Below are 103,719 nucleotides of genomic sequence, written 5' to 3'. Positions count from 1 at the left end.
ACATTAAATAAATAAAAATTACTAGCTTGTACAACAGTGTAGCGCGCTGTGGCATGACAGCACAATACAGAACACAATACAAGCACGTCCCCTTCCCAAGCTACTTCAGAGAAGCATTACTACAGTGTCTGGAAACAACAGAACAACACGGTTGCAGCCTGTGATGGTGTAAAGAGCTCAGAAGATCCAAATTACTATTTTCAATGGGCCGTTCCTAGATTTTCTGTTTTGGCAGCTATGTTTAGAGCCAGTTGGTACCAGTTTACATGGAATTTATAATTAACTATTTACAAAATCTAAAAAAGGCTTACTAGTCTGGTATAGCTTTGGTGAAACATTTCCGGACAAGAATATTCTTTGGGCCTGTGGAGTTGGAAAAAAGTCTGTTCCGTACTGTTCCAATAAATGTGTAAAGGTGGGGTTTGATCTAAGGATTATGTTGATTTTAACAGCATAAAAAAACATCTGTTGTACACATGTGGGAGGAATGACCATTGCAGAGCAGTTTGAGACTTTCCAGGTTTTACTGAGTCTAATTAGTGCCTCTTGAGATTAATTAGACAAGAGGAAAGGTATGTTTAATTAGGCCTGACTATAAAGAAAGAACTGGAACTGCTATGCAATTGTAGTCGTTGATTATATCCGTGCCCTGTTTTCTTATTGCCAGGGAACAAGCAAATGTTGTCATGGCAATCTGTGTTTTGATGATATCACTATGGGCAGACATTTTTACACTTTTTATTTGAACTGTACAGTTATGGTACCCATTTGCATTACAGTTAACCTCTTGTCCTGTTGAATCTTATCATGAAAAAATGTTTCATTAAGACTACATCTCAGACTTTAAAATCTTGTCAAGTCTAATGAATTTGGCTGTAAAATATATATAATTTCTTAAAAACAAAAATTACAAGGCCCAAAACTAACATGTATATCATTTGAAAGAAGACACGGTTTGTTTTCAGCCACTGCTTAGAAAACCTCTACTTTATTTAAAAGGAAGTTACTTTACATTCATTGCAAGATGTTTTAAACAGCCATCTGCTTTGTTTTTTTTTTGTTTGTTTTGTTTTTAAAACTAAGACAAACTGCATGCTCACGTATATATAAGTATGTTTACAAAAAAAAAAAAAAAAATCTATTTTTGAGTTTTTAAAGCAGTTGAGGTTGTAAAACTGTGTGTCGACCCTCTTTTCAAACGATAAACATTACCGATGGGTTGCATAAGGGTTAAAATAGTACTCCAGATGAGAGTTTCCCTTTCTGATTTACAAATACAGGGGAGATGCAGCTTTATCACAGTGAGGGTATGTGTGTGCTTGTCAGTCAAGTTACCAATCAGAAAGGGATCAGTGACTCAACAACAAGGGTGCCACCACATTAAAAAAAATGTGTTTTAAAATACTATAGCCCGTTTCTCATACTGATCTGTCTTTCTATCTGTCTATCAAACTGTCTTATCTACCTTCCTACATACAAAGGCTGGACAAAAATACAGGAACACCTGTGTACCGTTTCACATTTTTGGGTAAATTTGATTTATTTGTCAAATTGCACCCCAAGTCTATTCTGTAATGTATAAAAGCTGCATCTCTCTGGTGAAATCTGTTTCAAGATCTTTGATAGGGTGCTAATAATAGATGCTTGGTTAGCAGATGCTTTCGTATCCCTAATTATTATTATTATTATTATTACAAAGATACTCAAAAGGAATAACAATTGAGGAATAGTCACACATCCCCTAAGAATTAAGTTAAACATCTTATAATCGCCAGTCGAATTAGTGCTGCCCTGGTTGCCCATCATATTGACAATGTTATGGCGGGTGTTTCCAATTTTTCATCCAGCTCCTGGATCTCACTGTCTGGTATAGTTTTATACCATCTCCCCTCAGTTACTCATCATCTTGCTTTATATAACAGCATGCCAACGCATGCATTTGTTTTGCCAATCAAATCTGATTTCTGTGAAAGAAAAAAAGAAAACAAAAATTATACCACTGAGTATAATCTTTATGTTATGTGCTCATTCCAAACATGCCTTTTATCAACAGAGGAGACCTGGTGTATAAAGGGCCTGAAAGGTGTGGTGTTTTCTAGTGTGATTTTTGTTGTTATACCTGTTCAGTTTGTTTATGAAATGTTGGAAAGCTTTTTTTTCTTCTTTTTTTAAACATAAAAATCAATAAATGGGAGAACCATTTTAATTCCATTTTTATGTTCTTCTAAATCCTTGTGGCCTCATGTAGGCTGTAAATAGAATACCACGAGTTAAACAGTACCAAGTCGATTCCTCAGCCAATGAATGATGTCTTCAAAATGTAGGGAATAGACATTGTGTTTGTAAAAAAAAAATACACAGTGAGAAGACCAAAATGAAACACTATTATATAATTCAGGAGTGTCACAGTATGGCAGGGTTTGCAATCTCAAGTGTAGGTGCTGGTTTATAAAAGCATCTGTATGCAAGAGGATCTTAACAGGGCCTGTCTGGGTGTGTCACCATGGCAACATCGAATTCAAGATTCTGAACTGGCACTGCTGCTCGCAGGGGGAGGGGCCTGAGCGGTGTGACTGCCCCTCGGGCAGATGTGCTATTAAATGAGTGCGCCAGGCTCTGCACTGAGAAAGGGAATAGGGGGTCTGTTCAAGCACATGGCCACTGCCTGACACACTGTCTCTGAGGAGGAGAAGCAAGGGAGTTGAGGAGTGTCTAGGAGTCTTTCAGAACAGTCAAAACAGCATATGTACAGTATATAATCGCTGCCCCCTGCATATATATATATATATATATATATCATATATATCTATATATATTATATATATATATATTATTTAGTATATATATATATTGACCTCCGCCTTGCCTCTATATTAAAATATCTACCAAATTTTGGGTTGGGCCACCGTTTGCCCTGTTTAAAGCCTTGACATGACATGGCATAGACCGCAGTGTGCTGGAAGTGGTCTTGAGGGTCTTTAATCAAGGACCCATGCATTACCAGGAGAACATGACCCCCACCAGGGTGATGCCAAGTCCAATCAGGTGTCCTAATAAAGTGGCCAGACAGCGTATATATAAATAAATCAATATGCAGCATTTCTAGCCTGTTATTTCTCCCCAGCATGCTTATTTTGTATCTTAGACTACTTCTCACTACAGGGATGGAAAGAAAACCCCATTGTATAGCAGTTTGATCCATTCCTTGTTTTACTATGAGTTTAATACGGCACTCCCAAGCTTGTTACAAGCTCGTAGTGAAACCTGGAATGGGTGACAGTGCTATACAACTGGAGTCTTATTTTTATCCCTGCACTTGGTATGTCTGAGTAAATAGATAATCTGGGAGAAACAACAGCTCTTCTTTTCACCTAAGGCTGTAGAAGTGTATTTTAAGCGGCATAGTACTTATCTAAACGTTTAACCAAAATGCGCGCTGTTTTACCTTTGGTTTTTCCAAAATGTTTCAGCATTTATAATACCGGTATTTGTAAACCACTGTAATATTGTTTGAAACATTTGAACTATACAATATACAAAAGTAAAATATTGACTATCAATACTAAATCAAGTCTACTTTTACACTGAAAATGTCTGTGAAGGTTTGAACAGTTAACAGCCGTTTAACAAAAGGTTTAAAATTCCTAATCTATTAAACGTTTACAGCCTTCATTTCACCTTGTGCAAAAAGGCCTCTGCACACTAAACACCAGAGACAGCCAACTACTTCTAACACCCTCAATAACTAATAGCTGTCCCTGGGGTAACCCTTTGTAACTGCAATTAGACTTGTGTCTTTAAATGAGCAGTACAGCCAAGCCCTGTGCTATTATAAATCAAGTCATGCCTTTCCCTTACAGGGGGCCCTTTCAGTATCTAGTTTGCATATACACAAGCCCTGCTATTCCCTGCAGTGTGAGTGCCCTGCCATTGCTGTTCTAATCAATTCATATCTTGCACAGAACAAAAGAGGTCTAAATCTATTCCTTTTTTAAAACCAATTAGTCATTTGCTCACAAAGCAAGCAGAAGACAGTATTTAAAGAGTACTGCAAATGTGATTTATATTTCCACCTTGCTCTTGTTTTTACATGATGTTTTCAATCATTGAAGCATGGTTCTTGGTTCTGGCTGCTCCAGTATTGCGTTATTGTTGCTTTGGGCTTGTCCAAAGAATTCTAACTTGCAGCATTACATTGATTTCCTCATTCCATTCTATCCATGTGACAACCTAACCTTTCAACTCTACCCCAAACTACTGTGTACATAGAGTGGTTGAGTAGGTGGGGCCAGTCAAGATGAAAGGCTATTTTGTGTACGAGTGCATTCCTGTCTTGAAAGCAGGCATCCATATTAGGATACAAGTGCGTTATCGTTGGGTGGACTTGGTCCACAACAACTAAATATTTTGTCTTGATCGTAGCAGTAAGTCTGTTCGGTCCTTGCCAGACCAAATTTTCCAGTCAGATAAAGAGAGATTTAGAGACAAATAACAACAACTCAATATTCTAACTCAGAACCACATCATTTTCAAGCATCAAAAAACAAGGGAAAGGTCAGCAAATAAATAAAATGACGTTTGAAGCTGCACGATCTTTCAGGAACCAAGCAACCCTTGGATGTGTGTTTATCGCATTAATACAAAAACATCTAAAAACACGACAGGCGACAGACAATCCTGTCTTTCAAGTGCACATCTTGGTGTTCTACAGCAAATACAGCTTACAGATTTTATAAGCCTCTAACCAGCATGGGGAAAATTGAGATGAGCCGGGTGCCAGAACTGAGAGTAGAGCTATGTTATTATCCTCACAGTGAGCTGTTTTGATGGGTCTATATGTACACAGGAGCGCTCTCTTTTATATATCTAACTTACACGTCAAAAAAAGTGAATCATTGAAGGGCCCTTATAACATAAAATGTAGTGCAATTTACTGTCAACCTGGCCAAATTGTGAGTTAACTGAATTAGTGAATTATTAAATCATGAAATGTTTTGAACTGTTAATCCAATTGTGATGAAAATTGGTTACATATTATTGAGAATATCAAAACCTAGGGATATTGTGACGATTCTGCCCATACATATGTACATATGTCACTAATAAATTATAGGTTTCCAAATACATTTTCTTCCATCTTATTAGCACTAGCAATTTTGTTCTAGTCGCTATTTCTTCCTGATGTATTTCTTACATCCTCTAGGATGTAAGAAATACATCAGTGTTGCAGGGGGACAGGTTAATGGTTACACACTGGTGTACCAGCTGTAGTTAGAGAGAAGACATGTTTGATGGCTCTATTGAGGCCGCAGGGATGCTTTAAAATTGTTTTTAAAAAGTTACCGGGATTTTATGACTGGGGTTTGACATTTCATACCCATATGAGCGCAAGTGGGGACACCTGCAGGGCTGACCTTTGTTAGGCAAATAAAACAAATAAATAAAACATGAAAAAATTAAAACAGACCCTGGCATTTTGCATAATTTTACAGAGAGAAATACTCCAAATACACTCAAACATTTAGATGCTTGATTTTCTCAACCTTTGTACACCCATTTTAATTCTGGGCTGCCTCTGCATCACCTGCATGGTCCTCTTTTTCATCTAGGCACAGTGGAAAACTTCTCAAGATGGATTTTCTGTTCTTTTATCAATTCAAATTGTTTTTCTCCGACAGGGAACTATGTGGTTTAAGTTAATATTGAATGTCTCTGTTGGTTTATATTCATGCTCTTCATTTTAAATGGACAGCCTAAATAAACGCACAGAAAGGGGGGAATTTATGTGTACGCTGTAATGGCAAATCAATCTGGGCTCTAGCGAGAGGTTGTGGAGATTGGTATTATATAATTCTGTGTGCAAACCTATGTTTATTAAAATAAATAAATAAATTAATAAATTGTAAAACTGCATGGCACAGAGTAACATACAAAGGCTGGTTACATACTTGCAGTACATGCGAAATATACTTAACCAATATTCAAATATCTTGAAAAATATCACTCAAACAGCACAGAAATGCATATCAGCTGAATAAAAGTGGTTTCATGTCTAGCTGTTCAGGGGCACATTAGTCTTGTCATTATGAATCTCTGATAATTCAAATGGAAACACGATAAGAAGGCTAGCTTTTGCAATCAGACCCACAATTTCAACTGCCGTTATACTAAGGATCTCTTTCACGTAGTGATCAGACAATACAAAATGTCAATAAAATGAAACTTAACTATTTCTACAATTTTCCCCTGCTTTTCAAGGAGGTGTTTCTGGTATCATTGATAAACCGTTCAAGTCTCACTCTTGTGGTTTCTTATGGCATCAGCAGCCCTCAATGAAGTACGGCAGTATGTATACAGAAACCAATCCTTCGATGTTAACTTCCTTGTAAAAATGAGAACCTATCTATAATGTTAGTATTGTAAAATGCATTGAAAATAGCTTCCCTCACCCACATTTAAAAAATGATTCACAGTAATTTTTGTAGACATGCATCAAAGTGGATACAGTATATACTCGGACAGCAGTGATTTATGACGAGATTATGAGGTGAATCTTTCCAGGACAGTAACATACTTTGAGCCACTCCTGAGGTGAAATGACCTGGGAAGTGAAGCAGTAACAGATTTCCAGAAAGTCAGCCATGCAAACCGAGAACTTGCTTTAACCTAGCGTAGTAGAAGATATGTTTTAAAATTAAAATCTTTAGAAATATTTAGTTAGCTTCAACAAGGTCCTATTGTCACATGATTTGAATGGAAGGAGGAAGGCTGCTCAGGGCCAGCACTTAGGGTTCAACAGAAAGCTCAAGGCTAGTTGAAAGCCAGCTAAAGGCCCCTTTGGAGAAAATGTTACCAGGACCCAGAACCACTCAAAGTGATTACAAACTGTATAAAATAGTAATTGAAATGGAAACAAATAACTCAAATGACATTTTAAGCTATTAACTCTTGAAGAGATCTTATAGGAGGGTAATAAATAGTTTCCAGTACAACTAGTATGTATAAGGACACAGCTGATCCCAAACAAAGGAAACACCACATCAATTTGGACAGACAAACAAACCCCTTATTTCTAATTGGATGAAAGAAGGAGCTCTTAGAATTCCACGGCCTCCGAATAAGCCTCATTTTGTCAAGAGGAAAGATCCAGAGTACATAATGCTACCCACAGCTAGTCCTGAAACCATGGAAACCAACATTGTTGCCTTTTGTGAAACCTGGCGCTTAACGTTTATGAATATGTACAGTCTATTCCAGCACTCATTTCTCAGTTTTTTTAATTTTTTAATTTTTTTTTTGCATGAGGACAGAAATGTGGACTCTGATATTCTGTAACTATCTTGTGCTTTAAAAAAAAGGAATGTTGATGTTTGAATTTGATTGTTTTTTTTTTTTTTTAAACGCTAAAATGTTACCTCAGCTTTGATGATTTTTTTTTCATTTTGATTATGATTATGAGACGACTGGTCTGAAAAAGTTTGTATAAAATATTTGTTGAATTTCAATTTATGCATTTCTCAAGTTTTTCGTTAAAGACAGTCATGAATTTGTTAGGGAAACAGTAAAAGAAAACATTAATCACATATGAGTCAACCAATCAAAGAACATCAAAGATGGTGCAAAGTCTTGGAAAATGGATGCAAAGTCAGAAAAGCTACCTTAAAATGAACAAAATTGTGCCTCTTCTTACAAGCCCTCAGATAAGTGATGTTGTTTCAGTAATTACACCCAAAATGTGATCTTTTTTAATGAGCTTTATCACCAGAGATATACTCAAAGCAAGTTCCACAGCTTTTAAAAAAAAAAAAATACCCAGAGCGCACACATGTAAAAATCTGTTGACTGCAGGATTAAAATGCCAGGTCTATACATATGCAATTTGGAAGCACTACTTTAAAGCAACCAACAGAGCAGAGTTCAGCTTGGATCATATGAAGCAGCTTATTTGTGCCTGGTTCCCGAGTGGCTGTTTACAGGTTGTTACTACCCACCAGTTTGAGATTTTGCATTATACGGGTGGGTGTGTGTGTGGGTGTGTGTGTGTGTGTGTGTGTGTGTGCACATAAGAAAAGGTTTTTAAAAAATGTACACAAAAGGTTTAAAAGGTTAAAAAATATTTTATTTTCAGGACGTTTCGGGCAAAAGCCCTTCTTCAGCTGTTTAAAAAGAAATGTAAACACAGTGCAGTAAACTTTTTTTTGTTCAAGAATTGTAATTATACAAAAATTCTGTGGATGATGTCATGATTATTAGAATATGATGTTCATTCCCGGAGGTTCCAAAGTTCCCAGTTTGAAGATAAACTCTCATTCCTTTTGTTTCTGAGCATTTGTTCCATAGCACTGATTGATCACACATACTGTGATGTCTTCAGCAGTGTGATCAGCACTGTTGAAGTGATGGACTACTGGAAATGCAGTGGTGTTAATGCAAATACTTCTTAAGTGTTCTACAAACCGGTCTGCTAAACGCTTAAACCACATATTCTCTTATATTCTTGTCTCTTCTATATGACATCAAGGGGGAAGTCTTGTAAATAGGCGCTGTAGATGGATCTTGTTGAATGTGTGGTACACAGTGCTATTCGTCCTGGGGAACCTTTGAAAAGCACAAATCAATGTAATAAACCATGATGTAACACCTGTAAATACATTCATTCTGAAACAGAGATTAGAAGCATTAAATCTTCATCAGTGATGATCACACTGACGAAGACATCACAGTCGTGATCAGTCAGTGCTATGGAACAAATGTTGCTCGGAAAGAAAATGAACGAGAGTTTATCTTTAAACTGGGAGATTTGGAACCTCTGGAAATGAATATTCTATTCTAATAATCATGACACCATCCACAGAATATTTTGAATAATTACAATTCTTGAACAACAAGTTTACTGTACTGTGTTTACTTTTCTTTTTAAACAGCTGAAGAAGGGCTTTTGCCGAAAGGTCCTGAAAATAAAAGATTTTTTTAACCTTTTAAACACCCTCCCTCAAGATCAGCCAGTCAAACTGCCAACCCTGTTTCAGTTCTTTCCGCACCAGCCAACCCACTGCCTGCATCGATGAGCTCTATCGCTGAAAGAGAGAGAGGGGATTGTTGGTGTCTTTAAATTGTAGCTTTTTTATGATGTTTCCAATCATTCTCAGTGGTTTTCATTGTACGTATCATAAGAAGCGTAAGCCACTGTAGCAACTGTTTAGGAAATAATAGTATTCATAAAAAATAGACTTTGAAATAAAACTCTATTGAGCCCATCTATATTCCTTGCTTTTTTCAGCCACTTGTTAATGCAGTAATCAAACCATACTGTCAAATTAAATTCCTCCAGCAATCCAGCAAGTTGAAGTACACAAAACTAAAGGTTACAGAGGTACTGCCTAGAAAAAAAATAGATGTGTAGGTATCCCCAAATAATCCTGTAATAAACTGGTCACTAATCCTATTGCAACTGTCTGCAAAAAAGCCTGCAGCATTTAGTGTAATGTTTTGTTGTGTGGGTCCCGCAAGACTGCTCTTGTGTAATATGGGATTCTAAACCAAATCTTAACCGCACTAGAGGATTACTATTATACAATTACAATATAGTGCACTTTACAACTATTAGAGTCATAATCCATGCAATGCAAGCAGAAGCTCAGCCCAGAGGTTAAATATTGTGCTGTGCTACATGTTGTAAAAAAGATAATGTGTTAATTTGCTTAGGCACTGCCATTTCTGTGGATTGATATGTAAAATCACCTTGGACCTCAAAGGAGTGCCAGCTAATGTTAGCAATCTTTTATTTTTAGTCACTGTTTTTAGCACCAGCAATCTGATCCATGGTCCCTCTTTTTATCTGTTGAAGATGATCTGGTTCTTTGCTTGTAATTTATACTTAAGCATGCAGATATGTCAAAAGGCAACACTATTGTTGAAACGTTGCTGCTGCTACTTCCTGGTGCCTCCTCACTCATCATATGTTGTAGTTGAAAGTCACTCCAAGAGTTGCAAAATGACAATGTGACCTGCAGAAAAGGTACCAGGATGCAGCAGTATACCTATGCCGTTGTATTTAAAATATTTGCAATTGCATCAAAAACAAATTAAAGTGAAGTCGGGAGAAGAACCGAAAGATTCTAAGCACAATATATGGGCCAATAATAATGTTAATAAAGCAAATTAATAAGATGAAAGAAAACAGATTTTAAAACACCAGCTCTCTAATAAGTTTAAACAGGTTCTCAACACGGCATCTTAATAAGCAGACTCATGGCCTTCTAACTATCATTTATCTGTCCATTCCAAAGATTAGTTTATTTCTGTCATGCTACAATAAAACAGTCACTGCTACAGTGTAACTACATTTAAGTGAGTTCAGACACTGCTCTTCAGTTCTAGCTGCCTATTATACTGTAGCTATGTGTAGCACAGGATAAATCAGCCAAAGAGTCTAAATATTGTAGAATAGGGCTGTCCAACCATGGTCCTGGAGGGCCATTCCACTCCAGGTTTAACAGGTAAAATGAAGTAATTAACTACTTTGTGGTCTGGATGTAGGTTTAATTTAGAACAGTGTTAGGACAAAGGTCTGGAGTCAAAGGGCCAACGTCAACCACCTCATCTAGTGATCTGCCCCTTTGGGTCAAGTTTCCTTTCTTTTCGCTGGGCAATACACTGCAGAGATTGAAATGCATTTGATGCATTCCTGATTTTGCTATGAGTTTAATAAGACACACCTGAGCTAGTTACCTGTACACTGTGGCTAATCAAGCCTGTATTAAAACCTGGAATGGGTGAAATTGCTCTGCAATATAAATCTGTTCTATTGGATCCTTAACACTTATGAAAAGTATTATTATTATTATATTTCAGAAACACTTGATGACTGCAAACATCATAAAAAGGTAAGGGGACAGTAATTACATAAATAAAAAAAGTTCTCACATTTCCATGAAGTTTTTCTATAGGTGGAATTCACCTGCAGCACACTGCCATGCCGTCTGCGATTGTTTTCAATGGAACGGATACAGTAATTCAGCTTCTGAGTTTGTGAAAGCTGCCAACATGCAAAATTACTGAAACACTTTGGGGATGGTATTATGTAAGGAAAGAAGGTCCCTGAACACTGCGGATGCTTTAAATTTATCACCAGTAAATAAAACTCACCATTTGGGTTGGGAAAACTGCATTGCTGTTATTGCAAGAAGGTCTCCTATGTTTTGCACAAGCAGATGCTTTTCAAGCAATTCAAATTTAGAAGAAGCATGCATATAAGTTTGTTGTAATGGTATCCATTCTACCCATCATTTTCACCCTACTCAAATACTTCTTTCATGCACTCTACTGTGAAGAATGCATATATTTAGTTCTCATATTTTTATTACAAAAGAAGAAATAAACCGTGCAGGCATTTTCTGCCAGTACACTTTTCAATTCACAAACCCGAAACAGAACACACTGGGGTCTGGTCTCTTGATCTAAATACTGTCGCTGTTAAAATTATGATGTAATTTCCCTTGCTTTAATAAATCTAAAGAAACTCACAAACACTGTTTGAGATGTTGGTTTGCTCAACATCTCCTTCTTGTAATGATTTTAACAAGAACGTTAATAAGATCTGCCACCACTTACTGTAGATCAAGACCTAATTCTCTTTACTGTGAAAAAAAAAAAAAATCTACCAAACTTCACAAACCTTGAGTTGGGTTACAAAATAAATTAGCCCCAAATCCAAGGCCAGCACTGGTAAGTCGTCAGCCCCCGTCTTAAAATATAAAATAACTAGTAACTAAACACATAACACAGAATTAGGCACTTTAAGTAGGCATTGCTAAAAATAAGATGTTTTCCTGATGTTTTTATTTTTGTTCTACATCAAAAGATATTGGCATTGTACCCATACAAAAGTACTCTTTAGTTATCAATAAATTATGTCCTTTAAATAAAACTTTTAAAAATGAGAAGAAGTAGTGCAGAAATAATAGGATCTCTGCAGCATTAGAGTACAGGTTAGCATGTATTATTCATATTTTTATTAGCTATGCAAAATTTTGCAGATGGAAAAGTAGGTCAATCTGGGACTTTTATTTGAAAACACGATGGGTTAGCCTTTACCCTGGTATAGACTTTGTACCAGTTTTGAAATAATATTGACAGTATTGTTTGTGATGTGTTTTTTTAACCATGTATGAAATAGAATAGAAAAGGGGCAGCACTGTGCTTTTAAAAGCTAAATCCCCAATATGCAACTAATATGTAAACTACACAAAATGTATTCATTTATATTATTAGAGCACACTTTTGATTTGACGTGGCCACCACATTGTCATCTAAATGCCAAGAGTGATGCACAGATTGGTACTTTCCGCTCTGCCCCTTTTGAAATCATTGCGAGATTCCCTTACAGAAAGGGGAGTTCCTGAGATGTTACTGCCAAAGGTTTATACAAAGGAATGATTTAGAACAGGAAGACTGCCCAGCTTGTAAACGTCTAGACTGTTTCTAATAGCAACACCTGCAAAGAGGGGTGTGGTGGGACTACAGTAACTGGAATGACCCGGAGACTGGGTAGACCAGAGCCCTCTACTGGTCTAGCACACATTAGACAGCTCCCTCAGACTAAAGCTTGGTCCCCATTTTTAACACAAGCTTGTACTGTACTTTCAATGGTAGCCTATTATATTTAAATCATGTTTTGTATTGGGCAGATTCTTTTTTGTGACTAGCACCTCCTCTTACAAAGACCCCCTTCATGCTGCCTGCTTTTGTACATTTGAAATTATTTGGTCAGATTTAAAAGTTTCCAAAATATTAAAGGACCTCAAAAAAGCTTTACAACACTAAAATCAAAACTGTCTGGTTGAGTGAACTTTGTGAACACAAAGCTTAAGAGAATGTACTTTGAATTCCTAGTTCAACCCATTTCCATCTTTATTGACAAAGAAAAAAAGAGAATGTGGTGTGCAATTCAAAACTTCTGAGAGTGTTAATGAGCATAAACACTGAACTCAACTGTAAACCTCAAGTATCTGAATTTTATATATTATACTATTATATTATGATTTGACCCCAGAAAGTCTTAAAACTTTGGGAGACTAGGGCTGTTATATTAGAAACTGAATGGGAGTTCATCTACTGGCTGCACCATTAGAAAAGGCTTCAGAACGATTTGCCTACTTTGAAGGGTTCAGCACATCAGTGGATTAAAGCTTTAGTGTTAAAACTAAGTGAATCAATTTACTGACTTTTGCTGAAAATAAGCAACTTTGAAATTGCTTGCATTACAATCCAGGGAAAGAAAGGCAGAGAAATACAGAAAGACAAATGACATTGAGTAGTCATGAATCTCAGCAATGCTCCACATACAGGGCATGATTCACTAAGAATTGGCCCTAAGTATAGACTTTTTTTTTTTTAATGTTACAAAGTTTCAAAACAAGATCAATAATTTTTTTCATGGTAATTCTGTAACATTAATCTTGAAATAAACAGTAGGAGGACATAACTGATCCTGGTTGAATATCAAGCTCCTATCAGGTTACCACAGTGAGCAAGCAACCCTTTCACCTTGACATTAAGATGCTCACAAACTACTGAAAGCATTATTCCATTATTTTCTTAATTCCAATTTTTATTGAAACGATATTTAGGAGCTGAATTAAAACAATGGGGATCAAATTTAAAAGAGGTGTGCAAATTACACTGTGTAACACAAATTTTGTTCGTACAGTAAATACAGTATAATCGTAAATCTCGAAAAACTACTCACTTCTAAATCTTTTTTCTAAATTTAGTATAAATACATGTTAATTTGGATTCACATGTTGTTTTTTTCTGACTTTATGTGAACGAAAAGACACACATTTGCCCGTTTTCCCATTGGAAATAGTGATATTTTGAAATATCACTGTCCTGGTCACAAAAGCAAAGTTTGTGGGGAATAATAGCCATTTTCTATACTTTTGAGGCATAAGCAATTAGGAAATAACACTTACTACCCAGGAACAAAAAAAAAAAAAAAAAAATTGTTACACGGTGTTATTAAAACTGACAGTTTCAAAGTTAAAGGTACACAGCATTTGCCACCCATTCTTCAACAAAGACTCTAATTTCAAGACGGTATTTCTCTAGGAAGAGATTGCTTTTTGGTTGACTGAAATACCAAACTGACATTTAACAAAACTAAAATTCCACCAGCCAAACAAAGACGGACGGTTTTTATTTTTACTGGATGGACATGAAAACTGTTGTATTGCACAAAAAACTGCCTTGTGGGAAAAACCCTCCAAGGGTATTCCTGGAAAAATTTCCCAATAACACATTGTACAAAACATGGTTCCCAAACTGTGCCTTCAACACACACCGCTTATGTATTATAAATTTATTTTATAATTTTGAAAAAAAAATGTAATTGACTTTTAAATTGCATTCCCTGCCTCAAGATGGCTTCCCATGTACATGCATGGACCTCTCAGAACTACATTTCCTATCATGCTCACTGGAAAATCCATCTCAGTTATATATGTGAGCAGGAGGATGATGGGAAATGTAGTAGTGCAGGTACATGGGAAGCCATCTTGAGGCAGGGAATGCAATTTAAAAGTTTAAAAAGTGGTCAAAATGTAAAACAATTTTAAACAATACACACAATCTGTAAACCTAATTTAAAGGATGTTTGTATTTATATGTACTTTAAATAAACAAACATAAACACTTGCTAATTAAGGATCAAGTATCAAATTAATATTTGTTATACTTTTTTTCTTTATTATATGACATGTGGAAGCTCTCTGCTATTCCCTTTAATTGGGAGTCCTGTAATGGACTGGGAATCACCACATAACTGACTTTAAAACATTTTTTTTTTTTTTTTTTTAATTAAAATCCAGGATAAAAGGAATGACCATCACAAGCTATGACATGACACCAGCACTCATGCTATATAGTAGCTTTAATAACTTATTATATTAAGTCCTATGGGAGAACAAAGAAAAAACATGTTCAGTCAAAAAGACGTAAATCCTTGATGTGTCAACACACTCAGTAAACACAAGTGTGTTTTCTTGCAACTCTCATGAATATACACCTGGAAAGAGAGGTTGAGACTCTTATAGTGATAGGCCTTTCTTTCTTTGACTGCCTTTTTAAAATTAACAGTATCTGTTACAGAGACAGAATGATTCTTGGTAAATAAACCTGTGAGAACACTGTGTAAAAGGAACAGAGTGCCCTGGACTGGAAGGCCAGACAATTCATTCCCAGGGTTAGACGGAAACTAGCCATCTGAAAAGAGGGTGGAGCTACGCTACACTAAATCCTTGACCCAGAAGGGAATCGATGTGGCAGGTACGGACTATAGGAGCGGTTGCACTCGTTAACCAAAGGGTCATGATTGACGGTACAGAAGGGGATGTAGTGAAGTGATCTGTTCCTCTGTATAGTTAAAGCTGAACCAGAAGGACTGTAATCATGACTGTTTGTTTGTTTTGTCATCTCTAAGGAACCACTTTGTTTGTTGTTATTAGACGGCTGAACATGATCCAGAGCAGTCGCTAAAGGCCAGCACTTACCTGGACATCACTGCTCCAATTGTTCACAAATAAACTGTATTTGCATCACAAGTGCTATATCACTCAATGTGGACTTGTGTTTGTGATTTGTGTTAGGTGCGAGTGGAAAGATCGGGACTATTACTATTTCAGGACCAACCCGTGGATTAAAACACAGCAATACACGCTGCTGTATTGCCTGTTCTCATTGTTATTATTTATTATTTACTTTGTGTCATCAGACAAACTGAAATACAAATAAACTATCACTGCACCTGGGTTACCGTTGTCTGCCTGTTTGTTGATCACTGCTGCACTCCTGCACCAGCACAATGTTAAACAAATTGTCACAGTATCATAGTAATGAAAACTAACAAACGGATAAGCCCTCTGATTACAATCATAAATGATGTTACAAAAACCTTGATGCAAAACATAACCTTGTTAATTCACTGTGGCACATCTATTATATATTCCAAAAAAACACTTTGGAATAAATATGTTATCAAAAAACAGTAGCACCCATATTTAATAATGACAGAGTCTGCAATACAGAAAATATACAGAAAATCCTAAACAATAAAATAACCAAATAATACAAGCATAACTGGACCAAGTTATACACACACACATTACAATTATAGCAAACCGTGCCTCCTCATCCTGTCGAGATATTAGAGGATTTTCAAATTAACTAGAATGAATGTTGAATTTTAGGAGCATGCAAGTTCTTGAAATAACAGGTAAATTCTGTACATTGAATAAAAAGAACGTTAACTGTGTAGTCATTAAAAAAAGCAAGGCAGTTGTAGAAGAATATTCCAATGCACAAAAATGGTGTTGACAAAATCTCTGAAAGAAATAGTCATTTTTAAACATTAAAAAGATGAACCTTTGAAACTGATTTCCTGTGTGTTTTATACGTTTTAATTCCATGCAAGAAGGACTTGCTTTAGTCAATGTCTGTCGTTCATGTAAGCTGGTATAAGGTCAAACCAGGCCGTCATACAAAACCTTTGCCATGGCACGAGCTACTTTCACAACTTTCTTTTCCTTGGCTTCTGGGCCCATATTCGCCCGGGACACTTTCACCCAGTACTCTTCAGTCCTGCTCAGGTAGTCTCCATACTCCTCTCCAGGCTTAACAGGAGGGTGATCATTCTCTAGAAAATAAAAAAAGGAAAATTCTGTAACTGATACAGTCCATGGAAGATAGTAGGAATATTTATTCTGTTTTTGGCACACATGCAAAAAAAAAAAAAAAAAAAAAACAGTGCAAGCTTAAGCTATGACATATTCCATTTGATGATTGTTTTCGGTCTGCATGTTTACCATTAAGTTCCATCTGTCACTATGGCATTTCTTTTTTTTAGGTAGGCGTTTTAAGAAAATTTGCCATCTTTGCAGTGGTCACTTTCTTAAAGCAAACTGCATTTAAGAAATAAATCTACATTTCTATTTGTTTGCCACTAGCAATCAACACAACAAAAACACCATTGGGAAACGAAAATGTAAAAACAGTGCCCTTAGGTGAAGATCACAGTTATTTAACAATAAGCAACTCATTCTTTCAGCATTTTCTAAATCACTGATGTTACCCGTGATCTTTTCTGTGTCAGTACTAAAATTCAGCATGTGTCGATATACCCCAATTCCCTTTACGCCACCCCTGTAGTTAAGTGGAAAGCTGAACGTAACTGTAAGGAGAAGTGAAAAGTTGTGGTCATGCTTGTTACCTTCCCCTTCCTTGCTTTCTTCCTCCGAGTCATCTGAATCGTCCTCTTCATCATCCCCCCCTGTCGCTCCTTCATCAGACTCGTCCGACGATCCCTCAGAGTCAGACTCCTCCAGCCACTCCTGCGTTTCTGTAACAACAACAAACTTTCAGCCCCGGAGTGCTGGCAACCTGCTGGATTACCAAGCAAACAGTGGCACATCTTAACACAGCCGCTCTGAAATTAAGAAACCTGTGGCCAGTTGCATTAAATATCATATATTACCCCCTAAGTATAACACTTCAGGGTATAGTTTCCCTTATCCAAGCAACACCCATTAAAGCAAACAAGAGTCAAGAAATAAGGGAAAATCTTTTATGCAACTAATCTTTTTCTGTAAAGTTCATACATTTAAAAAAAAAAAAAAACAGCAAAAGGTTTAATATAGTTAGACTGCATTTTTTTTCTTTTTTTAAGATTTGCTGTTTAGTGTCTTATAACTGACTCAATGCGTGCTTATAAAGAAAATCTGCATAGGCTGTAAAACTAAACTGCCTGAATGTACCAATTCTTCTGCATTCACCCACACCTGTTTTACAATGGGTGCATTCCTCATTTCTATTGGTACTAATAGAGCACCAGGTTAGCGGAATAGCATGTGCCTGAATTACATGTATGCTGGCAGACCTTTTTTTTTTTGTATTTTATTTGGGAGGCGAGCCAGAAGGCTGCTGCAGTAATCTAACTTTCAGGTGCTAAATGTACCTGCAGTGGAAAGGGTTAAATATGGAAAGCAGGCAGGATATATGCATTGGTTGAAAACTGTTTGAAGCTCAGAGAACATTTTAAACTTTTAAATGATACACAAATAAAAATCCTAAAATACACAGTATTTTACCAAACATTTTACTGAAAATGTACCATTTTAGGAGGATCTTGCATTGATTTTGGTCTTTCATATTCTCTAGATGCATTGTAAACCACTGTAATTGAATGCACTGTAACTGAATACTCTGCTGAGTGAATAATTGTTTTGAAACGGCTCTCATTTTGGAATCTATCTTGCATTCATTCAAATCTAACAGAATGGTGAATTGTACTGTTCCAAATGATGCTGGATTGCTAAGCAGACCTCTTCAATGGAGGCTTAAAACATACTTTCTTTTCCACACATTTTATGTTCATAGAGTGCTGCAGTTATTTCCCTCATGAGGACAACTGATAACAACCCGTTCTGGGGCTAGTGGGTTACTGGGCTCCCTCATTTGTGGAATAACTACAGTACTGTGTACACCCCAGTACACATGATCTGGATACTCACTGGGATCCATCTCCACAAGAACCTTCCACTCGTCCATCTTGTGCAGGTCGACACTGTAAAAGTCATTGAGGGTGAACAGCCTGTCTCCCACCTCGAACATGCCCCCGTAGACATAGAGGACCCCATGCTTTACAGTGGTCATGGCATTGGAGCGAGGACAAGGCTCCACCGTGGCAGCTTCGGCTCCACCCGCCTCGCTCCCCTCCTCCTCCTCCTCGCTCTCTGAGTCCGATGCGCCCCCCTGGGCACTGGGTGGCGAGATGACCTGCTTGATGGTCATTACGGTCCCGTCCTCTCCCACAATCTCCTTCACAATCTCCACCGGCTCCTGGGGTGCCACCCTCTCCACCCCCGCCTCTCCCCCAGCACCCTCCTCCTCTGCCTTCTTGTCTCTCCGACGCTTTTTCTTCTCCGTCTTGGGACCCTTTAAGAACAGATGTAGAGTGTCTGTTAGTCTGAAGACCTGCCTGCCCATGTAGGCGTATAAGCCAACCACTGCTCATTACATCACATTATTCTGAGGCAAGATTGGTTTTCTTACCAAAACAAGTTCTGAGAGCTTGAATTTACGTAGTAGAGGATTCAAATTAGTGCTGGACGAAAATAGGTTTTTAAACTCAAAATTCAAAATGAATATTAAAATTATTTCTCTCAAGGGAGTATGTGTTTGAATCAAAACACTGGAGGTGTTTTTGACAGCATGACAACTACTTGTTATTGTTTATAATTTATTCTTACATGATGTAATGGTGTTCTATATATTGTGACATCATTTTTACTTCTATCTTTAAATCTGTATTAACTATAATTAACATTATTTTATATAAACTTATATTTACATCATCATGCAAGGCTGGCTCTGAGGATAAGCCTTGATTTGGCCTCCCCAGCGCATCAGAATCACATCTTTTGAATTAATTTTGTTCATTTATTTATTTAAATGTTATAGATTTGTTGGAGTTAATTAATTAATTCTTTTCTGTTGAGTCCCGCTGGGATAATCGTGTTCAGTCTATTTATCCATTTACTTTCTTTTATTCTTCTATATGTCGCATTGTCCAATTTTAGCTGTTCTAATACTACAAACCACATAATTTATGTCATGTCCTTGACTGGTGAAGTGCTGTAACTATTGGTTCTTTTTTTTTTTTTCATTTCTAATTAATGAAAGGTGGTTCTGAATTATTTCATATAAAGATGTTCCTGCCTCTCCAACATATTTTATTTCATCATATTTCACAGGCTGTTCCATAAACAACATTGCTATTTTTACAGTAGGTATACTTTTGTCCATGTATTTATACACTTTACATTTACTAATGCAAGTATTTGTAGAACCTATTCTGCAAATTATTCTTTTATGTTTACTGTGAACTAAAATATCACCTAAATTAGCTTCTCTTTTGAATGCTACAACTGGGGCCTTAAGAAATACTTTTTTCAATTTTTATGAATTATGTAGAATCCGCAAGTGTTTCCAAACTATCTTAGAAATATAATATAGTAATTACTAATGAAACTCTTTTGACCTTTTTATCTCAATTTTATAATCTAGATCATCTCTTTTTAGTTTATCCACTTTTCTTTTAAGATTTGTTTTTAATACATTTCTTTGTTTTATATTAGTCACTTTCTTTTGAGCATATTCTTCGTATTCTTATTCCTAGACCCTTTGGGATTGCCCTTTTAGTGTGTATTGGATGTGCAGAGGACATGTGTAAATACTGGTGCATATCAGTAGATTTACAGAACAGGTCAGTCTCAATTGAACCTTGAGTGTTACTATGGTATCTAAAAATGATATTTCTTTTCTTGTCCATCGAAGGACTACCTTAATATTACTGTGTACTTTATTTGCCAATTTATGAAACTGTAAAAGACATTCTTCTCCATGTGTCCAAACCCCAAAAATATAATCTACAAACAGAATGTATTCTAAAGGTTCTCTCTCTGATTTAGTGATTCAAGTCTTTAAAAAAATTGTGTTGTATCCTTAACATAGCTTGTTGTTGAGTTATTTCAGAATATATTTGTCCCAGCACTAATTCAAATGATATATATATAACTTAAGCTGATGAAAGCCAACCATAGGTTTCATCACAATTGAACGAGCAGTTCTCAAGACACTTACACAAATGTGTCACATTCACATCTCCATAGTGTTACCATGTTCGTTGAATAACAAATATGGTAGTATGTAATATTTTTGTTTCCCCATCCAGCCAGACAAGCACATACTGTTGTAATAACCCTGGTGAGAAACTGAGGGATACCTTGAGCTGGCCTGTGAACCAGCGGTTCTTGACCATGTCGTAGAAGTACATGTCATTGTAGAAGTCTCCCTCCAGCGACTCATCATCCTCCTCATCATACACCCCTCCGAAGAGCACCGTGCGGTTGTTGGGGCCGACGGCGAGGGAGAACCCTGAGCGGGGCGTGGGCCTCACCCCTGCAGAGTTAATTCGGCTCCATGCCCACTTATCTGAGAGAAGTGAACACAGTGACAATCCAACCCCTTCTGCATACCAACAACTCGCTGTTCATTACTCTTCTGCAAAGCTGGCATTGAAAATGGGCCAAGTACAGTGTACTATATTACATTATATAATTAGGCGATATCAGGGCATGTCACGAGTACAAGATACGTCTTCGAAGTGGAGACCATTGTCTCCAAGAACACTATACGTACCTTGCTTCTATAGTCAATGCAGTTTCTGTCTTTGTTTTATTATTGCCGTGTATTTTAATACAAGAAACCCCCCAAAAAAATGGCAGTTATATGCTGTGCTTCCTCTCCAAGTTTGAGTCGGTTGCTGTCAATAAAGACCCTGACTCAAACTGTGCCGTGCCATGTTATTACAGGGGAACAGGTTTTGGAATCACACCATGTCAAATAATGAAAGATAAAGGGGTTGTATTGTAATTTTTTGGTAGTTTCCTGATTGGGAAGTTTATATTTTATTGTTATACATAAAGTGCATCACGTATTTTATTGCATATGAACAAATCCTGCCTCTAATTTTGTAAACATCAATTTGAAACTCAGCATGAACCAGTATCGAAGAGGAAATAACACAAAATAAAACTTGAAACATACCATCACTTTTGGCATTACATGACAATAATGTAATATAGTCTAACATGAAACTCTTTCTAATTCGTTTTTTATGAGATTTCTTTTTAAACAGGTCACTGCTACACAAAAAAAGCCTTTTTGAGTTATCAAGGTGACTTAAAATATAGTCAGGTATGAATAAAACATGCATTATATTGTGCCTAACACTTGAAGGAAGTGGGTCCAGTTAAGGTTTAGGGTCTGCGAGTAAATTACTCTCTAATTTTAACACAGAATAAAACGTATTTTCGGATGGTAAAATGCAACATTACTCTGAAGTCATGAGTAATCTCGATAAATACTGTACAGTCTTTAATGGGAAGAACATTAAAAAAGAGCCTTCCATTTTAACTGCAATGTTAGTTTGAACTATCTGTACAAAAACTTGGTATTCAAATAAAATCTGAGACAACAGCTATTCTTTTTCACTTTATTGACCACAGCCAATACAACTGAAGGTAAGCATAGAAACAGAACTTATATTTTAACATTAAATTCTTAAAATTGTTGAACATGTTAGAACTTCAATATTAAGCCATACAGATAAACAAAATAAGGAAATGCACTAATAAGTGATAAAACAGTTAGTTTAATATTATAGGCACCTTTTTTTTTGGCGGTTGCCTGATGACGCTTCCAGTTGGATTTGTAGCTGGACTGGGGTGTTAAATCACAGAAACACCCGAAGGGCTTTCTTTTAATTAATTTTTTTCACGACAGACCCAAACCATCATTAAAGCAGCGAAGCGGTTATTCATTTGCCTGGAAGGCTGTCACAGTAACCCGATTACGAAGAGACAGTTTTATTGAATCCAACACAATGAAATCAATTAAAACATCTTGGTGTTTGTGCATTTAGTGCTCATGAAAAGTGAGAGACAATGGCACTAGATACAGTCAGGCACTGTGTTGACAGATGCCCTGCACATGAGCTTTCCTTTCCAGCTCTGCAAGGCCCTTCGCCTGCCTTGCAGTCCAGAGGCTCTGATTGCAATTCAATTCTAACCCATACTGTTTTGAACCTAGGACTGAATAGCTAAGGAATAGTGTAGTCGACTGTGACTCAGGAATCATATTTTAGTATAAAACTGAACATACTGCAGCTTTAACATGTCACATTGTGCCGCAAGCAAGCTTGTTTGTGCTTAAGTCTGGCATTTGCAAAATACAACGCCTTCATTAAAATATTACATTGCTGTCTGGGGAATGGAGAAGTTTATGTTCAAATGTCAAAAAACTATAGCAATTAGCTGCTTAGCTCTGGATTTAGTAAGATAATTTTATTCATGCATTTGTGTAGCTATAAAATTCAAGATAAGGTTTTATTTTTGTTATTTTTTTAAACAAATGGATATTTTGGAATTCTGCAACTGTTATACATTGTAAATCTATCAGCCATATTCAGAGGCGTTTGAATGTTAGTTCTCATTTAAGTTTGCTTTCTCAATATCAGCAACCATTAACTTGGCATACTTAATGTGCTGATTCATATTACGGACACAAGCGTATTTAAGTTAATAACATGAATGATGCAGAAATGGAAACAAAAAATTGCACACACCAATATGCCTGTACAGTAATCACAGTGGTGGGACAGAACATTTGAAATATGACCAAAAGGGACTGTGGTGTTGACATTGCTCTGGAGAGATACGTTTGTCAATGATTGCTGTCTCTTATTTCTCCAGGCACCTTGGGGGTGGAAATCTGCTGTCAAGTCTGTTCTCCGGAGTGAGTCAGAAAATGTACCCTGTGAAACATCAGCAATTTGTGCAGTCATGAATATGAACAGAAGCGGAAACTATCAGCAGTCAACCGTCAATCAAAGTCTGCCACATCTACAGTGAGGTGTTTCCAGGGTCGCACAATAAAGAAATGTTCAATACAGTAAATAAATCAAGACCCAAGAAAATGACAGATAATACTGCAATAATAGGTTATAGTTCCAACCCAAGGTTCACATTTAAAGATAATACAGAATGTATCGAAAGAGGATCCATTTGCATAACAAATTAAAAACCGGTCCTGTGAAGGACAGCCCTTTTACACTGAACAGTGTGCTACATGTGGCAGCAGCTGTGTTATCAGCAGTCCTTGCAAGCTGGGGTAGACTACAACAGTTGTCATAACAATGTAAAAGGTATGGTAGCTTTCTTAAACTCTGCTCACAGAATAATTCTACACTGTACTTAAAAAAAAAAAAAAAAAAAAAGTCCCGTTTATAAAATCCTACTTTGACACAAGACTTCTAAAGACCAGATCCAGAAACGATGTAATAATTGCAACTGTGACTTTGCAAGTCCATTCCCCTCTATGCTCCTCCACATTCAGGGAATAAGTGGTTTTTCATAACAGTAATGCTGTGTTTCACTCAATTGAAGTATACTTGATCATTATCATCGCTTTACAACAGCAATCCAGTTTTGCTTGGAGGAGCTCTACTCTGATAAATGGTACTGTATCTCAAGTATAGGTATTCCACGAATAAGACGGAGATTACCTGTAATATGGTTTCTTCGTACAACGACGAACTCCACACACAGAGTGAACTCCCAGTCTCCATGTTGCTTGGGTCAGGAGAAAAGTCCTTCTCTTTCCCAGAAATCCTTTATATAATCCTTTTTTTTGGCACCAAGTAATGCCCCTCCTCTATAAAGCCTCCCCTTCCTGGAGTATATATGTCCAAATTTGCAAACAACTACCCAAAATGAAACCAAAAAAAAGGGGGAGGGTGGGATATAGGTGTGTGGAGTTCATCATTCTACGAAGACACCATATTACAGGTAATGTTCGTCTTCTTACCTTGTATGATGAACTCTACAACACAGCCCTACCATTGGAAGTAGATAAAGGGTGGTAGGTTAGATAGTAGTGCCCAAAGCCACAGATAATACAGAGTGAGCAAAAGTTGGCTGAGAAGAAGACACATTTAAGTTGCAGTGTTTTGTAAACGTCTTACAGGCCCACGTGGCTGCATTTCAAATGTCTTGAAATGGGACAGATTTTAAATGTGCCCATGTAGTAGCTACCCCTCTCACTGAGTGTGCTTTTACTGGTCCTGGAACCGGTTTCTTGTCCAGGTTATAACAAAACTCGATGCAAGATGTAATCCACCTGTTGATTGTCTGTTTAGAGACAGGTTTACTTTGATTTTGTTAATTGAAAGCTACAAAGAGCTGACCTGATGATCTTGTGTTGATGGATCTATGAATGTAGAAAGTGCTTTTCTGACATCAATTAAGTGGGAAAAAATCTGGAAGAGTTATGATCTGATCTAGATGGAACTGTGTCACCACTTTTGGCAGAAATTGAGAATTAGGTAAGCAGACAATCCTGTCCCTGAAGATCTGGAAATAGGATGCATCAATGACCAGTGCCTGTATTTCACTTACCCTTCTTGCTGATTTTACTGCTACCAAGAATGTAGTTTTCCATGTGAGGAATTTTTGGTAGCCTGTTGTCATCGGTTCAAACGGTGGCCCCGTGAGTTTATTCAATACTAGACTGAGGTTCCATTGTGGAAGGATATGTTTCCTTGGGGGCCTTAGGTGGTTAATCCCCCTGAGGAATTTCGACGCCACAGGGTGATCCTCCCAGTCAATATTGCATCGATGTGCACTTTGATGGAGGAGAGCGCAAGACCTTTATGGAATAGGTGGCACAAGTAGGATAAAAAATGTTGTTAGTTTGTGGTGTGCAAAGATTGAGTTGCACCAATGGATGAATTCCTTCCATTTACCTGTATAGGCTTGAAAAGTCAATGTTTTTTTTTTAAGCCAGTAGATGTTGGTTACTTGTTCAGATAGCCCTTGATCTAATATTTGCCGCCGTTCAATTTCCAAGCAGCTAGTTGTAACAATGCTGGGCTGTTGTGCAGCAGCCTCCCTCTGTTCCGAGATAGCAGATCACATGTCACTGGTATGTGTATTGGCCCGGCTTCTGCTAGCTCTAGTATTTCCAAGAACCAGAATCTCTTCGCCCAGAATGGAGCTACTAAGATGAGACTGGCCCGGTCTCTTTTCACCTTTCTGAGTACAGCTGGAACTAATGGCAGGGGAGGAAATGCGTACGTTAAACCGGTTCACCATTGGATGGACAGACCGTCTACTGCCGTGGCTGCTGCTTGTCGGAACCTGGAGCAGAGCAGTGGCAGTTCGGTATTTTCTACTGTGGCGAATAGGTCTACCTGTGGTTGATCCAGTCTGTGGGAAATCCATTGTAAAACCTGTGGCTGGATTTGCTATTCGTGAGGCAACCTCTCTCTGCTCAGATGGTCGGCCAGGCTGATGTCGAGTTCAGGAAGGTAAGCCGCCTGTATGTGGATGTCCTGTACCAATTCCAGATGCTTAAGACCAGGAGGCACAGTTCCCTTTGTGCCTCCCTGGTGATTTATGTATTTTATTGACGTGGTGTTGTCGGTAAGAACTAGCACCTTTTCTTGTTTTAAAACTGGTGCAAAGTGTTTCAGTGCCATGAAGATTGCTAAAAGCTCTAAATGGTTTATGTGGAGGTTTCTTTGTCTCAGTGAGTAGGTTCACTGTAATTGTGCTTCCTTTAGGTGTGCTCTACTTTGTAGCCGTGTTGTATGAGCCCCAGAACCCAGGGGTTTGATGTTATTTTCTGCCAGTTTTTAAAAATATATGAAATTCTTCCCCCTACTGGCAGAAGCGAGGGGTGGACTGACACCAGTTGCTGACCAGGAAAATGTCTGAAGGACGTAGACGGTCTGTCTTTACCTCTGGCAAAGCCATAGAAGGATCTGTACGGCCTGGAGCCTTGTCCCCTTTGGAACCTGCTCTGTCTGCCAAAGGTGTGTTGGCTGATGCCTGAAAAACCTTTGCCTATTAAAATACCCCTTATTAGGGGTATGCCTTTGCCTGTTGTTGAACAGGATTTAATGGCTTGCCTTGCCTCCTTCATCACTGTTAGGTAATCCTTGAGGTCAGTGCCAAATAGTAAGTCTCCTTGAAATGGTAACTCCATTATCTTGGATTGTGTGTCAGGAGTTAAGGAGAATGTCTTAATCTGAAGAACTCGTCTTGTAGAGACAACACTAGCACTGTTGTTGATGTTATCACATGCCGCCTGCAGCTGGATTTTTGCAGTATTTTTTCCCTCTTCTGCAAGCTGCCTGGTGAGTTTGATGTTCTCTGAAGTAGGGGTCTGTAATGTAGCAGGCTGCATAATTTGTGTTGATATTTGGCTGCATGGATTTGATAATTGTTGTTGCGCACATTGCAAGTAGAGGAAGCGGAGTCCTTCTTCAAGAAGATACTGATTTTCCTGTCTGCACCCCTAGGTGTAGAGGATTTGGAAGATGCACTGGTGGTTGGTGAAGACTGGGAGTTAACTCTTTGTGTGGAGTTCATCATACCAGGTAAAAAAATATAACATTACAAGGTCACGCGATGCTGCAGTGTTGAACGGAAGCGTTTGTAAGGAGCTCTCTAATACCATCCCGGCTTTTTACCTACTTTTTGTGTTCAGCATCAAACTATAAACAAATATAGTACAGATAACTGTTGCTTGATGCTTGAAGCATGTCAGGGAAAAACAGAAATAATAAAAACTACTCTTCTGATACTTCCAGCACTCCAGAAAACAAGATCGCTGAGCAGCTGAAAGAAGAGAGCTTATCGCATATTCTAAAAAAAATCTAGGAAGGCAATAAATATCTTGCAGAGAAATTAAACTCGAACACAACACAACTGCACTCGGCTACAGAGGGCTTAAAACTTTAATAACTTTGGATGAAGCCTAACAGAGGCCGAGAGTCATATCAGTACAACTGAGGACAGTTGGAAAAAAACACACACTTTAATCAAAGAAAACGAAATGCTGAGAAATAAAACAGACAACTTGGAAAATGGAAGCAGATGCTGTAATATTCATATTGTGGGCTTGCCAGAAGGATCCGAGGGCAAAGACCCGATCACTTTCTTCACTGAAATGATACCGGCAGTACGGAGAAGTGAACATTCCAGGGAGCCACTGATAATTGACCGTGCTCATCGTGCCCTGATACCTAAACCAGCTCCAGATCAAAACCCCAGGATTGTCATCATGAAACTCCTGAAATATCAGGACAGGGAAAAGATCCTACCCTTAGCAAGACAGAAGGGGAAAGTGCTATATAAAAACAAGGCTGTGATGTTTTTTCCTGACATGAGTGCTGACTTGGCGAGAAGTCGGAAGGAGTTTGATGAGGTGAAAAAAACTATTTGGAACACCACAGGCAGTTTTGAGCTTTCAACGATCTGCCCCCTGCTTAGTCGGGGAACAGAGCTCCTCATTAATCAGTGGCTTAAATGGATTGCAACAGCTACAGCACTCTGTTAAACTTTCTTTTAACTTTTGAGCTGCTGTGACACCCTGAGGATGGGGTTTGCTACGTTATTTGAAACTACACATTTCCAGCCAGTGGCGGATGCAGCAGACCAATGTTATCACAGACACTGTTTTACCTACAGCAGGCAAGCAACTGCACTGGCCTACAACGTGCCAAAATACACTCAGTATGTATATGATTTTGTTTGTTTCCTTCAAGTTGATACATTTATTTTACTCGAATTCTTGCCTCGTATGATGCAGGCTATGCGGGGCATACTTATTTGCTGCAATATGTTTTTTCAATAAATTGTGTTGAGACCCAAGTCCTATTTTGTTTTTTCTCAAACTGTAAGGTGTTGGATGCTAACTAAGATTATTTTATTATGTTTGATTCATACACTCTATTTACATGATTATTTGAGGCATAGATATGCTCAGTTAAGGAATATAGATGTTATAGTTAAAACAATAGGAACATGATTATTGTACCTACCTATGCCGACTAAAGTAAGTCTGCTATGTTATCTTACAATATATACCAACGTATGTCTGTGTGTATATGGAGATAATATGGGGGTGGGGGGGCTGTGTCTGCTGTATATTGGTATTTGTGTGTGCGTTTGTAGGTGCATGTATGTATGTATGTAAGAATGAATGAAATATATATATATATATATATATATATATATATATATATATATATATATATATATATATATATATATATATACACACACACACACACACACACACACTGCCTTGCAAAAGTATTCAGACCCAAGAATGGATGGAGCAAAATACAGGAAAATACTGCAAGAGAATCTGCTTCAGTCCGCTAAAAAACTGAAGCTTGGGAGGAAATTCACCTTTCAGCAGGACAATGATCCCAAACACAAGGCCAAAGCAACATTGGAGTGGCTCAAGAACAAAAAAGTGATTGTCCTACAGTGGCCCAGTCAAAGTCCTGGTCTCAATCCCACTGAGAATATGTGGCACTATTTGAAAATTGCGGTCCACAACCTGAACAACCTGGAGCAAATCTGCCAAGAATGAGCCAAAATCACTCCGACACTGTGTGCAAAGCTGGTACGTACTTACCCCAGAAGACTTAAAGCTGTTATTGCAGAGAAAGGTGGCTCTACCAAATATTAATGTGTGGGGGTTGAATACTTATGCAAGTAAGATATTTCAGTTTTTTCTTTTTCTTAAAAATATTTCCCAACATAAAACCAATGTCATCTTACAATAATTGATTTTGAGTTTAAGTGTTTTAAAAAAAAAATCAAACAGAATGAAATTTCAATGTACCAATTGTAATTCGGTAATATGAGAGAATTGGTCAGGGGTCTGAATACTTTTGCAAGGCACTGTATATATACACACACACACATATATACATATGACCAGACAGAGGTATTATGAATTAGGAGAGAAAGCACACAAAGTTTTCTCATGGCAACTTAAAGCAGACGTACAATTAATGCTATAAAAAACCTAGATAAAAAGACAACGTACAACCCTAAAGAAATAAATGACAGGTTTCAAAACTATTATACCGAACTATACACATCTGGTTTTCATGATGATTATACAAAGATGGATTCTTTTTTTCCTCCATAAAAATGCCCAAACTATCTCGGGCTGATAAAGATGCATTGGAAACACAATTTACAGAAGCAGAAATTACTACAGCCATTAACTCTTTGCAGTCCAATAAATCTCCAGGAGAGGACGGCTTCCCTCCTGAATTTTATAAGCAAGTCAAATCTTTATCACTGCCTCTGTTGGTGGAGGTCCTTAATCTAGCAACCCAAACTAGAAGTTTACCCGATTAATTTTCTATGGCTTTAATCACACTACCCCTTTAAAAAAATGCAGTTCTTATAGACCAATATCCTTTCTTAACACAGACTACAAAACTGTTGCAAAATTACTTGCCGGTAGATTAGGACATCTCCCTCAATTAGTAAACCAAGACCAGGCTGGCTTTATACCTAAACGGTCCTCTGTAAATAACCTCAGAAGGCTGTTTAATAAAGTGCACCTTGCTAGCTCATGAAAACAACCCAGTATTTCTGACTCCCTGGATGCCGAAAAGGCATTTGACATGGTTGAATGGCAATATTTATTTAAGGTACTTAAACAATTTAACTTCGGCCCTACTTTTTTTAACTGGATTCATTCTTTACACAGACATCCGCAAGCCAAACTCTGCACTAATGGCATGACTTCTGCCCCTTTCCCCCTATATAGAAAAACTAGACAGGGTTGCCCTCTTTTTCTTTCTTTTTACTTTTTGCCTTAGTAATAGAACCACTAGTAGAAGCTATTAGACTTTTAACACATCCCAAAGAATCACACTCAAACCTGCTAAAACTGCTTGATTCCTACAGTACATTTTTTGGATACAAAGTTAATTATGATAAAAGTGAAATTCTCTCTACAGTTTGATTACAATGACTGTAAAAGGAATAATCCTTTTGTCTGGTCCCCAATGGGATTTAAGTATCTAGGAATACATGTACACAGCAATTTGAAGGATTTAAATAAACTAAATTATACTTACTCGATGCAAAAGGTGGATGAAGACCTGAGTAGATGGATGGACTTACCCCTTACATTGTTGGGTCGAATTAATGGCATAAAAATGAATGTGCTGCCTTGATTCCTACACCTGTTCTGGTCATTACTTGTTTCGCTCTCCCTTAACTTTTTTACAATACTTAATAAATCAATAAGGCAATTTATCTGACACCGTAAATCTCCTAGAGTGAGTTTGGACAAGTTAACCCTAGCATACGGTTTTGGCAGCTTACGCCTTCCCAACTTTAAAATGTATTATTGGGCAGCTCAAAACAGATTTATATCATTGCTGTTCCAGAATGATTCATTACCTTCTTGGCTTCAGATTGAGAAATTTGAGCTAAACGAGGATGTAGGGGCTGATAAAACATATAAATGGGACCCAAAAACTATTACAAAAAAAACAAATAACCCATTAACTCAATACCGCACTGGGACAATTACGCAAGTTTTTTTTTTTTTTTTTTTTTTTTTTTTTTTTTTTAAATATAGAAGGGTTTTTGGCCCCTATATGGAATAACAAATTGCCAGCAATTTTAAAAAAAAATTAAATCTTGGCATGAGAAAGGGATTATCTGCTTAGAACAGTGCTATCAGAATCTCTTTTTCATCAGGATCGATCAAATTGTAAATTTATATCCAGAGTCTATTTATACACTCATGCAAGAGCTTCCAAAACCAAACCATTCCTCACAGATTAGGTGGGAGACAGATCTGGGGGTCTATTGACGAGGAGATGTGGTCGGAGCTGTTTGAGGAAGCAGTAACTTCCACGCTGAATTCTAGATACAGACTAATTCAATACAACTTCCTGCACCAACTTTATCTAACCCCTTTAAAGTTACATAAATTTAACTCCGATATATCGTCAGTGTGTTTTACATGTGGGGGAGAGGGTGGTATATGCCACTTGGTAATGCTCTAATCTTCAGTTGTTCTGGCAGGAGGTCTGTGACACTTTGTCGCTGATTCTTGATATCCCTTTCCCAGTAGACCCTTAGATCCGTCTGCTAGGGAACTTCTCTGGAGTTCAGCTCACAAATAAACATGCAATAAAATGTACTGACCTGGCACTGGCTATAGCTAAAAACAACTCTGAAGTGGAAGCTAGACTCCCTTCTTCCGGTTTCACTGTGGTTTTCTGAAATTAATGGCTGTCTACCTTTGGAAAAAATTACTTATGCAATAAGAAACAAAACAAAGTACAGATTACATGGAGGGACTTCCTTTGAGGCATGTTGACCCTAACATATTATAAGGATATTGTAGAGGATACAGCCACTTATATATTATAATAGGACATTTAAGGTGAACTCTAAGTTCTACTCAGTATCTCAATTTTTACATTTACAGTATGTACAACATATATATATATATATATATATATATATATATATATATATATATATATATATATATATATATATATATATATACACACACACACACACACACACACACACACACACACACACACACACACACACAATAAATTCACCTTTATTTTTGTTGTTTATTTAATACTTAAGGTGCTATGTACTGGATATATGCCAACTAACAACTGTTTTTTTGTTTCTTTCCTGTGTTTATAGTTTCTCTTTGTATCTTTCTGTCGTTATGTTCTGTAAAATGGAAAATAAAAATTATATATATTGTAAGATAGCAGGGAGGGGGTTAAAATCCTTCCCTGCTAAAAAAATGTGAGAATGCACATTTGAGTGTTATTGGGCTAATTGTTTAATTGTTTTATTGTTTAGTAATCCCCTGCACCTGGTGGTAATTGTAAATTAGAGCCAGGTGCAGGGTATTTAAGAGAGACAGTCAGTTTGTTCGGGGCTGCTGAGAGGAAGGAACAGAAAGTGTGCTCTGGTTCCGAGCAGCCAGAGCAAGGTACCGTGTTCAACTGTGTGGTTATTGTCTTTCAGATACCAGTAAACAGCTTAGCTGTCCGGGGTATTAGTTAGGGGAATCCTGACTGTATAGTTAGTGCTCCAAAAAGGAGCTAGGTGTTTGTTTGTTTTGTTTAATTTTGATTGGTGTGTTTATTAAAAAGTGCGTGTCAGCGCTAACAAAAATTCAATTTCTGTGTCCTGGGACTACTTTGAAGGGAAAAGAACCCATGCGAGCCTGTGTGGTGAGAAGCAAGAAGCAAGCTTCAGGTGCTGTCAAAATACTGACATAAAACAACCTTATTTGCTGGAAACTGACAGAGAATTCACAAATGGCTTCACACAGTAGAGAAATGAATGCTGTAAAGCCACAGAAATGCACCAAACATCAACCCAAAAAACACATATCAATCAAAATATTCAGCAAGTAGACAAGTAGGTCTGCTCAAAATAAAGGAGTGCTAACCAAAGGTTTGAAAATCTGCAATAATGCTAGGTAATTAAATGGATTGGTGTTCATTTATGTTAAAATGCTATTGAAAAAGTGACCACTCTCAGTATCAGGATTTTTCAGGTTAAGTGGACAAGTATCACTTCTACTAAGTTGTTAAGAGAGAACAGCATGTATTTTTTCAGTATTGATCTCAATAAGTGTATACAGAACTGAACTGTACCTTGTCCCTCTTTGCCTTCATTTTTCAGCAGGAACATGTCTGTGTGGTGAGAACCTTTGTCCACATCCTTTTTCACTTTCTAGACAAAACAAAAAAAATGAAGGTAAAATTATTGTGTGCATGGAAATTTGTGATGCCGGGTTCATATGTGTTTTAAGCTGGATCTATGTACCGATTCTTCTTATCTAGAACATAGGACTTGATGTTCTACCACAGTGTTAACCATCCTAAGACGACCGCTGAGGCTTCATCATGAATACACAGACGTGGCTATGGTGACACAAAGTGAAGTCTATTTTTTTTATCCAATTTATTTTTTGTAATCGGAAAAAATATTTGGTTACTGTAACTTGACTATATTCTGGCCCCCCCCCCCCCCCCCCCCCCCCCCCCCCCCCCCCCCCCCCCCCCCCCCCCCCCCCCCCCCCCAACCGAATGAATAAGGATTCCTTTTTATGAAAACGCTAAAACAATTTTTTTTTTTTAAAAGATTCATCATTTACAGTTCCTTTCAAATACTGTATCTGAAAAATATATGTGCAATTTGTAAAATTTTACATCACAAAAAATACAGAACTTAACTATAAAGAAAACCACATATACTAAACCAAGTCTACTTATCTTATTTTTTAATGAAGAACGTTAAAACGTTAGATTTACAGCCTAATTCAGGAGCAGCAGAAACAGCACAATGTTATGTACCTCACAAATGAGATAACACCAGATGCTCCAGTGTAAGACGTGACTGTGATGAATTTTAAAGTGACATGCTCCGAGATGCATGGTACCTCATTCCAGAAAGAAAAGCCCTGCAAGGAAGCTTTGCATTTTACATACTCATCAGGCAACCGTGACAGCGCAGCAGAATTGACCTTTACCGATCACCTTAGAACTAAAAATGCTAAATGCCAATCAGACCAGTGTGTTGTTCTAAGCTGCGTTCTGCTGTGGCAAAACAGACAGACCCATGAATTACACATGTGTGCGCTCGAGTGGACATAAACATATTTGTAATTATTCCCCGGGCAAGACTGAAGCAAGGAAATTAAGCTAATTTAGCACAAAAAAAAACCTAAACATCATGTTTGAGTAACTTGTATAAAACAGAATCATTCTAAATTCTCTTTTTTTGGAACAAAGTTGTAAAACACTGATTTTCAGTAAACCAAATCCACTACTGACTCCTAATCCTTGTGCCCACAAGGACTCCATTCAGGTTATTACTTCAGCCTGTTACTCATTCAAAGTAGTCTGATGATGCATACAGAACAAAGAAGGCAACATCATCTAAAATCTCCAGCGCTGGGTGTGTGTTGTTTAATACCCAAGACTGAATTGCTCCTAAGAGTTGGACCTCTGCAAAAAGACAGGGAAACAAAGACAGATAGTGAATGCTCTACTGCAAAGGGATCAGCTTCCATTTCACACACACACTAGATATTTAAGCCGTCATTACAGACAGGTAGCTCACAATTTCTATTATTATCTTGCCCTTTATTTGCAATAATGCTCTTGTTTTTCATATCTGCGCTGATAACTGGCTGGCACATGATCAGCTGATCAATGAAACAAAAATGTCTAGACGCCAAAAACTGTTCAGGCTGATGCCAAGTCTTATACATGCTAATAGAATGTAGAATTGCTGGCAATCACTCAAATTAGATTTTGAAAAAGGCTGTTTTTTTTCCCCGCAGTATAGTACATTGATTTTGCCTGCCTCTCTTACTGCTCAGGTATATAAATAATTCACCTGCCGTCTCGCCGGCAGACATGGGCCTAGGCTGCCGCCACTACTGCCCTCCCAATCACCCTCCATCAGTCACTCTGCAATCATCCGCCTAAGCCTCCAGTTGCCAAGCAACAGCAGTCTCCTTGCGGGCTGGGTCGTCATGGCTGCAGCCCCGACAGGGCACAAGGTAACTTCGTTTACTGGTAAATGACAGCACCTGGTTCCAAAAGTATCAAAAATCATGCTGCTCATAGCCTTTCAACCAAGATATCAAATATAAATTACATATGAATTGCTGACCTGCACGTCAGCAGCATTTATACTGATCACACACAATTACCGTACGCAGGATGAGCAGATGTACAGCAAAGAGTCAATTGATTTAATTAAAAAAAAAAAAGTTATCAATCTGGTAGGAAATAATTTGGATGAAGGGCTCTTGATGCGAGAGCAAAGCAGCTGCTCTTCTGTTCAGTGGATGCAGGGTGCACAGTCCTGAGACAAACTATGCAAATTAAAATATTACGTTCTTAAATCCGCTCTAACATGGACTTCCTCACTCTGTTTTCTTTACTGCATCCATTGATGTTAAAAAGTAGATCAATAAATCATTCTAAGGGGCAACACGTGCAAGATGTAGAGTGGGACGGTATATAGAGTCACTGTTAAGATCAGTAGGACCGGGAGCAAACGGTACAGCAACATCAATGCAATAGGACCACACACAACCATAAATAGAATAGCAAAGGTTAATTTTCATTCAATAGCAAAGTCTAATTTTCTTGTAACATCAGACCTTCACAGGTTCATGCTGTCTAGTTCGATACCTGTTGCTAATCGGATTTGATTAAATTATATTTTTGCCTAATCATTTAATTTATACAAGTGTTGACAGTTCCAGCATTGAATTCAAGAGTTATTATTATTATTATTATTTTAAACAGATATAATTTTAGAATCTACTGTAAATTGCACCATTTAAATCCAATGAATGGGCTGGCTGCATGGTTACAAATTACACTGCGTTGCTAGAAATTATCTGTTTAATTTCGGTTTAAACATACTTTTCTTTCCCACATGTTTTAAATGTAAACGGAATACTGCATGAACATTCATGGAGTTCTGTGTCCACTTCACTTACGAATTGTAAGAAAATTGTGAGAATTGTGCAAAACAGGTTTCTGCCATCCTCATCCTCGCGGAATAACAAAAGTACTCCGTAACATTCATGGACTATCCTCTATGCTTTCTCTATGAACAACCTTCATTAATGTTCAAAACAGTGAATGACAGATCATAAAACTTTGAAACCGAGCAATGAAGATTCCTGGCAGGAAATGGAAATGGAAAAAAAAAAAAAAAAAAAAAAATCTATTTATATAACATTGCTGCAGTTATAGTTGTTTTTTTAATGCTTTGATTTATTAATGCCGTCTCTGCACTATATGTAACTATGACTGCCAAATTAATCTCTTGAGGAAAAAAAACATGAACAGTGGTGTTAGCTATAGCATGTGCTGAGTAAATAACCCCAGTGAGATGTCTAGGCTAAAGCAGCAGCAGTTGCCAGTTCACCTACAGCCTTCTGCCTGCCAGTCGTGCTTTACCTGCTGCATAGCGTTAGACATCACTGCAGCTTTCTTTGACCACATGTTTTACCAACAGGCTGAACAGCTGATAACTAGATGGACTGCATCTGACTGTTAAGGTTCTTTAGAAAGAACTAACTGGGGGAATTCACATGTTGTAATCATGTTCACATTTCGGGGAAACATATAATAGCTCTTGGACACAATTACCTTGTATGCCGTCACACCAAACTGACTTCAGCAGCAGAAAAAGGCTGAATCAGGGAATATAGCAGTAATGCTTAGGAACATGCAGCAGTGACACTTCACAGGAAGCAGAATTTCCTATTGGTGTGGTTATTAAAGGTAAAACGGGTCAGGAAACAGGCTTCTAGAATGGAGGAACATTTTCATTTTCCCATTTCTTTCCCACTCCTGGGATCTGCTTTTAAATGATGTCACCAAGCTCCTAAACTTCACAGTTCTTCTACAATGCAATTTATCAAACTGTGCAGCAGCACTTGCCTAATCATTAAGGTTACACAAAGCTTCTGAAAAGTTAGTCAGCAAATAAGATGATTTCGGTAACATCCCATCTGTCACTACTGTACACAGACGTTTAGTTTGACTGTACTGTACAGTAGTATGTGTTTTACAGACCAGGGAGGTCAAACAAATAAATGTCCCCTCATTCTGCAAGATGATCAAATCCAGTTATTCCAAAAATCGGTTAATGTACAGTTAACAGTAAATTATCTTTATTATTACCGTGCAAAAAATATGTAAAACAACAAACATTTCTAATACAAAACAGCATCTCTGACAGCTGGAGATTTTTACCAAAACACTCCTGAAAAAATACACATCTGAAACTTACTAGAGCCAGACACAAAAACATGTCAACAAAGATGAATGGGCCATCACGGCACTGCTCCCAAACAACAAGTCTGCAAAATGTTTTAGGAGACATACGTGACCATTGCTCAATGACTACCACTATAAATAAAAGTTTCACTTGATTATGGGTAAAACCAGTTCAACATGACCAGTATCTGGTGTTCAGAAGAAATATTAGATTCACTCAGTGGACTGTATAACTGATGCCCTATATTTTCTAAAAGGCTGCATGGTTTTCAATGATGAAGGACGAAACAAACTGCTAAACCTTTCCTGTATACTTTATGCAAAATAACGGTCATGTTTTCCTGTAGATCAGGGATGCCTATTCAGCCTGCCTGGTGGTGGTGGAAGATTCTAGGGGTTTAGGAGATATCACTTCATTGCTGATCTTCCCGGCTGTTTATTGACACAGAGATAATGGTAATCCAGCATTACGTATTAGTGTGAGAGGCAAGGCAATCCTGGCGTGCAAACAATCTGATCTTAGAGGCAGCGAGTATTTTTTTTTAAACTTCAAATTGGCAAACATGCGCAGTATAAAAACATTTAAATTCATATTTAAAAGTGGTATTAGTGTGCCCGTTGCTGTTGGGAGTTCTGCATTCCAATAAGCAGTTATTGTTACATCACTGCTACATGCTGGGTTTGTAATGACTTATAATACTGTAATGATACATGCTATACAGAAATATATTCTATTATATATATATCTGATATAGTAATATATATATATATATTTATTATTTAATACTTCACTTTGTGAAAACTGTATTAGTGATTATTAGTGAAAACTGTAATTGAAGGTTTTACCACTTTTGAGTATCCCCCGTAGATGATGATGGCCCCTTCTGGTGTGGTGGTCATTTGACAGCCAGAGCGAGGGGAGGGGGCGGTTCCAGAGGGGGCGATTCTGGCCCATGTGAAGGTGTCCAGATTAAAGGTGTAAACATCGTTGTAATAAACATAATCCCTAGACACATTAAAAAAAATAAATAAGAAAAAAAAAGTTACACAAGACAGATGACAAAGTCTTTGAATAACTTTCATTAAAGCAATCTTATTTCACAGGTGACCCATGTGGAAACTTCAACTCTTCAGTGCATCTGTCCATTCTTTAGGAACAATGTTCTACTCAATATGAGGATACAAACCTGTGAGGCACTGATTATAGCAAGCCCCTTTGGAGGAGTCATTGGGTTCTCAATGTATGCATTCATTTTAAATATCTTTCAGAGGAACATAAATGAACAGATTCTTACCTTGTGCTTTCATGGAAACCTCCAAAGATGACCAGCTGTCTCTTACAGGCCACCATCCGATGCCCACTTCTCCCTGAAGGCCCGCCAGTGGCTCTGTAAAACATGAGCTTTTATTAGTACAGGCATCACTGCGACTGTGTTCCCGTCCTGGGAGTGTGGAAAGTTGGTTGCACCATGGATTTTGACAAAGTGAAATCTTGTCGGTATGAACAGCCAAAAAAGCGTGAGCCAAATTCAGTAAAACCCATTGGGTAGGCAATTCAACGACTGGAGCCTTACCATCATATTCAGAAACAACCCTTGAGTGTACAGCAAGTGCTCTCTTCAGCATGCCAAGTTCATGGTACAACTGAGTACAGGCTGCGTATCTATGATATAGTAACGTATCACATGGAGCAATTGCCAAAGGCAGTGGGAGACCAGTGCAATTATCACTAGCATAAATTGAGGTCCGTATGCGTGAATTAACACCACAAGGTTTAGGTTATCTGTTATTTATTTTAACCAAGAGTCATTTTTTCTTATGGACTGCCAATGTTTTTGAATTAACAAAGGGTTGACCTGGGAAGTCTCATGAGAAGTAAGACTTACACAAAAAGGATTTAAGAATATTAAGATTTCCCTGGCAAAACTGTATTTCTGTATTATTTGATACAAAACACATGCACACAAAATAAATCGTAACAACTTGCTCTCTGTAACTACAGGGCCACAAAATGTGAAATACAGTGTGAGTTACCAAGACACCACCACAGGCATTTCCCAGAGATTATTTTAATTCTCGCTGTGCCCTTTGAAGCAGAAGCCCACTCTACGGGAATGTAAGCCGTCTAAAAAAATATTTTAAAACATGCCAGCCAAACGTCATGCACTTGATCCTTCATGATCCCACAATCATCTGAAATGTCTTGGCTCACCATGTCGAATTCTGATGCCAGAGAAAAAAATTTAATCCAATTTAAAAAGGGATAATAGCGAGCGCCTAAACCAGAGACATTTGAAAAAAGCTTAATAATGAGAATGGAGGTCGACCTCAAACCGGGCATTTAAAATTGGGTAGAAATATATCAGTACAAATCTTGACTTAAAAAGAAATCCCAGTCTCCAAAAAAGTTGAGGTGTGTAACGACTACTGTGCTGTATAGATCTAGCACATTGAGCTCATCGAGATTTGAGAAAAGAAACCTGGTGTGTCTGTGAAATTTAATGAATTTTAAATACAAATCTTGTTAAAATGTTAATAAATTAATTAATTAGTCATTAATATCTGACATAGTCTATAGATATAGATGTCTTAAAGTCTTAAAGTAATGACTGCTTTAGGTACTGGATGGCTTTAGGCTTTTTGTTGATGAGTTTCAAGAGCTTTAGAAGGCATCTGCCAATGGATGAGGACTGCTCAAATCAGATCCATGAGGTTTGTAATATATTCACTGATTTCCAGCATTCATTTTTGACCCAGCATCGTGTACAGTAATTGTAATGCTTTTATCCCCCACAATAAGGATATTTGGTTTTACAAGACTGAAAAGGTTATATTCTTACAGGTACCGCTCAGAAAAAATATCTCAGTTCTGTCTCATCTAGATAAAGTAATTTCATCAGCTGATTCTGTAAAGCGACGAGTGCAACTGCCAACCTAGATGGGATCAAATAGAATATAGCTTTTTTCTCCTTCCAGATAAATAAGATTTTCCAAGTTTAAAGACATGCTCTCTGTGGGTGGCCTGGGATCTTCAATAAAGCTAGAAAAAAAAAAAAACCTCCTACTTACATTAATTAGAAAAACATCTTCATTATAAAGCTAGCAAGCACTGTAAATGAAATGAAGGAGTAAAGTGTTGATTTTTTTTTTCCAGCACAGTATTGTAGGCAGCCATCTGTCTGTAACAATGTCATCAGAGCTACACTGTTAGAATACTGGTACCCAGAACACCTCTCATCAGCTGAGCTCTCATTGGGCAGCCAGTGGGCTCTTTCACAGTAAGCCACCTGGCAGAGGCCAGACAGACACCCACACACATTCTGGAGACCTGATCCTTTCACCATCAATTAAGATCTACTGTCAAACCAGTTAAAGGAGAGCAGTTAAGACCAAATAAGAGCATTCCTTAAAGAATCTGGCATATAAACCAATGCCACCGACCTTGCACTGGATGAGGGGAGAGAATGGGCAAAGCCCCCTACTATTGAGGAATGGTTGACGAAAAGGTTTTGTGATTATTATGCAGGGCGTACCAAATTTATTGTTTGGAAAATGAGTGCTAAGGAAAATGTACTATCATACAATAAAGGAGCAACACTTATTTAGACTGAATTAGTAAGTTACTGATGGTGGCTTAATCAAGTCATTTGGTGGCACACATATTTTAATATAATGTTATTTTACAATGATATGTTTTTTCTAGGTAATCTCTTGGAAGATATTTTGAAGGCACTTGTGTTCTAATAATAAACCTTTTATTTTTTTTTATTTTTATTTTTTTTTACTCACCCCTTATTTTAAGCAGTGTTTTTAGCAAGCTGAATTATTTGAATGTACACTTCGACCTGAAATAATATCGATTAGCGCTCATTGTAAATGGCAGGGGTGAAACATCTCTGCTATCCATGGGGTTAATGGGGATACCAAATCCTGCTATAAAACAATGCAGTACAGTTTGGATAAACAAATGTCCTATCATGTCCCACCGCAGACATAAACAAAACATCATCAATATTCTCAGGAGGCAACATTGCAAACACATCTGATCAGGTTTGAAATTATCAAGTTTCTTTAAAAAACAACAAAAGCACACACATACACACACTGAGGGCCCTCAATAATCTACAGTACACTTTCTATTTCAATATCATGCATTTTGGAGAACAGGTTGCAATTACTTATTTTTTTAACTGTATAACAAAACCCTTTAAGTGTTATCCATACCCTTGTTACCTCTTAACAAGTGCGTAAACACTAATCAGTTTCTAGACCCCAGCTACGACATGCAATAAAGTTGTTTTGCACAAGCAAATGTCATGAAGAATCCACTGACACCATAGCAACAGCAAACTGTCACCGAGCCAAATTACTGATTTGGTTTGATTCAGAGTAAAATCAGCACTTGAAATACTATTTATTATAACCAGAGGACTCATCAAGTTCCCTCGTCTCAGAATTTCTGTGACAAGTGGAATATTTCTGCCATTCCTTTCATTGGGATTCTAAGCCCATGACAACATAACAGGTTACAGTTTGGCTAAACATACATTACAAAGGGTCCATAGCAACAGCAGGCTGTCGCCAAGGTGACTGTAACCTCCTCCTATTCACCTGATGCGTCCTGTAGTTTATGCTTATATGGCAGGTTGCAAAAGTCAACTTATCAAATCTAATTTAATTATATAAAAATGTTGTCTTTTTTATATTCAGCTTACTCGTCATTCAAACTTTGGCTCAAAATTTGCCACTGGAACCCAGGCAGCAAATGAAACCTCTATGAAAGGTAATGACCTTAAAAATCAAGCTTACAGTTGCTAGGCAACCTTATCCACTCTCCACAGAAACCATCTTTAAGTGCATGTTTTTTTTTTGTTGTTTATTGAGATGGGAGTCTAAATAATCAGTTGTTTAAGTAATTATCTAAGGCATATTTTGTCCAATATTTCAGCAGGACATTTTAGGGCGAGGCGTGGTTATGTTTTTGTTTTTTTAAATGTTACTGTCTCTAGGTTTCTATCTAACTTTAAGCATCTTTATCCAGATCTTTTTAAATGTGTCTTTTAGATAATTTAGACTGACCTGAAGAAAAAACAATGCTGGTTTCTGAAGTTAAAGATTTAAATTCTCTTTTCTGAGCTTATCTTGGTGCATGAGGAGATACACTAAAATCTCTCATTTCAAAGATACACTAAACTAACAGAAAGGTAGGGGTCGGAATATTTGGGGGGTCAGCCGGATGTAGATTTAGGGGCTACTGCACATATTAGAGGATTATTGCGATTAAGGAGCTTCTTGTTTGGCACGATATGGGAATTATCCTTGCAGTAATAGATATTCATAGGTAGTATAAGAGAATATTAAACAGCATATAGAGGATACTCCATGGACATTCATGCGAGTACTGTATTCCACGAATGAAGAAGATAAAATAAATGATAAGCCCCTGAAGGCACACGGGGCCCCACAATTTCTTGGCCAGGGTACACTTTCTCTTTAAATTTGAAGGGTTATCTATCAACCTGGGTGCTGTTGGATAACCCACCATGTTTCAGTTTAAAATGTAACCAGAAAACTGGAGAATGGATGGGTCATATTAAATAATCAGAAATCGACTTCTTTACAGTTCTAAAGAAATACATCAATGTGAAAAGTGAGATAACCTGCTGTGGGCGAGTAAATAAAGAAGCTAATTAGTCTTGAGTTTGGTTCTAGTACACACTTTGCCTGGCTCTCAATTTAGATTAGTGTGTTGGTTTGTTTTTCTCCTGAAATACAAACCGTCTTGGGCTGCCTTCTATGCACTGGAAGAATAATACAAAAACAGGTAGTATTGCATGATAGAAATACACTGTATATGCATCTTTTATTAGTTCAGTGTGGGGAGCAGGTGGGCTGCTGGCATCAATCAGGTTTCTTACTTGATCTGTTCCCAGGTCTTGGTGGCCAGATGAAGCACCCACAGGTCTTTGTAGTGGTAAAACTGTTCACCATCTGGAGACGCAAACTCCCCTCCGAAAACCCAGAGCTGGCCGCCAGCCTGCGACACCACGACGGCCTGCCAGAGGAAGGAGAGGGCAACACTGTTACAACACTTCAAACTGTTGGCACCTCGTCATTTCAAAGGCACAAACCATGACTGTGTGCAGAACAAGTGCACCTTACTGATGGCTTGAAATGTGCCAGAAATAGGAATCACAATAAATATATATACTGTAATGCTATTCCCCAACTGCAATCTGACAAGCCAGAGAAGTAAGAGTACTGCCATCTGCTGGACAACAGTGCATGTGTTTTTAACTTTCTTGTCCATTCCAGACAAAACAAAAGAAACTTAACAAATAAGGACACTTAAGGATTTGTTTCTTACAGTAATCAGGACAGAGTAGTGCTGGGATAAGTATTCGAAGAAAAACAAATAGTGAAAATTATTTGTAGGCAAAAAATAGACCAGTCGTACATAAACAAATGCCTAAATCCACCTCTGTAAAAGCAATGCTATAATGCTGTAGTGAAACTATATGTATGGAAACTATATGGCAACACTAGCTCTCTCATCTTGTTGTATAATTACAGATTATCAAAAGCTCCGAGGTGGTAACATTACCTGGTGCGCACAGCGGCGAGGTGGAGGGTTTGGAACGTCAGCTTTTGTCCAAGAGTTCTTCTTAATGTTGTAAAAGAACAGATCGCTGTACAGAAAGGTCTGTGGAAGAAAGAAATAAAGCAAAGCCGTGAACTACTTATCAGGTTTGGCCCAATTCTTAAAATTACCATGCAGAGGCGTGCACACACAAAGCAGTTCACCTGACTAGCATACGACCGTGGGCTTGTGTGCATGGTACATGTTTTAAGCAAAACTCTCAATTTACAGCTCTTGTTTCTTACGTTTGTGGCCCTTCTGCAAACTTTTTGATTCCCATGTTGATGCAGTGGGCATCAATATGCACTCACTTCCAGAGGTGGGCGTGTACAAGATAACAAATCTTGAAACCTCCTTTGAATGTTCCTATTTTTCAGCATGAATCAAAGCACAGAGATACAATAGTGTGGGCTGTAACTGATGGCTACTGCTTACGGGAGATGAAAAGAAGTAATGAGAAAACCTAGACAGGGCATATTACCTACACATTTTTTTTCAATCACTTAGCAATTAATACATGCAGGTTTAACGTATGGGGCTGTTACGAGACACGACTTTAATTGCACGATTGAAGGACGACCCAATAACTCATTGGTGGAGAAGCTATCACTAGTCAATGAATTAAATATGTAGGTCATTCCTCAGGAGTGCAATTAGTGTCTTGTCTGATAACAGCCAATACTGTAACCATTTCTAATACAACATGCTACACAGGGTGGTTATAAAGGCAGTATTCCACTCTGCTATGGAGCTAACCGCAGAGCAATGAAACTTGCCAGGTGGATTTTAGGAAAACTACCACAGGGCGCTGTTGTCTCCAAATATACTTGATGAGTCCTCTAGTTTGGTCTTTCCCTTTTTAAAGGTGTGTGACATGTTTCAATTGTTATGGTCTCAATAACATGTGTTTATCTATCTAAAATTAATTCCAATGAAAGTGACTGTTAGAGAGATTCCAATTGTCATACAATTTAATCAAAATCAATGTAATTTTGCGACACCATTATTCAGCGACACCTGCATTAGCAACCACAAAGCCCACTGTCTGTAGCAACCACACTGATTAATCCCTTTAGGATAATTACAAAGCATATAAGCAACTTTAGCTTCGCCCCCCCCAACTAGGGTAATGATAGACAGCATAGTACGTACCATGTCCTTAATTATACAGATGACCCTATCAAACCTCTGACCAGGTCTTAATCCTGGAGTAGAATGGCCCAGGACCACAGTTGTCCACTCCTGTAGTAGGGCTGCACATTGTTCAATTGCACATTATGACTACCAACAGATGGGTTTACATCTCCTTTTATACCATTCTGTCCATATGAGGTGCTGGTAGCAATCCCACTTGTACCACCTGAGTTTCCATTATTACTATAAACAGGCATTCTAATCTATGTGCCAGGGAAGAAAAACCAAAGCCATACTTACTTTTTGCCCATTGAAATATTCACCACCAAATAGGATTAGCTCATCTTTCTCAGGATGGACAGAGAGGGAGGCGTTTAACCTGTGGGCGAAATCAAAAGAAATAGAGGATACTCCATGAATGTTCATTCTGCATTAAAAAAAGATTAAGGGATCTCAATCTCCTGAAGAACACTGTAAAGTTGTAAACTACAAGGCTGTTTTAGTAATTTATGAAACAAGCAGATTGCACAGAAAAATAGTCCTAAACTAGCTAGAAGAGGAGGCCAGCATTGCCCAGACTCAGACATAGAACTGAATTTCACTAACAGCAACATAAAATCTAGTGCTATAAACCATCCTGTATCAGCAGCAGGCTGGAAGCAAGCTGCAATAAATCCACTTTTAGAAAGGGTAGTTATACAGTACTGTATGTCCTGCAAAATCATAAAATATGGTAGAATCTACACACATAGCATTCCAGGGTTTCTGGTGAGGCTCAACTGCAAGTGGCTATACAGTACAAACAACCTATGGTTTGCAATATGATTACACTAAAATCTCTGTGTCCCCACTCACTTTCCAGCAAGGTCGTGGCCTCTGTGCTGCATTTGAAAAAGTGATTAGGATTAAAACTGTGATGATGCATTTTTTGAATTTTAAAACTCTTAGAAGGAGTTTCTGTAACACTGCAAATAAGGAGTCTGTGTCTCAACGGTTTTCGAGATGTGAGCTGTTGAAACAGCAGAGATGGGTTGACTTCCATACTATGGAGGAGCTGCTGGATCACCTGCCTTACCGAGGTGAAGGGGGGGGGCAGGCTGTTTCAACAACTTGCGTCTTCTTAGAATCAAGTGCCTGGAACTCAGCGATCAGAGCTTCAAGATCCTCCTGGGGATGAAAGGAGATACAGGATGATGAGGAGAATAATAATGTTTGCAGTACCAGATACACTCTTGTCAAAGCCCTCCATTAATGTAATTTCAGCCATACAGATATTTATTACTACCAAGTCCCATTCCCACAGTGTATACCGACTCAAATGCATCAATGTGGGTGTTGACAAGAATGGCTGAACTGTGTGTGTTCGCATGCACAATTCCCCAAACGGTTTCAAAGAGGTCGCGAAACTACCAAGTAACAATGAGACTCAGATAAGCCTTTATTATTACATTTAAATGGCCCACCTGCTACATGTACTGGGTACAGCGCATTGTGATGAATCTTTTGTATATCATGTATAATGGCTTTTTTTGCTCACAGTGCTATTTGTAGTGTGTCATTATACTAAGAAATGTACCTGTATTTCCTGTTCATACTGTAAAGATATTTAAAAAATATTCTCTCTGATATGCAACTGTAAAAATCTGTCATGTACTGCGACCTCGTTGATGCATATTTCATCAAGTTTAAATGAATGACACCATTGGGAGCTGCGCTGTCTGACTGTCAACATTAATTTTCTTCTGAATGATGTGGAATAATGTCAGTCTATGTAATCTAAAGATGCCTGTATAATTCAAATATAGACATTGTATTTTCAGTGAAATGTTATTCCTACATGACGTGTCAACGATGCTCATGTATTTAAAGAGTATTTAATTTGGTAAATAATCCGCTATCCCCAATTTGTATTTTTTTCTCAAAGCGAAAGTTTTTTACCGGTATATACTACTACTAGCTACTACCAGAACATTACACCCGACTCACCTCCTCCCTCTTTGATCTTTTGGAGACTTTTTTCTCCATTTTAGCGGCTGTTTTTTCAGCACCCTTGACTTTCTTCTCCTTTTTGCCTTTCTTGACCATGTTTATGTTTCTAGCGCAACTTCTTGAAAACTGCTGTAAAACGTGAACCAAGCCGTACAGCCAGAAACACACATGTGAAAGTTGCGACAAAGTACTTCCTACGGCAACTGGTAACACGTGTGTCACTTCCTACTACGACACAGTAGCAGAGGGAGTCACAAAAACGTCTGTCAATGACTGTGGCGACATCTTCTGGAAAGAGCAGAGACATGCATCTTGTTTTGAAAGTCAAATTTCGTTATGAAATACATTATTCACCACAACATAATGTTGTAGTTTCCGGTTGTATACTATAGATTGAACAGAAATTGTATCACCTCATTTCAGTTGATACAAATCAAAGTGTTGTCCTGTTACAGTGTAAAGGCTGGTTCGTAATTGCGCCCACTAGATTTCAAATGTGCGTTTTTTAAAAATGGGCATTTTATAGAAAACGTGTTTTTTTTTTTTCATTTTAAAACAGACATCTGGTACTACACCAAGTTTTTCTTTTGCTAGCTGTCTAGTAAGTGTGTTGATGCTCACTTAGCTGAATCAGTGGGGACAATGTCAATAGCAGATATTTTAAAACATATGTTTGCTATTATGTGTTTCTTTCAGAACTGCACGTTTGAAAATGGATTGTGTGACAGAGAAAAATTATGAAACTGTTTTGTTGGCTACGATTACTTTAAGGTGCAACTCCAAGTTGTGTAACAGTTATAAGCGTCCCCCATACTTTCTCTTTCCATGCATTTCAATGTACAACTCCACTTAACAGGTATTGTGCATCCCCCCCTTAAATGAACAGAGCCTCACCAGAGACGCAGAGAGAGAGGAGAGAGAGAGAGAGAGAGAAACGCTTCTCAGTGTTGATATTGTACACAAGGTACAAAAACCTGACTAAAACCTGCCTCATCAGCAGACCAATGGATTACAGATCAAACTCTAGTTCCTGAATATTCCTGCCAGTTGCTGAATTAATAACACTGATTTTATTCATAACAAAACAGACTTTTAAAAAACAGTCTTTAAGAAAGTACTGTGGATGAACTCCATAGTTAGTAAGATGGTGTCTCTGACACTGCAGAGAGGCCTGTTTACTCAGGCTCCAAAGAGTGCAGGTAGAGTTCACAGAGTCATTGAGTTCATGGAGCGCCTGACTGTTTCAGTTTACAATGCTGACCTACGCTTTCCTTTGGCTCATCACACTTTGCTATGCTTACATTTACAAGTGAAGTGCAGTATCATTACACAGCAGTGAATCTACACAGCTGTTTTTCAATAGGGGGCTGATTGCTTAAATATCTCACCAAATGCTCTTTAGGTGTGAGTGTGATTTCTGTGCTGTGAGTTTTTAGTGTGGGGTTGTGGAGTCTAACAACTCACAGTAAACTTTTGACCTGCACACAAACTGCCAGAGTGAAGATGGAAAAGTAGCCAATCTACAGCCACATGGCCACATGGCCACATTTTCCAATGTTTTACCAATACTATGCATTTACCATAGTTTATAGTGGTTGGCAATATTAAAAAAAAAAAAAACAACAACTTTACCATACCTCTCTGGGTTTTATGTGCTTACCTATGCTTTCACTATACATTTGGCTATGTTTTTACTGAGGGAAACTTTTATAAGGGCCCTGCCCTGGTAATGAACAGTTAAAAAGCAGAGGCAGATATGTTGTATTGAATACAGAGAGAGGTGTATTGTTGAATCGAGCCCCAATGTGTTTCTCAACTGTTGGTACTAACAAGGCATCCTGCTTCCCAGCAGAATCATTTCTTATCTGTGCCGGCAAGCACACAATACATCCAACAGAAAACAGGAAATTAAATGATAGAAATCAGTTGTCTTTATGCACCAAAGGATAGAGCCTTTCTTATTTCCAAAGTCTTATCTTACCTGCCTCCTCCCTGCTCAAGTACAGGATGTTCTCATCTGATTATTTTCTTAGGCAAACCCGTCTTTAATTGAATACCTTTAACCAGCAGGTAGCAGCACTGGCACATGTCTGTAGTATAAGCTTTTTTTATGGTTATGAGAATAAAGATAACCAAGGTTTTGAAATACATTATCTTCCCTCTTGTTAGCATCTGGAACACCTGCATAGTTATATTAATGTTAAATAAAACACATCAAGCAGAGAATGACAGGGCTTATAGAAAATAAAAGTGTTGCTAGGGCCAATATTAGAAATTCATTTTAAACCTTGGTTAGAACACATTCAAGATGTTTGGAATCTCCACTATTTCAACTGACCACAAATTCCCTTCCCAAAGACAGTGGGGTCTCATTTGATCCAAGTATTTTTACAGACAGACATAAACTACTAACATACACAGTTGGAGGTTTGAATTTGACACATTTGGACAGACAGACAGACACACACACACATTAGCTTGCACTTCAGAAGGCCCTTGGCAAGTCTCGTCACAATTGGGCAAGCGGTTCTCTAGATATATATTTGTGAATTTGCAAGGATATGCATGTCACTGATATCCTGTGGGACTGCTGTCTAGCTAAACTATTTCAGCTGTTTCGGCCTTTCTTGACATTTTCCATTTGCGTGTCTTCGCTGCTTTTTAGATCTTTTGATACTGAGCTTTTTTTTTTGATAAGTGAACTGGCTGTAGGCAAGCCTTTGGGTAATTTGAAGTCACATTGTTTATGGCCAACAAATGAAGCACATGACTTCAGACTATTCCAAAAGCTCCTAATCACATACTAATATGGGACAGCATTAATCCTGACCTAACAAAACATGTTTGTGGAGCACAGGCGATAAGTTGTCTTCAGTTGCCTTCAGTGTTAAAATACCATAACTCAATTGCTGCAAGACAAGTCACATGTGTGAGGAGAGGGGGCTTCAGAAGCATGTGATAGAATTCAGTCTCACACACATTCATTAGAAGGTGGAAGCAAATATTACTGGAATCTTATGGGGCTCACACAGGGGTTGAAAAAGAAAAAAAGAAAAGAAAAGCCTGCCATAAGTCTGTAGGGTGCAACAACAGAGAGCCAGGGTGGAAATGAAATGTTTGTACATTATTCTGTAGGCATACACTCCTTAATGATTACTGTTATTGTTACAAAAATTGATCAGTTGCAATAAGCGAAACTAAGCCTAGTATCACCTCCCATTAAGAATGTCCCATATGTTCCCTTACTACAGTGACCCCTACAAAACCCCAGCAGCTCTACAGCGGATGTTGGCGAACCACAGGCTCCTGGAGGACAAAGGCCAGACCCATTTTGAGATCACAATGAAAATGCGAGAGAGGCAATAGCAAGGTGAACATGTTGACATTTAGAAGAAATGCTCCCCAAATTCAGGTGTATTCATGCTGTATCTATCATGGACAGTTTAAGTTATAACCATATAACTAATATTTTACATATCCAGTAAGAAAGAATTCTGTCCTTTAACTGGGAGCTTTGCCTGTTTTTAACTCTCAATTTGGCTGCTTGTCTGTGGTTAGACCTAGCGGGTCCTGATTTAATGTAGCTTTTTCCATCCTGGTTGCCATGGAAACGTTGCCCATACCCAATACAAGGTGGTGTAAAGGAGAGATGAGGACAGTCAAACTGCCTCTAAATAAAAATTAAAACAAAAACACTTTTACGTAGATGGGCTGCCCTTCACTTGACACATTTTCTGTCATATATAAAAGCTGAGTCTCCCTGTTGCCGTTTCACTCACAATAAGCAAAACTACATATCTGACTAGGTTTACAGGTGATTCAATACAGTCAGTGCCCACGAGCGCTTTAAGGCATGTGTTTATAATCTAAAAAAAATACAGTACCCAGTAATGGCATTATAGGAAATTCAACTAATCACAGCTGATGCAGTTAAACAAATTATATCATCAGAACAGAAAGCTACACCAGTGTGAATTAGTGTACCTACGGAGCAGTTCATATTTACTGCACTGAATATCTCCCAAGATCTTCTATGTCTGTGGTCATGCAGATTCACAGTTAAGGCTAATTATAGTTTAATAGCTGGTATTGAGAGAACAAAGGAAGCTGTCTGATGCATCACTGGTAACTGACAGCCCGTATCCATCTCTCTTCCATGATGAATGACTGCCCGCTCTGAAGCTAAGCCTTGTTAAAGATATTTTTAGTAGAGCGGATTACAATACTCACTTGCAGACGTGAACTACTTTGTGACACACCTGTGCCCAAATACTACACCCGTGCCCAAATACTAATATACATTTTATCTGCATGTGAAGTGATTGTGCAATCCCATGCCTAAATACAAATATACATTTTAAATCACCAATGTGTACCCTGTGCACCAATGTATACACACCAACAATAACACCCAACATACAACATAAAACATGCATTTCTGTCACTGCTAGAGAAATTGGTCAGGTGCTGTTCACAAAGCTTTAACTCCTAATTTAAAGGCTGTTTTTGATCGATTCAATTAAGGTTTCAATTGATTTTTTTTTTTTTTTAAGCATGAAACATTTCCTACACTGGCAGTGGTCTGATAGATATATAATAATTTTATAAATTATTTTATAAATAATAAATGTTTTTCCTTTCAATTTATTTACTTGTACACATTTGGTGCAAACATTGCTGTGTTTGGTAAAGCAAAGTGCTTCAACTCAATTTGAAGTGATATCGGTTATGTTGTAAGGAAGCAGTCAAAGTGGTTAAAACAGGTTACAAAATGTTCCACCCTAGCGTCACAAAAAAGTGGTTGAATACTTTGAGTCACTGTTGTTACTTGAAACACTGTTTCCACCCTTGCAGCTACTCATTGGTCTAATTGGAAAAGCAGAAAGGGGAGTGAGGATGACCAGTGACCAGTCAATGCCACTTGCCAAGAAAAGTTAATAGGAGCTGTCCTTGAAAACACAACAAAATTAAAAGTCAGTGGATTGGGAGATTCTTTAGAATTAGACCAAGTAAATAACTTTTTATTCCCTCAAGGGAAATAGGTACAATATCCTGAGCTCTGAATATCTCTGGTACAAATTACTTCCAAAGTTTTTTAAACATGGAGCCACATTGTTTATTTGATGCAAACTCTGTTTATTTTTTTTTATTTTTTTAATACCAATCAACAATACATCACATTAATCATTGAAGCAAACTTAAAGCTCTCTAATAAGAAAGAAAGAAAGAAAGATAGAAAGAGTGACAAGCTTAGTAATTCATTAATGCAGTTTATGTAGCTTGTGAGGTTTATAGAAGTGATGGGAGATTAAGTTGGTCGACATGCGCTAGGAAGGGTTGCCGTCCACTTCCTAGTGGATCCCCTAAGCGTAAATCTAATCTCCTCCAATTTAAGGAAATACAGCCTGCCTCCAAACAAGCAATATCATCTCTCTGGCTGATATAGGGCTGCGAAGAAAAGGATTTAAACCAGGTAGTTCCAGAGGCTACATGGACATTTGTCTGGATTTTCACAGAACAGGTCTGTGGGGGTGAAACCCCCTCACATGTAAACAGTATTTCAGTTTTACTTGACTTGTATAGCTTGCTCATTTTGCATCAATACTTGTTATTAGTCACTGCCATTTTGTACAGAATAAATGTGCATACTTATTCCACCATTAATAACAGTATAATCTTTATAGTCCTATTTTAATGCATTTACTTTATATCTTGGGTAAATGTTCAATAGTGTCAGTTTTTGTTGTTAAATGTGTATATTATAGTAACTGAACCCAGGAAAGGGTTAAGTTTCAGCCTTGATTTCAATACTGTTTCCACATGAGAATGTGGATGAAATGAAGAAAACTGTGGGCCTTGGCTGGTGGTTTATTTTAATGAATTATTGAGTTTGGGTTCAATGATGCAGGTGTGTATCAAAGATTGCAACTAGCTGGGATGTTCAGTCTTGTAGAGGTTGGGGCTTAAGAAGGAGCTCTAATGGGTTGCTCCTAAAAGCAGTCACAATGTACAACCTCTCGTTATTGGTTAGAAAATCATTTTTGTTAAATACAGGTGTTCAATAGCATCCCTATTTCAACAGATGCCTGACCTCCTTCCCTTTTGCCTGATCACTTTCGCCAAACCCTTTCAAGGTCACAGATATGAGCCATAATGCATAATGCGTGTTTAGCCCATTATGAGGTAACAACAGCATTGTCTGGAGTGTCAATCCCATTCATTTCTTAATCATTTGAGCCATGTGGTTGTCATGGACTACTGAACAATGCAATACATCCCAACAATGAACCCAGAGCCTGCTGTCGGAACCCCCCTACCTTTCCCCCTACTGCAGTGCAAGGCTAGTATAAACATCCCACAGGAAAGAATACAGCACAAACACACACCTCAGACATGGGCTTCAGAGTTTAACACTTTCTTTTGACAAAGTGGTCTGTCCCACTAAAAAGTAGTAGTGAATGAGTGCTGATTAAATAGCTTTTTGTTCTTGTTAAAAGTGTCTATAAGCGTTTTTTTTTGGTTTTTTTTTTGGCCCACAACGGCCTTGAAAAAAAACATTTGTGGAAACTTATGTCAGTCAATGGTCATAGAACATCTTGTCTCCAGCTGTTTGTATTTGAAACTCTGCTATGCAACCAGGCTTTAACATTGGTTCAATGGGAAAAAGAGATGAGAACAGCTTGCCAAGGTTGAAGATCATGTTTAGAGTTCATGGAGCTAACTACATAATTCCACTAAATCTTAGCTAATACCTATTGCCACAATTTTCGATTTTTCAGTTATGTAACGCACATTATGGCAAAGGTGAATTGGATTTTTCATGATATTTTATGAGTGAAAACTATTTATCGAGAGCTTCTTGTAGGTACTTCCATGCTGCACTTCAAGTCACATGATGGAATGTGGTAGACATATATATATATATATATATATATATATATATAAAAATCCAGCTGTGGTTTATCATAGCAGGTTATACGTAGATACAATCCATCCCTTTAACTATGCTAATAGTTTTAAACTATAATACTTCACACAATAAGCAGGATTGTTTTTACAGGAACCCAGCAAAAATCATTGCTGTAATGATAATGTATATTAGAAAACGATTCAGTATCATCAGCCAATCAGCATCACCTGTGAATCAAAATCAATCCATACAAGTATTTTTCATTTTCACTTGCTGTATCGACGAAAGCAACCAATCCTGCATATGTAACTGCTGAGTCTGCCAATCACAGCCTGTTAGCTTGACTGGAGCTCACACAGTATCTTTCAATAACAACAAAGCGAGACACGCACAGTTCAGTAATATTGCTCCATTCAGATATCTGGCACTGTACGGATAAACTACAAGCAGCTCTGACAAGTAAAAAAGTTATTTGTTTAATAAAGTAATTTTTCTCGAATTATTATTAGATGGGATCCTTTATGAACATTTTTGGGACTATTCTCCTAAAATTTTTCTCAGAGGAAGAATACTCACCCAATCATTACAAGTTCAAGGTAAATGTAGGTTTCAATTTTTTTTTTTTTTTAAATAAAATAATGAAAAAAATATTTTTCTAATAGCAATAATGCTGTCTCGATGAAGGCTCTGCCATGTGTTGACCTTGACTTCCATTGGTGTCCTTGGTGACCTTTGGCTCGAGATGCATAAATCCAGTTGCAATCAACTACCACATGGTAGAGCCTTCATTGACTATCGCTTAAATATCAAGGTGGTTTGGACCTGGAGACTAGAGCCCAACGTTCAATCCAAATTCTTAACCACATATAGAGCAAAAAACGCACCTATAGAGCAAAAGTATAGCCGCTTTTAAACTACCACCCTCCCAATATGCTGGAGTATACAGAACTCAATTGCTCAATGGCTCACTGTTTATACTGTGACAGAGCAGACAAAATATTTGATTTAGATGTTTTTCCTTTATAATTTTTCTAGAACTGAATTGAGCTGATCTTTACTTAAACATCTCTCGTCTCGGTGTAGTGTTTCTCCACAAGTGTTTTTTTTTTCTCCCCCAACTTGTAATTAGCTCTTATTATTCTCCACAACCGAACAGCTGTAAGGGGCGCGTCCAGTCCCATCAATTGCACACTGCTGGGGCTGCATCGTTTGGTTAGATTAATATTTGTGTAACCCTTAGTCATTCTGTTAAACAATAAACAGAGTGTGTTGACTGTATGCATCATATCCCCGTCAGGCCCTGGGTTCACTGTGTGAGCATAAAATGATGTGTTAAGTATATAAAAGGACTTGTGTATTCTGTTGAAATGTAGTTTAGAATAATGAGTCTTTTTTAATTAAAAAAATTGGACTATAGGGGATATAGAGTATCGTTAACTTTTAAAAACTGTTTTTAAAAGACACCTGCAGGGCTGGCCTTTGTCCTCCAGAGGTCGGTAGCTCACTGACATCTGCTCTAGAGTGGGTGAAAAAGGAAGCTGGCTTGGTCGTGGGGTCAGAGAACGGCCACTGAATCTTCAGGTCTCCTGAGCCATGTGCGGAAAAGCAATTGGGTATTCCAAATTTGGACAAAATCGTGGGAAAAAAAAAAAAAAACTGGACACACTACATTGTAAAAAATAAATTAAAAAAAAACAGCCGTATCATTTGATCTAGAGCAGAGTTGGATGTTTTTCCTCATGATGTAACCACAATTTTAAGGAATTCTTGTTACTGTTATAAAATAAAAGGTTAGAAAGTGGAAAATACATTGTTTTCCCAGACCAGATGAAAACAGCATAAATATGTCAGTGATTCATTTTAATAGAACAATCATAAAAGATATCTAGCCGTGCCATTTTAAATAGGGAAAAGCTGTTACTATATCACTGTCACTGGGGATAGGCATCCCCAGCAGATAAAAAAAAACATATCCAAGTGTAATAAAAGTTGCTTTCGGCATTCTTAGTTATTGGGGGTATCAGAATCTGGGGCTATAAGTAGGTATGTCTGTCTTAGGTATACATACAGTGCCTATAGAAAGTCTACACCCCCTTGAACTTTTTTCACATTTTGTTGTGTCAGTGCCTCGGTTTCATGCATTTAAATGAGGATTTTTTTCCCCACTTATCTACACACCATATTCCACACTGTTAAGGGAAAAAAAGTTTTTACTGAGAAAAAAATGATATATTAAAAATACAAAACTGAAAGATCATAATTGGATAAGTCTCCACCCCCCTTGCTTTTGCTGTGTGGAAGCACTTTTGGCAGCAATTACAGCTGTGAGTCTGTTGGGATAGGTCTCTACCAACTTTGCACACCTAGATTTGACAATATTTGACCATTCTTCTTTACAAAACTGTTCAAGCTCTGTCAAGTTCCTTGGGGAGTGTTGATGGACAGCAATCTTCAAGTCATGCCACAAATTTTCGATTGGATTTAGGTCGGGTCTCTGACTGGGCTACTCAAGGATATTTACTTTTTTGTTCCTTAGCCACTCCAGTGTAACTTTGGCTGTGTGCTTTGGGTCATTTTCATGCTGAAAGGTGAAATTCCATCCCAGTTTCAGCTTTCTTGCAGAGGGCAGCAGGTTTTCCTCAAGGGCTTCTCTGTACTTTGCTCCATTCATTTTCCCTTCTATCCTGAAGTGCCCCAGTCCCTGCCAATGAGAAACATCCCCATAACATAATGTAAGGATGATGTTCTTTGGGTGATGCTCTGTGTTGGGTTTGCGGCAAACATAATGCTTTGCATTTAGACCAGAAAGTTCCATTTTAGTTTCGTCAGACCGCAAAACTTTTTGCTAGAGAATCTCCTGAGTGTTTTTTGTGCATACTTCAAAACGGGATTCAATGGGCTTTCTTGAGTAATGGCTTCCTTCTCACCACCCTACCATACAGGCCAGATTTGTGGAGTGCTTGGGATATTGTTGTCACATGCACACTTTGACAAGTCTTGGCTATAAAAGCATATAGCTCTTGCAAAATTGCCATTGGCCTCTTGGTAGCCTTACCTTGCTCGGTCATCCAGTTTGGAGGGACAGCCTGATCTAGGCAGGGTCTTGTGATGCCATACACCTTCCACTTCTTAATCGACTTGACTGTGCTCCAAGGGATATTCAAGACCTTTAATAATTTTTTTTTATACCCATCTCTTGATCTGTGTCTTTCAACAACTTTGTCCTGGAGTTCTTTTGAAAGAGCCTTGGTGCTCATGGTTGAGTCTTTGGTTTGAAATGCACTACCCAGCAGGGGAAACCTACAGAAACTACTGAATTTATCCTGAAATCATGTGAATCACTGCAATTTAACACAGGTGGAGGCCACTTAACTTGGTGTGTGATTTTGAAGGCAATTGGTTACACCTGAGCTAATTTAGGATTGCTATTACAAGGGGGGGTGGAAACTTATCCAACCATGCTATTTGAGTTTTTGTTTTTAATTAATTTTCTACAAATGTCTAGAATATTTTTTTTCACTTGGAAGTTCTGGGGTAGCATGTGTAGATAAATTAAAAAAAAAAACTATTTTAATGCATTTTAATTCCAGACTATAAGGCAACAAAAGGTGAACATTTTGAAAGGGGTTGTAGATTTTCTATAGGCACTGTATATACATTTACATATATCTAGAGAACATGCTTGGTATAGTAATATGATGGAACCTGTATATGGGGATAGAGGTTCTCGTTAAATACTGATACAGTAGCTCTATGTATTTACAGCTGTGATGGGGGATGTTATTGACACACTGGTTTTCTTTGTATACATTTTGAATTATGTAGTAAGAGAGTGTGAGTTGGCAGATGAACAACACTCTCATACCAACAGTTCACTACATAGGGCTCCCAGTGGATTTTCATATTGAAGACGGTCGACTGGTTGTGTGACATGGAATGCTTGTATTAAAGGTACAGTTTGCTGTACGCCGAGACCTACTTGTGAAATTCAGCACTTGGCAGCAATCTCTACTGCAGCAGGTTTTGGTTTTATTAGTTTGAATGACTGTTACACACTGTACATCCAGATGATCATAGCATAGCATTAAACTTTTTAATTTCCAATAAACACTTTTCTTAACACTATAAAGCACTAATCTTCTCCAACTTTGCCTACTTTCTTTAGAAACCATTAAATGTTTGGTTAACTTATGATGAAGCACTACACTTTGACTAGTTGATGTAAAGCAGTTTAAAAGAAGTGTTAAATATGGGGTTGTGAAAACCAGACTCATTTGTTGCAAAAGTATACATCTTAGTTGCCACTTTGGGAACACAGTATGTTGGCAGATCCTATCATCTTTGACAGCCCACTTTAGAAAGAACATATTTCTAGTAAAATGTGTAAAGAAAAAAAGGTTTTTAAAAACATTATATTTCACAGTCAGGGTCTGAGTAAGTAGAGCTATCGGGACTTTAGAATCTTGAAACTCACTTTAAATACGGACATGAATTCTTAAAACAACAATTCTAACAATTTTGAAGTAAAATAAATCATGAAAAATTAAAACATACATAATGTATGTATATGTATACATAAAAGTATTTTTATGTATTTAATTTCTTTCCAGGAGAGAAAAAACTTTTCAAAGACATATTTGACAGTAACATGAGAAATGTCCCAAGAGAGTAATTTTAATGACTTCAGTATATATATATATGATTTAATATGACAGCATAAAAATAGGATGCCACAGTAAAACAACATGTGGGTCCCACAAGATCACAAACATCTACTGATAAACCCCAATCATGGTTTCAGGTGAAGTAGCCAATCCCAGTGCAACCACAAGTACACTGGATACAGTATCCCACAATTCAGTGCAGTCTCGGTTATGGAGTGGTCCTTTTAAAGATTTTAGAGGTCCCTAAACAGAAGTCAAGCTTAACTGCGATTCAACTGGAATTGACTGCGATTGAAACAGGTCAAAATGGTGATTCAATGTAAACATGAGAAGAGAAGAGCTTATGAAGGTCCCACAAGATGTGCCCTCAATTAGCAACTTCGACATTGTCAAGAAGTACAATAGTTCACTCTTCCTATCTTGTATAGTGTACAAGGTACTAGCATGCCAAAGCACAAGGCTTCAATGTAACATTAAATAGGAAAATGAACACATGGAACAATATTTACCGTTTAAGAGACACACACATTTTCACAAAATATCAATTCACTGCAGGTAAGGGAAACAGCACTGCCAGACCCCATCTTGAAATCAAGGCTACAGTGAAGAAAAACTAGAATACTAGGATCCCTCCGATTTAGCTAGAAAATGCATTGCATCACAAATGGAAGCTTAATTCTGATTGTTACACTGGTGTGTGGCAAGCACTACCTTTTTTCTGACTATAACACACTATAACACTCAGCTCGAAGCAGTCTACAAATTGTGCCAAATTAGGGGGTGTTTACAAATTTAGTAAATAAATCACAAGTGAAAAGATTTGCGAATAAGGGCCCAGGACCAGTATTGTGCGTTCAGTCAAAGTACGAGCTTCACTGCTTGCAAAGTGGTCATGTTCTTTCAGAGGAACTCAAGCTCAGGAAAACTCCATTCTGTGCTCCTCTTATTGTGTGAACTCACATTATGGAACGTTTTCTTACTAGTGCCATCAGGAAGAAGCTTTCATTAAGAAAGGAGTAAAGAGCATTGCAGGAGTAAAATGACAGCGAGGTGCCACCAAGCTCTCAAGCTAATCTGAGCGCAAGCGATTTTTACTGAGGTTACTTTTCGAATACTTTAGAAAACAATTGCTAGGTTAGAGTTTCTCTAATCTTTTTCTCGTATTCAATTAATCCTTTGAAAGGGTTTCCCCTTATGATCTTCTCACTTATTTTAGGTTCTGTGGTTTTATTTGAATTTCAGAGACCTGGCAGGGCTAGTGGAAATAACTGAAGGGCATGTGTAGACATGCATTCCCTAACAAAGGGATTTGAACTTCCTCGTATTTGTTTAGCATCTGTGATGTTGAGGACTTAAAATCTCTGTACAAAACACACACACAACACTTTACTTACATTTTGTATAGATATATAAAGTTAGTATCTACCACAATGCTTTTAAAAAGACAAACAGAAACTCAATTTTAAACTTTTCTTAGGCATCACTGGCTGAGCACAAGAACACTGTACAGGAACTACAAAACGCATTTCACAAAACTACAAGTTAAGTTGGACGTTCTCAAGGACTAGATTACTTTTTGCAGGTTGGAAGGCTGTTGTAACCAACTATGAATCAAGGCTTTGAAATCAACATCTTGCTTCCTTTTAGCATTCCAGGCATCATAATTGGTCCCCTTTTTTATTTTTCTGCTTGTATACTCCATCAGTACAGGACGCAGCAGGGTACATTTTCTAAAGACACAAGATGTGGTGCTTGTAATAGATTTTAAAAAGTGTGTAAAAAGAAGACGATGATGTTTAGAACTCAGATTTTAAAGCCTTGATTATCACTGCTTTCAAGACAAAGCCTTTGATGCTATGTTGCCAAAAGAAAAATAAAAAGTGAACAACTAACGGTAAAGGTAGTAAAACATTACTAATACAACTTCAATGTATTTAATAAATTTTACACGGCAAAGATAAGTGAATTGAACAGGAATCTCTCCACCTTATGACCAAACCAGAATGTCCTTTCTCAGTTCTGAAACTAAATTTCCGTCTTTAAAATTTACAAATCAATTTAGACCAGTTACAATGCATTCCCTAAAATAAATAGGTACGTGGCCTACAACACAATTTAACTTAGTAAATATTAATTATCAACTAAGAAACACACACTATATTAATTCATCCAGGTCTTCCCAAAAGGTTTCTCAGTCTATGCTGGGGCAGTTCTGTTTCAACAGTACAATCTGTCAAAAGCATGTATATAATATTAAATTCATGTGTAAAAGTTACAGTTATCAGCTTTTAAAAGAAGGAAGAATCTGAACCCATCTCAGTTGGTGTGTATATATTGGTGCACGGGGTATAAATTTGGCTACGTAGCACGAGTGATTTCAAATGTATATTTGTATTTAGGCATGGGAATTGCACAATCACTTCACATGCAGATAAAATGTGTATTAATATGTGGGCACAGGGATTGCACAAATTAGTTCACGTGCCAGGATTCATGTGAACGATTAATTAGCAACTGAGTCCCGGCACAGCTGTATACATAGAGGCAAGAATCACTCGGGGTTGGGTGTTCAGAGGGGGAACCAGAGAGCGAGACAGTAAGAACTAAAGAAATAAATACAAACAATTGCTACTCGTGCTGGTTTTAAACCAGCACGATACTTGTTCGCCTTTGTGTTCGCTTTGTTTTGTCTGTTTTGGCCACCATGCCATTTTCTTTTGGAAAGTGTTTTGTCGGTTTAAATAATTTATTTTACAATAAATATGTGCAGCAGCGCCTTCACTCTCAAAACTGTTGTCCGTCTACTTCCTGGCCTGAAGTCACCAGTAACCATCCTGTTTACACTCCCCAAAACCTTGCCTTAGAAGCATTAGTGATATTTTTTATTGTAACAGTTTATTTGAAGGGCTCCTTCCATCTGCTGTGGACAGTAACTTATATTGTAATAGCTTGCAGTAATTACAATTTGCCTAAATCTCTACTAAAACATCAGGCCCCTAGCCCTTAACAGCAGCTATAGTTGCTATGCAAACAATGTCATTTAGTTTAATACTTTGCATAAAATTAAAAAAAAAAAAATGAAAATTGAATTTTGCATGCAACAAGACTGGTGTTAGGCCATGCCACAAATGGTAATAAGCTATATTTTTTTAACTGTTTGCAGAATTTTTTCAGCACAATTTCCCAAGCTGTTGAAAGGAGTGATAGGCTTTAAAATCTTAATCTTTCTTATTAGCACTAGAAATGTTACCCTTGCAAAGGTTTCTTTGAAACAGGTCCATATATATATATATATATATATATATATATATATATATATATATATATATATATATATATATATAGACACACACACACGCAAGGCAGTCAGACCAACACAAAATGCATTTCAGCTCCTCAGCAAACATCACTACCGCCGATCCTAAAAGAATGACTCTGAAACTCCTAAATATTCTGACATTTTAGTCTATAAACACTTAATTTTACTTTGTGAACTAGGGGTTCAGAAGATTAAAATACTGGATTAAAACAAAAGCTTAAAAAGGTTCAGTTTGTCAGATTCTTTAGCTGCTTATTCAGTATGGGTAATCAAAGCTGTACAGCATTTAAGCTAACGAGTGCCATTTCTTATACGTTTGCACAGATCTGTAAAATTGATAATGAAATGTGACTAAACATTTCAGTGCTAATTCCTGTTTCATATTACAGCTATATTTTATTATATCTCAATCCAAGCTTTTTAGGTTTGAGACATAATACAAAATGATACCGCAAAAGTCTATCGGAAGCCATAATAGTAGCACAGTATTTCATGTTAGATTTTGAAATGTCACATTTTTAAATTTGTCAGTTTTTCAAAAAGTATATGGAAAACTACAATGAGGTATGTAATTCAACATGTTAACAAAACATTATTTCAACAGGTTTCATTCGAATTTATGAAGCAATATTTGTTAATTCTATAGGGTGATGCATAACAGTTTGCCATAACTTTATAAAACTGTGAATGAACTGAATGAATACAAAAACCATATCTCAATATTAAAGAGCACAGTGGGGCTGTTGACGGCCTGTACACAGTATGTTCTGGGGTTTACTGAATATATCTCCTCTATATCCAAGCTCTTTTGTGACAGTTCCTACCAGTGAGGTTGAACTATAATATTCAAGTATTTGCATTTGAAACTGAAGCGGACTAGATGACCAGCATCTTATACAAATACAAGACAACTGTAGTTCAGCTTAATATACTGTGTCTCAGCTTTGTGAAAAGCTGCCTGCACTTGCTTGTTAAAAAGGTATGCATACTATACAGCTGTTTATGTTAAAAATATATATTATATTGGATGTTTTTGAAGATAACGGAGATATCAAAGCAGGATCACATGGCTTCTTAATTTTTTTTTTCTTTTGTGGTACATTTAAAATCAGAAAGCCCAGCCCTCAATCGTAAAATTGAAAACAAGTCTCCTGCAACACTTAGCTAGCTTATATATCTAATTTAAAATCCTTCAAGATCTAGGCAAGGGGTTTACACTAGTAAATGTTCTCTATAGCTTTTTAAAATGGTGGTTTGATAAAAAAAAAATAATAATAATTGTTCCCCTGCCTCAAAACGGTTTTAGACTAAATGACACTGCAGGCACATGGGTATCACCAGCATTAAAATTTAGGTTTAAAATAGAATTTTGCAACAAAGTTAAAAAATAAATACAAAGAATGGAGGTAAACTACTTCCATCTAAAAGCACAGCAAAAAATATGCTACACATAAAAACCCTGTTGTATGCAAATTAAAATAGCCCACCTTCCCTCCCCCTCCCCAGTCTCAGCTGCATCCCCTCCTGCACACAACTCATATGCCCTATTCAGTTTGAGGTACGCAGGTGCAGCGGTTGGTTCCATGGTTGGTTGCCAGTGTCCAGTGTTCATTTCATGAGTGAGTAGCAGGACAGTCATTGTGTGCAGGGCTGAAAGGACAGCTGCTCCACCTCACGACTGCTGAGGCACCACCTCCAGGACCTTCTGGCATAAAACGGTTGAAGAATCTGGAAGAAAAAAAAGTTTCAAACCCTTTTAAACGATACTTTCCTGTGACTGTCTTTCAATCTGTGGATAGCAGAATTACAAGTTATATCACAGCTGGAGTTCTCTACCTGTGGGACTTGCACCTCAGTACGACTCACCACCTTTAAATGTGCAAATGCTTTCCTTTAGTTTACTAGCAATAAACGTTGATAAAACCCATAAACTAGCAATATTTTGCAATCGTATACTCAGTGGCGTTCGGATTCTTTATTAAATAACCTTTCTTTTACTAGTAAACATGGTCTGTAGATGTATTCTACTTCACAAACTACAGAGTCCACAATGCATCTGTGAAATGAACTCAGAGGCTGGCCTGTGGAGTGTAAATTGTCTTTCTGTTGATCATGATGCAGTATCAACATTCAAACTATTATTTTATCTCTATTTGTGCAGGTTACCTGTAGATTAGCAGCATGTTTGATACAGTGAAACTTAACTGGCAGTAGGTGTGCAGCTTAACACCATGCTTTATCTTAATCAGCCATTTTCTGAATGCTCTGTACTCCACATAGAAGAGCAAATAACTTTTCTAATGTATCAAATTTGTTTGTACCTTAATACAAAATATGTAACACTAGTTGTACATCAAAGGTGAAATAATGTTTAATGCCCAACAAAGTTTTTTTTAACATTTTTATTAAAGTTATTATTGTTTTTTCTTGAAATGTCCCTGGCCATAGTTTAAACTGTGCCGTTTAGTTTACAAAAATGTAAACATGGCAGCCTTATGACACACTGTAATCAAATAAATTAATCTCTCTCTCTCTCTCTAATATATATATATATATAAATTTTGTTGTTGCCAATGATTTTAGCCCAGTTTTCGCCACAATTTGTATTTTATTACGCCCAGTTTTCGCCACGAGGGGCCCCTATACGTCGTTCACCACTGCAGCCGGGGATGGCACCGCTATTGGGTGCGGGGACCCCCTGGGAATATATATATATATATATATATATATATTATATATATATATATTATTATTATAGATATATAGTATAGAATATATATATAATATATATAGTTAAATGTATAAATGTTATTTTTCGTTAAAAGAACTGGAATTCGACATCCACTTAACTTTCTTCAAAGTGATTTAAGTTGTGTTGGAGGTCAATTAAATAATTAAAGGTCTGGTTGGAACTGCAGTCTGCAGTGGGATGGATTGGAACAGCCAAGGTTGCCTACCTGTGATTTAAAGGGATATATTGATTATACTTTAGTGTTTCCAAAAATTAACATGAACATTGTATAATACAATATAAACCACACCAGTAGGTTTTGAAAAGGCTCAATTTAAATACATATTAGGTTCCAGCACCTAAAAACCTACAGTTTATGATTTATACTGAAAATCCAAACAGCCATTTAAATGGATACAGGGACTGAGGAGAATATTGAAGGGTTGCAGTTCTATTTTCAACCATGAGGTGGTGCACAATTCTACAGATGAACTGCAGGTGATTGCCTTCAGTGTTTTGCCGGAACCTACAGTGCCGGGGACAGAAATACACAGGCCTTCCCTAGAGTTCACATCCTGGGAATTAGCTGTTTGGATAACACAAGAAACCTAGGTTAACATGGAGCTGTATATGGTTGTCAGATGAATTTAATTTAATGATTCATTTAATGGTTATCACAGAATGTACTACAAATATAATGCACTATCACTAGACGATGAGTATAATAAACAAAAAGGTGAATTTTGTGGCAATGCTACAGACAATTCCTGTACCAAGAGGATATACACAACATTCCTCACAAAACCAATGTATTTGCTGTTTAGTTTCCCATATTTATTTTATCTTGCACTCAGGTGATGTCAATTTAGCTGGGCCACTAAACTATAGAGTCGCACCCTGTGCAGCAGGTACAGCATTAGTCTCAGCTGGGGTACTACTAAATAATTAATTATCACAGGTTTACATACAATTCACTTTGAAATTGCCACTTGCTAGAGGCCTAGCTGTATTTCTGCCTCGCTCTATCCTAATCACGGCTCTGTTCTTAAAGGTCAACTTTCTTGTGGATGAGTTAAAGCTAAAATCAGAGAACACCACAACAAAGTGCCAAGTTTACATTCTTTCTTCTGGCTTTTTTTTTAATTTTTTTTTTTTTTTTTTTTTTTTACATTGTTGCAGTAATATTTACAAAATCAGATCTGGCTTAAGGAGACCATAGAGCAGATCCCTATGCTTCATGTAATTCACAGCAAAAAAAATGTCTGTATTTCAATCTGGGTATAATGTTGCCTCACTGCTGCTACCATTCCCACTGTCTGTCAAGCCCTGAAAGCAAGGGCAAACCTCAGAAGTCTCTGCCTGGACTTGTGGGCTGAATGGTCAGTAGTGGTTGGAGGAGTACCATTATGTGAACTAACCCCAGTGCATATTTCTCCCCAAACCAGTGTGAAAGACCAGTGTGTCATTCCCTTTGGGTCACATTGTCTCTCCTCTAATAAAATATTAACCGAATAGTCAAACTAATATTTGGATTGAGCATCAAAAACACATGTCCCAAGTCCCAACACCCCCAGCTGCATGCTTTTATTGAAACCTAGCAGGATAGACCTAAGGACACAACTGATACAAAGTACTGAAAGGGAAGAACCACAAGCAAGCAACACTGATCGGACACACACTACTCACAGCCTGGGAATTTTTAATTAAATGGATGAATAGAGAAATAGGTCTATTGTCTGGATACTTACAGATGCCAGAGAGCACCCACTTGGGCTTGTTTGTCCACCACACTCCAAAATAGTAAACAGGAACCCCCGACAGGATGATGGCAAAGCCAATGGCACACTCCACTGGAGTCATACAAATGGACACGATGATCAGGAACACACAAGCCAGGACGAAGGACATCGGCAGCAGGATATTGACCTAAGAGCACAGCAAAATATAGGTCAATTATAACGAATGCAAATACTGTAGCCGACGACCACCGCCCCACAAGGCATGGTTGACTCGCTTATTAATATCAATAAATACAATAAAAAACTGAGTGGAAAAAGGTCTGTGAAAGAGCAACATTGACCTGTATAATACCACAATCAGGTTTACATTTACATTAAAGGTAATTCCAGCCTGACTGAGGAGCTCAAGAGCCAATGTGACTTTCCTTTTAGAACCCCCAGTGAAGACCAGCAACTTCGCAGAGCCACAACGCTCCCCTGCACCCTCCTGACTGTATGACTCACCCTGCACGCCACCTGTCACGCTTTTACCAGACGAGCCACTCCCTTTAAAATGAGTCTTAATTACGTTCTTTCTTCTGTATAAGCCCATTAGATTTTCTAAAGGGCAAAATTAGACCCAAATATGATTTCAACGGTTGGGAGACAAGTCTCTTCTTGATACCTGCTTGCCACAATTAGCCCAGTAGGCATACTCTCAAACTAGATTCTTTAGCAGTAAATCCACATCTGTACAACTAATACTTGAATATGGACCTCAGTGAACCATACAGTGTGTTAATAAATAAATGCGGCTACTACTATATAATCTTATTCCTTATTATTGTATTTAAAAATATTTATACTGAAAGCTAACAGTACTTCGATTGTTCTACTTGTTCCATTTTGTTTAACAATAGTGTTAAACAGAAGAGGCAGTCTATTGCTCAGTGAATTCCAGCCTGTTTCAGTACATTGTGAAATAAAAACCCTCTGTGTTCCAGAGGCCCAAGCAGGGCCAAACCGACGCTGGCTCAGTTCTCACGCAACTCTCACCTTGATGGGTCTCTCCAGCTCCGGCTTCTTGTATCTGAGCCACATCATCCCGATGATTGCCATGGCGATGCACAGCCAGTTGAAGAAGCTGAAGAAGTTGATGACTGAGAAGATGTCGTTGGAGAAGGCGTACAGGACAGTCATTAGACACTGCGTGGAGGGCAAAGCAAACAGCATTACAAATGGGACACCAGGAAGGGATACCTTTTAATCCTGTGCATGTTATTCACATTCTATATATTTTGTTTGTTTAAATGTTGGGTGAATTTGCTCTATTTGTAGTGCAGTGGTTTTACTGCCATCATCTTTTATGAAATTAAGAGCTGTCCCATTCACCAATCCAAAAATGACAACGCAATATAGCGTTGATACCCCTCTGTAGTAAGAGGTAAAAAGCAGCAAGCTACATACTGTAAATATCAGGGAGGGCAGTGGAGTGAGCAAGGTAGGGTGAATCATGGACAAAAGGCTGGGCAGATGTCCCTCTCGTGAACCAACAAAGAACAACCTGGAAATAAACAATAAATAAATAAATACATAATCACACATTTGGTACTTCCTAAAATTCCAAGCATACCTACTGCAACTGAAGACTATATGGAGGGGTTTTAAGAACATTAATGTACACTATTCCACAATAAAAAATAAATAAAAAAAATACAAGCAAAAGGCAGTTCAAACTGCCTAGTACTGCACTCTAATGGCAGAAATTCAACACTAACCACAAATCAAAAACTAAGCAAACAGCCTCAGTTGTCTTTGGTCAGTAACATACACCCATAGTGTATGCTTTTATATTAAGATGTAGCAGTTTGTAGGCATGACAACCCCCAGTTAAATCTCAAACATTTTGTAATATATTTGAACACCTTGCTCTGTTTTTATAGCAACAATGCACAGGAAACCATGACCAATGATTACCTCTGTTAGATAATACATGAACAACCAGAATAGACACTAACAATGCAGGGGGGGGTGTCGGTCTGAAATTCCCTCATGACAGAATGTTTCATCTTTTTGTGTATAATTAGTATGATTACAGTGGCCCCACTTCATGGCCTGTGCACTTCTCTTACCTGGAGGAGGTGAAGAGAGAACCGTTCACAGAGCCGAAACAGGACAGACCCACAAACACAGGGATGATCCAGGCCATGACTCCCAGGTGATAGTTCCCAAAGTCCTGAACAGAAAAAAAAAATATCACCCAGTGTTAAGTGTGCTGCTTTGAGCGATTGTCGGGGCTGAAAAAGCACACAGACAATGACAGGATAATTCAAAGGAGAGGCTCAGCTGGTGGCAGTGTTGGCGATTTAAAAAAATTAATCAGATTTATTTGATTTAAATCTTTTTTTTTTTTTAATTTAAAAACCATTTTTTAAATATTTTATTTTTATTTTTTAAATTATGGATTTTTTTTAGAACACACAAATAAAGCAAGTTATTTATCATTTTGTGGCATCCCCTAAATGTGAACTACAATATATGAACTACAATAATTTAGCGATGGAGTGCACCAGAGACCCCCTCACTCATCCCAGCCATTCCTTTATTTTACTTTTCTTTCTTTGATTTGCTCTTTCTGTGTCAGTCCGAACATATGCAGTTGTCACTTAGGACTACTTTGCTTTTTATAGTGTGTTCAATTGTTAAAGTTCCTGATTGCACCACTAAATAAACCTGGTTTCAGCAGGTCTTAACACAGTGCTCAATTATCTATTTGGGACCCCAACACAGCAAATATGTTAATGCAGGCATTCTATAATGGGATAGACTGCCTATAATTAAAGAGTTTTAATTTACTGACGGTAAGAGTTTGAGATGTTTGTGTTAACAAAAGGTTTTTAAAACATACTTTTCATGTCTTTTCCTTGAGAAACTATATAAAAATCTGTAGTAAATAAACAAAAATAAAAATTAAATCAACGATTTAAGTGATTTAAATCATGATTCAAATCAGTGATTTAAAATCAACTTGATTTAAAATCAGCCAGCCCTGGCTGGTGAAGCAGATTTCAATTACCACGGCAACAGCCTCTGAAGTGAGCATTTGCTGGGGGCTAAGGGTAGTGAAGTAGGCCAGGTTGGTGAGCACGTAGACCAGGGTCACTATTGGCAAGGAGATGATGATGGCACGGGGCAGGTTTCTGTAAAAAGAAGAGTAGGCTTCACTTAGCATGATCAAATTGTATCTGTAAAGCATGGCTGAAGTGCAGTCAACAGTGACTGTAACTCATACTGGGCAGTAAAACATTAAGTCACACAAACTTTAAACAACAATCAAACCAGAAGTATCTTTACTAGATAAAGAATTAAAAGGAAAAAATAATGTAGTGCTTGCCATGGTTTGTAAACTGCAGGCTCAAATCTACATCATTGACAGCACACAAAAACATTTGATATACATTTAAAAATATATACATAACAACTTACTTGAAAGGTTCAATCATTTCTTCTGTGACAAAGTTCAAGTAATTCCTGAAAAGAAAAAGGAACACAAATAGTATTCCTTCAGTGAGTGGCAAAATGGCACGCGCACTCACAAAAAAAATGTGGACGTGGATATGTTTGTTGTATGAAATGAACAATAAACCTTTGAGTAGTGTGGATCACTACAAGAACAAATCACCAAGTGTCTTACCTAGCTTGTCTCTACAACTCTGACCAAAAGGAAACAAGGTTTGATTTATCATTTCAAACAAGTTTTTATGAATCGACAGACAATTCCTTTCAATATAGACAGTACCTTATGTATCCTTTGTCTAAACTTAAGCACTGCAGTAAATTAATGGGTCTTCTCGCTTTTTGGAATTTATATATATATACATATATTTATACACACACACACAGTGCCCACCTGTTATAACGCTATATATGTTATATGGTGCAGAATCGGTAATAACGCGGTAGGGTTGTGGCTCCCATTTGCTCCATAATGCCATTACAGTAGCCCTTTTATACTCGTTATAAGACGGAATAGCAAGGACTTGTAACTATGGCTCCCAAGGATGAGCACTGTATATATATATATATATATATAGACACACACACAGAGTCACGGTAGTGAACAGTCAGAGAAAAATAAAATGTGTATATGTGTTATGCCATGTGCACCATCTTTTTTTCTTTAATACCAAGGATGTAAACCTGATTAGAAAATATTTAAAATGTCAGTCAGAAATGAAGATGGTAGGACTATGTAGTACAGTAGCTCTCCTCTGCTGAATCTGTGTTGCTCAGCAGGCAATGTTCTTTCTAAATCTGAATAGGGTTAAAAGAAAACCCACACAATGGGCTCTATTTTTTATTTATTTTTATATTTAGTCTTCTCCAATTTCTTACCCAGGTTTTCTCCCCAATTTAGTGTGCCCAATTATCATCTGTATCCTCGGCTCACTGCTCACAAACCCCCTGCTGACTTGTCATTTTTCACACTGTGGATCCACTGCAAGGCCACTAGACTTATAGTACCAGAAGACAACACAGATCTGGAGGCTCCACTGCAGAACCACAGGGCCCCTATCAGTCACAGGGGTTGCTGATATGTGGTGAGCTGTGGATTCCCCTGCTGTCCAAAAGCCCTCCCTACTGGGGCAGCGCTCGGCCAATTGAGCGTCAACCCCTGGGAACTCCTGGTCACGGTCGGCTGTGACATGGCCTGGACTCGAACCTGCGATCCCCAGGCTATAGGGCACATCCACGTGGAGTCCCTTTGCTGGATGCGCCATTCGGGAGCCCACTACAATGGGCTCTATTTAAAAGTAAAATCTGAAGGACAGCTCACTTCCTAGTTCTGTGGCTCCTCTTGTGATTCCAGCAACATGACATTATGCAGGTGAAACAGAAGACTATCTAAAACATAGCTCCTTCTATGAAGCCATTGTTTCAGGAAAATATTACAGGTTCAAGACAAAAACATCAAGCTCAGGTTTTATTACAGATTCAATCTGTGAAACCTGAGAGTTTTCAGCAGAACATTTTTTTTATATATAAATTGTGCCTCCCTCTCCTGTAACATGCCAAACCTGTTTGATTAAACCTGTACAGCTACTTAAAGACCCCCCTCCCCCCCCACTGCAAAGCTGCATTGAGAGCCGTTTTGTATACCATCAAACCTGGACCAGTGAGCACTGTTAATATCAAACAACACCAAACTACATGACCACAATATGGCAGCCATATTGGGTCACTGGTCAGTGAAAGTGTAATGTTATATTTTGCTGGTGGTTTATGATATACAAGCTGTTTAAGAGGTAGAGGATTTATTAAAAATAAATACATTTTATATATATATATATATATATATAAAGTCACAATAATCACACACCACATTCCTGTGGTCCAAAAAACTGTGTCCATTTCTGTCCACAAGACCACAGTATTGCCATGCTGGAAACTAACACTGCATTAATACCGATGTGTTGGTAGGGGAACTAAATCAAGTACATATTTTTTTACAGGGCTTGACAGACAGTGGGAATGGTAGCAGCAGTGAGGCAACATTGTGCCCAGATTCAAATACAGAAGCACAGTTCTCATCTAGTATTTTTTTACATTGTGGAAGAAAGTTAAAATGTCAAAAGAAAATGAGGACAACACAAATGTGCAGGTGGCCAAAACATTTTGAAGACCACTTTGGGGTTGGGTCAGGAATCTAAAAATGTAATACTAACTGAGACAGTCAAGAGCAGTTTCATGAATGGCAAATGTTATTTATGAAATCGAAAACAACCATAAAATAAATACAATATAAAAAATAGGCCTTAATAAAGCTTTTAATTGAAAGATTTGTAAACTGAAATGAATCCATATTGTTTATAGCATCTGCTGTACCAGCACATTTGGGCTATTAATGTCATTTCAGTTACAAACAACAAAGTGCCTCACCAGCCTCCATAAGCAAAAAGTCCACTGTAGAGAGCCAGGCCGATCTTCCCAATATCAGTGTTGGTGTCTTTGAAGGAATTCTCTGGCAAAAGGTATTCAGTGTCACCTGTGTGAAAATAAAACACCACAAAAAGAGATTTACTGCAGAAGTAGGTCACAATAAGTGAGAATTTGAGTCTTACCAAAACAGAAAATGTTATCAGGGCACTCCTTTTATCTTGTTACATTAGCTATCGATGTTGTATGCAGAACCTATATTCAAAACTATACACAAATGTGTGTGTGTGTGTGTGTGTGTGTGTGTGTGTGTGTGTGTGTGTGTGTGTGTGTGGTGTGTGTGTGTGTGTGTGTGTATATATATATATATATATATATATATATATATATATATATATATATATATATATATATATATATATATATATATATATAGTAAGGTACCAGGGAGGGGGTTAAAATCCTTCCCTGCTAAAAACCTTGTGAGAATGCACATTTGGGTGTTATGGGGTTTAATTGTGTAATTGTTTTAATGATTTAGTTAATCCTCGGCACCTGATCGTAATTATAAATTAGAGACAGGTGCAGGGTATTTGAGAGGCAGCCAGACTGATCGGGGCTGAGTGAAGAGCCCGACTGCGTGTGTGTCCAGTCGTATTGAAGGTGAAGTGCTGAGTGAAGAGCCCGACTGCGTGTGTGTCCAGTCGTATTGAAGAGAGTGTTGAGAGAAGCCCGTTTGTGTTTTGGTGTTTGTCAGGTAAACGGCTTAGCCGTCCTGTGTGTGAGTCAGGGATCGGCTGGTGTATAGTGAGAGCTCCAAAACGGAGTTAGGTGTTTATTTCTGTTTTGTTTTATGTTTATTAAAAGTGCGCGTCAGCGCTAAAGCAATTCCGTTTCTGTGTCCTGGGTCTACTTTAAAAGGGGCAACGAACTTCGTGAGTGCGAGGATCGTTTACAATATATATACACATATATATATACACACACGCACAAATTATTAAATTTACATAGCATTCATCATTTATGCAAATTGCTTTATTTTAAAGCACTGCAGTACTGATAACTAACCCTATCTGCTTGCCTTACCAAGACAAACTATATACATTTAATCTGGGGTGCATCTATAACTTCAAAAAACACTCAAATCAAAGTATTTAGTAATTACTAACCAATAAAACAGGTCACCAGGATTCATGTTCTCAGAAATGGTCCGCAAACCCAGACAGGACACATAGGTTTTTGTGCATTGTGCTCCAATATGAAACGCAGGGCAGTGTTTGTACAGACTCTAAAAACTGTGTGTGCCTGTGACAGAGAAAGAATGATTCTTGGTGATAAATCTCCCTCCTGACCTGTGAGGACGCAGTGTAAAGGCAACAGAGTGCCCTGGACTGGATGGCCAGACAATTAATTCCCAGTGCAATCCATGCTACTGCCTACTGCCTGGGATTATTCTTTGTGGTCGCCAGACTAGGATTATAAATGATAAAACACATTTGGATCATGAACTTTGTTGTCTGTGTTCTGTTTCACAATCACATCATCACTACACCTGTGCACTGTAAACCACTTTGCCACAGTGCCACAAAAGGAAATTTAAACCAGCTGCTGTCGAGAAAGGCATTTCGTCTCTGCTCAGTTACAAGACTTAAATCAAAGCTTAAAAACAAAATAATAAAGCTCTTCAAAGTGATGCCAAAAATGTTACTTATATTAAACTATGTATTTCTGTTATACTAATAGTAAGCAATAAAATGAAAATAATCCAGGTAGAACATTCCTGCAAAAACAAGTCATAGTTTGTCCCCAGAACCTTTGAACTCTCACATACAACAACAAAGGTGACAATTACTACACCTATGAGATCAATTCCTCAACAAAAAGATAGGAATGTCCCAGGGTCACAAGGCTCATCAGTTCTTGTCCAAGCTATATACTTGAGTCATTAAGGCTTTGTCCTTTGATACATCAATTTACTGTAATTGCTGTGGGAATATTACGGACAATCACTGGGTGAGAATTTTAATTATGTTTTTTCTATGACATTACTTGCATGACCCACAAACAACGGGCAAAATGGACAACAATTAGAAGCATGTGGCACATTCATTGGTAAAGCAAATATATACAATAGAATGGAAGGCAGCCACTCTGGCAGACAGGCTGATGAAATGTTTCACATGAAGGTTAAAGTGGGGAATCAACTAAGTATTCTGGAGAATTCACGTCGCTGCAGATTTCCACTTGCCTTGAAAGGCAGTACTAATTGAAGTGTGGTTGCCCAACAACCTGTTGATAGTGTTATGGTGGATGTTTCAAATTTTTTGTCCATCGTATTGTATCTGGGGTGTGGGGTCGTATACTGCCAACTCTGCCAAAGGTATCTAGTTTTCACTGAAAGACGTTCGGTTTCAGAAGTTTCCCTTATGCAAACTTAGCTTGTGTCCATGAAGTTCAACTAATAAGCCACCCAAAGACTTTTCCAGACAGCTTGCTGGTTGGAATTTATGACAAGGCGTGGATTATACTTTGTGTGTCTGAGCGCAGTAGCAACAAAAGGCCTTTAGAAACCTTCTTTGCTGGCTGTTTTGTTGAGCTCACAGACTGGATTGTGGACTGTGTGTTGTTCTTTTACTCGGTTGCTAAAATCTGGGAACAACAAACTTCAAGGCAGACCATTAAAGAAAGCCCTTCTTTGGAATATCCAGTGGTCTGACACCTCCTACAGCGGCAGTGTTGTTTATAATGAAAACAAACTCAAAAGAAAGTGCCATGCTAATTACATTTCGGTTCATACTGCTGAACAATCTCTCCCAACTCTTGCCTTTTAAACCTATTGCCGCCATTGAGGCTGACAATTTTATTCATCTGTGAAGCTTGGCGCTCAACAGGCCCCTTCAGCTTTTATTTAAATTTTAATTACAATTCCAGAAGAAACCCCCTATTGTCTAATCTAATAAGCCAACGGGTCTTTCAGTCCAAGGATTCCTTTTATAGCTCATTAATAAAAAGAAGGGGGGAGCGCACAGATCTCTTTCGGGTTTTTCAGTGGTGTTCTCTGGTGAGGGGGCCAGTCACGAGAAGGACTGATCCTCAATTAGCAAACTTGTCAATCTTCAACCTGGCAGATTAGGGAGATATTTAGCGAACTGATCTGTGCTGTTGAAATCAGTTCTCCGAAAAGTAGCTTAAAGATATTTTACATGTACAATGACAGGTGTGTAAAGTGACAACAGGCATTTTTGTTCCTAATCAGTTCCTGTGCTGGATAGCAGTGAGACCATTGGGGTAAGAGTGCTTGACAGCCCAAGAAGGGATTGCGTGCCATGAACTTTTATATATATATATATATATATATATAATATATATATATATATATATATATATATATATATATATATATATATATACATACATATACACACACACACACACACACACACACAGACATACACAGTGCCTATAGAAAGTCTACAGCCAGTTGAACTTTTTGCACATTTGATTGTGTCAGTGCCTCAAAGTTTCAAACATTTAAATGAGGATTTTTTCCCCCACTTATCTACACACCATACTCCACACTGTTAAGGCGAAAAAAGTTTTTATTGAGAAAAAGATTATACATTAAAAATACAAAACTAAAAGATCATAATTGGATAAGTCTCCACCCCCCTGAGTTAATACTTGGTGGAAGCACCTTTGGCAGCAATTACAGCTGTGAGTCTGTTGGGATAGGTCTCTACCAACTTTGCACACCTAGATTTGGCAATATTTGACCATTCTTCTTTACAAAACTGTTCAAGCTCTCTCAAGTTCCTTGGGGAGTGTTGATGGACAGCAATCTTCAAGTAATGCCACAAATTTGTGATTGGATTTAGGTTGGGACTCTGACTTGGCCACTCAAGGACATTTACCATTTTGTTCCTTAGCCACTCCAATGTAGCTTTGGCTGTGTGTTTTGGGTCGTTGTCATGCTGAAAGGTGAACTTTCGTCCCAGTTTCAGCTTTCTTGCAGAGGGCAGTAGGTTTTCCTCAAGGACTTTTCTGTACTTTGCTCCATTAATTTTCCCTTCTATCCTGACAAGTACCCCAGTCCCTGATGATGATAAACACCCCCATAACATGATGCTGCCACCTCCATGCTTCACAGTAGGGATGATGTTCTTTGGGTGATGCGCTGTGTTGGGTTTGCGCCAAACATAACACTTTGCATTTAGGCCAAGAAGTTCCATTTTAGTTTCGTCAGACCACAGAACGTTTTGCCACATGGCTACAGAATCTCCTGTTTGGTTTTTTTGGCATACTTCAAACAGGATTCAAGGTGGACTTTCTTGAATAAAATACAGGCCAGAGTTGTGGAGTGCTTAGGATATTGTTCTCACATGCACACTTTGACCAGTCTTGGCCATAAAAGTCTATAGCTCTTGCAAAGTTGTAATTGGCCTCTTGGTAGCCTCTCTGATCATTCTCCTTCTTGCTCTGTCATCCAGTTTGGAGGGATGGCCTGATCTAGGCAGGGTCTTGGTGATGTTATACACCTTCCACTTCTTAATATTCTTGACCGTGCTCCAAGGGATATTCAAGGCCTTTTATATTTTTTATACCCATCCCCTGATCTGTGCCTTTCAACAACTCATACAGGAAACTGCTGAATTTATCCTGAAATCATGTGAATCACTACAATTTAACACCGGCGGAGGCCACTTAACTTGGTGTGTGATTTTGAAGGTGATGGGTTACACCTGAGCTAATTTAGGATTGCTATTACAAGTGGGGTAGACACTTATCCAACCAAGCTATTTCAGTTTTTATTTTTAATTAATTTTCTACAAATTTCTAGAATATTTTTTTCACTTGGAAGTTGTGGGGTAGGGTGTGCAGATAAAAGGAAAAAAAAACTATTTTAATGCAATTTAATTCCAGGCTATAAAGCAATTTTGAAAGGGGGTGTAGACTTTCTATAGACACTATATCATATATATATATATATATATATATATATATATATATATATATATATATATATATATATATATTAGAGGTAATCTCCATTGATACCGTGCCTATGGGTTTTTTTGTGCCGATTAAAAAACCTGGGTTTTAAATTAATGCACTTACCCGTCACACACAATTTCTGACTCTGTCACCAGTTTTCTGATACAAAGCCCATCTCTTCAATGTTACAATTTATCTGAATAGCCCGTGTTTAAAAAAAATTATAAAAAGTACAGTTACACAGCACTTCCTCCCGTTTCACCTGGCAAAAATGCAGCCAAAACAAAGCGAACGAGACAAGCAAGGGTAATGTAACAAATTAATCATTAAACAGTTTTTAGATACTGTGATATATTTTTTATATTTTTAATCTATGATCTTTAGTTGCTTTTGTGCATTTTCACAGGCAAGTGAAAAGTGACATTAGGGCCTTATCGAGCACTATATTCTGCAATTTTGAATAGTGACTTTGGACATTGTTTTAAATCTGAAAACTGTTGTTTTTTGGCTTTGCTAAATTGCATTGCTTTTTCCGTTTTACGCAGATGTGCATAGATAACATTAAGATTTCATTTTGTTGTTGGGTTGTTAATGGAAAATTTTACATACTGCTACAATATGTACCGGATTTAAAACTATATACTGTATTAGTTTTCAGAATCATATAGTTTTTAACTAAAATACTACTTCTGTTAAAAATATAGTACTGTACCAACAAAACCAATACAGTAGATCTAAATGGAAGCCTACTTATTTTAAAACACGGTCCTTTCAGATATGTATTTTTGATATTATCCATTTTTCAGGGAACACAAAAAAGATACAAGGGTTGGAACGGGCCAAAATGAAATAGTTAGACATGCATCACATGCGCTTAACCGTCACTTAAGTCAAAATCTTATAGGGTTGAATATGTGAGTGCTGACTGTATTAATTTGAGAATTTAAAAGAAAATGTAGAAAATATGACAATACAGTTGTAAGCGAAAGTCTCTGGCCAGCATAACAGACAATGTAAAAAACAAGCTTTTGCATTAAGCCTTAACTGACAGGATATCAGTGTTTTACAGAAAACAATAACACACAGTACACCTCAATAATAATAACTGTAGCGACTATTCTTCTCAGGAACTAAATCAGACACAAAACAACATAACAGGGCTCTACAGTGCCTCTAATTTGGTCTAATTTTTTTTTAGCTGAAAGTATAAAACATTTAAAAAAAAAACCAAACTCATAGCTCGATCGTAATGTACTCTGGGTATGTAGTTTATTGGTATAACCCACTGTTAATCACACATTAAAAACTACAATCCCATACCCCTCCAAATTCACTGATTTACCAGTGCGATAGCTACTCGTTTCCAGACAGTTTGAAAACTTGTCCAACCAAGATGAGGAAAAAAAAACAAGAAACTTGGGCGGATTCATCCCATGTAGATTACAGTTCAGAAAAAAAAATCGCTCCTGCGTCAACCAAGATGGCCGTCCGACGCATTTTTTTGAAAAAACCTTTCAAAATCTTCTTCTTGGGAACCAGTGAACTGATTGATCTGACTTTGCGCATGTCATCAGCAACCAAACCCATTTCAAGTTTGCAAAGCAGAGGTTGCTGCGACAAATTTTACTATCAAAATGCTTCCATACATCAAACTCACGACGACAGAAAAACGTGCTTGGCCAATTGGTTGACAAGGACTTGAACCATCCGAGTTCTAGCAGGACCCAGTGTACTTAAGTTTATCCCTTTTAACCCAAGTAAACCATTTTGTTATACCGGGAGGGCGTTCTAGATGGTAAAAGAAGTATTGTAATTTTTGAGATATGTTAACTTTTTTACCAAAAGAAACTAATGGTAGGTGAGCATATATAAGATGGAGTATATATGCATCATACCTGTGTCAATACAATTGACTTTTTCAAAAATGGTGTTTGTGCGTAAAACAATATGGCCACCTGATGCAAAACTTGCTTATAACTTCTTACAAAGTGCAGATAGGTTAATGGATACTATGGAAGACAAATAGGAACCCATATATGCTCTATCCAAAAAAATCACACTACCTGTGACCTTTGACCTCTCTGAGGTCAAATGCAAAATTAGCTTATAACTCCTTACAGTGTGTAGATACGGTAATGGTTACTATGGTGTTTAAAGCTATAAAGCATCATCAGATAATGAACTAATGCAGTATTTTGAATTGAAACTGCTTTATAAAGGAGGCGGCAGTGTGGTCCAGTGGTTAAAGTCCAGGGCTTGTGACCAGAAGGTCACTCTATTCAGTTCTGCCACTGACTGACTCACTGTGTGAGCCTGAGCAAGTCACTTAACCTCCTTGTGCTCCATCCTTTGGATGAAATGTTAAATCAATGTCCTATTGTAAGTGACTTTGCATATAATGCACAGTTCACAGCCTCCCTCTGAAAAGTGCTTTGTGATGGTGATCCACTATGAAAGGTGCTTTATAAAGATATTATTATTTATTATTATTATTATTGTTATTATTATTTTATTATTATTATTATAAAACCTGAAGATAGACAATCATCGACGACAGAACAACGCTTGATAAATTACCATAATACGATGATAGTTACATAATATGTGACCTTAAATTACATAATTACGTCAAAAAATCTGCATGACAATAGTCATAATGACGGTAAAGAGGAATAATTTTGTTATACCTAAAAAGCAACAAATGACGTAGAACATTTCGCCAAACACTACCACCAGGTTTGCTATATGGTCCCGATAAGATTTATTTCTCAAAAAGACTGATTGTTGTTATTATTATTATTATTATTTGTTGGTGGTATTATTAAGGTGCTATATAAAAATTAAGACACAAAGCCTCCCATAACTTTTCATGTGTTCAGACGTACATGACAAATACCTAAAAATTTATATATAGGTACATGAATTTTGTAAGTGGTTCTTATACTCCAGTACCAAAAAATGAGTATAAAAGGGTCCTAGGTCCATGGGGCTCCACTAAAAAGTCCCCTGGTTATTTCCACCACTACCCCTAGATGAACCACCCTTATATAGTTTATATATAGTATAATATATTACAGATTATAAATATATTATCATATATATATATATATATATATATATATATATATATATATATATATATATATATAATATATATCTATTATAGATCAAAAGTAGAGTTGGTCTCCTTCAACGACGAGAGACGACGACGTCAGTCTATTCAAGAAGTGATCGCAGTGATGTTTTCTTTTGTTGAGAACTGGGTAACTTAGGTTACAGAGACTTTTTTGACGCCAGGCAAACCCGCACACGGTGTTGTAGGAGATTTGCTACAACCCACCTCCACTGGGTAAACCTGGACTGTCTATCCTCACTGTTCCACTTCAGCAGCCAGTTGAGAGTACTGAAGTTTCTTTATCCCATACGCCTCATCCACAGCATCCTCTCATGGCACTGTAAACTCTACCAATTGAACAAGGCGTGCTGATCCAGACCACAAAACAACATCAGGTTGAAGGTTAGTGGTGGCAATCTCAGGTGGGAAAACAAGCTGCTGTCCAACATCTGCCAGCATTTTCCAGTCTCTAGCAGCTTCCAGTTGTCCTAGACAAGTTTTCGTTTTAATATCTTTTCTTGGTGGTTGTTCCCCTGGATGGAGGAATGTTGTTCTTCGTGTGTCATATATTGCTTGAAATGGTGGCAACCTGTTGGTCATGCTGTGCTTGTCTTCCAATGGTAAAGCCAAACATCGCAGCACCTGGTCATGACGCAAAGTAAACCGTCCTTGGCTAAGACCCACTTTACATCCATTCAAAATGTGTCTTAATGTAGCTGGCGATGAACACAAAGGATACCATGGATCCTCTCCAACCCACAGATTAATGTTGTGTGGTGATGGGAGAACATATGTTGATTTGATGAGGAAACTGATCCTGCTCTGTTCCACACTCTCCCAGCACATCCATCCTCCTTGCTTGACATGGGAAACTGCCTTTACACACCTCATCCTCTCCTCCTGCTTTTGCACCTTGCTGACTACCAGCTTCCTCCTTTGAGCTGGGGTTGCCTTGTGCCATGTAGGAGGATCTGAACTGAGACCAAGGCCTCCACTTCCATGCTGTACTTGCCCCATGATATCACCGATACGAAGGGTAGCCTTTGCATCTTCCACAGCTTCCTTTGCCACCCACTTTCTTCCGGTTTTCAAAGATGCTGCCTCCCTCCCACATTCGTTGTGTGACTTTACCAATGTCATTTCCAATCAAACCTTGGCACACTTAAACTCCTCGGTTAGAGTGGAGATTAGCAGCTGCAGTATCCCTTTACAATACAGCCCCACTCTGCTGAGGCAGCACTGAACTGCTAACCATTTCCTGACGTATGAACTGATTAACGCTTCCTGTTTTCTACTGTTGTCAAGGAAACCTTATACACAGTGAGTGGCCACAGAAGTCTTGGCAGTAGACCAAACTAAAAGCACAAGTTTAAGTTTGCCCAGTAAAGAGCTGCTGTCTATGCTCTTCAACCCTTGCACTGCTTGTTGTTTCACTTCTCCCACACAAACTGTGTCCTTTAGGTCCCCATCATACCATCTCCCAAGACTTTTCACAAGCTTTTCAGACACTGTTGGTATTCCCACACCATTAAGGTAGAACCTACTATCCACTACTTTACCTTTAACTGTAGAGATGCTTCTTCACTTAGTGGGCTTGAACTGCATTCGTGCCCATTCAATGATATTGATTAGTTTGCCCAATCACTGATTAGTGAAGGCTACTGTTGTAGTCATGATTGTCATGTCATCCATGTATGCTCAAATTGGTGGCAGTCGCATTCCAGAAGCCAAGCGTTCTACTTCTACTACCCATTTTGGTGCCCTAATAATTACTTTCATTGCCATGGTAAAAGCCAGTGGAGAAATGGTACATCCTGCCATTATTCCAACTTCTAGGCATTGCCATGTAGTTCTGAATTCTGAAGTTGAAAAACAAAATTGCAAATCTCCGTAGTAGGCTTTCACTAAGTTTGTTATTGTCCTCGGTACACTGAAAAAATCAAATGCTGCCCAAAGAAGTTCACGTGGTACTGAACCATATGCATTGGCTAAATCCAGGAATGTCACATGGAGCTCCTTCCTCTCCTTTTAGCTGTTTGAATTTGCTACCAGATCACACTAATATGTTCTAAGCATCCTGGGAAACCTGGAATACTGGCTTTCTGTACTGAAGTGTCAATGAAGCAGTTCTTCAATAGGTAAACTGATAATCTCTGAGCAACAATGCTGAAGAAAATCCAGCCATTTAATAGGGAAATATAGTAAATTACATTACAAGCACATTCATAGATTTTATTAGAACTAAAGGAGTATAGTTACCATACCATGGATTCATTTTGAATAAAGGAAAAGTCAGACCACGTGTTTTCTGATAGTCACAGGAGAAATTGCTTGACAGAACTGGCAAGTACTTTATTTAGTTATAACTGCCCTATCACGCTACCTTCCAAATTCCTTTTTCTAAAAGGCCCATTGTCCAGTGTTTTAACTTGTAAGGTTATTTTCTAATCTCTATTTAAAGTGTATACTGCATTATAAAAACCCTTAAGAGTGTATCCATTTTGTATCAATTTCTGTCTTTGGCTTGTGTGTCAGGAGTATGTGCAGTTTTGACAATGTCTATTCTGAGAGTCCTGTAATAAGCAGAGATAGAATTCCACACAATCTCACAGAAACCCATAACACTGGCAAAAACTTATCATGCAAGGACGAAAACAACTGGAGTCATGCAGTCCTGTCTTCCACTCTCACGGTATATTATCTGCCTACTTATTAATAACCATACATGGAAACTGTATTTCAAATGCTGAGCACGTCTTGTGCTTTAAGCAACTCCCTCATGTAGAAATGAAGACTCAATCCAGGGTCAGGGGCTCGAATACATCCTACCGAGGCTAGAGTTATCTGCTCTGTTTGTATTCATTTATGACAATAAACTGTACCTTATTTTTACTACCTTTACACATTAGTGGTGTGTCATTTCTTACAAACTTGTGCAACATTAGTGAAAGGTGGCGACGCCTGCTGGGAGCAGAAGGAAGCTGCTACTGTAGAAGACCCAAAAATAAGCAGATGGGTGACTTGTTAAATCAGGCTGGGCAATCTAATTCTAACAATCCAAGCAAGTACTTCATTTAGAGTACAAATTAGCCCATTAATTATATGTGAAGATTCATTTTATATACAGATTATTACCACTCTGGAGGCACATACTGACTCACAGGGAATCTTCAATGAAAACGCAATGGCTCTGTACTATGGGCCAAATGCTCCAGCGATATGCCCTTGGCAGAATGGTACTATAGAGGGAGTTTGACACACTCTCAGTGTTACAGGACCACATCACATTTGTTTAATGTCCTTGAATTACTCAAAATGGTGCACAATTTATTTATTTTTTTAGTTTTATTCTCATACATGCTGTTTTCCAGATGGTAAAAATAGAACTGAAATGGGGGCAAATCCACCTTTTACTTAAATCGACAAAGATATTCAGCCCCCCTGCATGGGAGAAAGTCAATTCCATGAAATACTGCAGCTACTGATGCTTGGAAAGAATCAGTTCAAGGTATTTATTTTACCAGCAAAGCGTTTGAGTTTGAGTTGCTCAGCATGAAGTCAGGTGCTCAGACATGATTAAGACAAAAGTGTGAACTTTATCCCTGTGCTTATTTTGTAAATATAGGCTTTATTATTAATTACTGGAGTCAGCAAAACTACACTGGGTAGGCACGTCCAGGGGCCGGGAGGTTGTGAGAATGGAAGATTGTCAGATCCAGCAGCTCCTGAGTTAGCAAGATTACTAGAAACATTTTGCATCTTGTGATTTTATCCTGACAATGGACCACTCAGTAATAACCACAGCCTTTCCACAGCAGTGAGCATTCCCAAGAGCCAGGAGGTACTGGAATGCCAAAGCGTTTAACCAATGGCTTATCAAAAATGCAAGCTATTTGAATAAGACTTCAATCCATGGTCTTTAAAAATATATATTACTTTAACTTTAACTCCTCTATAAATAAAAGTCACTGTTTTGTCACCATGCAAATCAATATGGCTGTAAAAATAAACACATACAAATTAGAACTATCAGCAACATGGAGCATCATGACCTACCTAAAATATGAAGATTACAGGTGATACACTACATATGTGCCTCTTTAAAGCCTCAAATGCTGCTGTTCTCAATAACTAAAGAATGTCCTTAGAGTGTGTGAAAGCAGTTCTCTAGATATACTGTATGTAAAAATAGTAACAGAAGTAGGACATACAGACATGCAGCTCCGTGTTTAACTAGATTCTCATACTGTTCATGCTAAAAAAAGTGTTTTTAGCGATTTTCTTCACAAATTGTGTAAGCAGTTCCATCTACATAAATTATTTAATATGTTGCCGGTTATTCCTGTCACTTTAAAAGCATATAGAAGGGAGAAGGGTACATTTACACTATAAAGCTCACTCATACACCACCTCACCCCATGCAAAGTGATGGCCAGTCACATTGTGGGAAAATGAGCACATTTCTGCAGTAACAGCAAAAAGCTTTTTTTGGCCTTACAAAAGGAAATGAAGACAATGACATTAATTAAAACAGCAGATTTCAGTGGCAAAGTCTTGCACAGGCAGAGAAAGGTCGGCGCTTTCTTGCCCAGGTCTTGGCATGCCAGCCGTGCAGCCGATCCAATCTGGGATGAGTTTAATCAAATTAAAACAAGCAAAGACTTCTACACAACGCAAAACGGACTAGAAAGCTCACACTAACTGTACAATTCTGCACCGTTTCCATTGCATAGCTCAGTCAGAGTTTAATTTGAGTTCATTTTGAACGGTCGACACAAGAGTCTGAGCTGCTTTCAAAACTGCCTTTCATGGTCTCAAAGGAGGCAGGAGGGAACAAAACAGATTGCTAAGGAGATGTATTATGAAATAGTTTTTTAAAACTAGGTTACACACAGGGCAGGCATTATTCTGAAGCACATACCTCTGCTTTGGTGATTTTCATTGTAAGTACAGAATACAGTTACTACAGTTTAAACTGGGGAAGGAGATTCCATGCCCTGTGTAGTTAAATTGTTGTGCATAGTGACCCATACTACTACCTTAACCCCACAAACCCTGGTTGCCAATGTAAGTTACCCAGACATAGCAAACACGGCACACAGAGCCAGACAAGGGAAAGGTCACAAGTGCGCCGCTTCAACATCATCAATTACATTTCCCCACGAATCTAAATCTCATCATTATTTATGCAAACTGAAAGGATGTCTTTTGAGAGTAAAAAAAAAAACCCAAAAAACCCTGCGACTCCATTTGATTCAAACAAAGAAAGGTGACATTAGAGTGAAGGGGTTAATAAATAGGCAGGTAAGAGATATCTGGGACTGGCTGTGTTACCACGTCAACCTCTATAAATATTAATGCTGCCCTTTTATTTTTGGAGAACCCTTACCTGTAAACAAATTTTGATATATAAGTTCAGTTTATTTTCCCCACATGGAGAGCAATACTGCATTTTAACAGAGCTGTGGGGAAGTCGCTGGCAAGCTGTTAAAGGATTGACTTGGACCACAGAAGAAGAAATTGGGTGATGGTCTTCTTTGGAAGGTATTCAGAAAGCTCACTAGATTATTATTGAGGGAACACTTCATGAAATAAACAGTTAAGTGAGAATAACAATAAGGCACCCCAAGTGTGGACTGTATCCAGACAGCAAAGTGAGAGCTTCCTTCATGGAGTGTAACTTCAAGACTTGACGCCAAACTCAATTTGCTCTACGTGACTTCCACTAGCCAATCAGAGAGCAGTTTTGCTCTCCATTGTGCTTGAATATTGGATAACGTATGTGGGTTACATTAGAATGTGCACAGTACGCTTGTGCATTCTATATAGTCTGCATTATACAAGAGGTGTGCATTACAAGGGATACAGCAACCTTAGGCTTCACACTTACAGTATGGGCGTTTTACACAGGTTGCGAGTTACATTCCAAACATACACAAGACTGGCAGGGCTAATAGTCTTGGGCTTGAAGCATTTTTATTTTTCGTACTTTTACACACATTTAATGAAGAGGTTTCAAGATAAACCACCAGCAACAGTTCTTCATTTTGACCTCAGATCAGTGTCTGCTGGCAACACTGTTGTGCATGATTTCCCCCACTGCAGCCCAAGACTGTCATACTAGTTTACTGCACCTTCCCGCTGCTGCAAAAAACAGTTAATCCTCAGCTCAGCATCTTGACAATTTTGCAGAAACTGCCAGCTGCCATGCTAATCCTATAACCATCCACATGGCTGTTTGGATTGCATGGACTTCTGAACAAAATTGGCTACCGTTATAAAAATGTCATCTGTCAGTATTACTTAAACCGTTTAAAAAACAAGGAGACCTGCCTTTAAAAGCAGTTTTTATGGTAGTAGTGTGCATGACTTGTGCTTTGATTCTACCCTGCAACGTGCACATGTGGTTAACCACTTCATTCATCCAGTGCTGGCTAAGATGGTTGTGCTTGTGTCAAAGGTATCTGCATGACTGATTGTTAACTGTATGCGTAATTCCTGGCAGGTACTCTATTATATAAAAGCTGCATCTCCTTATTGCAAGTCTGTTATTTATAACCATCCTAACAAGTGAAATAACCACAGCACTTCCTTGATGTTCATGGAGTATTCTATTTATACAACAAGTACAATGGGTGGAAAAGAAAGTTTGTTAAAACCTAAATCAAAGAGCTTGTCAGAGAATGAATTTCCTCAGATCAAGAGAAAGGTCAGTTGGTCATTCAGTTAAAAAAACAAAAAACAATAAAAACAAAAATAAAATCACTCAGCAGCACAGAGTATGAACAATTTTACTGTAGTCATTCCACAGATGACAATAGATAAGTAGCCCACAAGCCTCTATATTTAACAGTAGATATCAGAGAATTCATTTATTTTGGTCACGTTCCGCATCTACTTACCAACACGGCGATTCGCCCGGTCATTCTGTCGTTGGATTTGAATGAAAGCATGATAGATTCTAAAATTAGATCCAGTAAGAAAAAGTCACTTAGAACCACCGAATATGAAAATGCTGTATAAACAATATTTGAGGCCTAAAATGGCAGGTAGGGCAGGAAAAGCAAAAAGATATATTTTTTATTAAGGCCCAAGTCTGAGGTGTGCAGTCACAGTTGCTCCTGGTGTCTCAACATCCTGTCTATTATGGCAGGCATTTCTTATATGTTGTCCAGTGCTTGTAAATGTAATACACTCCAATTTGTTTATCGGTCCAGACTGAAACCAATTTGGTGTTGTGATGCACCCGTCGAGCGACTCGCATGCTGTGCTGGGATAACCTTTGGAAGTAAAGCCCTGCCTTCTGGGAACATGCCAGGCTTATGAATAATTTTGTATGATATGGTTTCAGTCTACATTTTTTTGCAGACTTTACAATGGAAAACAAATTTTCTGATTAAACATGCGCATGTGTTTTGCAACCTCAAAATACAAAAGGAAGAATAAAGTTTTACTAAAGCACCAACACCTGGTTTCACAGACTATGTGGGCAATTAAAGGCCACAGAAAGAGGAATAATCAAAAGCTACACAGTCTGATGTTTCCACTTTTACAAAATACACACTGATTTAGTTCCAGATCAGTTTTTTGCAACCTAGTCATACTTATGCCTTTTTAAAAGCAATGTAAAGCATGCTTCCAGAATCACGTCCGGTTCCTGTCCTCCTATGTGTGCATGATTGACTGAATAGCACCACAGAAGAGGGAAATAATGTGGAAGTAAAATTGTGCTGTTTTTTCACCCCTCTGCCAGAAACCATTTCACTGGCAACACTTGATTAGGCCCTTGGCATTGCCCTGCAGTAGGGCATATTCTCCCTGTATTCCCTAGGTTCCTTGATTACTCTGGAAGACTGAACAAATGTTGTATTTTCTTAAGCACTGTTGTGGATTAACAATGAACAATGCTTCACTTGTACTCGGATGGCACCGGCTACTTTCTAGATGTTAATGAACCCATCTACCATGCCGGAGTTGAGCATGATGCTTTGGAGGAGCATGAAAGTGAATCTCATCTCCCAAGGCCACCACAATCCCACACTGATCATGCTTGGGGAAGAACCTGAAAGAGGAATTCTTGATCCAGATTCTCTACCTACATCTCTGCAACAATTCGATGAAATATGAAGTGACTGAATGGATAAACAGTGTGCACATGTAAATAAAATATACCCCAGATTCTGATACTCTAAGAATGTTCTAACCGGTTGTACATTGTAAAATGTAAGCATGACAAACACACTGCCCTTTAAGCAGGGATAATCCTCCTCCGCCCTCAGAAAAGTTGACACGCCTAAAAAAGAAAATTGTATGGGATGGGTTCCTTACAAGAAAAACATGTGAATTGCAGCCCACTCATTTTCCAATAAAGAACATAAAGTTCTGCTTACCTTTGCCGATCTGAACAAAGCCGATAATGATGATGATCCCAAGGGCGAGCAGTTTGGCCGCGGCAAAGGCATCCTGAACACGGGTAGCTGCCTTCACACTGTAACAGTTCACCGCTGTCAGCACCACTGAAACACAGAAAGTGTATGCTGCTTACACCCCACTACAATATGGTGTAGAGCCCCACATATAGGGAGAGGTGCACATTAAGACATACCCTTATATGTGTGCATCAAAGGTATACAAGAGGAGGTCAAAAGGTACAGGCAAACATACAGGTCTTGGTTAACAGCAACAGAACGAGCTAAAAATGTTTATACCAATTTAAAAACTAAAACCCCTTTCAAACTGGCACTCCTAAACAGGTCCGGACCCAGGTTCTGGCTACCTGGGTCATAATCCCGCGTAGTGTGAAACCATGTAACTGGGTCGTACCCTGGTCCCAGTGATCCACCTCAGGATGTGGGTCAACACACTTTAACTAGGGTTGAGCAAGACAAAATGCATGATGCCAGACGGGATAACAAATAGCCACGCCTGTGTGAAGGTTTCACTTCCACAAGGAATGTGTTTATTCTGTTTAATCATATTTCTGTTGCTTGAGACACACCATGTGCAGATTGCAGCAGGGATGAAGAAGCGTTTTCTCTAATCAACACTTGGGCAGGCGTTTCAATCCAGAGAGGCTTGGATGGAAACATCTGTAACAAGCTGCTTCCGGGGCACTGATACACACATTGTTTACTAGCGCCTTTCACCCAGGTCAACCCCGCTTTATGAAAAGCAGTGTTAAATCACTTAGCCGACCCGCATGACACCAGGTCCTGACCTGGGTAGGTTCCGACCCAGGCAGAGCATGCCAGTGTGAAAGGGGCTTAAGTTGGTAACTTTATGTATTATGTTTGGTATGAAGGTACAGAAGACAAGTGATTTTAGGAATAAATAAGAATAAAAAGTGGTTTTGATGTCCAGTTTCTTCAATAAAATCCACTTTTAAACCTTTCTTATTGCTGCCCAATCACTATAGGCAACAGGGCGTCCATCACTTGAATCTATTTGTTGAAAGAGAGCTCGCTTATCAAAATATTTTGGCATTTAACGTTTTCATTTATATTAACCAAATTAACTTCTATAGAATTGAAATGCAAATTTAAAGGCTGTAATTTGCAGAGTCACACGTAAACAAAACAACCAATTTTCCAAAGCTTGGACACCCAGGAAAACTCAAAGACGCCTTTGTGAGCGAAGTAAAGATTTGGGGACAAGGCTCTTATATTTTCAGTCCAAAACCCAACAAGCCAAGGACAAACTACTTTCCAAGTCCTCTCAATAATGTGTCAAGTTTCTGCTTGGGAGGCAAATGGTTTTTCTCACAGAGATGAAAGCCATCTCCCTCGGAAGCTACTGGAATCACTGCCAAAATATTTCAAGGGTAGGATGGCACTTTACATGCTCAGGAACTAATTAACCAAGCAATGCACAAATCAAAAGGAGCGAGAGGATTCTAAAAGGTGAAATACCCAAGCTTAAAACAACCTTTTCTTATATCCGATTAGCATTCGAACAAGCTGTTGCATTGCCGATGATCCTGGTTTTCCTGATTTATCATGCAAAATATTTGGTAGTAGGACCACACGTGAGCAAGGAAAGAAAACGTGTGGTGCCTACATTTAGACTGCATCTTTACACTAGAACACACAGTGGTGTGCAAATGTATTAGAACACCTCAAGATTTGTCATTTATATATTAACTGCATAAAAACCTCTGGGTGTGTGAATTTCAATTTTCCAGTCAGTGATCAGTGATATAGAAACAACAACAGGTAACTTGTATGAAACTGTTAGACCACTTTGTGCTTTAATTAGGCATCTTAAACAACTTCTAAAAAGTTACCATTTGTGGCTGTGTTCCCTTTCTCTTATTGTTTTAAATTTGCACTTGTTGCCCATTACAGTTAATAAAAACCAGACAATCACTAATTTGCCTATTTTGACAATTTTCAGTCAGTGGTTTGATTTCATATGCACAACAAATCAAAACTACAGAAGCAATGGGGTATTCTAATAAATGTGCACACTGCTGTATTTGCTGGGCGAGGCAGGGTGCCATTACCTCCAGCACACAGAAATACATGGAGAGAAAAAATACAACCATTCAATAATGCTGTAGTAAAACTATATTATCATTACTAAACGATCATAATTGTGCCTCGGAATTACACCGAGCCAAAAAATAATGCCAGTAAATCCTATTCAGTAGGTCTCAAATTTTCCATAAAAAGATGATCACATCATGGTAAAGGTGTATTTGATATTTTAGCTGTATTTTTTTCAAAAATATTAGCACTGGATGTCTAATTGGGCTTTTTTTGTTTTTTGTTTCATTTGATGTGTACAACATTTGCCCTCACAATTAAAATACCTGAAATGCATGCTTGTCTTTAATAGACACTGATCTGCATGTTTCGCCGGTTGCAGGTACCCGATGTGTTATATGACTGCAAGCAAGATAACATTCCAGGAAGCGTCATTGAAAAGTTAGCACAAAATCTGTGTGGGTGCTTGAACTATGATCAAACCCGGTTCCCTAAATTACAGTAAAATAAAAGCATCACTTGGCAATATAGGTTTAAAAGAAGGGGGTAGACATCATTTATGTTCACAGAAATAGCATTCCACAATTCATTTTAATTTTTAACCAGAAAGGACTGAATGTCTAAATTGTGGCAGCTTGAGGGAATCTAAAAATCACTCAATGACGCAGAATGATGGAAAGCTCTAATGTCCCTGCAAATTTGTGCAAATGCATCGGTCATCTCTGAGGAAGCCTGTCTGGAAACAAAGAGCAAACTGTAACTATTACATCAAACGGTTTTCTACAAAAAGACTCACTATGTGCTCCCCATTGAGGGTCAATGGGGGCATTAGATTGAACAATTGATGCTGTATGCATGCAGTGGAAGTCACGTAACTGGTAGTTTGGCATCATGTGTGTAAATAAATACATTTTAAAAAAGGTGGGGTGTGTGAAAATACTTCCTTTTAGTCCTTTGAGTTCTTGTTTTACACTCAGACACCTGCTGAGACAGACATCCTCTTAGCCAGACAGTGCAGTGCTTGCATCCTCCATTAAAGACAGGGCATGCCCCACCCCCACTGTAGCAGAGGGAGCATGGTCTGTCTGTCTGCCACAGATTAGGCCAACCTAAAACACAGTGCCACTGGGATACAGAGGGAGATTAAGATAACAAAGACCAGCCCTGTCCACCACCACGTAACTGATGGCCTGCTACGAACTTTCTTTCTTTGTAGGAATCTTTATTTCAAAGATATATGGGATGATACACACTTCCATCCATCCACTGTCATTAACCACTTTATCCTTTACAAGGTCGCGGTGAGCCTGGATCAATACACTATATTAATATACACAGCATTCTCACTGCGGAGAACCATTATCATTGCCATTTTAAAGATTTTGTTTTTGAGTGAAAAATGTAATTTTAAACTTTGAAGATGGATCTCTTGCAATTTACTCGTGGAAGGGTCAGTGTTACTTCATCAGTATTGGCACAGCTCATAATAGAGTCAAACCTGTATTAAGAGGCCACTCAAGGGACAGTCTAACAGTGGCCTCTTAACACAGGTGGTCTCTTAAAAGAGGGCCCATAACTTATAAATTTTCTATTTGTCTCTGACGTGCTTTCCTATAATTATATATGTCTTACATACACTGTAAAAGCCAGAAGATGTAATATGAACAAAAGGAAGTATGTAATTTAATAAGATTAAATTTAGATAACGCAATTGCAAAACAAATTATTTTGTTAAAGTAACAAATGCTTGCCTGTCTCCGGTCACACAATTTTTTTTTCTTCTTTTTTATAAATTTAGTCGTCACCAATTACTATTTTTTATTATTTTCTCTCCAATTTAGTCTTGTCCAATTACTTTTAGGCTCAGCTCACTGCTACCACCCCTGCACTGACTCGGGAGGGGCAAGGACGAACACACGCTGTCCTCCGAAGCGTGTGCCGTCAGCCGCCTGCATCTTTACACACTGCAGACTCACCATGGAGCAACCCAGAGCTATAGCGTCGGAGGACAACGCAGCTCTGGGCAGCTTGCAGGCAAGCCTGCAGGCGCCAAGCTGAGGACACCCTGGCCGACCTAGACCTCCCTCCCCCCGGGAGGTGCTGGGCCAATTGTGCGCCACCCCCTAGGAACTCTCAGTCATGGTCGGCAGTCACCTAGCCTGGAGATCGCAAGTTCGAATGCAGGCTATAGGGCACATCCGCGTGGGGAGCCCTTACATATATTTTTTTTAAATCCTTTGCAAATTTCAATGCCTGTGTCTGCCTTTCAGATAGGCCTACGTGTTGATTCATTGCATCCTGATGCCAGCATAAGATCTTTTTCGATTACACACACATTGTTTTCATACTCTTAGAAGTATGGCTTGAATTTGTCTGTGTTTATTTTCCTTTTAACAGTTTTCCTTTAAGTCTTAAACCGCTACACCCTTATTATGAGAACATTCTGTTAAATTAGGGGGAAAGAATAACACAACACGAAGAGTTACACAGTGGAAGCTACCTAGTTCCCAGGCAAGTGCGAGAACGGAATGCAAGTTAAAGTAGCATCTAGGGGAAGTGATTGCTTGCTCTTGTGTTGGAATAATGAATTAGGTGAAACAGAATGAGCAAGTCAATCAGGACATCAAGGTAAAAAGAAGCGACTTTGTTTAGCAATTATCCGTTTAATTAAGATACTGAATCAGCTCAAAACATTCAAGCCCTCGTTCTTTCAGTTTCAAAATATTGTATTTGCATCTTTCTAGTGCCAAATTTTTCAGCAGTTTTTCTAGCACTTACTGTGTTTACAAGTTTAATAACTTTAATTCTGTCATATAGGAAGGACCTTTTGTTGCTCCACGTTTTCTCTCTTCCTTTACAAGAGAGCGCTGTTCTTTTATTGGTTACAGATAAAAGACCGCTAAAATGGTTACCATATTTCTTTGAATTTAGGATGTACCATTTAAAACCATATTTTTCTTATAACAATAGCTCTGTGTAAGGGTGCTTAATACAGGTTTGAGACCATTGCTAGGTAAGAGAATTGTGGTCACTGGTCGCGTTAGACAGGAGGTCTCTTAATACAGTTAAATAAAAGTACAAATATCATTGGGAGGAATTTAAAGGAATTTAAACCGCTTCGACCAGGTGGTCGCTAAACACAGGTGGTCGCATGAGCAGGTTTCACTGTAGTACAAGACTCTGAATAAACTGAAGAGTATTGTGAAAATGTAGATCACCACGATTTACATCCACAGAATAGAGCAAAAAGTGAAGTATAGTGCGGCAGCGGAACTAACAACCTCCTCCTCGCACGAAAAATAAACAGTTGAGCCAGAGGAAAAACCTGAATCAGAGACATCGGATTGGAAATGCACAACAACAGCAAATACAAGGTACTGAATCATGTATTGTAAACCAGGTACCCAGTCAGGCCCCTTTATGTGATTTTTATGATCGACCTACTTGGCCTTTGTACCAAAGAGCTAAGAGTTGAAATCATGAAACATAAACCTGTGCAGCTAAATAAACTGACGTTGAATTCCCCAAAAATCACACGAGTTGTACTCATTTTTGGAACAAAATGTCTATTGATTTATTTTAGGTTGAGTTTTTTTTTCAACTTCACACTCTTGCACCAGGGCCCAGTGGATCCTAGTACCGACCCTGTACCAAGAGTCCCTATATGGTCCGGAAAGTCCAGATTTCCTAGCAAATAGAAAAAAATTATTTATTCTGCACAGCAGAGTTAGTGAAAGTTAGCTGTGCTCTTCGTGCAGGTAACACATCTGCTGATCACTAACTTACCGGTATACAAAGGTGAGAACGATTCATTGTGTCTGTGTTTACTATCATGACGGCCTTGTGGTGTTGAGTTGTGGGGGGGGAGTGGTTTTATGCGTATGACTCCTCCCATGTGTATGATGCGTATAACCCCCCGGGAGACTAGCGTTTCGTTTAACAGTTTACAAATGTTGGCAAGTATGCAGTAAGCATGTGGAGTTAACAAAAAATAAAAAGGCTATCATGATTACAGAATAAATTTACAAAATAATTTACCTTCCTTCCTACTGCCAGCAAAGCATTCTGTATCCCAGTTAAACAAGCACACAAAGCTGTACCTGCATTTGATGTACCTGTAATTCAAGATGTTCAAACTGAATAGACTGGCTATGTTTTCAAAAAGCCAAACCCTATTGTCTACACATTTAGAGAATTAAAAGGGACTTTTATCTTGCGTGCATGTTTTAGCACCCTCCTAAAGGCTGTTTGTGCTGGTTTCTTTAGGGAGTGTGAAGGCAAATGGCTTCTTATAATCCTGCAGCTCTTAATCCTACTGTTAGTCGTGAAATGTGAAACGGATCCAGCTTGAACTAGACAGCAGCTCATTATCATGCACTTCATTATCGTGCCCATAAATGTTGTGGGCACGGCAGACAGATGCCGTCCATTCCCATGTGGAAAACCAGTATTAGGTGCCATGGTGATTGGTAGTGATGGCATAGTTTACCCTGCTTGCTGAATTAGAAGGATGTCTTGGGTTCGACTCCTACACAGGGTGTAACAAACATATTTTTAATGTGAAAAAAAATGTAGTTGATATTAATAACACTTTCATTGAAAATACATACTTTTGCACACATTATTTTAACATGCATATATGTTGTTGATAGTTTCTGTTGTATGTATTTGTGGTATACTGTTGATGAAATAATGATCAAATTTGGTTGTCAATAAATTATTATATTTATTTAAAAAAAAAAAAAAAACTTTAACGTGAGTGTCAGATTGCTGCTAAACATATGTAGCACCCAGAAGGGGTACTCGTTCTTTTTGAAGGAAAATATAAACTAGACCACACTACAATGTCAGGCAATGAACACTGTTTTATTAAATACATACAATAAATAACTATATTTGCAAAACAGGGCAGATTTAGAATACAGAGTCTAGGCAAGCGGTTTGCACTGCTCGTTAATTAAAACAATATCTAAACACAGAATGACAATTTAAAACTAAAGGGCAGTAGAGCTCAATACCTGCAGAGACGGGGCTCACAAAAAAAAGCAAAAAAAAAAGCATTAAAACCAATATCGCCCACCTCCAGCACTCCTCTAAAACCCAAATGCCTTTTAAAATACTAGTTTAAAAACACATGCATGACAAAATGGAGGCAGGGAGGCAGCTCTTTTTTTCCTATTTCTCTTCCTTCCACCCGCCGAATCAGAGATCCCAGGCGAGTGGGATAGAGCAAAGTGGGGGGAGAGACTGCAACCGCTGCCAGAGAGTCCCGCAGCCACCTCCAGAGTGACCAGCATTACCACCTGAGAAAGAGAACCCTGCGTCGCAGTTGCCGCCAGAGAGCTCTGCTCCACAATTGCCGTCAGAGAGTGTGTCATGCACCACCCAAGAGAAAGTGCCCCACGCTGCCAGTAACACCAGGGAGAGTCTGCACAGCGACGTCAACTACGTCGCCAGAGGCCCAGAGAGATGCCCATCGTCACCAGAGGCCCAGAGAGAGAGCCCCGCACCGCCTGAGCTCCAGAGAGAGAGCTCCCAGCGTCGCCAGAGGCCCAGAGAGAGAGCCCGCACAGCCAGAGTCCCAGTGCATGCATCCATCTATCTATCTATCTAGCTATCTTTTTTCTCTATCTATATCTCTCTCTCTCCATATACATATACACACACACACACTGATGCACGAAAGAAATGCAACACTCAAGTCTAATGGATTTAACCAAATATTTCAAACAGAGATGTCAAACAAAATCACAGAAAATGTGAACAAAAATACAGATCAAAGAATCATAAGTTTTCAGTATAAAACGAGACAGTATCAGGTATGACCTCCCTGAGCATTAACACAATCCTGGCAGTGTTGACGCATAGACCTGATCAGCCTCTGGATAGACTGCAATGGGATGTTCCGCCGCTCTTCATGTGCAGCTGCAGTCAGCTGGCGAAGGTTGGCTGGTCGTGGTTGGCCCACCAGTTGGCTTGAACAGTGCAACAGTCCTGGGCCGGTGTGGTAACCTTCTGCCTTCCAGGATGTGGCCTGTCCCTCACAGAACTGGTTTCCGGGTGTGTCTAGACTAGTCTGCTGACTGTTGAAGCACATCATCTCATTCTCTAGGCAACTTTTCTCAGACAGGCCGCCTTCAATCGTGCCGACAACAACCAGGTGATCTTCACTACTCATGCGGGGTGTGGTTGTATCTTTCACTGTTCTTGCGTTAATTAAAATAATATATTTTTGAATGACTACTTATACAGATTCTTAATCAACTTTAAATTTTAACTCAACTAAAAAGTAAATCACTGAGAACCTGGCATACTTATGAAATCATATAAACTTGAGCTCAGTATTTTGTTATCCCAAAGAACAATACTACTCAATCAACAAACCTCTCTACTCACTATTTAAAATGCAACTAACTATATATATATATATATATATATATATATATATATATATATATATATATATATATGGCAGGATTTGAGCCCTAACTAGTCATACTCTCACTCCAACTACATAAGCTCTACGCTACACAGATTCACATCTTAACCCTTTCACCACACTAGGCTATTATTTAAGGCTGGTTCACACCGGGCATACGATTCAGACGGACGCGCTACAAACGGACGCAGGCGTTACTTCATTCAGCACAAAGCAAACAGGCACAACTGTAAAAGCAGTGGGGGTCAAGGTTGTCCCAATTGTTTTTACTAACTTGGCTTCTGTTTTTCATGCACAATAAAAGCAGATCAAATGCTTCTACAGCTGTGCCTATTTGCTTTGTGCTGGGCAAGGTTGCCCCAATCGCTTCTTGAAACTTGGCTTTACTTTAAATGGCTGGGCACTTTTGGTAACTTGCTGTTTTTTCACATTTCCAATGTATTTTGTTTCACATTTTACATACATGCTATATTTTCAGTATGTGCAAGGAGAATATCTTAAGACATTTGTCTTGCATCATGACTGAGAAAGTGATTGTCCCAACTTGTGACGCAGTGGTTAATATTTTTTCTATTACATTTTTGCAATACATTAAGCAGCTTATAAAAGAGTTTTAAGCTCAACTGTAATCCCTTCAGAAAATAACTTTACTAACAACAGATCTGTCACATGAGCACGACACAGTCATGCGTTCTAAAAGACCTGAGGGAGAATTTACTTTTATGACATCAGTTCACTTGTGAGAACAACACTTGTTTTTACTAAATACAGGGATGGAAATATGACCCCTGATGCACAGCAGTTTGATCCCTTCCTGGTTTTACAAGGATTTTAATAAGACACACCTGAGCTTGCTACCTATACACTGTGGCTAATGAAGATTGTAGTAAAACCTGGAATGGGTGAAACTGCTATGCAATAGGGGTCTTATTTCCACCCCTGAAAAAGTACAGGGAATCAATATTCAAATCAGCATAACCAACATTAAACTTTTGCAGATTTACTTGCCTTGAAACTAAATCTTACTTCAGTAATGATTTTCAGACATATTTGCCGATGCATTTCAGACATTCTACGGTCTAGCCTTCATAAAAAAATTAATAAAAAAAACACGTCTTTGATGATAAATCCCAATGTCTCTGTTGAAACTACAAGTTACAACTATTTTATGAACTGGCTCAAGAGAAAAGAAAAGGATTCCATGAAATAAATGGGATGATGCAAGTACCCTAACCGTTCAAGAAACATGCTTGCTGGTTGCGGGCATGCAAGCCAAATAATACCTTGGCACCAAATGTAAAGGTGTGGTGCACAGTTCATGGGTTTAAGGTTGGTGACCTTAAGAAAATATCTGGTTCTAGGAGCTTCCTGTAAAATGTTCTTAGTAAAACAAAAACACCATTTGTTTAAAGTTTGTGACACAGTAGTATTTTACAAGAGTGGCAAGAAGTCTGAATGCCCTTATAGAAAAATATTCCTAATGTCAGGTGTGTCCAATCACAGACCTGGAGGGCCATTCCACTCCAGGTTTAACTGGCAACATGGAACAGTGAACTGCTTAGGGTGTGGATGTATATTTAATCAGTTCAATTAAACAATTTAGAACAGGTTTGGAACAAAAAGCAGGCGAGGACAGGCCAACTTTGACCACCCCTGCCTAAACCTATGTGAAAAACCTGTGTGGTCTACTTTCTAATGAAGAACAGTGCAATAATGAAGAATGGGGCAACTGGAGGCAGGTGTTTTAGAAAACAAATTGTGTAGGCTGAAAACAGAATAAAGCCAAAACTACAAGACAGAAACACCAGAGGTACTTTTAAAGTAATTGGATCCAACACTGTTAAATACAGGCCCCACTCAGAGCCAAAGTAATAGAACAATTTATAGCGCCATTGTTCGACCTGTCCCAGAATATGGATGTCTAATCTGACTTTAATCCCTTGAACCTAAAACTATGGAAATCAGAAAGAGCAGAAATAATAATTCAGTGCTATCTGATTTGTATAGAAACTGGCTGATGCAGAGTGCTGATTGAACAGCTTCCTGCTACCATGAGCGCTTGTATGGGAGTGGTTAGGGAGCTACAGCAGTGCAGGCAGCACAAGAGCATTACAGACGTGTCATGCTTTGCTTGTACATGGATAAAGAGCTTGATAAAATGCCAATTGTGTGCAACTGGTGCGTACTGGGATAAATTCTGATTTTGCATGGGCATTGTTGCTGGCATCTGATCTGTTTTTGAACAAGATATTGTTAAAAAGCAGGACTGGGTGTGGGGCAGGTATCATGGGTTGTGAGTGACTGTGGTACATCACCTCAAGCAGGGTTTCCCAATCCTGGTCCCGGGGACCCACTGTGTCTTCTGGTTTTTATTCCAACTGAGTTCTCCATTACTTAATTAAACCTTAATTGAACTAATAATTAATTGCTAATAATTAAAGAGCTTAATTAGACCTTTTAATTGGTCTCAGTTCCTAAAAAAAAATAATAATAAAAAAGTGGCAGACTTCAAGTTACTTATAAAATTGTATAGTTAACTTGAAATCTTCAACTGTTTAAAAGCTGAAAACAAATTTTAAAAAGTCTAATTAAGCCAATGGACAGATCAATTAATGCTTAAATTAAGTAGTTCAATTAATAACCAGGGGCAGGTTTTTCAAAACATAATCTGGATCAAGTAATGCGAAAGACAATACAAAATTTTGTGATCGAGATTCCTTTAAAAACATAACTAATTTCGTCAGCGTAATTTGTAATGTGGATAGAAGTAACTCAGCAGTGACATTTCCTGAGAAAACAGATCAAAACGATCCAGATAAAAAGAAATCTGGAACACAAAATATTGGAAAACAAAACTGGAAAAAAACGGCCCCAGAAGACAGTTGTACCCAGGACCAGGACTGGGAAACCCTGACCTAAAACTTGGTAGCTACTACTTGCTGTCTACCAAGTAATTTGTGAATGATGGATAGATACACAAGGTTACTGTATTATTAACCATCTAAATTACTAGTCAAATATATGGAAAGTCAGATTGTTCAGGCATAACTTTTCCTTCTTCGTTGTTAAGGTTTTTTTGTGTACGTGTTGCTATTAAAACAAACAAGTACAATGTTCAATATCTAGGATCCTAGGCTGGTTCATTGTACAGGACAGTGTTACACTGTCAGGGGGAGGATGAGCAAGTACAATGTTTAGTTAGGGCTACACAAACCAAGCAGAGGAAATTAAGTTATTTAGGGCGTTTTGCCATCACTGTGCAAGACCTTTCAGTTCAGCTGATAGATTCTAACGTTTTGGCAGCTACCTTTACATTTCAGCTTTTATACCAATGTCAAACCTCATGGGATGCTCATGGTACGGGTTATGTTAACACGAGCAACATGGCGAATATAGAATAGACTGTTGGTCTAGTTTCTGTATTCGTGGTCTATGTTAATACAGTTTTGACAGGAGCAAGTTGATACATTTCACAGGAAAATAAAACCGTGTATTAAAACATGTTCACATTTCTGTATATTTGGTATTTTTCACATTTCATGTATAAATGGGATGATGAAATAACGACAATTTAAGTCAGTTCCTGCTATCGGACCCACGTGTACTTGTACGACGAAACACTGCTGAAAGAACAACCTGAGAACTTCCTCATTTTTATCGTGTAGTACAAACGCACATGTGCACAGAACTGTGCTTGTAATATATAAATAATAAATGTGTTGCTTTTTTGTTGGACCATTTACCTAAATAAAAAGTATGTTAATGACCAGAAATGTAATGTAATGAACACAACAAAAACCTCTTTACTGTCTCAACAATTCTAAGGTGGCCAGTAAAACACCTGACATAAGCAGCTATTGGCTTTTACAGAAAGGCAGTACTTACGTATACAGAGACAAGCCACAAGTTTGGCTCCAGAATCTGGTACCGGACAGTCCGGGAAGATGGGTTTGAGGAGGTAGGTGGCAAACACGAAAGCCACGATGTACTGCGAAGAGGGGCGGATAATGAGCAGCTCGATCCACAGCTTTAGAAAGGCTGGCAGGGACCCGTAGACCTCCAGAATGTAAGCATAATCGCCGCCGGATTTAGAGATGGTTGTTCCCAGTTCAGCGTAGCACAACGCCCCGATAGTGGAGAAGACACCGCAGACAGCCCAGATGATAAGGGCTAACCCCACAGAGCCGGCCTCCTTGATCACCCCCGTGGGGGTTACGAAGATCCCAGAACCGATGATGGTGCCGACAATTATGGCAACGCCATTGACAAGTGTTATGGTTCTTTTTAGGGCGACTCCGTCCCCCTCGCTGACATCTTTGTCTGGGCTCCCAGACGAGCCCTCTCGGTTCAGGGAACCGGGTACCCCTGGAACAGAACCCTGCATCTTTTCAATCGCCTCGCTATCCTCCTCTGCCCGGTGCGCAGACGAATTCGAATTTCGTTTTTTTAAACTGGGCATTGCTTACGCTGATATACGGAATGTTCGATTATTATTATTTTAAAATCAAGCGTCTCCGAACAGAAAGATGGGATGCCCAGCTCTAAACACACGCAACACTCTGTAGTGAACGCACAGTGCTAAATGTTTGGGTACGATTATATGCTACGCTTTATTATCAGTTTAGGCTAAGCATCGTTGTTTCCTCCTCCTTTTTATGCCCAAAGCGTCACTGCAACACTCCCCCCCCCCCCCCCCCCCCAAAAAAAGATTTACATGCGCGCGCTTTAATCCCTTGAGGACCAATGACAACTGGCTCAAAAAAACAGGGTTTGGAACAACGTTGCAGGTGTCATTTCGTTCAGACAGTCATCGCGTTGCCTAGAAACAGTTTTTTGAAGTTGCAAAACATTTCAGTCATCAGTCTGCACTGAAAGAGTTAATATACATTGTAAAATGAAACTATGATTAAAGGCCAAAAACGAGCCCGACAAACAATGGAATGGAAATGGGCGCTGCGCCATCTGGTGTCCAGAACCAAGTTGATAAGTGCTTGGGAAATTCAGTGTTGGAAATATCAGTTTTTTAGGAGCGATTGGAGATTTTATTTAAACCCTACTACTGTACTGCAAGTTTTGACATTGTTGTTCATCCTTGGGTCACAGAGTGACAGGACTTTGTCCCACTGCTAAAACTAGAGGAACGTAAAAGAAACCTGACAGCCATCAAGACCTTACCATCATTCAAGTTTACACACATTGTACTGTGTTACATTCTCCCAGACCCTTCCGTGCAGTCTGCATTTTTGGAAGGCTGAACTTAAATGCTTGTGCATCATTTTCCCTTTTACACACACACACACAGTCAAACCTGTATTAAGAGATCACTCAAGGTACAGTCTAATAGTGGCCTCTTAACACAGGTGCTCTCTTAAACAGAGCCCATAACTTATGAATTTTCTATTTGCCTCTAACATGCTTTCCTGTAATTATATATGTCTTACATACACTGTAAAAGCCAGTAGATGTAATATGAAGTATGTAATTTAATAACATTGATTTACAAAACACATTGTTTTGTTAAAGTAATGAATGCTTCCCTGTCTCAGGTTATACAAAAACGTGTTGATTCATTGCATCCTGATGCCAGCAGAAGATCTTTTTCGATTACACGCACATTGTTTTCATACTCTTAGAAGTATGGCTTGAATTTGTTGGTGTTTATTTTCCTTTTAACGGTTTGCCTTTAAGTCTCAAACCGCTACATTCAAATTATGAGAACATTCTGTTAAGTTAGCGGGAAAGAACAACACAACACAACACCAAACGAACACATTGGAAGCCACTAGTTCCCAGGCAAGTGCGAGAACAAAATGTAAGCTAAAGTAACATCTGGGGGAAGTGATAAATATCATTGCTTGCTCTTGTGCTCGAATAATGAATTAGGTGAAACATAATCAGCAAGTCAACCAGGACATTAAGGTAAAAAGAAGCGACTTTGTTTAGTAATTAACCATTTAATTAAGATACTGAATCAGCTCAAAACATGGTCATGTGAACAAAAATAAACATAAAAGCCCTAGTTATTTCCGTTTCAAAATGCTTGTAATTTTTTTTTTCAATTATTTATTAAATATATATATTATTTCCTTTGCGGTATGGATTCGAACCAAAAACACTCCACACCGAAGGCAAACACGCTACAGTTTCACTAATGTTTTTATGCACGCATCCAATGTGCCTATTCGGCCAGTATGGAGTTCTTCATTACATGCTGTATTTACATCATCATAGTGCTGAATTGTTCGGCAGTTTTTCTGGCACTTGGTGTCTTTACATGTTTAATAACTTTAATTATGTCATCTAGGGGGGGGACCTTTTGTTTCTCTCTT

At 38.2% G+C, this 103,719-nt stretch overlaps 2 protein-coding genes across 2 annotated transcripts; both read right to left on the bottom strand.

Annotated features, from left to right (window-relative positions):
• Window positions 1-16,032: 16,032 nt before the first annotated feature.
• klhdc4 (kelch domain containing 4) lies at window positions 16,033-47,280 on the bottom strand. Its single transcript, XM_041269002.1, has 12 exons — window positions 47,079-47,280; window positions 46,168-46,259; window positions 45,393-45,471; window positions 43,923-44,021; window positions 43,237-43,373; window positions 38,614-38,706; window positions 38,165-38,324; window positions 33,158-33,236; window positions 20,840-21,048; window positions 18,567-18,990; window positions 17,267-17,395; window positions 16,033-16,693 (listed from the first exon to the last, which is right to left on the bottom strand). Exons 1-12 carry the CDS (start codon window positions 47,175-47,177, stop codon window positions 16,521-16,523), a joined length of 1,773 nt encoding a protein of 590 aa, XP_041124936.1. The 5' UTR covers window positions 47,178-47,280; the 3' UTR covers window positions 16,033-16,520.
• Window positions 47,281-63,265: 15,985 nt separating this feature from the next.
• On the bottom strand, window positions 63,266-102,835 carry slc7a5 (solute carrier family 7 member 5). The gene is made up of 10 exons (XM_041269507.1): window positions 101,276-102,835; window positions 88,858-88,983; window positions 72,364-72,469; window positions 69,910-69,954; window positions 69,500-69,623; window positions 68,556-68,659; window positions 67,891-67,987; window positions 67,480-67,629; window positions 66,454-66,631; window positions 63,266-63,702 (listed from the first exon to the last, which is right to left on the bottom strand). Exons 1-10 carry the CDS (start codon window positions 101,847-101,849, stop codon window positions 63,647-63,649), a joined length of 1,560 nt encoding a protein of 519 aa, XP_041125441.1. The 5' UTR covers window positions 101,850-102,835; the 3' UTR covers window positions 63,266-63,646.
• Between the last annotated feature and the right edge of the window lie 884 nt (window positions 102,836-103,719).

Source organism: Polyodon spathula, chromosome 13, assembly GCF_017654505.1.
Source record: "Polyodon spathula isolate WHYD16114869_AA chromosome 13, ASM1765450v1, whole genome shotgun sequence".
Classification (NCBI taxonomy): domain Eukaryota; kingdom Metazoa; phylum Chordata; class Actinopteri; order Acipenseriformes; family Polyodontidae; genus Polyodon; species Polyodon spathula.
Note: the sequence above shows the minus strand (reverse complement) of the source record. Positions and strands in the feature narration are given on the sequence as shown.

Bases quoted from the DNA above. Each gene is read 5' to 3' on its own strand.
- klhdc4 (XM_041269002.1), bottom strand. From the start codon at position 47,177: ATGGTCAAGAAAGGCAAAAAGGAGAAGAAAGTCAAGGGTGCTGAAAAA. The intron at 45,472-46,167 runs GTAAGGCAGGTG...TTTCGCCCACAG, and splicing joins TGCCCCCCCCCTTCACCTCG to GTTAAACGCCTCCCTCTCTG. The intron at 43,374-43,922 runs GTAATGTTACCA...TTCCTCTGGCAG, and splicing joins CTCGCCGCTGTGCGCACCAG to GCCGTCGTGGTGTCGCAGGC.
- slc7a5 (XM_041269507.1), bottom strand. From the start codon at position 101,849: ATGCCCAGTTTAAAAAAACGAAATTCGAATTCGTCTGCGCACCGGGCA. The intron at 69,624-69,909 runs GTAAGTTGTTAT...TTCTTTTTACAG, and splicing joins GAAATGATTGAACCTTTCAA to AAACCTGCCCCGTGCCATCA. The intron at 67,988-68,555 runs GTAAGAGAAGTG...GTTTATTTCCAG, and splicing joins TCTCTCTTCACCTCCTCCAG to GTTGTTCTTTGTTGGTTCAC.